Here is a 144,179-nt window from a genome sequence, read left to right on the forward strand (position 1 = left end):
GTGAAAAAATCACTCTGTACAGCATTATGTATCCATCCATCCATCCATCCATTTTCACTCCGCTTTTCCTGGTGAAGGTCACAGTTGCAGCAGGCCAAGTAGATCAGCCCAGCCTTCCCTGTCCCCAGCAACAGATTCCAGCTCCTCCTGGGGGATCCCCAGGTGCTCCCAAGCCAGCCAAGAGATATAATCCCTCCAGAGTTTCTTGAGACTGCCATGGGGTCTCCATCCAGTGGGATGTGCCCGGAGCAGCTCCAGCGGAAGCCGACCTGGGGGAATCCTAATGAGACGCCCAGACCACCTCAACTGGCTCCTCTCGATCTGGAGGAGCAGCGACTCTACTCCAAGGCTCTCCCAGATTGCCGAGCTCCTCACCCTGTCACGGAGAGTCAGCCCGGCGGCCCTGCGGAGAGACCTCATTCCTGACGCTTGTATCCGCGATCTCGTTCTTTACCCAGAGCTCATGACCATAGGTGAGGACAGGGACGTACAGGTAGATCTTCAAACTCAGCTCCTGCTTCACTACCACAGACCGGTACAGTGCCCACAGAACAGCTGACGCTGCCCCTATCCGCTTGTATTATGTATTGTTATTATTATATACTGTATTGTTAATTAAATTCCCCCCTTTTTACATAACCACTAACAAGTAGTACAGTAGTTACCCATCCTCAGCATTCACTAAACATTTTCCAATACATTTATTGTCCTGCTTGTCCTTTCTCTTCACAATGCCGTGAAAAAACACCAATGTTTTAGGTGTCTGAGGAGCACAGTACAGTGTAGCTCTTCATCACTTTCTTCATAATCAGAGAGACAGCTGGGGCAGTGCAAGATAAAGGATCTGCAGCTGACACACAGCTCCTAGTTCCCTTCTGCTGCTACTGGAAGCTTCTTACCAAAGTTAGGAAAACAAAGGAGACTCGGTCTGATCTTGTGATCCCCATTCATATTTTAATTTCTGAGTTAGCATACAGCATGCTCTTGCTCAAGCTCAAGCAAAAGCTATAAGATTTATTTATAGGACACACACAATGCTACACTTATCCACACATGTATTATTATAACTTTATTTGCCTTAAACACATCAAAGTGATTGTCTTTGTCAAGGGTGGCTTACATTCACAAAAACAAAGAGCTATTAATAGTGCAAAAATACATAATATGGATAGAAATATGTTCAAAGTTGAGAAATGTGTAGGGACAACCATTATTACAAAAATAGGATGAGTCATATGCTCTAAAAGTACAATATAATCTACAGTAAAAAAACATACAGTACAGTATGTATAATAAAAAGCATACTTTTAATGAGAAGGATGAACTGCAGTGTATAAAAATGAAGAATGAAAAACAAGCTTTTTCCCATAAAGTTCTGTACCAAATGAGTTTTTTAATGAAATAAATGTAACTCATTGGAAACTATTGCTAAGGAAAGGAAACAAAACAAAAAGAATGAACCAGATGTTTCAGAACAGGTACAGTATGTGCACATTGAGATCTCTTCAACGATACGATCTCTGCTGGATTATCATCTATCATGCAGTGAATTTACTCTAAGGACCTTAACAGCAGTTTTGGAGTGTTTGGCTTTCTTTCTCAAACCTTTCTATTGTCACTGGTCCCAGATACAGTACACAATATGAACTCACAGCAGAGTCTCACTTGTAGCACTTGGTGCAATGTTATGATGGACTGGATACATGTATATTGATAGGACTAGCATTTAATAGAAAAGACTCGTGATTTTGGCATTTTTTTGTCATGTGAGAATTATTTTCAAAGAGCCATGGTGTTCAACACATTTAAAGTTATGTTAAGAACACAATAAAGATGAACGCTGGTCTTGCTTTGTGTCTTTGGGAAAGGGTCAGAGAATGAATCACATTCCTGCAATCTGGCCATTGTATCTTGAAGGTTGTGGGCGAATGGAGCAACCTACTCTGTCATGTTGTTGAAGTCGCTTCTTTTCAGGACTCGGTGAGATCCTTGGATCGATTAAAAACTAACCACTGTACTTAAAAGACTAAATGGGTCAAATGACCTCCTCTCATTTGTTACCTTTCTTATGATCTTTGTGTTTGTAGGATCTGATGATTGATATAAACATCTCTGGGCAACCAAGTTAGTGGAAGATTTTCTACAAAATATTTGTTAAATATAAAGCACCTAGTTTCAAAATGTTCTTTTTGCCAGCAACCTCTAAATGCTCAAGTGAAATATACAAGCACAAGAGTGAGTCCTACCATACTTGAGAGCAACAAAAACAAATAAAAAATTTCATTCAAATACAGACTTAATCATAGAAATAGACATTGTTAAGTAAGTAAAGCATCTGAAAACCCTTAGAATAAAGAGGGTTATATAAATCCAAGACATTACTGTGTTTCTGTCATTAGGACAAATAGATTAAAAATAATATGTTGCTTAAGTTGTAAAAACTGGAAACAATACAGCTAGTTAGATGAGGAACTGCTCTAATATGAATTGCAAGTGGAATATGGAATATGTTTGTTTGAGCAAGATTTTCGGTTGCATCATTAACACAATCACTTCTTAGAATCACCCCTTTCTCAATTTTGAAGAAAGCTTCCAGCTCAAGAGTTTAAAAGTCACTCTTCCACAATTCTTTTGAAGATTTTAAATCTTTAAAGAATGCTTCACAAATCTTTATTTCTTGATTGTGTCTCTTTATTTTTATATTTTTTTAAAAGGTATGGAGTCCCAATCCAAAGCCTATACTGTATACTGTATACATTCCATTTTCTTTATAGAGACAAAGTGAAGTTCACTACAGTCAGTTGATTAATTAGTGAGAGTGATATTTTCCTTGAATGACTACAGGTTTTAATTTACATTAAGTATATTAGTGCAACAACTGTGCCTTATAACCCATGCTACCAAAAAAAAGTATTGAACTTCTATGATGTCTAAATAGGAACCAGTGCTTGGTGGTGCTTAGGGCCCTGGAATGCTGTTGTACCATTGAGCAAGATGCTGTGCTAAGATTGCTTCAGTAAAATGCCCAGTGGTATAAATACATACAGTATAAATGTAAGGCACATTGGACAAAAGCAGGTCTGGCAATCTAATAAAGGTTGTTTTACATCAACATCATTTGTACGCAGTGTGTGGCATTTTGCTTTTACCTCTTAATGAATGAAAACTAGTAAAAAAATGGAACTGTGCCTTTCACTAGATACTGTAGTTGTCTTGAGATAATGGAAACCATTTAAGTAGTTCTATTTTAAAACTAGTATTTAAAATGCCTAGAATTTATTATAAATATATTTATGGTTATCCATTGTACTCCAGATGCATTTTACTTTCTGTTCTCTGAGGTGTCTGTGGTTTCTTTTCAGTAGTCAAGATTAACTTCCCATGAAGTTTCCCATTTTCTCCATACAAGTTTACTCAGACAGACCAGTCAATCCAGCTAGTGCAGCACACCCTTACCATACTGTATATAAGAAGTTGCTCAGTGTGAGTCAAGACGTAAATCAAACCATGTGGGTCAAATGGCATAAAACCCTGTGAACCAGAAGCCTACAATTTTTATTTTATTGAATGTATACTGTGCATTCCCTAACGCTTTCACTTGCTGAATTATGGATTTTTGAACAGGGCACTGGATTTAATACAGTTCTTATGTGGCTGTAGACCACAAATCTTCCCCTTTTTTCTGTTAAGTATCACATTCATACATGTAGTTAAGCAGTTCGAGCATGTTCGGTATCTGCAACAGAATAAAACCGGATAATGTAAGCATCTAAGCCTACTACTTTAATATTGACTTAAAAATATTTGGCATCTGTCTAAAATTCTGGCTTTCTTTCTTGATTTTTTTCAATCTCAGCTATTTCTTCACTGATCTCCCCAGGTTTGGTTTGCTGTCAAAATACAATTAAACATTCCACACGCAATATTTATATTCTTTTTTTCCCTAACAATATATGAAAGGTATATGATACAGTGGAATTAAGAATAATGCATTCCTACACATTTCTTTCTTGACCTTTGATATTTAATATTGTTTAAAGATGAAAATGCCTTACTTCAGATTTAAAAGTGCATTTACAGCAATATGGTTATCTAACAGCCTTCACATAGCTGGGTTGATGGAAAATAATCTGAGCATCATGTTGTTGAAGTTTTCAAAAGCTGACATCAGCAAAGCTCACTTTAATTCATTGCTAATTCATTTGTTTACTTATGTGTTTGTGGTTTCTTTAGACAAGAAATGCTTGAAAGGTAATAAAGCTCTATTACAAGAAGGGTTTCTGAGCACTGATTAAAAACTCCATCATTCAGTTTCTTAGTACAAAACAAGGAACAAAAAGTTTTCAGCTTTTCAAGAAGATCAAGTCAATCCCACTTCTCAAAAGTCCTTTTTCTGGCAATTGTGAACCTGGTAGTGTTCCTTTCGACTTGCTGAAGTTAAGATTGATTGTTCGTTTAAAAGGCAATACTAAGCAATGACATATTGCACAGGTTGACAAAGGATGGCTGCAAGTTTACACTATGACTGTTTAATACATGAATATTGGTGACAAGGTTTATCAAAGCAGAATCTGAAAATTGCTTGCGACATATTACAGAGGAATTGAAAAGAAAGTATCACTTCCAAAAGCTTTATTTTCTAAGTAATCTATGAAAATTTGATGTGACGTGTTTTGTATGTACAGTACAGCTCAATATTCCTTCCTCCTTGGGTGATTCATAATAACTGTTTAAACTATTCAAACAAAATCTATCCGAGAATGTTTTTCTTCAGAGTCATAAAACACCCTTATCTCTGGCTCTGCCTATTTCATCTTGAATGTAATAGAGCATCTCCCATTTAGCACTGAGAGATAAGCCATTTGTTTTTAATTCTATTGGATTCATTAACATGTAAATAATTAAAAAGGACAACCTGTGACTAATTCACAAATCATATAGAATAAAAGTCAAACGTAATTTTAAAAAAGTTGAATCTTTTCTGCCATGCCACTGCTAAGAATATAAGGCAGACAACTAAACAAAAAGAAATGGTAATTAAACTCTGAGGGATGTTTTCCCATATTCTGTATATATTTTAAGGAAAGCACACAAGGTTTTACTATCAACTGCAATGTCAATGACTGGGATATATTCAAGGCCTTGGCCTCAGTAAAACATTAATTTTAGCAACAGTTGGAAGAAACATGTGCTACTTGTGTTTTAAAATGCAGTGCAGAGCCAAGAAGACTGTGGGAATAAAAGAATGTCTTCCATTACAAAGAGATGTTAAATTATAAATAAAATGGCACAAGAAAAACAATTTTATCGTTAATTGTTAATTATTGTTTTTACTAAAAAAATACAGAACAATATATAGATTATTTTTTTCTGATATGCCTGATTTTAACATTAATTTAACGTACAAGTGGTTCCTTGCCACATTACTCAAGAAATACATTTTACAGTCAGAGTATATAATTATTCTGCAACACTTCCACTCATTTAAGATTTTGAAATGTTAGCATGTTGCTTGACAAAATGTTGTGGAAAATACATTTATTTTATTTTTTATAATATTCTATATCAGTATGAAAGTGATGAATGTAAAAAAGTAATGAAAAGCTCACACGTTTTATGAGTTTCTGGTTGTAATTAAATTCCTGTCTTTTTAACATTACTTTATGCATCATGTAATTTTGATACAATAAAAATAGGAACTATTTATATGGCTACATGGGGTAATGTATAGTGTGCTGCAAAACCCACTGCTAATAATCTCTAAATAATCAATCAGTCAAAGTAAAGTGGGCAAAAGGTACAAAAGGGAAAAGGACAGAGATATGAGAGTCTGCCAAAGTTTGGAAAACCCATAAATAGTTGTATATAAACATATTGTCCACAATTACTCTGTGGTGGCAGTTCCGGTCTTTTTCCATTGACAGTCAATTTCACTTGCAGTTCTGCCTGCAAAGAGTAAGCTGTTTCCTAACAGCACAATCTAAATTGTCCATTGATTTTTAATCACATTTAATTCGGGTGACTCAGGAGGCCAAGTGCAATCGCTTGCAAACCATTTGCTCGGAGCCTCAAGTTCTTAAAGCAGAACCTCTGAATATACAGTACAGGGATCATGAAACAGTTAATGAAGGGATTTAAAATGTTGGCCAGTATGTACATATGTTACAATTTATTTGCTTGACCAGACCTTTGTTCCACCTTCAGTGGTACAAGTCATGCTGTATGTTCTTTTGCTAATGCTAAGCTCTTCCTGCAATACAGTAAGTGGGTTGACAGCCAGGATTATTCTATTATTCCACCCTCATTTACTTATTTCTTATTTCATAGCTTGACAAGGTTTTTCTAGTGGCTTCCTAATTCTAGTCATTACTTCTGTCTTTAGATTCTTGCTTGGCATTTCATTTCCTACAGTTTTTATTTTTGCTTGTAAATTTTTTCCCCATGTCCCAGATAGGCCCAATATGACATTTATTTATTCTTTGGGGGCTGTAAAGTGGTAGAATTTTCCTATGCTACCAGAAAGAAAGTGACATCAGAAGAAACACGACCTTTGTTGCACACAACTGCATGCAAAAAAATGATCTGGCTAATGTGTTCATTCAGACAGTTGTAAGGCCTCACAGGCAATGCCTGGCTTACAAGACATACTGTATGACAAAACACCTACAAGAAATACAAAACAAGAAGCTGCAAAAACCTTCTGAACCAAAGGGATGGCCAACAGATACACACACTGTATGAAAATTCAATTATTGTTTAGAAGGAAAAACTCATGGAAGTCCCAGGGTGTGCTGAATCTTTTTTGATTGACAATTAAGGCTTCCCTCATCCAGATCTACAGATTTACAGTATTTAAGCCACACAAATTACAAAAAAAAGTCAGGGATGCCCAATGAATTTGGAAATATATTTTCCATACTTCCCTTCCATCAATGTACAGGTAGGTCGTTTTCTTTCAATTTCCTAAATAAAAAAATGTAGACACGGAAACAGTGACCCTCATACTGTATACTCAACATTATTGTGTATGATAAACCCTAAACAGATGCTTTTGGAGTAAGATGTTTTTCTCTGCATGGCAGTTTTTTTTTCAGGCCACTGGGTAAAGCAGCCTGGGAAAATTGGCCTGCAGTGTCTACAAAACTAATCTTGTTTTACCCTACTTCACCTCTGCTGAAACAAGGTTGAATTGAGATGTTTTAAAGCTGACAGGACGTCTTAAATTCCATTTATAACTGGTTGGGCTATTCTGAGAGCAGAGGCTATGGTCGTTTGCCGCCCTTTTATTGTTGCCAAGTTCCGGTAGGGCAGTTCTTATGTGGGAACAAGCTGTGCATACATCTTTAGACAAGTAAGAGGTTTGACTCCAGTGGTTTGGATTCTTTTAAGAGCCCTCATCGAAATTCCTACAGTCTTCTTCCTTTAGTTTCTGGATTGACTCAAATACTTAAGGTTAATAGTATGTGACACTTGATCCTTGGCATTTGTTTCTGACGTTTGGAGAGGTGGGAGCACAGCCTATTTAGTAAGAAAAAAAAACACTGTCAGCTGAGAGATTTAAGTTAGGAATTAAACCACTTTACAAATGAGTAACTTTCCTATTGTTTTGTTATCTGAAACCATCTTTGCTATAATATTCTCCTAGTGGTATACAAAATGTAGCAGATTCAGTACAGTCCATATGCATTAGCACTGTTCCTTAACAAATTACTTTCAACTGTGTGAAACATTAGTGTTCTGATTAAGATAAAGTGCCTAATTAAAAAAAAATGAAATTCTTGGATTGAATAGGAGGTTTTTATCGGCTTTTTAAGACATAGTATAGCCATATTTCATTAAGATAAAAACATTAATCAGCTATCTTAAAAGCCATCTTTATGAAGATAGGAGTTTCAACCACTATTTGTATGAATTTCCTCAAGAAGCCCAGACTCATTTCTTGCCCATGAATGGCTTTAGTGCCCCTCTCCTTCACGGTCAGTTCAAGTCGTGCGACTCCACAAAGACTGGAGGGATTCTGATTCCTAACTCAGGAATCTATTGGGTATAAAACGGCAGATCCCCATTTCTTATGTTAACTTATAATGCGCCATCGTGCTGTCATGTAATGATATAGCGTGCTGTGATTGGCTGTCATGTGATCAGCAACCACTAAGAAAGAGCCAGAGCTTGTTAGCCAAGTTATAGATTTCAGCCTGTCTGTGTGCCAGCAAGAGTGACAGTGACTTAGAAAAACCAAATAGAGGGGCCAAATGGCCTACTTTTGTTTGTATCTTGCCCTCAAGATTTACAAGACTCTGATAATGCCCTACAAAACTGGAACTGTAGGAGTGGTTGAAAGACTATGACGGGGCCTTACAAAACTGGAATTGTATTGGTGGTTGAAACAGAAAGCCAGTCCTCCCCAGAATTGATTTTAAGTACCCCATGCTTGGATGTCCATCTACATGATAAGAGATGATCTACTGGAGGTCTAACAACCTAGTTGCAAGTAGAAGCGTCATTATCACCTGTACTTATACACTCCACCATGCAGTCCGGCTCCAGATCTAAACCCTCCTCAGGTGTTCAGTGTCCAAGCTGCACAGTCAGACAAGGGAGAAACCCAACATGCCGAAAGGCTGGGCAAGAGGTGAGATTCAAGCATGTTTATTATACATTAACTTGCACTTCATTCCTTATTTTATATTTCCATAATTATTTTGCAGTACTGTGCATGTGTTTCCTGTGAAAATTTCCACTGTAAGTGAATATTATTTTTCAGTGGTGCGGCTAGATCCTAATGAATGCAGCAGAGGGATGGAGTATGTAGGTCTTAGCTGGCGTGACTGGACTAGCTGAGGGAATGGCAGCCTACAGTAGCTGCGAGCTTTTCTATTGAAAAAAAAAATAATAACAAGACAAGATAAGGTGGTTTTCAAAGCTTTAATAATAATTCAAAAAAACAGAACAATACAATATGAGGGCCACCAGGCAAACAGCTCAAGAATGGTATTTTCTAGTGGATTAGATGTCAGTTCTATCCTGAAAACCAAGTGTTCCAACCAGAATCATGTGTGATTCTTTACTGTAAGTGGATCTTTTCTACAGTCCAATTATTGAATAATGGAGTATGTTAGGGCTTTCCATGATACCAAAAGTATCATTGAAATAATAGTTGACGAGGAAACAAAAAGGAGTATTTTTTTATCACAAATACCAAATTGCTTAAATGTATTCCCTCTTAAAAAAAAACATGCACAACGTCAGTCTGAAATGTTAAACCTTTGATCAAAGTTTATTTAGCCAAGAAATAAATTATTATTTTTTCAGAGGTGCCCGAAATAACCCCTAAAGTTCTCCTCAAATGTCCAGTAGTAGTTTCAAACAGAAAATCATTTAAAGACCTTTTCTTTGTATCTTCATCAATACGATCCACTATCAGATGAAGGATGTTCTAAGAGAACTTCTGTCTTTGGCTACCCTTATCAGACTTGCTCCTGTAATGGTCTGTTTATTGTTGTATGATGCAAGCTAAAATATTCTAGCAAACATTGGGAACTTTTTAAGTCCTCAGCTCTATCTAGGACACCAGGGCCAGAGGACTCAAAACTACTCAAAAGAAGAACAGATCCTTGTCTGTTATCCACAGAAGGAATGATGTTCTTATTTAATATACTAGGTGAAACTGTTCAGAAAGTCAAATTGTGTTTCACCCAACCACATCATGTGGTCTCATTTGAGATTGAAGCTGTTTGACATAATGCATTTTTTGTTGTTTTATGCTACTCAAAGCTGTAAAATCTAAGTTTTATTTAGACGTTTTTTTGATGATCTCTAATAGTTACTTATAGGTGGGAGTAAGCATCCCAAACTACTTCTTTTTAATGCACATTTGGATAACAATTTCAAACATCCTTTTGGTGGATTAGCCTTGAACTTTACAGTATAAAGATGGACACAATAGGTGAAAATGGCTTGTCTGATGGATTTCCTGCAGTGGACTATGGATTTTCCTGTCACATACTGTACGTTACTTAGCTTCATAACCTTTTACCTTTGATCTTTGAACAATATCTGACTTTCTCCATGATGACATGGTGCTGAGTTTTACTTCAGTGTTTAGCTTCCATAGAAACAATCGAGGAGAAGCCCAGAAATATCTGAGGCTTTGTGAAGCTATTGGCTGCGCACATAAGAGAATCAAATTAACAGCATTTATTTTCAACACATTTACAGGGAAGGTGAAGGTTATACGAATAAATCTGAACATTTTGCAACAAAATATTTAATTATTTTTTACAGTTACACATTATATATAATCAATACTTTTCATACACTTTAATCACTTTTTAATCAATAAATGTTTGAAATTCTTGATGTACAGTATCTCTACAGTTTAGGCTAAAACTTACTGTACCTTCCCAAAGGAAAATGTAACAAGATTGGTTTCTGCACTCACAATTGTAGATCTTCAAGGTCTCTGGCTCCCTATTCTGGTCCTGGGCCTTCTGTTTTTTTCAGGATTTTTTAATCGCAAACTAATTGGTTTCAGTTTTCAGTTCAAGGAATGTTATAATTTGCTTTTATCTCTTCAGTCAAATGTCACTGTGACTGGTATGAACCCTGTACCAATTTCTGAGTTTCAGAACTTATCTCATTCAGGTTTTTCAGCTAATATTTAACCCACTAGACCACAGCAAAAGAGGAAACCACTCACTGAGGGAGTGTCTGATCCATTCAAATTTCCCCATCTGTGTCTGTTCATCATGAATTGATCACTCGTTTCGGCAGAAATAATGGAGCCACTTCTTAATACACACATTGGGAACAAGGCTGAATTAAGTTCTGTAAATTAATTTTGGTGGATTAATACTTTGCATAGAATATTTCTAGGTGCAGAAACAGGAAACCGAGAATCTAAATCAGCAGATCAATTGAAGACACTGAATAGGTCCAGTGATTACCATCTCAGCTGGAATGAAAAGCAGCAGACACAGAGATCTCCAGGACCGGCCGTAGGAACACCTGCTCTAGGTATTATTATAACACAACATTAAGCATTAATATTCCTTTCTGTTGATCTGTTTATCAATCCAGTCCACATCACCTGTAAATGCATACTGTATGTGTGTTGCCTCCAATCTACATTTCCATCCTCCTGTATCTCTTCAATATCTAGTAACTTATGATGGAGAAGACAGCCAGTTGTCAGGAGACTTGTTTTTCTAATTAATTTTCTAATTTAAATTAGGGGTATGTAGTATAGTGAGTAGACATCATGAGACAACAGAACGAGAGAGTAGAAGGCGGGAATATATGGTGTAAGGGCGTGATCTGTGTAGTTAATAAAATAGTTAAAATAATATAAGAACGGCTCTTTATTAAGATACACAACAGGGTATTCCATTTGTGTGACTTGTTTTAACAGTCACAGATGAGATAACAGCATTTCAGTCTTCTTCTTCTGATACATTTACACTTCTGAGTGTCCCCCTTTTTTTTATTTGTGTGATACAGTATGCACACTGCAGCAACAGTACCAATACTTGCAGTACTTGGGTGTATCAATCTTTCCCTTAAGTGCTATCTAGGAGAGATGATAACTTACTTACATTGCTTCATTTTCTTGTTCTCTCTCTGTCTATGTATAAAAATGTTTTTCTTTTGATAGCTTTTGAAACTATTGGAATCTACATGTAAAGTACAGTATGTTACCTGGGGAGGTAATGTACAGTATATTAAATAGATGATAATGTTTTATCATCCGTTGCATTCTACTAAGCTTTCTATGGTAACTAACCGTATTTGAAAACTAACAAATTAGCATAAGTCATTTTCATTTTATTGCAGTTTTATCAAATCAGTGTAACCATTGGATAGTATTTTTTCTGAACACTGAAGTCTTTTTTTCTGAATACTACAAAACACTGCCACTACAAGCCAGTGATCTCAGAAATGTAGAGACCTCCCACAGTGTGAGCTGTCTATATTATTTCCTTGTCTGTGGGTCACTGGAACACTGGCTGAGCATCTGTGCCTAATAATAATAATAATAATAATATGAATAATAATATGAATAATATTATCATTATTATTATTATTATTATTATTATTATTATTATTAGCGACCAAAAGGCACACAATGAGAGGACATAAGTGCTTGAAATTTTGGACAGTGGAGCCTCTTTTTTCAACTAAGCGTACCACAGTTAAAGTTGTACGATGGTTATGCTATTGTTGGTGAGATGGAGCTAATAAAACTGTTAACCGTTTTAATTAAGAATATTTTAAACAAAACAAATATGTTTCTATTAAAAGGCAGACTGATTTTCAGCGAATAAATTCGTGTTTCTGTGCAGTTAGCCTTTCTCATAAAAATATCCTCCCGCTGACACGGTTTTATGCTGAATAATCAAAAGTGGGATGCTATATGGTTTGAATTTCACATTTGTTAAAAATGAGCTCCGACAGCATTTATTTCAGTTTAGCTGTAGAGAAACGCTCACATTTGTGCATTACAATATTTCTTATAATACAAAAATATAATAAAAATATTTATAACACACATTATTAGTATTAAGATTATTAATAACAATGTTGATAACAACAACAACAACAACAACAACAACAATAATAATAATAATAATAATAATTATTATTATTATTATTATTATTATATTACAGGCTTGAGGGCAGTCACTGATAAAAAAAATGCATGTGACAACTAAAGGAGCCACATGGTGACAAACAATCTTGACATTGATATTTTGATTGCTTTAGGGCTTGAAACGGGGTTTTACTATAAAATCAACATGAACAAAGTTTCTAACTGTCTGAAAATACATCTGTACATGCATCGGCGTTTCATATTTTCAGAAACCGCATGGGGCTTGTGTAAGAGGTCTCCTGGAGAAGGCGCACGTGTCCCAACTCATATTTCTTTCTCAAACCTCCTGCTTTGTATAAATACTAGCATATCAGCTTCTAGCTGCAATCCCGACTAGACCAGATCCGAAAAACCAGGGGGAGGAGAAGGAGAAAGGGAAAGAAGGCCACCGTTAAATTGCATTAAACATGCCATTCTCCCCTCTCTGGGTCTTAAACTGGATGTCTAGTGGTCTTGTGCAAGTTTCGTACCAGACAACACGTGAAAAGATCTCCTCCTAAATTTGCCTTCCTTTTCGCAAGCGATCACACCGAGTCAACTGATATTGATGCGTTTCTGAATTTTTAAATGATTGTCAGCCGTAGAAAACTCGGATACCCCCATGCATTTTAATTTGGCTCGAAGAAAGTCTGAAACTGCGCTTGAGCGACTACAAGATACCAAGACCGATTAAACTTTTTGAAAGGAAATATTGCGACTGCTTTTGGTCTCGGGATTGCTGAGATAGTGTAAAATGCACCTACTTGGATTATCTCTTTTTCTCGTCTATGCAGTGTTTCTTTACAGAGACTTCGCTTTTGAATCAGGTCATGATTATTACGACTATGATCAAGATCAAGGAGATACGAAGGTAAGCGTTTATTGCAGTTTGCCCTTTTTCACAAAACTTGGAAACATTCGTTAGCATTATCGGATGGTATTTTCGGTGTGTGAAAGTTTGCCAGATGCTGCAATACTGCTAAAAAGAGAACAGACTAAAAAGATTACGAAGGTATTTACCACCTGGTAGACTATTTCGACATTTGGTTTGCGGAGACTTCAGTCGGTGGCATGATGTTCCTGATGCTTCAAGTTTGCGGTGAAAGTACAACTCTGGGTTTTACTGTATATACTCAGAATATTATTATATAACGTTTTGTTTTTGGTACTCCGGTGTACGATGCACACTGATTACTATTTTCTTGATGAGAAATGTCTCATCAGTCTGTGAATGAGCAACGCATCTGTTCATACCTGTAAAATCATCCTAGATCGGATTTGTGTGGTGTGGTGTTCACTGGGTAACAATGTTAAGTCAGAGGGAGCACAGAGGGAGCCGATGAAAGGCAGCGAAAGTTTTGAAGAAGCTGGATAAAAGGGGTGGAGAGGCAGGTGTCAGCAGGTCAAAACTCGAATGCGTGGGTGTGCTGTTTTTGGGGGAAAAAAATCTTAAGAAGGAATTTGTGACATGTGGCTGTTTAGTGTGATATACGTATCATAGTTTCCTTTAAGATATCTTAAATTATATTAAGCTGTACGTTTTTCCCGTGTTGGTACTCGGATTGTGTTTAAATATTGGAGATATTGCTCAGTAATTATAGACATTTCAGCAGCTTAATCAGAGTCAAAATGCGGTGCTATTTCTGTTCGATTACTTACTGTATATGTCGTTCATCTGTTTACACTTTTACGCGTTTCTGTACGTATTTGGTTTTGTGAGTACAATTAAAAAAAATAGCTCTCTTCTAGATTGCTGCTTCATACCAAACTTTGCCAATTTAAGACAAATGATAAGGGAATGAGCCTCAACAGCACGTTGTTAAATATTACTGCATGTCAATGGTGAGATTCTGTGATGAGTTTGGCTTTTCTGTCCCTCCATCTCAATACAGAATACAGATGCAGAATTTCTTATGGTTGCAGTGTAAGATCTCATGTTAAATCAAGATGGATTTAAGGACAAATCATGTTTGGGATCTCAGAATTAGTGGAAGGCAGCAATAAATCTTGCAAGTTGTTTTTACCCTCTTAAAGCGTGGAGACAATATACTATACAGTATGAGTAACTCTTTTTAACATACAGTTGGTTGAATTAAGAACTAATTAAGTGCCCAGCGATCCTGTTACCCTCCAGAAAGTTCGAGGGAAACCCACTACTGCTCGAGATACATTAAACTTTCCACATTGCAATCAAACTGGTTCCTATCAGAAACCCTTGAATACTGAAGACTTGATCTGAAGATTTGAGTTTGTTCTGCTTTGCATTCCAGTATTAATAGAAATGAAACAGATTTTAAAACTTACTTTTTTCACGTTGTACATTGATATATTAGTTTTATGTTTCAGGTCTCTGAATCTGTGAAAGGCTAGTCCTGCTTAGTTCTTGGATAAAACGATCCTTGAGGGGAAACAGGATGATGCTTCTTGTAGCCGTGGTGAAATGGAAGTGACAGCCGTTTTCCCTCTTATGAAGATAAACATAAAGCAGTTACTCAATGCGGTACAAGGGGGCGCCATGATGGTGCAGATGTCTGCTTAGATTACAGTGAGGTCCTGCCTGATCAGTAGGGGTTGAGACTTATTGACACTTTTTTCGTGCAGTAGAAGTCGTACTGACTTTGCCGTGTTTATCAAAGGGAATAAAAGTTTATAATGTCTGGCCTTTTTAAATTTAGTAGCACATGCTCATCTTAGAAAGATGGCTTCTGCTGTATAGTACACTTAATTATGGCATGGTTTCATCTGGAGCATTGAGGAAACGTAATTTGGGTTTCTTTGTTATTCATTAGAACAGTGTGTAAGTATTTTTTGGTGTTTTAACATTCAAAATCTTAGTTTTTAGTGTCCATTGTATTGGGCAGTAACAGATGTACTGTAGAAGACAACAAAGGGCAGTACATGCAATAATAACAGAGGAGAATCCATTAAAGCATCAGGCCAAAAGTACAGTATATGCTTAAAAAGCAACAGTGCTATTACACTTCTTTGTGGGGAATTGACTCACGGGTATACAGTATTATGATGCAAAAAGGAAACATTCTTCAGTTTTGACTTCTGTAATCTTAGTAGACTGAAACTACTTAGACTAAAATGTAACAGTGAAAGAGCTATGGGAGTGAGTGGTGTCTGGGCAGTTTTTTTATTTTATTGTACATGAGCTCATTGTGAGAGTCTTGGTCAAGAAGTTCATAGAACAGAGAGCCCTAAAATGTTTCAAAGACATATCGATTTTCAGTTTAGTCTCCTTTGACCTCAATGCACTTGGCTTAGGTGTCCTTAAAACTGTATATGCCAGCCAATGGGGTCTTATAATATTACCCCTTGAACTAGGCCTCCGTGGAACACTTTGTGCTTTCGTCATCTGCAAACCATGAAGGAGAGCTCTCAGAGTTCAAAGCAGATAATAATTTCTTAGAAACAGATCTGTACTATAAGATAGGTACTCAAGCATGCCAGAGTTCTGTTCACAAATGACAGCTTAGATGAACTTGGGTGTTTGCACTGGTTCTCTTACGAGAAAGCTATCTAGACATTAATTTGAGAGAACTAAAGATCATTTACAGTATATAGAAACAGGTTTTTGAAAAAATATTCATCTTGGATTTAGAAATAATGCTGAACTAATTCATTAGATTACATTAAGCAACAAACAGCAGTGGATGCAAGCAGAGTTTCTGATATACAGATGGTGACCTTATTATACAGAAATCACTCCTGAATGTAGTGCCATTCCATTCACCATTTCCTAAATGGAAGTCAAAGAGATATTCTCAGAATTATCTCAGAACAATTCTTAAGTAAAAATAACTGAAGCTGCTAATGGAAGGGCTGTGTCTGCATTCTGAACTGCTGTTATAGAAAAACTGACTTTACTAAAGATAATGTGATGTCAGAATTTTCAAAGCTTGGGAGCTTGAAAATCTCCAGTCTCCAATAATTCTTTTAGCAGAAAGAGTATGTTATTACTATTCTATATTTGTCTAGAAGACGTATTTATCCAGGTAAGCCTACAATGTAAAATATTTAGACAAAGTGTAAGTAAAAGAAAGAGTTGTTCAGGGTCAACATAATAACTTAAATGATTAAAATGACAGTGAGTTTAACACTACCTGGAAGAAAAACATGAAACATCAACAAAACGAAATATAATTAAAATTCTGTATAGAATGTGTGCATACAGTGTGTATAGAGTAGCACTATAAGCACTCTTTAGGTATACACAGTATTCCATATTTACAGAAAACAATTTGCAAATTACATTGCCAGTTTCACAATTAAAAAAATAATGCAGCCTGTGCAATGCAAGTGTTATTGAGGGATGCAGTAGAGAGCGGAGTGAGAGATCACAGGTACGGTCTAAATGAAGTCCGAAAGGTGATCAGTAATTCGGCCATTCCAGTTCCTGGGGGTTGTTCATTCTGCCACTGAGGAGCGAGTTTGGAGAACGAATGGGCCGTGGAAGTCATCGTATAGAGACGGCGGCACAGAATAGGAGAGGAGTAGAAGAGGAGAAGTGGAGACAGTAAGGGTCAGTGCAAGAAGAGATAAGAGCACACAGAAGCCGAGGGGCTGAGACAGCTGTAAGCAGAACTTTTGGTTTTGATTCAGTTATGTGCAGCAATACAAAACCACTAGTGGGACTGGAGTAATGAAGTACCGAGTGAAAAGCCAAAAGAAAAAAGACAGGGCGAGTCACAGAATTCTGGGAGAGTTGCAGTGATAGTTCAGATGGAATGAGGGATCAAGGCTGGGTTTTCCTAGGAGAAGTGTAGTGCAGACCTATTAAAAACAGAGGGAAACCAGACCAGGTGTAAGGAGAGAAGGAAAGGAGAGAGGAAACACAAAAGAAGGAGGTCAAAGCAGCACACCACTAGCCTGGGAAGAGGTGAGTGGGGAGGGGTTCATCATGGTCGGTTTATTTTATAGTACTTGAGTGAAGGAGGAGAAGAAGGGAACACCACTCGGGGAGGTCGCAGAAGGAGGGGCGTGAGGAGAGCGAATAGGTTGAGGGTGGCTGGTGCTGAATGAGGAAGGAGGGGCTGAAGACATTGCAGATTTTGAGATTGAGGAAGGGGGAGGGGTACCAGCAAGGAGAGGGAAGAGTATGTGTCAGTAAGGGTCTCCCATCAGTGTATGCCTCCATAGGAAATTCACCTATTCCTTTCTCTTTCTTCTCCCTTTCCTTGTGCAGGTCCCTGCCAGTTTATCTGGAGATGGCAGTATAATGTGTCAGTTCAGAAATGCATGCTTCTGCTGGAAATGAGAGGAATGAATTAATTCCTGCATGATAAAACTTGCCAGAGACTAGGTTGTCTAAGGGCTTAGAAAGGGAATGAAAAGGGCACCTTAACTGATAAGTTTCACACTTATGTTTTATTCTCTTTTTTGTTAAACTACTCGGGTAGCATTAGCAAATAATAAGATGTACTTTTCTGTAGCGATACGTTGCTGCTAGATATACAGTACTGTACCATGAATAGGTGGGTGAGTTGATGGAGGTATGGTGCGGGAATGTGGTGATCATAATAATTATGTTGTTAAGTCAATGACAGTTTGCACTAGCTCTTGCATTTACCATCTTGTCTTTAATTAGATTAAAATTGTATTAAAATGCAATATTTAATGTTTTTAGTACAGAAACGGTTAATTTCAGAAACAGCTTCAGTGACTGCGGTGTGGAATCGGAGTATTACTTTGGTATGAAACTGATGCGAGCATAGAGATCAGTTTTGTGAATTTAAGTACTTCAGGTAGAAAAATACAGTATATAAAGTAGACAGTATTTGTGACTCTTACATACCATTTTGTTTCAGCCCATAATAACATCCATGATTGGGATTAAATCAAAACTCCAACCATCCCATCCAGTTCCCATTTCAAGGGCCAGTTTTGTGAGATGGGTGGATGCTCTGATCAGGGCTCTCATGTTCATTCCTTTGGAATACTGTAGTTTCATTTCCTTTTAAATGCTCCACGGTGTTTTTGTTTGTTTTTTTTTGCAAAAAGATTGGGTGTGAGTGAGAGTAAAGATCAGTCTTCTTTAAATGTCATGTTTTTTTTTTAAATCTCATAATAGCAGTTACAAACGAGAAGATCCCGCTTGGCCTGTTGGGCACAGTAATTCTGCTATCTAGTACTGGTTGTACTATGAAACCCTCTTGAAAGGAAGAAGTTGGAGTAGACATTCGAAGCTACAGTAATCTGCCTATCACTGGACGAAAAGAAGAAACTCGGGCACAGGAAGGTTGTGTAAAACTTCATACAGACAGGTGCCAGAAGCTGTGCTAGAAGCTGGTAACCTGGGGCTGTAAGGCAGGGGTGCTTGTGGTACTGTGTGGTTCATTAGTCCTTTGAGTGTCATTGTCTATAGTTTTAAAAACTCTTTTGAGCTTGATATTTTAAGAAGTGAATCTGCATTTGAGTACACATTAAGAAGCTAGAATCCAGTGTGTTTTATGGTATATTATTCAAATATTGTAGTTTTGAATGGGCCTAATAAAAATGCTACTGGTACTTCTGCATTGAAGTAGCTTTGTGTAAAATCTTACACTTTTTGTGTTTGGCAGGAAGTTTTTACACCGTAGCATTGTGTGTTTTGCGGCCACTTGTTTTTTTAATCAGTCCCCAAAGGAGCTTTTGCAGTGTAAGCATGAACCCGTATGTTTGTGTTACAGTTCCTCAAAAATGCAGCATAAATGCTTTCTTTAGCAATGAAGCATGCAGGGTTTATACAGCTCTTTTGGGAATTCTCTATTACCGCAATTGTTAAGAGAAAATAAACCATGACTGAGCTTAAGAAAAGGAGGATTTATGTACAAGTTACCTTTTATCTATTAAAGATATCGATGTTTCACTCTGTTTTGTTCTTAAATACTGAAGGTATAATGCAGTGTATTTTGTTAAACCCATTTACCACTGAGACTTCCTTTCTTTTGTATAAACCTTAAGCGATATACAGTGATCCACTCAAAAGGAAAATTACTTGAGCCTCCCATTGAAGACATGGAACATGCATTAGGAAGAATACTTCAGCAATTGACATGATATAGTACATGAACTGTTCTCCCATGTGTCCTCAAGTTCAAATGCAGTTTGATATCTGTTTTATGTCTTAATGGGAAAATATTTTAACCTTTCTTAAGCAACTCTGCTCTTTTCTTCTGCTTTCAAGAAAAACTTTTAAAGCTTGTGTGTTGCCAAGGTCAATAGCGATAAATCCAGATTTCATGTGAGGAAATGCATCAGCTTTTATTATGAATTTTTATGTGGAGCTTTTGGGCAATCACCTGAAAATGTAATACTTAAGTATTAAACATTGTAAACAGTTGTATAGTATTATTACACGTTATACCATAAATATCACATATTTGGGAATACATTTGTCTCTTGTGATCATTTGAATGTCTTTCATCATTTGCTATTAGATGAAAATTTGTGGTTGTGCTTCAGTGAATTCAAATTCAATAACTGGCCTGAGTGCAAATCTTGATCTGCAATCATCCAATGCAGTACCCATTCACATTATAACAACAATATAACAACTATGGAGTATTCTAGCCTTAAATAGGCCTTTGTGTCCAAAAGATAGCTGATCGGGTGGTATACAGGTAGTGGATAAAAAAAGAGCATATTCCTTGATCGTGATATCCATGCATTAATATGTACAATGGCAGGTGGATGGCGAAAGAGGCGAGGAACTGCAGATGAACTGACTGCAGGTTTCACCCTGGGGAGCAAGCAGACAGTCGAATGAAAGTAGGTCCACTGAAAACTCTACAGAGCGACATAACATGGATGGTTTGCAGTGCAAAAGCTGCTGATCACATCTGGAAATGCACATTTGCGAGTCCAGTGGTGCAAAGAGCACAGAGCAAACACTGGAGAAATGCGATCTGGCCACGTGAATCCCCCTTTGTCATGTTTTCAACAAACTTAGTGCACGTGTATCACCAACGTAAAGAACTTTAGATCCCTGTGTGCTTGGGTAATCCCTACATAATGGTACTGAGAGCTGTAGCACTGTACCTGTAATTAAAAGATTTTGAAAATAAGTAAGAGGCAAAAAGATACTGTACCATTTTTTTGCAGAATGTTTCAGGTTTGTCAAGGATATACACCGATGTGTATGCTGTCATCATTTTAAGACGGTGAAGCTGAAATTCTATGACATTTCATAAATTCTCCAGAACTACAGATAAAAAGTAGAAATTATTCAAACTGTTTTGCCCTATGCACAGCTTGGTTTCAATGTCTGTCAAAACCTTGTTTTTTATCTCATAAAGCACAGCTGGGTGAAATAAAAACTTCCCCTTTCAAAATGTCTTAAGTTCTGTTGCATTCCTATATTTCCAAAATAGGTCCAAAGTTTTTTTTGTAGCCCTTTAGACATTTTTGTGCTGTGTTACTTCTTATCCTATCATTAACATACTTTGGCAAACATTAATATCTTAATCCACTTCTTTCACCTCATAATGTTTTGTGTAGACTGGTTTACAAAGAACACACATTCCTGCTAATAAGGAAATAACAAAGCCTGTTCTATTCACAGCCTGCAGCTTTAGTGCATTAGTGTTCCTCCTTTAAACTATAAAAATGCAGATACTTCCAGTATGTAGGAAACTAGAATTATTAAGGAAATTTCTTAATAAATATGTTATCTGTTCATTAATTATATCAAAGAATAATATTTTTATCATTTGCTACTAAAACCTGACTGTACTTTATGCATAATTATATTCTCACATTTATGAATAACAACACATTTGTCTGACTTTCCTGGCCTCCCTGTTTACCTCACTTAAACCCAACAGGCCTACAGTATATTTAATCTGCTTTAATTTAGTATAATGCTCTTAACATAAACTTTGATGTTAACCTTGCTTGTTGCATTTTTAGTGCTATTCAGAATGTATTACTTCCTGAGTCCTACAAAGAACAATAAGTTGTACTGATATTCATGAAGCACCCTAGTGCTGTCATCATGGAAAATGAATCTGGCATTATGATGGCATACAAGGACTATGCCGCGATACTTGTAAAAGCTGTCTTAGTAGTAAGCTGTTGGGACCTGAACTTACTGAATGTGGGGAAAAGTTTGTCTCTGTTGATCCTGGGGGACAAGCGCTGGAAATGGAGCCTGATAAAATTGTTCTACACAATACCAAACCCTTGCAGGGATGTATGGCATCTCCTGTGGGAATAATATACTGTATGTGAGAAGAACTGTGGATCATTGTCTTCTACACCAGTTTGTTTGACTTGCCAGCGTGTGACAGTTAGAAGTTAGCATGGCCTTTCAACATTGTGTTGGCAAGTTCTAGACATTGGTTTCAGGAGGCCAGAGACAGCAGCTTGTTGAAGAATCTTGGGAAGGCATTTTTTCCAGCAGTGGATTGTTTAAAAAAGTTGGATATGGTGTAGATAATTATGATATATCTATGTACTGTACACATACAGTACTGTATATATGAATTGGTAAGATAGTTATGCTACTGTATGTACTGTATATATTGTACTTTCATTCTTATTCTTGTTGTATTAAATTTGTTTTGAGTGTTTTCCCAAGCTCTGTTAAGTCACCTAGAATATCTGTTTTGTTCATAGTATCCACATAACAAAATTAAGAAGATTGTTTGATGGAATTAAAATAGAAAAGATTTTATGTGTCAAAATGTATCTCTGCATGTGTAAGCTGGCAAATGGTGCTTTTATTGTCAACTACCTGTATGTCTCTTTTTCATAATTAAAGATTGCCCGATTAGGAGTTAATCAGGCAGAAATAAGGGAGCAGACTTACTGTATAATAAATATGATAAATACTGTAGGTTAGAGACTGCATAAAGATCTGTATGCTGACTTTGTAGGAATAGTATTCCTGAACTAGTTTGAAATGAAGGGATCTTAAGTCCTAGAAGGCATCCAGATTTTCTTCTCTGGACTGATTCCTGAGCAGCAATATCTTTTTTACAACATGTTCAAAATTGCCCACAGTATCCTAAGTGAGGCCTTACTAGTGTATTTTACAATTTTAATATTATATCCCTTGATTATGTTTCTGTGCTTTTAGCTATACTGTACTGTATATCCTAACATTTTGTTTTCCTTTTTGTTGCTTCCCAATATGGAATAGAAGATATCTTACTATGCAGTACATCTATAAAAGATGGGACCTGTCCACATACTGTAGTTTCTTTCCATAAGTAGCTTCTTCTACTGTACAGTATATTGGAGTTCCACTTTTATATTTATATTGTAAAACCCTACACTTGTGTACATTAAACGGCATTTGACCAGTCTTGAATTTGCAACCTTTACACTGTATACTCACCATTCTAATTTAGTATTTGATTTGAATAGTTTGCTAACTGTACCAGAATCTTGGTCGTTGATATAAATTAGGAAGAGCATTGGTCCTTGTACAAATTCCTCGGGCAGTTCACTAATTGCAGTACATTTTCCCACCTTAAGTATAATCCCTTATTTATATTTTCTGTTTTTTTATAACCATTTCTCAATCCAAACGTACACACTTACCTAAATGCATCATGACTGTTATTTGAGAATTAATCTTTTGTGAGGAAATTTTTAAAAAGCCTTCTGAGAACTCCGGACCAGCATACTGAAAATTTGTTGACTACATAAAAGCTGACTTGTATCATTAAAATTGCTACTGTACATACAGTAATGTTTATGTTCCTAAATTAATATCGTTTATGACCTTCAGATGCGTTATGCTCCTCTTCTTTTTATGCTCAGCTACTAAAATTTCCCTTTAGTGGTAAAATTCCATATAAATATTCAAAACTAAGCGGATTAAAATGTGCACAGTAAAGACATTAAATGATTAAATCTTTTCACTACCAACCAATGCACCACGAGTGCCCCTGTCGGTCATTTTGGCCAGCCAATCACTTACCGCGGTGCCCTCCGGTGCCCCGCGGTGGCTTGTGGGTAGGTTACCGTACCGTGGGTTTGTACTGTGCATTTTGAATGGCTGCATCTGTAAATTGTAGTCAGTGAAAAACAATGGAATTTTTATTTGAAAATTCCAAATGTTAAGGCTTATTTTTTTCATCACTTATTTTACACTAGGCTTGTAACCAGTATTTTAGACAACCACATACAGTACTGTATATGGCAAGATTGTCAACATATTTTGAATAGACAGCAATCGTAACTAAAGATCTTGATGTTGCCTTAAGGCAATGCGTTGTTCTATCTTGATCCTGTGTGAAGTGATATTTAGCTTTCCATTGCTTGCAAGTCATATTCCATGAATTTTGTTTTAAACTAGAATTGAAGTACTTGTATAATAGTATTCAGCGAAGCCAATCAGTGTGCCATTGCTTTTACTTACTTCTATCCCCTGCACAAAGGCACTTTGCCCTTGCATTTGCCAGAGCACAGCTTTTTTGCTATGGGCATTTATCTTCAATGAGCCTTCAGTCTTAAAATGTCCTGTTTATTTTGTTTTCTTAAATTGATATGTTGAATTAGGGCCAGATACTGCTATACTAGTACAAGAATAAAGATTGCAGACACCAGTGAAATGTTTTATATAAATATACATAGTTAATGCTGGTCCAATGTGATCAATGAAACAATGAAACCTGTATAATTTTCAATTTACAATCTGCATTGTATAATTTTCATTGATCCAGTCTGGTAAAATAGTATGTTAATTCATACTGTATGTGGCTGGATTGGTTATTAATTATAAATACACTTCTGCAAGTGTTTTCATTTCTCTGAGCACCTCAAAACTTTTATTTTTACAATTTTGGCATTGCATATTCTCAGATTTGCCTCATTAGAAAAGGTGTAATTTGATGTTCTTAACTATTTCATTTTATATAATGTCTTATGCTGCTATTACATTGTAATTGCATTACATACTTGCCATATATTTTTTAAAATTTGATATAGTTCAAAAGTTAAGATTAGAAAAAGAAGACTATCCACTGTTTGACAGGAACAGTTTCTCTTTATATGTACCAGTTGATCTAATTGGATCAATGAAATTACTTTGGAGCCCTAATTACCACAGTTGTTTACCTTAGCTCAATTGAAGACACAGATACACATCTGTATCTTGTAAACATATCCTTAAGGCATTTAATGGCAGGTTTGTGTTCTCACTGGTCTTGCACACTCAAGTGTAGATCATAGCATATAGGTCTATAAGAAACAACTCTTAAGATAATATGTAAGTAAGATAATATTGGTGGCAACCTTACCTTTTAATTTAAACCTTTTAAAGCAGTTTTAGATATCTAGAATTACTTCAGAATCAAGTCCGTACAGCTATTGTACCGAGTTCAGCTATTGAATTGTGAGTGTAAAAGTTTGAAATATGGTGGGGCAAATAAAAATAACATGACTTGGAACTCGGAAGGTACGCTACATTAGCTTTGATGTCCCCATGGATTTGAGGAAGGAAAAAAAGTCTGGGGTTGATTTGCTCCATTGCACCAAAGAGACCCTATATAAGCAGGCATCTGGAGTCACAAATGCAGCCTAATGTGCTTCTCAGTAGCTTTGCAGAGTAACAAAATCTGATTCGGATTCTAGTTATTGCTTGACAAATGTTTCATGCAGTTCCACAGGTTTCTGTTTCTTTGATGCATCATGTCTAGCTTTCTTTAGGTATATTTTGGTAGAATGAGCTGTGATGGCTAACTGGGCTATGGCATGTTGTTTAGTGATGTTTAGTGGTTTTGTTCCGTTTTCTTAATGTTAGTTTAAGATGAGTGATGTACTGGACAGTCAGATTCATTTCCAGTACCTAGATGGATGGACAGATAGTGGTATGAAATATTGTACGAAGCTATTTAAGGAACTGTAGTTTTTATGGTGGCCAAATACCGTTAGATTTTATAATACCTGTGCCACACAAACGTTCTCACTTTTCCAGTACCTAGATGGACGGACAGATAGTGGTATGAAATATTGTACGAAGCTATTTATGGAACTGTAGTTTTTATGGTGGCCAAATACCGTTAGATTTTGATAATACCTGTGCCACACAAACGTTCTCACTTAAATACCCCTAAAGCTGTCTGGTCTGGAAATGATCAATATTGTGCCTTGCTATGGTATAAATGAGCCCACAGATCATCCTTTTCATCTTTAGGCCTTTTTATCCTAACCACAGCATAGTCAAGGAACACTGGGCATGTACTGTTGTAATGCAGCTGACCTAAATCATTGCAACTTATATCATAAACAAAAAAGATATGTACCTGAATTATTTGCTCATGTAAAATTTAGGTTTAGAAATCTAGTTCAGCATCAGTTGCTCCCGTGTAAGTGAGATACAGTATATCCTGCTGCTTCCAAACATGCCAATACAGTCCACTTGCATTGTCACTTTGAGTGAAAGTTAGAGACATGGAAACTGGAACATTGCACAAAGGAAGTGGAACGTCTATGAAACGTTATTAGAAAATTAAACTGTAACTTTGCTGTTGTTTTTTTCTTTTTTATGTTCTACATTTTATGTTCAGCCTTCGACACACATTTCTATAACATCTTTGGGAAAATAAAAAACAGGTTAGTCAATGTAATTGCAGAAAGGCATCCTCTCCAAAATGTTATTGTGTGAAATAAGAAAGCATGTTAGAAAACTTTAATCAAAAGGTAAGGGCTTTAATCTAAACCACATTGTGGAATAATGATGAAAAAAATAAACTACTGTCTGAGGTGAGATCTTCAGATGTCTGAGTTTGACAATAATAGTGTAACTTGTTCGGTGTCATCTATTACAAATGTAGAAAACATAGAATATCAGGTTTCTCCTTTCCCCAGACAATCTGTTAAAGTAATTAAATGTATTCACAGAAAATGCACAGATGGGAAACATTAGTTAAAAATAAGCCTAAAGTATAAAAAAACGATGAAAAAAAGTAATGAAAGGTACATTTTAAAGTATAGAAAGGATGGGGACTAATTAGGTTCGATTTAGGTTAGAGTTTGATAAATTGCTGTTATTTTATTAATTCCGAGGAGGCTATCATGAATTATGTGATTATTCCCATAGTGCTCGGTTTGATAGTTTTATACAGCAGAAAAGTAAGGTTTTGGCAGTCTGTCTAAAGTTACAGACACATGCTGCTGCAGTTTTAGAAAACTAAGATAAAGTAGGGGAAGTCAATCAGAATCTCTCTTCCTGTAGTGACGCGCTATACTGGATACACTATAATTCCAGGTTCTCAGTACATTATCACTGAAAATCTGTATTTTGTTACAACGTTCCTCTACTCAAAGTACTAGATTCTACTTGATAGAATAGGCTTGGAAAGACAAAGCAGACAATGACTCTTTAGTTTGTTAGAAAAACCAGACATGTGATTTCATCTTTGAGAATGCTGAACTAGTGAGCAGGTTAGGACAAAAGGTTTTGTAATATTAATATTACCTCTTCTTTAGTTTTCCATTGTATTTTAGAAGTGAAGTCAAGGACAATAGTATCAGGGATTGTACAGTGTTTTATTCAAACCTCTGTTGATATTTTTACTGTTGGAAAACACTTGTTTCTTTATTACCATTGTGTTCTGTCTAACTTATTAAAGTGGGCGTGAAGATATAAAATGCAAACATTACACAGTTAATTTTCCTATACAAAACATTATTCTTGAAAATGCCTGCAGGTGGCAAACAATGTTGCAAAAAAACATCTGCAAAAATATGGTCCTTAAAAATCTTCTGTAATGAGTTATACGGTGACAGGGAGATCAAAGCAGTAATTGTATTTTGCAGTGTCCGCTGTGAGTCTTGTCTTAATCAGACAGCTGATTCACAGGTACTGTACTGTGCAGTAATATGTGTTTGCAGACTATCTTTCTTTATAATCCCCATTCGAGATTTTTCTGGGACACAGGTAGGTTGACTTCTATCAGTAGGTAAGAGAACTGTTTGCCTGTGAAGGTCGTAGTGTGTGTAAACCTTAACACCAAGTCTCTCAGAATATTTAGTGATCACCAAAACCAGACAATCTGAGCATATGGTAGAAAAATTAGCTTTTCATCAACACATACTACTTTTGAATAACTGGCTTCCATTGTCTTCAGAGTGCTGATAATCTTCTTCCAAATTTGCACCCTAGGTCTTTGGCCGTGCCTTTTGCCAGGTACAAGATTGTTGATATGGTATTTATTAGGCCATCACGCCTTTGGATGCAAGAGTATACTGTTACAAAATGAAAGAAGCCTACTCTAGCATTCTTATTTGCATAGACCATCAAAGGTATTTCAAGAGAAACTAAAATAACGAACACTTCTTGTTGTTTTTTTTTATTTATTTTTTTTTCAGAGCCAACTTATTTACTTTCACTGTCCGAGTCAGGTTTCATTTTAACAACTTTCTCTGGAATAATGGGTTTTAATTATTTAATAATTATTTTATAATTTAATAATGGGTTGCAATTGTATTAAATAAATGAACATTGAAGAAATGCTGTGTAAAAAAAGAAAAAGAAATCAAAAGCCTGCATTCTTCTTCACTATTTTCTATGAGATATTTTAGGATTTGATTTGTGGACATACAGTAATTGATATTATTTTTATAAACAGTATATGTTAATGATAATTAGGTTGCAATTTGTCTTGTGGTTTTATGTTAGACCAAGTGTGAAAAAGTGTTATTTCATTTCTCTATTAAGATAAGCCCCTAATTTTATTGCCTTTCTCTTTTGCCAAGGCTAAAGCAAATAGTGTGTAACTTGGCTCAGATGTTTGCCACACATTTCTTTATTTAAATTGTTTGACATTTATAATTCTTTGGATTTAAAGAAAACACAGTAGAATTCCATGTTTTCATATTGTGTTGAACTGTTTTAAAAATAGCAACAGGTAGATTGAGATCATGAAATGTGTGAATTTGTTTATAAAATCATTGCTATTGTTCCTGGTAGGAAACAGATTATAGATATTATTTCAAAAACTGTTCTACACAAAGGCATGGAAGAACCTTAACACAATTGTGTTTTTCACAGTTTGCACCAACATTTGGGATTCCTGTAAAAAATAAAAGAAACAATATAGTTGAGAAACGTAACTTACAATTTTAAGTATGCTTTTCTGAGAAAAATGTTCTCAGATAAAAATTCAGAACATAAAAATATAAAGTTTATAAAGAGCCTCCATTTAGTTGCTCTCATATAGCCATTTTTGTAAAAGAACAGTATCAGCTTTGACAATATGGCTTTGTAGCTTGTTTCAGAAAGATGCTCAGGTTCTCTGAACATTACTACAACCTAGGACATCAAATCTGATAGTCAACACATGGAAGCCACATTCTTAGCTAAAGATAACTTACTAGTATAAAATGTTATGCAGTGTTTAATGAGCCTTGAATACATGAGTACAATTTGACCTCTCCTTGGGAAAAAACAACCTTCCAGCAGATGTCAATAAAAACAAAGCATTGTTGTTGAAGAGTATCAATGTATTTCTAAAGCTAACCATCAAAATAAGCAAAACACAGAATATGTATACAATGCTGAATAAAATAACATTACGGTATAATGATCGCAAAGTATGATATTCAGTTGCTTATTTAACAGGGTAGAACAATTGAGAATTTTTTTTTTCAGAAAATCTGTTAATATGCTGTAGCAGGACATTTATCGGAGCTCTTTGAGCAAAGCGTCTTGCTCAGCTGTTCGAACTCACAATCCACAGCTGCTAAGCAACACTTCTTGCCAAGTTGAACAGAAAGTATAAATGTGAAACCTTGGTTTAACATCTAAAGGAAGGCACCTCCTACAGCACATTTTGTCTGGCTCACCATACTGTGACACAAGTTTTTGGAAATTCTGGTCTAGAGGAAAGAGTGCCACCTACTGGTCCAAGAAAGCTTTTTTACAGGTCTCCCATCCCAATAGAAACCAGGGCCCAGCTTTGGTTAGCGTCTGAAATATGACCAGATTGGACTGGAAGGTTGTAACACAGCCATGGGAAAAATATAAAAAGGGCAAGCTGTGAATCACAGCTTGGGTGTCCTTGTGTTCACTGAGTTTGCAAAGGGGCTCATCACCCAGTTCTGCCAGGTCTGCAGTGGCTTTTAAAAGGCATTTCAGAACTTCAAATTTCACAGTTGCCTTGATTTAACTGTTAGTACTGCCTTGTACTGAAAATGTAGGTTGGTCCTGGACTCATCTTCATTCTTTTGACAACACAGAAAGGTCATGATCTTTAAGGCACGTTAGAACATTAAAAAGATTATAAACAAGAAGAGGCCATTTTATACTTCTCACTGTTCTGTAGTTTAACTGCTGATTGAATCTAAAATTTCATCCAGCTGTTTCTTGAAAGAGACAAGAATCTGGGCCTCAGATTCCTGACTGGGAAGTCTGTTGTCACACACAACTCTGTGTAAGAGTCTTAGCTGTTTCTTCTGAGTTTGAAATAGTCCAGTAGGACTGTAGCTCTGTATCTACTGAGTTTGAAATAGTCCATTAGGTTAACTCTATCTATACTTTGACCAGACCTCTGAAACGACCAGCCAAGGTGTCAAACAGAGACATAAGACAGCCATAGAAGAAATAATGAGTGCTTATAAGTGTTTGTAATAAAAGAGGAATAAATGAACTGGTGCTATAAAGCCAGGGACAGAAATGTTTTAAAACATGTCTAAGTATCAATGTAACAGTATGAAGGGAGATTATGAAAGCAAAGTAATTAGGTGCAAACTAGATCCCCATGTGAGGGGTGCATGATAGCTTTCTGCCCTCTCTGCATTTTATACTTTATCTGTCTGATATTGCCAATTTAATTGATGGATGTGGTCATTAATGAGCCTAATCTCCCAGGAAGCAAACATAAAAAGGTTCACTTAACTTTTAAGGTTACTTACAAACAGGATGTCTGGGACATCATGACAGACTGTGCATTCTCTGTAGAATTAACTTTTGTCAGAATGTGTTACATTGTTGCAATACATCAATCAAACAAAATCAAGTAAGCCTCAGAGGTATAATGTGTGTTTTAGATGTTTTGACTTGTAATCTGAAACACAGGAGCTGCATCACATTTAATTTTTTTATTTTTTGAACTAATGCACCGTATCACAATATGAATTTATTAATGACCTCTGTATAAATGTAATAACCAATATTACTATTTAACATACAGCTTGTATGTCCATAATGGCTAATCAGGAGGTTGACATTACTCAGTTAAGGCTGGTGATTCACTGTAAATAAAAGAGGAGAAAAGAAATCCTTCTGAAAGCTTTTACTTGACGTCCTTGGACATGTATCTTTCAGGTTCTATCACTAAGGCCGATCAGTCGTGAGGGTAAATGGTCATGTTTCCTGGAATGTACCAGACAGGAGTATCAATTTTCATCAGCGATCTCTGGCATCCCATGTAGCAGTCTTCATGTTTTCACACTTCGCAAAGGGGCATCCCAAAGGACTTGCACCTTGCATTTCACACTAAAACTCTTATGTTTAATGTGAATTCCCAGACCAAGCAAAAACCCTGCTCAGCTTACTAAATAACCATGTTTTTTTCAAGTTTTTGAGAAACTAAATCAGGGCTTTCTAAAATCTATTCTTGGGATTGAAGTTAATTTTGTACCCACAGGTCATTCATTTTCTCAGTGGATGTCTTAATTCATCAAAATGTTTTGAAATGATATCATTTGCTCTGCTTTTTACCCCTTAACAGCTGGTGATTTCACATCACTCCTAGAATTTTATAACTCAACAATCTCAACATTGCCTGCAGTTTAAGAACTAAAAGACAGAACAGTTGAAAAAAGTTGAAATGAAGGGAATTGTTAGTTCAAATAAATAAAGGTTCAAGTGAAATGAGTACCAGAAGACACCTCTAGGACTGAGACAAGCAAGCCCTAAACTGAATACAAGCCAGTAGAATGCTGAAGAATGTTAGAAATGAGTCGAGTGTTTTGCAATTATTGAGTTGGGTTTAATTTTAAGTGTTGCAATGAACACAAAAGGTGAAATACTGTATTTTAAGGAAATAAATGTGGAATTATTTTACTTCTCTTTCCTTATGTGGTAAAATAAGATGCGTGCACATCTCTGTCTTAGGTAGTTATACAAATTGTGCATTGTTCTATTGATTTTAGTCTATGTTTTTTCTTTTATATCCTGAAACACTATTCTGTTGTTTTTCTTCGACAGAAATGTTCCCTCTCTTTTAAGATAAGGGTTAATTTCTAATAGATTTGCATTTTTTTGTAGAAAACATTGCTTTTAGCTTTTTGGACATGTAAGTAATTTCCATATTTGAGCCACATCAGCTCATTGGGCCTGAGCTCATGTTGGTTTCCATGGCGTTAAGCAGATGGGAGAGCACACGATTTGTTCCACTCGATGAGATGCTGACCCATTACAGGGATTACTTTCCAGCAATGCTCGTCCCCATATACAGTATACTGTTTGCATTATAGCCTAGGAGCATTATAGTCCAGAACTGAATAAAACTAAATAGTCTCATGAAATGGTTGCCTTATAAAATCTGTGAGATATCCTTGTGGTCAAATGAAAAATAAGTTTGTTACTCCATGTTTGTGTGTAAGTAGGATCATGGAAGACAAATAGGAACCTTTTTGTGCTCTTGCAAACTAATTACCATGTCTATAATCTCTGACCTTTCCTAAAGGTCACAGGCAAAATCTTCTAACTCCTTACAGAGTGCAGATAGGGTCATGGTCATGGTTATAGTGCCATTTGTGACCTTTGACCTCACCCAAAGGTCAGATGCAAAACTGTGTTATAACTCCTTAGGGTTAGTCAAAGACATACAGAAAGCCATATTTGCTCAATCATAAATCTCTGTCTGTGAAAAGCAATATGTGTATTTTGGCCACCAACGATCACCACTTGCAGCTGGAATTGCATTATTGGGCGTGTTATAATTGTAGGCTAATATATTCTTGCTGTGGAGGCCTTTAATTCTTACTTCAGAGACTTAGAAAATCCCATATTGCTTAGATATGTTTAAAAAATCTGTATCTGAGTTCAAAAGGCTTGTAAAGATGCAAAAACATGTTTCTGTTTCAAGGTAATATAAGTGAAGCCAGTAATATCACCGGTCAAAATAAGCATGTATTAATTCTGTTTCTTTTTAAAATTTTGCTTAAAAGATATCTGTGCTTCTGTGCATGTATTGTATGTAATTATATGTTTACTAATTCAAGACTTGTTTGCCTAAACTAACCTTGGACTCTCAAGGATTAGTGGATTACTATTATTTAGATAATGTTGTATCTTGAGTTCTGTCTGTTAGAATTTCCATATTCTTGACCAGATCTTAGATTAAAATAAAAATGTATCATCGTTATTCCTATTACAAATAGCAAACCAAGTTTCTGGTACTAAGTTTCTGTTTGGTAGAAAAGCAAGAAGCCTTTGGCATGCAGAGGATTCCTAGAAAATATTATTAATAGTGCAAAATATTATGGTCAAATTAAAAAAGATGTTTCATACTTACTATTCTGAGGTTGAATCTCGACTAATTTTTATGTGTACAAATTAGGAGCAAATTATAGAGCACAGTAATCAACATTTCTTACTATGTGATGATTGCGTTTCCTTGTCATCATTAGCAATTTTAAATAATTTTGACTGCAGCCATGTTGCAGAGGTCATGCAGATGTTTTGCATTTCTTATACTGTAGATATTGTTTATAACGGGAAATAGACTTCTAGGCAGCCTTACAAAGCATAACGGGAAATAGACTTCTAGGCAGACTTACAAAACAAGATTTACTGTGGAAATTAATTATAGAGTGTAAGAACATGCAGTATTCCTTTGAGAAAAAAAACTGAATCACTGGGGCCTTATTCGTTCAGGACCAGCAATAGCATCTGACAAAATATTCTGAAAAATGCTGTGAAAATACATGTGTTCTTTGGACAGGCCTTTTAACACATCTCCGTGGTGTCATGTGTTATGTTTGGATTTGTGTTCTTTGAAAAGAGTAAAGACGTATGTAATGTAGTCAATGAAATATAAATATAACCCTCACCTCTTGTCTTGGAAAGATGATATTTCATTATCCCTTTGTTCCAGGAGTTTTTGAGTACTACACAGTTGACTGATATGTTCTATAACAAAGATAATGGAACTCAATAGAATGAATGGGATTTTGCATCCACATCTTTTGAGAAAAGGGGCCGTATGTACACTCGTAGCTCAACTACAGTATATTCTGAACTGAATGGCACATCGGGACAACTTAACCTTTTAATAAAGTCATTTCTTAATAGATTAACTTAGTCACCATGTCACTATCTGTGGAAAGCAAGAGGAACCTGGAGAAAACACCACGCAGCTGGGGTATATAGACAGAAAGGGCTCAAAGTGTACCTGTAATCAACAGTATGTCATATACTGTACAGACACTTTTTGGAACAACATAAACTGTGTATACTGGCTGAATTTATAGAACTAAAAACACCCATATTTTTGTACCAAGTCCTCTGATAATTGATCATTTACAAAATAAAAACATGTCCTAATCCACAATTTCGACATGATATTGTGTTTGTAACAGTTACACCACTCTTTGCTGTTTCTGCGTTTATAAAGTGATTTTGCAAAGTCCAAACCCTGACCTTCTTCTTCTGAATGCTTCAGTCCAAATGCTGCTCCTGTCGTCACTGTAAAAGCTAAAACGTTGGATTTAATCAGGAGTAATCAGGAGTGTCTATAGTTAATGAAGGGAAATGGTTAAATTTGTCTGTACAATTCTCAAAGCTGAGGAACAATTTGAGTTATGTTTCTGATTCTACAGAATAGACTCTGCTTCAGTGTGAATTGCCTTCTTAGTAGTAGTGAAGTTTATCATATAGCTAAGATATGATTTTCTTAAAGAATATAGTATTTCAAAAAAGTAGTTTCTATTCCTGTGTTTCTTGAGAGAAAATGGTAATTAACATTTTATGCCATGTTTGGTGTATGCATTGTTTTTTTTCTGAAGTCAATAGACCTGAATATAAACTGGGACTTATGACTGTCTCACATTTTTTCCTGTTATTAAAAAGTGCCTGAATAACTTTTTTTCGGGATGGTGTTTCAAACAAAAATACTTCTTTGATGTGAAGAAATGTAAATATTATTATATTGCGAATGAAGCTCGTTTTTTCAGTGGGTTTTCAAGAAGCAGTGCTCCTCAACTCTACACACAGTGAACAGCTCAGAGAGAAAACAAAGAGCATAATGCACAAAGCACTGTGCCTTTGGACACAGATGAACAAACGCTACACTAGCAGTGCTGCTATTCCAACAATGAGACTGTGCATGGGTGACCCTTTTTGTAGACCTCTCAGCAGGGAGGGGGCATGATGGGTGCTTTCTGGCAGGAGCTGAATGCCAAAACTCCTGCCATGTGAGACAAATCCCTTTTCCATAAAGAAGAGCCCCTTTCCCCATCTTGTACACTTCAGAACCTGTACAACCCAGCTCCATAACCTCTATGTTCAAATGTGAATCAAATTACAAGGTCTAGATGCACAACTGCTAATATACTGTACGATACGTTACAAAAGATTTAAGGCTGCTGTATTTCTGCTGAACTAATCTTCTGTGTTTTCTTCTGTTTTCATTAGGACCATGCCACACCAGATCTAGAAGAGCGTTTGCGGTCTGTGTCCAGCGTTGATGAGCTCATGAAAATAGTCTATCCAAATTACTGGACTATGTTAAAATGTCAGTCAAAACGAGGAGGGCGTATGCATTTCAGAGATCAAGGTGCCTCTGACTCAAGAACAGAGGAACCCTTGATATTTGCTGCAGCATTTTATAACTTTGAAATTTTAAAAAGTAAGTTGTTGTGGAAGGTAATTTCATGCTGTGCATCTAAGGAGAATCTTCAATTTTTAAGTTTTGTAAATGCCAGTGCGTCCAGGTATCCTCAAGGGTACAGTGGTTGTAGCTTTCTGTGGGGTGCATGCATTGCATTTTGTGTGCTTTCTGATCAAGTCTTGATGTTACTCATTTATCCCTTGAGTAATATAGGACAGTTATAAATTCAAATTGTTCACCTGTTTAAACTAATAGTATTGTACTTTCCAGCAAAAGAAACCATACATGGGACATAGACCCATCGTGACGTTATAAGCTGTAATACTGTGATGTTACCATTGTACACCTCAATCATTTACAAGCAATTTAATTCAAGTTATCACCTTGCCTTGGCATGGTCAGGTGAAACAGTCATAGCTGTGTCCAATCTTTGCCACAATGATGGATTGTTGTGTTTCATTGATTGCTCATTGTTATAATCATAGTTTGAATCTGACCCAAGGCAGTGGCAGTCCATGCTCTGATGAGCTTCTGCTTAAGGTCCACTAGGTTTGAGGACTGTGTACAATGAACGTCAACCTCACAATCAGTGATGCCTCGGAGATGCCCAATGCATTTGAAAATCGGATTCACCAGATTTTCTTTTTTTAATTTTCTGATACAGTAAAGCCCGTTGGCCCAATTCAGTCTGGTTTGGACACTTCTTGGTAAAACCATTGAATCTGGATACGTGTGAAAGCAAGTTGCATTTCTTAATCATGCATCACACTCAAAACGTATGGATTTTAACCTTACAAGGTCTAGGGTGTGTCCATGATGTACGCTGAGATTCCTTGAAGTCATTGCAAAGACATGTCATTCTCACGAAATGTCTGAGGCACATCTTGTTACTCTTGACTATCCATTGGTCCATGTTCCTCTTATCTTTATGAACAGTTGTATTATTATGTGCATCGAAAAGTCTTGCAACCTTTAAAATTGTTGCTTTTTCAGCTGTCTAAGGGTTGTTTCTGCTCAGCTTCAGACAGCCATTGCATTGCAGGTCTCCTTTAAGTCATAGAACCTAGGCAAACTGAACAGAAGATAACACAAACTCAACAGGGTATTTTAAGATCTCTGAAAATGTAAAATATTGTTTTATCCCTGTTATTCACAAGACTTACATGTACTATAGAACCTATTTAACAATGTACTGTACAATATGTTGTTGTCCGTGTCTCTTTCTGTGGTTTCTTTTGCTGAAAATTGGGTAGCACAAAAAATACAATTATTTTTATGTGGTCTGTACCCAAAGGTAATTCCATATATTTATTATAATTCATTAAAATTCCTATCTGCTGTGCTATGGTTACATTTACACTTGGATAACGAGATAACGACTGCAAACAATTAATTCACATTTTTGAAGGTTCCACCACTGCATATTGTTCTGAAGAAGGCTCCACGGCCGAAACGTTGTGTTCTCTTTCTTCTTTTTTTCAGCATGGAATAAACCTATTACTTGTTCCTTAAGGAATGTCAAGTAATTATTGTTTTCTTAAAAAAATCAAGTTTAATAAACTTATTCCTGCTCTGTAAAATATTTATTGAGTTGTCTATACGATGCTGATATTATTAACAATAAACAGTAGACTCTTGTAAATTAATATTTTCTTATATATATACTGTACACAGAACAATGTTCAAAGCTTTTTGTTCATGAGGAAACTTTGCTCCTGGTTCTCTAAAAGCAGCTAGAAAACTCAATGGCTCAAATTTTGCACAACGCAGGTGGATTCTTTTTTCCCCTGAAAACTGTAGTTTGGAAATAACCGGGTTCCGTCTGTAGGAATTACAATGGGGAGCAAAATTTTACACTTGAGCCACAAGCTTTGAAAGTCTTCCTGATCGTCCCTTTCTGCTGTCTCATCTCTCAACGTGCATTTAACAGGTATTGAATCTGAGTGGAGAAAGACCCTGTGCATGCCACGAGAAGTTTGTTTAGATGTGGGAAAAGAGTTTGGGGCTGCAACAAACACCTTCTATAAACCACCCTGCGTGTCTGTCTACAGATGTGGGGGCTGCTGCAACAGTGAGGAGTATCAGTGCAGGAACCTTAGTACTTCTTACATCAGCAAAACAGTAAGTTCCTTTGCAAGTGTTTCATTTGGAAGGATCAAGACGTACAGTACCACAGTCCACAAGGCGGATAGATGCTTTTTGACGTCTTTTAAGGATTTAAATGAGCAATAAAAAAATCTTGTTCTGTGTTGCGTCTTGTAAGTTGTCTTATAATTAACTGCATGTTTTGTGATTGGAATCACGCAGGTGAAAATTCCTGTGATGTCTTGCTTGACCTAAGTGAACTCAGTTGTTCCACCCTGTTGAGAGTGAAAGTCCAAGCAGTTAACAGAGCTGTACAATTATTTTAATCAAGTCATAGTTAACTATCCTAAAAATAGAGCCATATGGCACAAACAGTAGTAATTATACAAATACATATCCTGTAAAGAAGTGGAAGTTGCAGACATGATAAATTGTTCATTTCTGTTGTAGATCAAATCAGACAACATCTTAAGCTCATTAGGTAGGAAGTAGAAGTATATTTCCTCCTTCTGGTAGATAGTCTACTTAAAATATTCCATGTGGTGGTCTATGAGCCAGACACAAACAAAACAACTGGCTCATTTACCCAAACAAAACATAACAAATTTAAGTCTGTGTACTAATAAGAGGAAAACTTTCACTAGCTTCCCCAGTGTTAGTGTAGCTAGTCTTACACTAGAATGGAAACCGTTTATGTTATTGAGCCTGACGGAGATTTGTAAATGCAATCAGTTTATATTGCCGGTCAGATATCCCATATTGCCCTGATTTCAGTCTCATTGACTGTAAACATTCAATGGGGCATGCACTATGTCAGAGCTGTGTCCGTATACACATTTTATAGACCAAAATCTCAATTCCCTGACTCACAAGAAGAGTGTATGTGAAGTGGAGCTAAAGTGGAAACAGCAGAACTCAGTACTGCCACTGGCTCTACTTGGTCCTAGTGCTTCACACATTTTAAGTACCTTTATAGGCTGTATTATCTTCTGTAATATGAAAAATATATTAAAAAGTAGTACACACATGACTAATATGGCTAATTTCTAGAGTACAAAAGCTTGAACCTGTATGTGCAGTTTTTAAACCTTTAAATTAGAAGAATTTAATGCATATGTTCAAATACACACAAGAAAGTTTCAAAATACTGAGTTTAGAGTATATGTTTCTCTGCATTACATATAAATGTATACATGTATGTGCAGACTTTGCATGATCTCGTATTCAAATGGATTTGTTCCTGGCTCTCAGGTTTCCTCCTAATTCCAAGGAGAGAGCACTCATGTATTCTGTCCATCTCGCCATATTCTGGATATTCTGGCTTGACGATCTGATTGGCATTTTCATGTCTCGAATGAGCAATAACGGTGTTCCTGTGACTGTGGCGTTCCAGCTTGAGGCACCCTCAGAACTTGGCATTGCTTTCTTATTAAGAATCTTGATGCTGATGTTCAATGTGTTTTCCTAAACTCAGATCCTGAGCCTATGGGGCTTTTGACAAGTAATCACCAGGGCTATCACCAGTTGCTGCTTTTTTTTATTTGTAAATGTGGCTGTGTAGTTTACAAACAGTAGTGAACAGTCATTTAATAATGTTAATTCTTATTAAGCCAAATAATCATGGCATCTTTTAAACCTGTGCGATGTTTAAAATGTTACTTCTGTTTACGTTTAAGATTGTGCTATCTGGGCAGAACATAGCAATAGTATGAAACAAAATCCAGATACCTTGTGTGAACTTTTGTAAGAAAATCCTTTTCCTGACAAATATGAGCATTCCTTTAGTACGCTGGATCTTTTAGCATAAAATAAAAATAACTGAAAAGATCATGAAATGTAAATAGTTTTCAAGATGAGTAGAATGGAAATAATCCAAAGAGAACTTCCTCTCAAGCATCCGGACAGACACATGTTTGTAAAACTGCAAAACGGTTGCCTGGACAACTATCCAAGTAAACCAGGCAAACAGAAATTCACTTAAAACAATAATTCTGCAGAAACCCGTGCCAGTTTGAATGGCCTTCTGATTTTCAGAAAATGTGAATTTGGTAAATCATGTTTGGAAAAACCTAAAGAGGTTATTTTTAACAATTCATCAGAAGCAAAGGAGGTCTGTCTTAGAATTCTGTGCTTGTTTCACGTCATGCAGTAAATACCTGTAATCCTGCCTTTAATTTGCCTACAGTATATTATTTTTATATTATTAGGTGTGTGTCCTACAGTATGCACACTTTGTTATGCCTTGTCCACAAACATCTAAATGTCAGTTTAGGAAAGAGGTATGAAGGAGCTATGACACCTACAATATTTTCTTTCAAAACTAGTGAATTCAGTTCAAGTGTTTATGTTATAGATTAAAAAATCATATGTGTTTCATACGTAAATGTTCATAAATTAGCCTGTGAAGGGAAGAGTACCTCCCTGTTAGTTAGGTGGTGTCAGTTCCTAGGTCAAGTTGTAATGTCAGATCATCTCGTTGTAGCTAGATCCCTATCACGTAAAGAGATATGGTTTTAATATTTATAGCAGGCCCAGTGAAAGAATGCCAAGTTTTTGAGGTTGTAGAACTCTGTTGTTGTGCCAAATGTTTGAGTGCTTTGGTGTGAAGCTGGGAAAGGGTCAACGTGATTTTTTTTTCAATTACCTCAAGGAGCCTTGTATCAGAGAATGATGTTGCAGTACTTTTAAGTAAGTACAGTAACTTCTGTAGGAAAAGACAGATGAAAGTACTTCCAGTTGAAAGTTATTAAGACAATCTACATACTTAAAGCAACATTCAGATTCTATAAAATAAATAACAGTCCATATATGCACTAAATTATGTCTGCTTATTTTTGATTGAAATTGGTTTGTGGTCACCTACATTCAAATTATTAGTTGCATGTTTAAGCCTGGTGTTAATAACTTCCTAAATATTAATCACTTTGCATCATTTAATATTATAAACTTGTTATTGAGGCATTACTATACACAAGCTGAATTGCATTAAACAACACAGATAAAAAGAAAAGGAGACTTTTCTTTTGCTACGTGACAACAGTTTTTGTTTCTTAAAAAATAAGATGATCATTTAAACATCTACTTTTACTGATCTTATTCTTTTTTTTCTCTTGTAGCTATTTGAAATTACCATACCACTGTCTCAAGAACCGAAACCAGTGACAATCAGCTTTGCCAACCATACCTTGTGTCGTTGCTTGTCAAAACTGGATGTTTACAGACAAGTTCATTCAATCATTAGGCGGTCTCTACCAGAGTAAGTGTCAAGTTTTTAGTGCCACTTTTATGCATTCCTGTAAATAAACACATTGTATATTGTTATATTTTCTATAGCAGAGAGTATAGTTTGCAGTATCCATCTTTGTTTTAGTGTTTATATTAGTAAAAACTTTTAGGTGGATTCTTAATTAAACATTCACATCTGAACCCTTTTTTAAAGTTTAGTAAGCAATAACAAGGAAAATCATTATTTAAATTAGACATCTCTTGAAGTAAAACTGAGATCGTCTGTTGCAGTTCAGAGGACTCATATACATAGTCAGTCATGTCCTTTTTCTCCTTCAATGACATTCTGTTGGACTTTCACAAATTCAATCATTTGTATTATTTGGTGTTTTCATTGTCACTTTATTGTGGGTTTATAATTTATTCTTTCTGACAATCTTCCTTAATTGTTTTACAGGTTTGAGGTTAGTCCAGTAAATATTTGGATGCTTAAGTACTGTCTGTAGATAATTTTTTCATATGCACTTCAGAGTCTTTAAATATTTATGGAAAAGCAGCATATGCAAATCATAAAATATTTTAATTTAAACAGAGTTAGACGTGTTTATCAGATTTACGTCACTTATTTATCCAAAATAAGGCTTTTTTAGTGATGAGTAGGTTAGTTTCTTAAACATTTATTAAATAAATTATTTGGACCAGTAAAAATCCTCCACATCAAACAATTCAGAGAGGCTACAGTATATTAATTCTGAATTCTAGAATTACATTCTTCAATACCTTTAATATTATAATTGGCTTTGGCTACAATTAGGATTAATTCATTTTTGTTTCATTTTATATTTTCATTTAGATAAAGTTAAGTTGCATCAAGCATCTTGTAGTCACATGTTTAATATGCAAAATTACTTGACACATCTGACAGCTATAGAAATTAGCAAGACACTATTTTGTGACATCAGTTCTTAGAATTTGCTTTATAGCATTTGATCTGTATCATGCTTTCATGTGGTCAGGCTAATATTAAACTTAATTCCACAGAAGAATAATATCTTGGGTTGTTTAAGTGTGGGTGTTTTGTGTTCTTTCGTCTCTCCACCGTTTGGAATTAACCTCTGCTTGTTCCTTTACAGTCCGCACAGTGATACATCCATTGACTCTGTTCGTAAAGTTGTAGAGTTAAAATCCATAGCAACTAGAGTATGAATAGAATGCTCCTGCACATACTGTATGTCAGAACTGAGTGGATTGTTCCTTGTTCTGTTCTATTCATGCCCGAACAAACACTTTTGATGAATCAGCCTGAATCACGAAAAGAGCTCTGCAGCGCTCCGTTTAGAAACATGTGCTTTTTTCTTCACTGCTGTGCTCAGTTATGTGTTCAATTATGCTGTTTCCTTAAAGTTTTCTGTTTCTATTGTTATACCCCCAGCCCCCAAATGAGAGTTGCGTGCCATACCCAGTTGTAAGAAAATCGCTTTCCATCTTAGATTTTCCATTGTATTGTGTGTATTTGTCATCCCATTGCTGCTTATGAAGCTGAATGTGTACTTTGGATGGAGCAGTTTGCTTTGTGCCATTTTCAGTTTACAGTAGCACTGACTTCCTCAGGAGGATATATCGTTTCACTTAAGGTAATTTAGTGTGAACACTTAGTGTGAACTTCCTGTTACTCCGTCGTTATAGGATATGATAATAGAGGAAATATCTGCCAAGATTCTAATGGACTTTCCATCTTGGATGCAGCTAGACAGAATAAAATGCACTGTATTCGAGGAGTTTCAGAAAAAAAGGCACTTTTTGAGTGGTGGTTTTTAGAAGTTTTCATGAGAATACACTGATTTCCATTTGCCTAATCTTGTCACTTGGAATGCTACTTATGAATGCCAAAACAAAAGGAAGTTAGTTTATAAATTATTGAGCTAATTATTCATTTAAGTTTTAAAGAAGTGTAATAATTCTGAAAAAACAATTAGAGTAATATTCAACTATTAACTTTGGCCTTTGTAACAACAGGGTCGTAGAGTATGTAACATAAGAACTTTTCTCACCACAACATTATGGTTGTTTTGTTAAATTTAAAAACAGGATTTTTGTTAATGAAAACAATGTGCTTGTGAGTTTTACTTTGAGAAACTTCTTCAGAAACACAGGCATAGATGAATGGAAAGCGACTACGGAAAGATATGCTAGTCAGTTGAAATCCAAAGTTCTTGTTTTATCCTATAATTGTAAAAGATTATATATACCAAGAAGTAACCCCTTCACTGCAAGTATGCATGTACAGTATGTTTTTTAGAAAAACTAAGTATATGGGCCTTGAGTATTGATTAAACTTTGTCATTTGGTTAATTGATCATTCATGATTGACCACGATACAGCTGAATGACTTTGACGTTGAATTATGCTTTTGAGCCATTTGTTTGATGAAAGCTGGACTAAGTCAGTGCTCAGTGTTCACCATTGGGGGTATTCACAGCCATCAAATTTCAAGCCACCAAGATGTTACGTTTCAGTCAAATGCAGTCCATCAATGACAGGCCATCATGCTCTGGGAGATCACGAGTCCCTTGGCAACTCACCAAGATCAACATGCTTCATCTTCATGATCAGTTTAGCATTGCAGGTTTCACTGCATCAGACATATCAGGCATCGGCAGTGCAGGTGTAAAGAGGTGGCTAAATATTAATCATTTGCAGAACACCACATGACTTGGTGCTCGCTAATGGTTAATGATACAACGGGATGAACTGTTTAGAGCAGCAGCCCAGTTCCTCTTAATTACTGAATCAAGTTTTTCTTGTTGATGTTTTTCATCATCTTGATGGATGTCAGTGAGTGTGGCACAGGCATGAAGAATGATACAGGAATTATTGTGTACAGATAACAGACGGGGAGACCCATGAGCAGTGGCCTAGACAGCCTGTTTAGTTGCTGCACAGCACCAGTTGTAGTGATTACATGATAACGTGACTCCATGGCACTACTTTGATCAGGTCCGGGGACCTCATTTTCTGCCAATACTCCAAGCCCATTTCAATGTGACAACATTGCAGCAGGACAAGGTATGTCCTTGGTCTGCCAGGGTATCTCTTTTGCGAGAAGAGAATGTGACCAGTTAAGCTTTGGATACCCCATTGAACATTTGTGGAGTAAGATGGGATGGTGTGTGACATCTAGGGCTCCGAGACAAGTGAACAGGCACATGCTTGTCCAGCCGTTATAGGAGGAATGGGGCGTAAACTCACTGAAAAGCATATGCAATCTGTTGCAAATCATGCGTCACAGGTGAACAGCTTATATTGCTTCTACTAGCAATACACTACTACCAACACACTCAACCAAGTCTTAGTAGAACCTTTGTTGGTAATTCTTGAGACAGTTCTTAGCATACTGAATTTATCTATGGCGTTTCTGTTCAATATAGTGGCATCTGTTAGAAAAAAAGATTTTGGCACTTTCTTTGTAATAACTTCTCAATTTTTTTAAAGTTATGAGTGATTTGCTGTAGTTTCTCCAAAATGCCTAGTACAAGTAGTAAATTAGTTCAGATTATTTATTTATACAAATATGATTACTTTGAGTTGGCCACAAATCTTACAATTATTCTTATGATTAATTGGCATGTGACATCTGGTGCTGTAAGTGGACATTTACAGTATATTTATGTATTGCTTATTTTGGCCTTACTATAAACATACAGTATTTAAGATTTAAGATTAAATGAAAGTAAAGGAAAGCACAATAAAATATGGTGTATCTTGAAGGTGTATCTGTACAAGGAAATGCTGGTGATTTAATTATTTGGGGTTATTTTTGTACCGTGGAATTATCTGTGGAACTTACTGACCAGTTGTTGCATAAGATTTCTATTCTTGCTACAACCTTCATGACACTTTCCAATAGTAAATTATATCTAGGATTTAATAGAAATATTGTGGTTTTCTGCTGCACTACTACAGTATGTTTGCTACACCAAACCATGGTAACCATGGTGAAAGTGTGAAAAGCTTATTAAATTTGCTACCTCGTAAGTAAAGGTTTCAAGTCTTCTATAAACAAACATGCACATGCAAACACTCAGTTCAGCTCTCTAACCTTGGGGTTGTCACTTACTGTATGTGGTGATATGACAACACATTCCACACCATTTGCAAATAATAATGAATTATGCAGATAGAATCTGGCATTAGTAATGAATTCTTTTTTTTAAATTTGATATGATGTTTGTATGTAGTATCTCCCAGGAAACTTGTTTATACTGTAAATATTTCCATTTTTTTTGGATAGTCAAGTTTCTTAGCAAAAATGTAGGCTGTCAGAATGATTTGCAACAACAAAAGGTTTGGGGAAATGTATTCCCAGTGAGCCTTCACATATTGTGGCCATGCATAAGAAAAAGCAGATGTTCTTCAAACGAGACGATAGTATTTACTTTTTTTTTTGCTTAGCTAAGCATGATAAAGATCATATTGTTACACTTTTACAAACTATGTGACTGTACAACAGATATCGATTCTTTTTTTAAATTCCTCTAGTACCTCTTTTACTACACTACCATGCCTTTACAGCATGCTGTAATGTTAGCATTCTTTCTTAAGTACATCTCAACACCATCATTTCCTGTCTGTGAGTGCACTCTGAGGCCACCTTAATCCAAAAAATAATAACTCATTCACAAGGAGCCTTTGTTGACAGATGGCCAATACATGAGATGTTGTTTTAGCAGTTTTAAAAGAGTGATGCTGGTCCTTTTGGATGCTTGCATAAAAAATAAAGAGCAGACCCATTCAGCCATATTATTATTATTATTATTATTTTTTTTTTTTATTATTATTATTATTAGTGTTGTTGTTGTCCTGCTGTTTTAATGCAGTAGCCTTAAATTACCCTCTGGTTTTCATCCATTGAATAATAACACAGAAAGACCCCCACATTTCAAATGAAATTGACAGTAAATTTTAACCCATGACCTTGTCCATTTCAGAACATTTCTCCACGCCTTGAACTTGCATGGGAAAATGAACAAGAAACAAAATGAAAAAAAAATAAAATGAAAAAGATGTGGACAAATGGCATTCAAGACCACTTTCACACTAAACAAGGCCAGTGGTGGAGGCAGGCGTGGTGCAAAGTTTAACAAAGAGACAACAGCAGGACATGCAGCACGGAGCTGAACTAGAAAAAAAAAATTCTTTATTTATTGAATGGAAGCAGTCTCCTTTCATTGATACTTTAATTTCAATTTCAAGTCCAATATTCTAGTTTAAAAAGAATCAGGTTCCATTCAAAATTCACCGGAGCTGCGTTTAAGCTGGAAACTGCAAGTTTAAGTTTCATCTGTTGCCTAAAGTGACATTATACACGGATGTTTGCCATTAGGCAGCGGAACATAGGAGACAGTGCCAGTGAAATTAAACGCAAGCAGAGGGCCCATCTTTATTCCAGCAGCCAGAAAGCTCAGCCAAAGAGAAAGATTTAAGAATATGCAAAGTATTGCAAGGTATTTTTACAGCAGCTACTAAGCTGTTTAGCAGGGCTTCAGTCAGGCACTGCAGTGGAAATCCGTTAAATTGTACAGACCTCTAAACCTCTAAAACTGGTTGCAATTTAAAAATATTTTATGGACGTTTCTAGTTATCTTCCTGTTTGTTTCCATTTCATTGCTAAAAACATTTTAGTTTTATGAAACTGTAAACAAGAACATTACAATTAAAATTAATAATTGAGTTTAAACAATTTTTTCCTGACACCTGGTTTGTCTAAGTTTACACTTGTGTTTAATGATATGTGAGGTGGCAGTACATACATTATATGTATTTTTGTTACATAGGGTAATCAGGAGGTAGTCATCTCGAAACAGTTGTAAACAATGCAAGAAACATCATAGTCACCAGGAATGTGCTACGTCTTTTTAAATTTGTGAGCGTACGTTAATTGAAAAGAAAATTAACAAGCTTATATTCAGCTTCTTGAAGCATTATTGTGAATTTCAGTATTTAGGTGCACTAGTATAACTTTACATCTTGTTCCAACAAAGTCAGAAACTGTCTCTGAACACAGACTAAATAAAAATACTTTATTTGTGACTTCACTAGCTTCAGACATATGATTATAGGATGATAGTCATGGATACTGTATACACAGTTGTGGAATATTGTGTAAAGCAAATCTCTTTTGTTAAGTACAGATTGTTACCAGTTTTTGGGCATGGTTTATAAAAATATATAATAGTATTGTAAATGTATTATACTGTATATTATAATACATTTTTAGTATATTGGTACATTTTGGAAAATGTATTATAATACAATTCAAAATTTAACTCTTCAGTGTACTCTGCCCCAGTTAAGATTATTTTCTCCTATTTATGTTTGAAAGAGAAGACAGAGGCACATGGTAAAATAAGTAAAACTTTCTTTCACTTACTACATACTATAGTAAAATTGCTACTACACAGAAATTGTGTTTGACCTAATGAATATCAAACTTTTTCCCTGTAAAGCAGAACTGTGTCCCTATAATTACCATTTCTTGCATATACAGTATGTGAGACTTTTCATCCTAAAGGATCCCTAACCTCTTTACATGCTGTATTGTAGGACATTACCTTGGTGATACATGGCAGTCAGAAGGTTCCAGCTGCAGATCAGGTAGAGAAGTGAGAAACCGATTGAATTGAGGAGGAATAAATTAATCCCAAAGGGAAATTTAGCTGAGACAACAGGGTTAAAACCCCTGCCTTCTTAAAAAATAATGACAGGGGGTCTTGTAGTGACCAAGTAGTCAGAATCTTGGTTTAATGTCTCATTTGAAGGATGGCTTTTTTCTCCATTACCATACTAGGGATTTGGTCTGGAACATTTAGTCCAGAAGGAAAGGAGATGGTTATTTGCCAAGCCACTGACAAAAGCTACTTGGTTCTCCTTGGAGGTCTCCCATCCCATCCATAAGCAGGCCTTGTTCCTGAGAACTGAAAATAAGCATTCAGAATATTCTTTTTCTAGTTACTACTTTACTCAATTGCTTGCTTTAGAAAAGGGGAAAATGTAATACTGATGTAGCGAATGAATTCAATATTATTTTGAGTCACAAATCATAGCACAAAGATTATTGTTGGTCTTAGAAAAAAATAATGTGCAATGCACTTGGAGTAATAAAACTGTTTATACTCTTGGCAACATACATTTGATTTTTTTGCTAAAGAAGAACTGATCTTTAAAACACTTCTTGTGATGTAATGATCTCTTTTGACTCTTGAAAAGGAGATTTCTGGAACTCTGTGGATGTCTGTTTCTAATAAGCAGCTTGGTCAAGTGACTGTTATGGAAAAAAAAAGTATTTCTGTAATCTACAGTAACATACCTGCTTTCCATTTCTATAATGTAACCTTGAACCCCATTCCCTTGAGTTCTATCCAATTTTGCATAATGTATTCCAATGTAACTGTGAGTCTATGTCACTGCAGGTAATTCATGACGGAGGTCCCCAATACTGCTGCTCTAAACTGGGAAGGTTGCTGCAGGTAGATAGGGTTCTCCCTATTTGGTTTCCAAATGAAGACAAGTTGAGGTTTAATATTCCCAATTTTTACAGTGCAGAGAGTTCAACATAAGCTGTCTTTCCTCTACAATATTCAAAAGATATTTAACTATACCCTTATGAGAAGAATATTTCACTCTATACGATATCTACAGGAAGCATAACAGCTAAAAATGTCCCATACATATTTGGGGACTATAGTCAGATGCTTGGAATTTTGGAACAATGCTCAATATGTAAAACTCATTTCACACAGCCTGCACCACAAGCTTAAAATACTCCAAAATACGTAGTACAATAAATATTCCATTAGATGCATTTATGTTGCAAATTATGAAATAGTTCAAATTAAAAAAATTATTTTGATTTTGGTGCTCAGCTCTTGAAAACCTAAAAGGGCTTTTATTTCTTTGTTGTACAGTATGCAATAGGTCTCAGTGTGTAAGACAAGAGACTCCACTCTTCCTCGCTAGTAAATTGGTTCCACTTACATTAAACTTTTGAATTGTGAGGCATCTCCTTCCATCTCCTTTTTGATGCTATTTTTTACAAACCAGTCCCAATATGGATACACTTGTGATCTCCATGCGCCTCTTGGAGAAGATAAAAAGTACTTCCCTTTTGTTGAAAGCACTGCTAAGTATGCTACTTGCCTGTGGCTACAGTCCTACAAATATTAATTTACCATTCAGGGGAACTACAGGTTCAATTCAAACACACTTTTCTTATGGGGGGAAAATTTAAAAACAGATAATAAAGTCCACAACACAAAAGCTTCTGCACTGATAGAAGGTGACATTGGAATTCAGTCTGTGTCATTTGTTTACGCCTGCAGTCAATCATAATAAATACATTTGCTCTTGAATGTGAGAAATTTGAGGGTCTTTGAATTTGACGGAAATGCCTTTGCTGAATTTGGTTTAAACCTGAAAGAGGGGATATCACTGAGGTCGAGCCTGAGCCAGAGCACATCTGGAGCTATGTTGAATTTAATTGGCAAAAAAGCTGTTCATAGAATAGTAATGCATCAGAATGACTTAAGGCAGAGAAAGTTAATCACAAACGTACTTCTCCTTATTTGATGTTCATATATTCTGAAATAGCTGTCAATTTATGATTTTTAGACATATTAACTACTGTGAACAACTGGGTTTCATACACAATGTGTTGATTGCCCAGATAGTTTAATAAAACTAAGCATTGGACTGTTATTTGGTATTTTTATGTGATGTGTAATAATTGGATTTTGTGTTACAAAGCTGAAACTCTACCCAGCGAAACAGTTAGATGTGGTAGTTGTCACTTCCCCCTCTACAGTATTTGTAGTGTTTCCTCAGTTGACTTGTTTTCTTTTCACAAATTCTTGTGGCCAATGTCACATTCAGAAATATCAGAACTACACCGAAGCTGCCATGCGTCAGGAGTGGGGATTCGGACTCGAAAAGCAGCTGCCAAAGCAGTTCCTTGCAGGTGTGATGAGTGAAGTTCCCCTTGCCCCTGCCAACATTCGAACCTGGGCCCTCATGTGCTCCTTGCATGAACAAGTGCCACTGCCTAAGCAGTAGATAACACCACCATGCCAAAAGACCCAGTGTGCTGCTATGGAAAAGAATTCAGAGCTGGGTGACGACACTTCTGTAACGTGGTCGGCACACAGCCCTGTTATAAAATGGAAAATTAGAATAAATTAGAAAAATACACTACATTGAAGATAATGTCTTCCATTTTCACGTAGAATAAAAGGCACATTTTCAGTCATTTTCTGCAAATAGTGCTGTTTTCATTTTGTAGCATTTTGATATAATTATTGGTTTTTTAAGAGGTCTGTTCCTGAATGTCAGTGTCTACTGTCTATATTTCTTTTATTTCCAGGGTTGGAAAAAACAATGATTTGATACTTTACCTACCAGCTCATACAATTATGCTGTCAGAAATGTAATGAGAATCCTTGACTTCAGTAGTACTAAGCATTCAGTTTCTATAAGTGTGCTGCAAATCTGTAAAAAAGAACTGATGATAAAGGAAACTTTTAACTATTTTTTCTTTCCTTCTGAGATTCTGTACAACAGATGGAATTATATTTTAGTTTTGTTCTTTTTTATTAACACAGTAGCATTCTCTTCTGATTTGGTCATGTACATACAAGTTTTGGTCTAAGGATACATTGCTACAGTTAATTTGAATACTGATATAACTGTAACGTCATAGTTTCGTACCCTCCGGTCACATTTTGTGCGTTGTGTAAGCACTACATTTACTTGGTGGTGTAATTTTTGTTTAATAGAGCAGCAACAGAAGCATAGATTAAAGCTTGGAGTATGGAAAAAGATAAAGATTTTTCTCTGTGATATCACATAATTGTATGTATACAATGGAAAGTAATTATTCCAGCAAATCCCAGAACCCTTTAAAAGAAAAGTTTTGTTAAATTTTAAAATTTGCAATTCTGGCATGCTTTCTGTTTATATTTACTGTAAGATATTTAGAAAGGTTTAGTGAGGATACAAATAGAAAACGAATTATTTTTTGCAGTAGGTACTTATCTGATAATAACGGCTTTGTCTTTAATTGTATTTTCTTCAGCCAGAAAAGGAAAGTATTTGTATCCTACACATAGTATATAATGTCATCACTGTGAATTAATTGTTACCTCCAAAAAGTCAGAGGCTTTATCATAATTGTTCATGGTCAACATAGGCCATGCTATCACATGACTAGATCTAACTGAATAAAACTAGTTTTTAATCCCAGGCAATACGACGCAGGATATACTGTATAAACAATTCTTTACACATTAGCTTATGTTCAGACAACTTAGAGCATGCTTAAAATATGTAAACATTTTATCTTGTGTTAGTGTTCTACAGTCTGAAATGGTGTTAAAACATGCTCATCCATTGGCTGAATCAAGTATTCTCTACTTAAAAAGGATTTTTTTTGGTTTTGTATGAGGACACGTAGATCATGTTTCACAAAAAAACATAGGCCCATGATTAATTGTATACACCCATGCACATACTGTACATTAGTTATTGAAATGTTTATTTGAAATATATCTTATTTTTAGAGAACATAAGAAGGTTTACAAATAAGATGGGCCTTTCAGATAATCTAGTTTAGCAGGTTTTTCAGTAGCAATTTTATCTAGAGAATCTGAAAGAAGCCAGATTCAACAACATCACTGGGCAGATTCTTCTGGATTCCTACAATCATTTGTGTAAAGATCTGAATATAATTTGTACTCAGTTTTAAATAAACTTCTCCATAGTTTTCTGGTTTGTGTGTCACTGTTCATGTTTCCTTTTATAACTTGTTTATTGTCCAAGTGTCTCTAAAGAACTTTGTTACCGTTTTCCTAACAAAGAAGAACATCTAGGGTTCTCTAGGGTATAAACTTGTAACCTTTTTCATAGTGAATTTGAGGTCAACATCCTGTTTATTGGGGAATCACGTTTCTAGGGGACAGGCCTCACAACCTTTTCTGGGATCCACAATCAATCTCAAATCCCAGATATTGACAAAACTTTACCCAAACACACTAGACAAAAACCAGCCTGTTCAGTAAGACCGAATCCCTAACATACAGTACTAGTCAATTATATTTTAATGGGTTGGGTTCTATGTATATTAGATTTTATTAAACATATCTAACTTCTGACAAAGTAGAACCCTGGCCACATTTTCTTGAACAGACCTGGGATCATCAACTTTACTGTCAGCATCTAGCCTGGGTTTACATACAATGTTGTGTATTCATTGAAAAGGTGAAAATGCTCTGAATTATCCATTAGATGATTAGATTACAGACCATATTTACAAAAAGCATTTCTAAAATGTTGCATTTGCTTTTGGAATTAGTTTATTGTTATACTGTAGGTGTTTTTTAACCCGATATGGCAGGGTCATTCTATGCCAAATTAAGCGAAATTGAGGAGAATCTCTGTGCTGAGATTTTGAGATTTTTTAGTTATAATTCAGTACATCAGTGAAATACTCATTACAACAAGATGAGACATTGAGAAAAAAGGGATAGTGAACTTAATATTTGAATTCTTGGTGTTAACTCCCCTGGCTTAAGAAATTAACAATCTAGGACACAAGGACAGGACTGCCAAACCTCCCCTCACTTGTGAGGAATGAGCTAGCAAGGCTGCTACAGGGGTGAATATGGGGTAGAGGGTAGAGGATGCAAGATAAGATTTGCACAAAAGGAGGTGCACAGCATGAGAGTATTCATATGTAAGAGCAGGAGTACAAGATTACAATTTGACCTCCTCCTGAACTTCTGTTTAACAGCTCCATTTTGTGTAGTAAATATTTATTTCACTGACACCTTTAGACAAAGCCTCACTTGAAGGACAAAAGTAGCGTCTCACCTGGGATTCGAACCCAGGGTTCGAAGGGATTCCAAGTCGGGGAGGGGGATTCTACTGGGTATCAAAATTGCCTGAGTGGGTGGAGAGTCAAACTTCTAAACTTGGGGTCCCATTTTCACTTACCTCTATGATTGTATGAGGCAATTGGAGCACCCTTCTGAAAGGCCTGGAAGGAGCAGGCTCTAATGAAATGACACCCCCAAAAACGATGGAAGTATAACGTCTTGCAATGTCATGCCAGGGAGATTTTCTTTCAGAGAAAACTCATGTGTCTCTGAAAGAAATACTGTAGCAGTGGCTGGATCTGGGAAGATGGCTTTGATTTTAAAATTCATTTATAAAAACGTCACGAAAGGAAAGCAAAGGTGACCTTTCTCCCACACCTGATTTACGATTAAGCTCTAAACTATTTTATCTTTTCCCTCACAGATGTCACGCTACAAACAAAACGTGTCCAAAGAATCACATTTGGAACAATAACATATGCAGATGCGTGATACAACATGACTTCAGTTTTCCTTCGCAATACTCAGGACCTCGTAAGTGTCTTTAAGTTTCTCCTCAAAATATACTTGTTCTTCAAGTAAGTTCTGAAGTATTTTCATTTACGTATTACAGTAAGGTTACATTGCTGTGTTAAGAAAAATAATCTGTACATGCTCGAAAGATTAGAAGGTTTATTGTTGAGTAAAAATATAAATGGGTAATGTACTGTACTGGTTGCTTAACTTCCATTTAGTTAATGTGGGTTGCTTTCAAAAGAGATATTGTTTTCAGGAGGAAAGTCCACCTGTTAAACCAGCAAAAGTAATCTTGCTTTTTTATAAAGTAATTCTCAGTTTTATGTGCTGTCAGATCACATTACATGCATTATTTGCATGCATTACATGCATTAAACGCTTTCTGTGTATAAATAATGATTGTTTTCGTACATTTTCAGTTGAAAATAAATTTTCTAGATAACGTATGTCAGAAAATAATATAAATAGACTGTTGAAATATGCCCCAACCGTGTGGAAAAAAACTGCTGAAAATACTAATGCAATCAAGGAGGGAAAGGGAAACTTCTTGCCTAACAAATGAGTACAAAACTAAAAGAGAAAACAAGAAAGGTCAAAAACATTACAAAGGGAATCATGGGTAAATACAGTACACACTATGACAACCAGTAGAGCTTAATATTGATTTTTCAGACATATACGAAAAAATAATAAAGCACTAAATTACACTTCAAGTGATGTTGAACTGAAACCTGCTAAAAGTAATGGAAGTGTTTTGACTACTTAGGCCTTCAATAGGACTGTATTGCAGAGCAACCCAGAAACCAGTAGGACACCTTGACCTCCTGTCCCCATGGCGATGGATTTTCCATGTTTGTTATTATTTCCACATGTAAATGAGATCTGCATGCTATATTGCTACCACATGAACTGCTGTACCTTTATATTACAAAACATATACTGTATATGTTTTATGATCTAATTATGTGCCATTTATTGAGGACCATGTTTTTCTAGAAGTGCTCTGCTTTGTATCTAAATTTTCTTCACACCACATGCATTTACAGTTTTAAAAACACTCAGAAAAAAAGGGACATTGGTTTGCTTCAGGAAGCATCCTAAGGAAGTAAAGAAATGAAACATCGTTATGATTGGAATCCAAGATCTACTTAAGCCAAATTCTTGCACTGGTTTACAGCCACATACACAGCAGTAACAGAGTTAACCATTCTGCCAGGAAAGAAAATTGGAAAAAAAGAACAGCTGTCAGGGCCACGATGGAAAACAAACACTGCAAAGAATGAAAAGTGGAATTTTCTTATGAAAATAGTTGCAAAATATTTTAACAATTACAGTAAGTTTTGGACTGTTCAGTTGGGTATGTAATAGCATTATACAGTGAAATACCATATATTGTAACTAAATTAAGCCTTCTAATATATCAGATAATTAGTCAATCCTTAACCAGTGGTGAATCTAATGTGAACATCCAAAAAGAAATGAATATGTTTTTTGTTTTCAGTGAGATAATGAGCTACTAGGTTCTCTCTTGGTCACCCAGGTTTTCCTCTGAGCGTAAGGTGGTGGTCTAAGTATCAAATTATAGTAAAAGCTGTGTTTTTTAAGGAGGCAGAACTGTACTGTAGTGCAGAAGAGGATTTTCTCAGCAGGTTTCCTAATTATACTCCTGTAGCATGTTTGGACCCTTCACTATTGGCTCATGCTACAGACTCAGTGGCCTGCAGATACACATTTGTGTGCTCTGCTTGTCCATACCTGCAAAAGTTATACTGAAGGTCATAACCTATCAAAACAGTCAATGTAACTGAAGAAGACAGAAAATCCCAGAATATTGTGAAATAACCTGCATTCATAAGGAGTGAGTCAGTCAAACTTGGTGTTGCTCATTTCTATTGACATACAGTAGCAGGATATAGCAATTTGCTGTTTTATGAAAGCACTTACAGAGAGCACGTGTTGTGAGTGTAGAATATACTACATGCACAGTACATATATACTGTATATTTGATTCCTGTCTCTGGTCACCAAAATTATCACATGTACCTGAATAAATGCAAAGTTTTCATAAGACTTTTTTTACATAAACATTTCTTTGCACCTATAGATACATAAAAAAAAGATCCACATAAGAAAAAAAAATGAAGGTTGTTGTTTGGCTCTTTTACCTTGAATAAAGTTAATTGAAAGAGCGTGTAAATTTAACTTTTGAATGCCACTTCAGAAATACGGCAATACAATGAAAGAACAGCGTACGCACTTGTGTTTTGGTGCAGGGCTTGAGACATGGGCACAAAATAAAAACACAAGATTCTTTCCTCTTTTACCTGTATTACAGGTTCATTCAGTGGATTTGATGATATCTGCGGACCAAACAAAGAACTCGATGAGGAAACTTGTCAGTGTGTGTGTAAGGGACACCAGAGGTCATCCAGCTGTGGGCCTAACAGAGAACTGGACGGACATTCCTGTCAGTGCGTTTGTAAACTGCTTCCAACTGCATGTGGACCTAACAAGGTTTTCGATAAGGATACATGCCAGTGTGCTTGTACGAAGGTCTGTCCAAAAAATCAACCTCTAAACCCCACAAAATGCGCCTGTGAATGCACAGAATCTCCAAACAAATGTTTTCTGAGAGGAAGACGGTTTCATCACCCAACATGCAGGTAAGCATATTTATTCCATCCGTAGTCAATTTCAGATCTTTACTGTATGTAAATCCTCATGGTGAGGCTCTTAATGTCATTGTAATATTTTGGGGTTCTATTCGGGTACCGTTACACAGGGATAGGGTGGCAGTTGGGTACAAGTATAAATGGGGTGCGAAACCAGGGAATTATTTACACAAATCCGGGCAATCTCACCACTCTGTACACCCGTTTTGCAATGGGTCAGATGCACTGGTCAGCGGCCTTCTTAGTCCCCGCCCTGACCACTGCTACTCCCGTCCTGCCCCTCGCCTCGTACCCCAGCCGGGCGCTCTTCGGCCGCTGCGCCGGGCGAATGCGCTACACTATTCTGCAGTCGATGGCGTTTTTAAACAGAAGCTTGGGAGGAGGTCAGGTTTCCCATCTCTCGCTCACTTCCATTCTTCTACACATAAGTCTCTCGGCTGCTGTGCACCCACTTTGCAGGTCTTTCTCTCACCCCTCCATCCACCCCATCTCCACCCTTTCAGCCGCTCCCTGGCTCAGATGTCACTTCATTCTTTTTCTTCATTCTGTTTAATTGAAATACATGTCTCTTAACCTCCTTTCAGCTCTAACCATTACCATAGTGACACTGACAATGTTTGTTTTCAGAAGCTTAATTGTTGATACAATTAGATTGTTTGTGTGTAAGATATTTAAGACTTTTGCACAGCAGTGTTTGTCACCTATATGTATTTTTGTGTTTCAGTGGAATTAATAAAGCTCTGGTAATTTTCAGTAATTATGATTTTAGAGTTCCTTAGAGTTCATTTAATGTTTTGGGAAAAGAAAAAAGGTACTCGGCCCATACCATTAGAAACATAATGATAACATATCAGGAAAATAAATAACGACTTTAAACTATGCTTAATTTAAGTCTAAGCAGCTTGATTCTAGTTGTTTTACATCCTAATGAATATTAGATGCGCATATCTAGAAAAAGGAGGAATGAATACAGTTTCTACAGAAGCAACTTAAAGGATAACATACTGTACCAATGGATAATTTATAAAACGTAAAATGGGTGCACATTATTTTTGTTTTAAACAAAAAAAAAAGAGCATTATTACTGTTTGAGTTTAGAAATGTACAGTATCATGCAGACAAGCCAAAATATATTATAAACTTCAATTCATATTTAGGAATTCTTGTGCTGTCATTCCAAGTTGTTAGATCTTTGCATAGTAATGTTATTCAATACAAATCAGTTAAGACACCTATAAAAACAGTTTCATTATTATAGCCATTTAATTGTGAAAAAATTACACATATGACAGCTATATTTACACAATGGACAGCTATACATTTAAATACATTTAAATACAAAAGCTCGAAACCTTTGGAAAATAAAACAAAAAACTGTTTGCTAAAGCATCTATGCTTTAGCCATAGTTGGCTAAAGCAAAATAATAAACTTTGGATGATGAGAGCTTTAATATGCATGCAGCACAAACTTTTGAAAGTAAGCAAGCCTAAAACTAAAAACTTAAATATGAATTGAATGCAACTGCCTTACTGCACATAGTAATACCCCCTCAGGTGGGTCACGAACAGCAGTGAGACGGAAGAATTCGTTCACAGTTCCAGAAGTAAAGTTTTGTCGGTAAAGTTTCCATAGGGGAAGGAAGATTTCATACGGCGATGAAATGCACCCTTTCAAGGATGACAGCTTGGATTTATTGCCATGTGTAGAAATTCCAGAAAGGAAACTGAACTATGTGCTGTGCTACCCTGTCATCAAGGATTAAAATTCGCAATGGATAAGGGCTGAAGCACATTTTTTGTGCAAGTTGAGAGTTAATCGTCCATAGTGAGTGAAAACGAAAAAGAACAGAAGCAAGATATGAAAATGGGGTCAAGAGGCAAAGATATCAGACAGCTAACAGCCATGTCATTTTTGACAGAGTGTAAAAAAGGGCATAATGTTCAGTTACAAGAGTCTGAAAGCTTTCCATGAAACTTTGTGTTTGTCTTTGCAAGTGGCATACTGTATAACGGTTTATACTTTAAAAAAATTGGTTACTTTAATGATTAGTATTAAATATTTTAGAATGTTTAGAACACCAAAGCTGGCATTGGAAGATCTGGTTACCTTGATTTTGTTGTACTGAAGTTCTGGGTAGTAAATAGAAGACACTCTTATTTCTGACATACTGTACAGGTTGTGCAAAAGTCTGAGACATCATCCATTGTTTTGTTCTTTTCACTCAGATCTTCTTTATGCAGAAGCATAGTTCAGTGACTGACTTCATCTGAAATTTTAGCCATTTTTTAAGTTAATCCTGATCAATCCTTATTTAGTAATAGAAACAGTAGCCTTTTTCCATAGATTTATACAGAGGAAATGCTTTTAAATCATTTTAATGACAAGGAACACCTGAGTAGGAGATTTGATTTGCAAATGGAATACTTCTGCAAGAGTTCGTATTAACTGCTCCTGTATAATTTACCTTGAATTGATGTAATCATGCATTTGAGGATTCTGATTAATATGAATTAAAGAACTACAAAATGACCCACTTGATTTCTTGTTACACAAACTAAATTGCAAATTAATAATAGCCAAAATAATTATAACAGTAGAAAATCATATTTGAGGCTTTGAGTAAACTGCTGCTTGTGTGTAAGATATTTAAGACTTTTGCACAGCAGTGTTCATCTCCTATAGGTATTTGTGTGTTTCAGTGGAATTAATAAAGCTGTGGTAATTTTCAGTAATTATTATTTTAGTTCCTTAGCAAAGCACTCATGACATATATGTAAGTTAGGACACTTATTCGGACAGGTTGTGGAAGTTGATGCCAAACTGCATCAGTATTTTCAATATGCATCACAAGAAATAAGAAAGAAAATCACTTCATGTCTATTCTACTGGCGTCATAACCTGCATCTATGCAAATACAAGGGAGTGTCATTAAGAGATTTTAATCACTCAACAAAGCAAATTCAAGCCAAATAAAACAGCTGTTCTTTTGCATAAGTGCATTTACACATGAAGTTTTGTTTTTGATCTTTATTTCCAGAACATATCATAAATATATGAGTTATATTACCTGACGTAAAACAGTATGCTTATGTGAATTCATGGATCTGTTGTCACACATTTACCATGATTTAAGCTACTCTTAAGTGGGATGTTTTGTTTAGTGTAGTCTAATTTACACAAACAAAATTATTTTTTTTGGTTAGCGCACAATGTGAAGTAGAACTTAATACAGTGCTATCCCACCATTCACTGTTTTTTAAAGTTTACAACCCTACAAATATAGCAATAATACACATAGAAGATTTAATGTTTTCTGGCATGAATTTTATGACTTTGGTTTGTACATAAGTGGTTCCACTAATCTTTAAAATACTGCGGTTTTGAAACATTTTAAAACACTGCCTTCTCAAAACCTGCATTTCCAGCCATAACATCTTGTTTCCTGTTACCCTTCATCAGAATGGTTACACTATACTTTAAATGTACAATATCTTTAATAAACAAAGACACACATTAAAAGAAAATGCTTTACTGTTTTGGCAAAAAGAGCTTACCAAGAAATGTTTGTATTTGAGTCCTTACTTTTGATCTAACAGCTATAAACAATGCACTTTCAATTTCATTTTTATGTTATCATTTAAAATGCACATAAGAATCTAAGATAAGTAGAAAAATATACTTGGATTATTTTTTTATTGAAATTGAGGATTTGAATTCAGTTAAATCTATATTTTTACGATGGATAGGTTGAACTCTCTGCTTTTAAATAGACTATACACATAGACATTATAGATAAAAAGTTAAGGATACAAAAGCCCTGCCAGTAGACACCATCTCCAAACTCTGCTTGGGCTTCAAAGAGGAGGAAGGGAAGATTTTCAGTGAGAAATGAAATTACAGAATTGAGGTGAACACTCACCAGAGTTTATCTTCCCAGGAGCCAGATGTGAATACAGTAGCAGCCTACAGTAGATGTGCACCTCTTACTTCTGTTTTACACAAAAGCCCACCTTTTTAAAAAGGTTGAAAAAGCATTTTGTATGCCATTAGTTTTCTATCTGTACCAGTTACTTTGCAGGAAATGACCAAGTTATAAAATGAAGTGTTGCAAGGATGTCATCTGGTTGACATCAACAAAGGTTGAAATTTTCTTCATTCCTGACACATTCTTGGTGGCGGAAACAGTATTGTAGCAGTTAGTATTGTGTTACTTCAGTGCTCCAGCATCCAAAGATTGGTTTCTACGTGTCTGTGTTTGCATGTTCTCCCTCTGGATGAGTTTCCTCTGGGGACTCTGGTTTGCTCCCACCTTCCAGTGACATAGAATTAGGATACAGTAGCTTCCAGTCTGTCATGACACTAGAATAAGTGACTTTCTGACAATGAGAGAACACAGTCTTGTTGTTGTTCACTGTTGTCAGCAAACAGGATGAGCACGTTTGATGGGCGAACACCAGTTTTGCAGAACAGCACCATTTGCTTTAAAATGATTATTTTAAGAACATCATATTGTTCTTCTAAAAAAATGCTTTATTACGGGATACTTTAATGTTAATGTCCTTGTGGGTAACACTGTAGTTTTGAGGTCGCATAACAACCACAATTATTAATGCTGAAGTATTCATCTATATTTAAAATTAGAATACAATACAATTATTAGCAATACGGTTTATTGGTTTATAAAGATGAATCTAAATACCCTCGCTTCCATCTCATTGAGCTCTTCATTTAGTTGTCAAAACTAAGGTTTACATAACAGAAACTGCCTTTTACAATTCAAAAGTATCCACAACATACGATAATTGTTCTGTGATAGCTCCAGAAACAGCTTTATAAGTGATTATGCCCGTTATTGCTTTTACTTACATCATCCTGTCACAATATTAACATCACTAAAATATCTTTGTGGCATATATCCCCTGCAGGCACTTATTCCTGTTTTAACAATCTAACAAGGAACAGGTGGCCTAAGCAATTTCCCTGTGGAGGTAATCAGACATTACCTCTAAAAAGAATGTTTAAGAATTGTTTTTGTTTATAAAAGGAGGCAGCTAAATATTTTCGATTCCCAAACTACAAATTTTACTATAAGCTTATAAAAGAACTGCTGTTCCGTGTTCTTGTCATCATGGTGGTGCAGTTGTTAGCATTGCTGCCTTGCAGTGCTGGGGCCTTTGGTTCAGTTCCAGGGATGCCATCTGTGTGTAGTTTGCACGATCTCCTGATGTTCGTGTATTTTGTCTCCAGTTTCCTACCACAGCCCAAAAACATGCAGGTTGGTTAATTGGCTTCTGGGAAAATTGGCCCTAAGTTTGAGCCTGTGCGTGTCTACGTCTGTGTCGCCTACGATGGACTGGCATCCTATCCAGGGTGTACCCTGCCTCACGCCCGTTGCTTGCAAGAATAGATTCCAGCTGCCCCGCGACCCTCAATGGGAAGAAGGGGTCAGAAAATGGATGGATGTGTGAATAGGTGGTGAAGATCTCAGAAAACAGCGTGTGATGTTAGGTCTCCTGGTGTGTTTGCTGTTCGGTTTGTGCATGAGGTGTGCATACAGTACTTATCATGTCCAAAAACCTCAATCACCTTGAGACCAGGATTGCCGGAAGAGTGACTCAGCCAGGTTCATAACTCATGGCCTTTCTCCTATACCTCAGAGCACATTTTAAGTAGGGGAGTTGTCGTTGATACCCAAGTCTGGTTAAGGGTTGTGTGACACTATAAAACATTGCTCAAGTGAGATAATAATTATAACAGTCTTCCGTTAAGAATTATAACATTCTGTCAATTTTAAAGTATCAAACTAAATAAAGAATATAATATGTTTTATTGAGCAAATTATTCATTATTTCTAGTTCTGTATTTTTCTTGTGTCATGTGCACAGCTACAGTACATATACTGTACAGTATAACACCATTCTGCAGATGGGATGGTCTCTGGGAATCACAATACTTTTGCACTCAAGTCCTGATAAAAATATAAGGGTTAGAATTTTTTAGCACTTGTTGTTTTTGTTTAAAAAAATAATTTACAGCTGTCATTAACACTGTGAAACCGATATAATGATAAGTCTTTATATGTGTTTGGGTCAACGTGAACGTTTATGTGGCTTGTGTTCAATTGTCAAAATTCGTTAAATACGTGTCCATCTTTTTTCCGTCTTCAAAGTACAATTTGTGTGGATAGCTGTTCCAAAATGACAATTGCACACAGTGTGGCAGTGTTGTTTCAAGCCTTCCAAAAGCTAAAAAGAATCCTGTGTAATTACTACCGGTTGTTATGATATATTAATTGTTTTAGATTTAGTACATTTGTCTGATCTGATCAGTTGACAGAACTTTATATACTAATCATTCAAAATTTTTGTTTCTGTTTTATATTGGCCAATTATTCTGTTTTGTTGGGCAGCATTTCATTAATAACATAAGTGCGGTTGCCTCTGGTTAATGATATTTATTCCACAATGATAGTCATGTGCTTTACTTGATCCTTGGTCTTTGCTGGGGGCCTTTAGGCCTAGATTAGAGACCGTGATTGGGCTGGAAGTTAATGTATAGGAATGCTTTGCACCCCAGAGAACATTTTGTACAACTTTCAATTTTTGGCAGAAATGTAGCACTCATTACTTCATTACACTGCTAGTTATTTCCACACGTTTCTGTCAAACTCCTGTTAAATCTTTCCATCTACAAATGTAGAACTCATTGCTTTGTGGGACAGTCGGTTATTTATTAATGTAATGTATTATTAATTTATAATGTCATCTGTAAAATGAAGATGGCTGTTGCCAGTTGTAAAAATTGGTGTCAGACTTTCCTCATGCTATTAGTAGTAAGACTAATATTGATAAAAATACTGTATGTTGTCTGACTTTGTGGTCCAAGACTAACACATTTAATTAGTAATATAATTTGTTGCGTGGAAGCATTGTCTTTATCAATGCTGAAATATTCAATAAAATATAAATATATTTTCATAATATATTTTATAGTATAAAATATGTTATGAAGTATTTGGTTTCTTTCAGTAATATACAAATTTGTTGATTGTACATACTGTACAAACATTTTGGGTTGGAGTCATAAAAAACCTGTTGCTTCAAGGTCTTCCAGCTAGCTGGCTGAAGGACAGGGATTCAGTAGGGATCTTATTCACTCAATGTTCTTGCTAGTACCTGCAGTCACTTCAGTGCTAGGAATTATCACAGTCTTCTTTAACAACAGCAGACATAAAGACTCCAACCAATGTCTCCTGTTACTTTCACCTGATGTTCATATGTTTTCATAGTCCTTTATTGTCAGCTCTCAAATTATGTACTTCAGTAGTTCCGTTAGATCCTACCTATAGATGAATATAGTTCCTTAAACTTATGAAAGCGGTAGACAGCCAATATGTCTTAAAGTACTAAGCGTGACTCAACTAGCTGAAGTAATGGCAGCCTATCCAAAAGACAGGTTGCCCAAACCTCCACCCCACCTCAATGTTGTGAGGAGTAGATGAGGTGGCAGGAAGGATACAGAGAGACGTGCGAAGGGAAGTTCTGGGTGCGAGTTGTAAGTGTAGGTGAGATTAGGATCTAAGCTTCCTCCTGAACTTCTGTTATAAACATCACTTGTGATTAGGCAATTGGGTCCATCAGCGAACGTGCCCCTGCTCTTCGCAATACATTCCTCCCACCGTTTTGAGACTCATTATGATTTGAATGTTCCATGGGGACAAACAACAACAGTATTCTGTAGTTTTTAGGAAGAATTGCATGCAAAAGTAGAGGCATTTGCCATTCTGCTGTACATTGACTTCTGTAGTTTATATGTGAGTGTGTGTAAAAGATTATATACATTCAGTGCTATATTTACGACCGTTGTTTTCCTCTCTTTAACAGTTGCTACCGGCCACCGTGTGAAGTTCGGCGAAGACGGTGCGAACCAGGGTTTTATTTTAGTGAGGAAGTTTGCCGCTGCATACCGACGTACTGGAGGAGACTGGATTGAACACGTGCGAACGCTTGGAGACATTTTGGTCTATAACTGACTATGAAATTGACAGACAAAAAATGTGCACTGTTTGGAATTCCGCTAAAGGCCACAGTTGGCCCAATGGACACAGACACGTTTGTGCTTTTCCTTGAGCGAAAAAAATGGGAAACAATTGTAAACAATAGTGTTGATATGAAAGTCTTACAAAGAACTTAAAATGGCTCGCTAAAAGTGGACTAATGGAGTGAGCCTTTTTTTTCAGATAATGATTATATAATTTATTGTCTAAATATTTTTCAACATTCTTGTGCATAGTAATTTCAATCCTTTAAAAGAAAATACACTGTGATCAATATTTTTGTATCTTGTGAAGTATCTTTAAAATAAAATATAAAATTGTATTATATGTTGTTACAAAATGTGTCAAACAAAGCTGTTCATTAAGACGTTTGTATGTAGTTGCAGAAGTTGGATTTTCTTCAAAGTTCTTCCCTGCTGTACTTGGAGATCTGTGAAACCCTGAAAGCTCTATATTTATGGTACACTGTTTTAGTACAGTTTATATGTATTGTCTCTTGTTGAGGAGGGTTCTACAATTCCTAGATAAAACATAGTGTGATACTACTGTATGTTTATGATACAGTATTTCTGACACCTGCTGATGCAAACTAAAATGTGTCCCAAGTAAGCTGTTTTGTGTGGGTAGTTTTGCCTTGAAAAGCAGTGGTCATGATGCTGTGTGTGTTTATATATGATATATTTAAAATTAAGGACAGTAGTATACACAGATTACTCATATACCAGACCTTCCAACGCATGTCTATCCAATCTTGGTACAGCAAATTCTTCACTCAATTACATGAAAAAGGAGGTGGTTTTACCAATGAAAAGAGGCAGCAAAGTTTAATGGCTGGACTCTCTACTGCAGGTATTATTGTTGTTCTCCTGTGCAAGATGCTTTTTCCCAGTTGCTCCAGTCCACCCAGCTGTGAAAACATCAGTAACTCTGTGATGTACTTGCGTCCTGTTATGAGGGGGAGTTACAAAGTGCAGTCCAGTGCAGGAAACTAGGCTAATCTCAGGCCTGATGAGTCTCTACGTTCAAGTGTGAATTTCATCTTTCTTCGTGCTGTGGTACAATTGATTGAAAACTGGGTATCTGAGCACCTTTATTGCATGGGTTGAAAATTTTGCTTCATGGAAGACAGGCAATGTAAATTTATTTCAGCGAAATGCAAGAAGTCTCTGAGTTTCTGGAAGATTTAACTGCATGTCAGTACCACTTCATTTTCAGTATCAACAGCAAAATGCAACAAAATGCTACTGTAACTTTCACTACAGGTCAACATTTTGAAGTTATTTAATTTACACAATAATTAATATCTATGTTACATTTTTTTTATATGAGATAATTTAGTGCCAAAGAGGTTTCCATTATATCAGTCCTAGCAATCAAGACAGGTTCTGAATATGGAAAAATGCTCACCTGGAAATGAAGACAAATGTATAGACTAGTAATATAGCAGAATTGTTGATAATAGCAGTGGTGATTCATGAATGTATTTAAGGCAGAAACATTCCCATTCCTATTTTAAAGTGGTTTGCAATTTTGAAAAATATTGGTAATAATACATGAATAATATTTGCATTCAGCTCTTAAAAGATCGACTTAGATTTGTAACTGGCTTCACCCCTGTATCAGTTTCTGAATTTCAAGACTGCCTGTCAGTCAGTCAGATGTGTTGTCTGAATTGTAATCAGCAACACATCTAAAGAGGAAAAGAGCTCACTATGGGAGTGTCTGATACACTGCCATTACAACCTGTGTCTGTTCTTATTGTATTTGATCAACTATTAAGAGCTGTTTTGTCAAAAATAAGGATGAGCATGTTGAGAAGAGGCTGCTTAAAGTTGGTTATGCAGACGTTGTTGGAAATAGTACCCTTGAAGTAGAGGCTTTTTGAAACACTGGGACTGAGTCCTAAAACAAGTAAACCAAAGACTAAAAACTCAATCAATTAAGGGCATGAGCATTGGAGATATCACTCTCAGCTGGACTAAAGACCCAGACACAGGAGTCACGTAGGATTTCAGTTGGCAGCCACTGTTATGTTACAGTGGAGAACTAGCTAATTCAAATAAAATGATGAAACATTCATAATAGTTCATATGAAAATGTACTTTTTCAAAAGAAATTGTAACAGGGCACATACAGTACTGTATATTTACGGTATGCAATTGTAAATGTTTCACCTCATTTTTATCACTAACAGCTGTACATGCTTTGGATAATCTGTGATACCACTTCAGAAGTGAATTGCTGACTAACCACCCTATGTGACAGAGCATTTTAAGCTGGTTACCCTTTAGTTTTCCATCCCTCCCTGTCAAGCTCTTTCCAAAATGCTTGAGTGTGGTGAAGATCAAAGGCCTGGCAAGGTCAGCTCCATGGTTTCACCCTTTTTCTGAGTTTAGCATAGTTTGGGTTTGCATTTAGAGTCCTTATCATTTTTTGAAATTGAACCCCTTTGTTCATAAGCTTTTGCATGACTTTGAAGAAGACAGTGGTAATTCTTTTTAGGTGCTGTAAGATTGTGCCCATAATCTTGAATGCAAGTGGTAAAATGAATTTGAGATGTTTATGCAAAAAAATAAACCCTTTCAATACACAGTAGCCATTCGGCCTATCTAGACCATTTGTAGTTAGTAGCTGACTGATCCATTCATCCAGCAGTTTCTTGAAAATAAGCAAGATATCTTCAATAACAGGACTTGCCTGTTTGGTTTATAGTCCCACAGCCCAGCTACAAGACTACAAGCCTGTTAAAAAGTAAGAGCAGTCAAAACCCATTTCAGTAGCTCAGACAACCCTAATTAAGACAGAATGATAGAATACATTGAATTAGATTGTTATTATTGGTTTAACCCTCCTGACTTAGGTAATGGCAGGTTGGCGTTGGAGAAGGGAAGGCAGCGTGTGTCGGACACTGGGAAGAAATGTTAGACAAATGGGTGAGATTGGGACTGTCCTCCTGAACATTTGTTACAGTAAATACCGCATTTAAAAGCATATAAAAATAACTGTGACAGGATCGTTCACAGCTTCAACTGCCATCAGGACAAGTTGCAGTCAAACATGCGTGGATGCACGGAAGAGCTCACCTGAGAATCAGTACAGTGCACTCACTTTCAATCTGTCAATGGATATTTCAAGACACTCCAGTGTTCAGGCAGGGGCATGTCCTCCAGGGCCCTCCTAAGCTGTGGCTTTTCACCCACCACTGAACTTAAGTTACAGTAAGTGTACAGAGAGCAGTATACTGTAGTAACATTATTCATATGCAGATATTTAGCACGTACTTTGTTCTTTTCATCTCGGATGTACAGTTTCTCAAAAACTGTTTTTATCGTGATTTGTACAGTATAGACCACGTTCTTGCTTTTTGTTCTACAGATAAAACAAAGAGGAAAACTCTGAGCTACATACAGTATAAGGCGAAGAACTGTCAAGCTTCTATCCACATTGGAAAGCTGGGTTCGAAGCATTGCCATGATAACTTCCTGCAGCATTACAATGCCTCCAGAAAACAGGCATTGATCTAATATTCATTTTGTTATTAGTGCACCACCTACAACCAGTGGTCACTTTGTGTGGGATTTCAGACTCGTGTCTTCCTTAGATTCTTCCTTCTGTAACGAACAGTTCTTTCCGGACCCTATGCGGACGACACAATCCAGGGAAAAGTGAAGAAACACGGGGAAAAAAGTCATGCAGGATACGGGGATGAAAACAGGGGGCGTGTCCTTGGTGCGCTGGTGTTCGGGGGAGGTGTGGCCGAGGCAAACAATCCAGGAGAAAATCCAAGGGGGAATCCAAACGAAGGCAAAAGTCCAAAACCGGGCGGTCCATCCAAGACAAACAAGATTTAAAAACGGGAACCGGATTGGAACCAGTGGGGAAGAGGAACAGGAACAAAAAATAAAACCTTAACAGGACCAGGCGCTTCCAGGTTCTGGACTCGCCTGGTACGGAAACCAGAGCAGAGCCTGGAATAAAGTGAGCGCCTGGCTTTTAAGGAGAACTGAAAGGGGGTTGGAACAGGGAGCAGGTGCGGGCAATGAGTGGAAAACAAGGAAGGGCTGGAGCGTCCTTAAGAGGAGGGGTTTATGAACGTGACACCTTCCTTCCACCAGTATATTTGGCAGGGCAACACAAATGTCACAGAGAAGAAAAGGGGACAGTTTCTTGTTAATGTGCTTTTCTCTGATGAGTGAAGATTCAAAGCACAATGAGTATTTCTGAGACATGCTGATTATCAAGCTTTCTGGAGGAAACTCACACCAAACCAAGAAAAGCTTGCAATGGAGCTCCGCGGAAGGCCGTTTCCCAAGCTCATACTCGGACTCATTGATGATTCAATGATGCATCAGTGCAATGCAATACTTGCTCTATGAGGTGGATATAGCTGTTATAATTGAGAATGTGATCTGCCCCCTCTCATTTGGATCTGTTCCTTTGCTCAGAACTTTAGACTTGGGCGAGAACTTCACTGCTTTCCACAGCTAAAAGGCACTCCATTACTATGAAGAAAACGGAGTTCTCGCCAGGAAATGTAATGCCCCTCTGGTTGTCATACACCTCTTTCATCTTCTGAATTTACACTCCATGTGGCCCCTTGTTCTCCAAAGTCAACTTTACCACATGCACATTCACATGTGGGACCATACTGGATGTGTTAGTTCCCTACATCTGGGATATATTACAATACCTATGCCATTTTATAGGACTGCATCCTGTTACAGTTTGTTTAAAATGACATTTATCTGCTCCTCTGCAATAGCATTTGCAAAAGAAGGTGGTAGATTATTATTTTGCTGATTTACAGATTTTCAGTCAAATATGGACTTTTAATACAATATTTTATCATGCCTGTAATGCTCAGAAGAATATTCCTCAGCATGATGAGAAATACAAGAAAACAGACACCTCTCTTTTAAAACATCATCCTTTCTTGTATTTTCAACATGCATTTTATTTTAAATGATCTGAATTTAAATTGTTTGCCTTATTACACATATAAAAACATACTAATCTTATAATGCATGAATGCACTTACATCTAAAGAAATACTTCAATGGTGCTGATTTTGCTGTGTAGATTTCTGACTTAATTCATTGTTTAAAGTATTAAGTGAAGGACTTGTTTTAAGTGAAATGCTTGATCATAATTCAATGTCAAGTTCCTAATTCAAAGGCTCAAAGGTTCCTAGTTCAAGGCTGCCATTAACAGCAATGATTTAAAATAATGTGCCGGGGACATTTGAAACCAAGGTGCTTTGGAGTATGTGTGGTCTAGTTAAGTCCTTATTATTATAGCAGTATGATTGTATTACCTGAGATTTGTAACAGATCTTTTCTGTCTGATTAGAACATGCCAAGGAGTTTGTCTGCAAAATTACAAGGCTCTAGTTCCAAGACCTGACTACAATGAAGAGCAAGTTAATGGACATTAAATTGTAGTCGGACAAAATGAAATATTTACAGTGTCATTAAAGAAGGCAATTTCTTTTCTCAACATCCATATAAAATAATAATAATTTAAAAATTCTGGTGATTCACCTTGTTTATAACTTAGCTGCTCTCTATAAATTTTAATTACGTGAGTCCCCCACTCCTGTTCTGTGTACTTTGTTCATTTCCTTAAAAAAACTTTGATTACTTTATTGTACTTGGTATTACAATTCTACTACATTTTTATGCTACCTCACTTTAACACATCTTTACAATTTTTTATTTGTTTATTGTAAAATATTAAAAGGTTATAAAATATAGCATTGATTTGTGTTATAAGAGGAAAAATAATCATTTTCATATAAATGCTTTATTAGTGCATAGTACAGTGATATTAACTTTGTCGTGCTTCTACAGTATACTTTGGAGTTCCCATTCTAAAGAATTATCACAGTATCAGTTACTACAATTCTGTTGTTTTGTGTCTTCAACTTTGTAGAAAGTATTGCATCTTGTGATTAAAGCTGTTTGCCACTTCATCCACACATATTGAAACCATCACCAATGGACTCTGGCTTAATCCAGCATGGCTTATTTCATTTGCCGGTCATTTCATCAAAGTCTACAATGAAGGCAAATTCAAGATGCAGTGTTGCTTGTGGTGATCTCTGTGATCTCTGTGATCTCATGCTAACAGTTTGAGGAGACAGCAAGCAGAATGTCTCATAATACTCTGTAAAAAAAGAGAAAAAAAATGTAAAAAATTACATAAGGTGGAAAAATGTCTGAGTCTATGCCATTTTTTCTTTTTAAAGAAAACATTTAGCTGAGTTTTGTGACTGAGTTACTGCCTGTTTCTGTAAATATTGATGTTAGAAGAGAAACACAACCTTAAATTACACTGACATTACCACATTAATTAATTCTGCTTTTTTTCAAGCTGGTCTGTGGCTTTATCACTCACTGTTTTTCTTAAGTTTCTATGGAAATGCTAAACACACTACAGGCCAGCACAATAGATGTAAAAACATATACAGGAAGGGTGTTATGTACTTTAGTGGTTTTTTAACATAGATATAACAAGCTAAAATAACTTTGCAGAAAACCTGTAGAGTGGAAGTTTAATCAAATCTGTAATCACCCTTCCTAAACATTCTCCTGTTTATGTAAAGCTGCTGACACACAGGCAGTGTAATGAAATATTTCAATTGTCAGTGTGCTGGCTCTCAAGTACTTCTGAAGTTAACATGGTTCAGTGCAGCGTCTTAACCAGATGATTTATGAAGTAGGTAAGGTACATTATATTTCAAATACTGTCAAAGCTAAAAACCTTAAGAACATCCAGTAGGAAAGGTTACAAACAAGAGAGGGGGATTTGGCCCAGTTCTAGACATTTGTACAGTACCTGTTTGGTTGTTAGTAGCTACTGTAATTGATTCATGGATCAAGCCAGGGTAGCAGTTTAAACAACATGGCGGGGTAGAATGTTTCAGACCCTACCATCCTTTGTGTAAAAAATACAGAAGTTTTAAGTTGTAAGTGCTCTTATGCAGATCCCACCTGTTTCCGAGGTTTTGTGTTTCACTGATGATTGTGAAGAATTCCATTAACGAAGACAGACTTTGTCATTGCCCATGGGAATGTTAAATACTTGAAGAAGGTCCCCTCATGGACTTCTCTGTTCAAGACTGAAAATGTTTTGATTCTTTTAGCCTGTGAGTGAAGAATATTCCTGGAACGTATCTGGTTGCAGTGCTTTGGACTGATTCCAGAGCAGCAATATATTTTGTACAATGATCAAAATTGTATACAATATTATAAATTAGGTCTTAATAGTGCATTGTAAGATTTTAATATATCATCTCTTGTAAATTCTAAATTTTTAACTACTGTATATATTCAAATATCGCTTGCCTGTTGGACACTTCCCCAGTTGTCTAGTGTTCTCTGTGTTTCCTCATTTTGTATTTCTGTTTATGTTACCTGGATGTAATATTTGGCACTTGTCTACATTAAATGTCATCTGCCTGGTGTTTTGCTGTCTAGTCTTGAATTTATCTAAATCATTTTGAATTTCCTTTACAGCTTTCGCTGTACAATGGTTGCTAATCATCTTATCTCATCTTCAGATAGACCTTCTCCCTCTTCTGTCACTGGTTGTAATCTTGCCACTTGAGTCACCAAGGTTAATTATTAATTATGAATTAATCCTTATCATCATATAATTTAATAATGGAGTGATTTAATAGATAATTACAGTGATAAGTTTCTTTTGCTGCTCAGTACAGTATATGTGGCAGCAGTTAATAAAAACAGGTCTCCTTCACCAAATATTTAAAATAATCTTCTCTGAAGTATTTTATTAGTTACAATCCACAATTATTTTAATACACTGTACAGGTATATACTGTACGCACCCAATTTGGAATTGTCCTTTGTTTCTTTGCATATTGGCTTACAGCAATAACTCTTGTAGTGCATGGGGGAGAAGGATGAAGGGCAGACATTGAATATTGCAGAGACTCTTAATGATGTATTAGAATTAATGTACCACAAAACCTTTGCCGGGTGGGAGGAGTCATAATAGTGCCTGGGACCACCAGAGGTTTCTCTTCTCCCACTGGGGATTTTTATTTGCCTCTCCTCCCTGCTGTGTGGCAACCTGTTGTGAAAGGTGCTATAACAAGTCAAGGATGGATCGATTGGAGTTTTGTACTCTATATTCTAAAATTAACAAACATTGCAATCAGCAACACTAAAACAGGCAAAAGAGCATTACCCAAGAGGACTTTGTCTGTCATAACGGAAATGCTAATGCCACCGTGCTAATCTAATGACAAACATTCCAGACAGGTAATCCAAGATAACATGTACTTTTGATTTTAGAATGAATTGCGAGTTACAATGAAAAGTATTTGAGGCAGGGCTTTCTGAGTGCCTGAAATTTTACAAGCGCAAATCATCCTTTCTCCCTTGTCTTCACGATATCTTTTCTTGTCTGTATGGACCATTTCTTTCTTTTTTATTGTCCCTTACCCTCATGCACACGTTTGGAGCTTATACTGTATGTTTCATTTTGTCCTTTTTTTCTATGTAATCTGAGAAGATCTTCTTTAAGGTGACATGCAGAGCACTGTTTCTGGTTTCACTCCCATTGACCCAATTAGTCATACCTGATAATCCACTCACTACATGCTGCTTCAGTCACTTGCCCCTGCAATTTCTCTAGTTTTTACACAGTAGCTTCATTTACACACCATGCAATTTATTTGTTATTTATGGTGCTTTGTTTGAATAACTAAAACAGTGGTGTTCTGCATTGTGGAATGGAGAGTGTGCAAAATTTGAGTTTTGAGTTTGAAACATGTTAATGTACACTCACTATTTTCTTTCTAATTTCTGCCACTTGTGCTCCTGGTTCAAAATATGAACAAGCACATAATAGGCACATGTATGCAGGTGATGGTGGAAAGTTAAAAAATAAACCAATTTAACTTCTTGATTTGGTGATTTGAAAGATGACTCTAGAAGTAACAGAGAGTGCCACCAGTAAGAATATTGTTTGTAAAATACTGCACGTACAGTGTGCTAAAGGTAGGTAGAGAATGGTTTTTTTTATTAAGCATTTTTCAAACCTATTTGGTAATCCATTCCAATTTCTCCTTGAAATCTTTAGGATTCCTGGCAAGTGTATTAACTGAGCAGCATTTACATCACTGGTTACTTACTTGCCATCTTAGTGTTTGATAACAAAAGGATTGTGCTGCGAGCTCAGTCCTCACTATCCATAAAGATAAAACCATGTTTAGACACGTGTCTTTTACCACAGAAAGGCTTAATCTCCCGCAACAGAACCGTAAACCATTGAACAAAATTTCCACCAGCCCCTGCTGTAGCCAGGCCAATCACTGTGAAGGATCTTGACTGAAATGCTGTGGGAACACGTGACCAGGCTTTCTGAAAGCTTGGCAATCAAATCGCTTTCCGGTTATCTTCAAACAGGTTCTCTACCAGAGAGTGAGTCTCAGCTCTACAGACCATTGCTGATGTCATTCAAACAGTGTTTAAGCACAGTGACAACTACCACGGGGCTGTTCTGACAGTACAAAATATTTAAAATATTTATACATTTGACATTTTGATTGAGTGTCCGACAGATCAGGTCCAATACCTTTTCCCAGGGTTACAGGTCTATTTAGTTTTATCATCTATATATACACAGAAATACTGTACTGCTCTTCTTGATTACACTCAATTCACAGTTAACAAAACTGCTTTATTGAATCTTCCCACATATACAGTATACACAAAATATTATATTGTTTGCTACATGAAAAAAATGAAAAATGTAATACAAAACATTTATTATATATTTCTTGAAACTACAGTGTATTGTACATTTGACATTTAGACGTTTCCAGTTAGTAGATTGTTTATAAATATCGACTTTTTTGAACAATCAGAGCTGTGTTTAATACATCACAAAGGAGAAAACAATGCAAATTATCGTCTGCCTAAAACCAACGTATCTCAGCCCTGTACATTAGTTTATTCTGCGTTCTTAAGTGTGATCAGAAGATTCATTCTCTTCATGGCAGTGATTTCCTTTAGAAATCTTCCCAGGGAGTTACCTGTGAAACCCAAGCTCCCCGCAGCCACAGGAAAGCAGGAACTTGCCTGCCACTGCCCTCATAATCGTCCACTTCAGGCTCCGGCCTCACCCTTTTCCTCTTCTGCTTCTCTAGCGAGCGCTCCTCCCAGACGCTTTTCCTCAAGAATAAACCTTCATAAACAAAACGAAGGAAAAAAATATGACCTCACCTTTAAACCGCATGTGCTGAGGAAAAGAGGTTAAAGCACTAAAGGTTATACAGCAATCTGATAGAGGAAAGTCAATCTGAAAATGATTTGCGTTGACATAAACTATCCACTAATTTAACTTTTTCCCTAATGCATAATTCTGTAATTATTTGCATGTATATTGAAATGACGTACAGTAATTCTGGTATAGAATTTTATAAAATCTGGTGCAGTATGATCTGGAATTAAAATGGTAAACTTTGTATTCATACAGATTTTTTAAATTCAGTTGAGATTCATGTTTTCTTCCACCAGAACACACCAGAAAAACATATGTGTGAAGTGTTCTCTGAGTGCATTTATTAATGCAGTGTCAATAATCTCTGCCCTGGTGTAGGTTCTACACTAACTTTTAGAGAGGATAGTACAGATTCTTTTTAGACTAACACAAGCAATTTAAGGTCTTTAAAATGTAAGGTATCTTTGGCACTTTCTTTGATTAGTTTAACTGTTAGCCTGTAAAAGTAAGCCTTTTCAGCTCCTTCTATTTGTTTAGGCTGTGGGAAAGGAAACCACTAAGTAGTAATGAAAATTAATTTTTAAAGCAAGAAAAGGAGGATGTGGACTTTGGCATGTGGAAAACTGTTTTTCTTTCTGTGTCTTAAATGCTTTGTACATCCATCTTTAAAAAAAAAAGACTTACAGTATATTCGAAACTGTACTCGGAGAATAATAATACACACACAAAAGAACACAGGATAGCTCCTAGTGAGAAAAGTTTGATGTCTGAAAGTATTGTTATAGGTAAAATGACTTTTTCTTTTAACAATTCTCTGCAAACTGATAGATACTGTTGTTAAAAAGAAACGCTTGGATTGCATGACTCCAAAGAAAAAAAGTTATGTATTATATTGCTTAGAAGAAATGCTTTCCTGGGATCACCAGAGAAAAATGTAATATTTCTCTTAATTTTATTTATTTACCCAAAAAATGAATTTTATACAGTAAATTGCAATGTTATGGCCTGGAGGCACCCCAATGATGATGGTAACTAGAACGATGCAGTATAATGTTATGGGGGCAAAATAATTTTAAGAGTAAAATTTAATTAATCAGCATGTGATTATATAGTAAACATTGTTCTAGAGTTATTGACTCTCGGTTTGTAAGTGAAGCATTACTTGAGGATACTGGCAAGATATTATCACATTTAATACAAAGCACATGGAGACAAATGAGAGTTTGAACTGGGTAATTACAGAAGTTAACTGTAATCCGCAGGCTACAGTATGTAGAATTTTGAACAACAAAAATGTTTAACAAATATTGTTTAAAAACTAAACACAAAACAACATGATACAGTGAAATTTAAAATACAATTTTAAGGCTTAATTTGAAGTCAAATTCCATTTTTCTGAACCCAGAGGTAAACGTGCCCTAAAATCGTGTTTGACTAAACAAAATGAAGAATGTGCCTTGAGAAAACAAAATGAACCAGTGGATTTCTATTTAACGTTAGGCTAATTTATAATTTTTCAAACCACAGCAAAGCCAAATTAATTAAATTAAATGGGTACAAATGACCAGAACAGTTTCATTACAGGGAGTAAAATCAATTTAGTTCCAACTTTACTACAATATACTGTATTTCTCTATGGTTTTTCTAGTTGGTATTAATTGCATTGCTAGCTGGTCTCACTGTTTAGAATTAATCAAAAAAGTTAATTAATATGTAACACAAATTGTTATACTTACTAAATCCTTACAATTCAAAGCAAAATAAATTATGTCAATTGAATCTAAAGGAATATGATGTATTAAGGCTCAGTTTACTATCTTAGACCAGCTGTTTATTATGAGAGACTGCTGTTGCATGGGCTGTGATTGGCATTGAAAAGAAACAGAAAAGGGAACACGCATTAAATATTTTCTAGAATTTTGTTCATCTAGATTTGTCATGGTCAGATTCAACTTTTTCTTTTTAACGGGAAAAGTAAATCCCCACCACACAGCTGGCTTATGGGGATTGCAGTCTGTATCCTGTCTAAATCCGAAAAACAGTCTTAATTTAATGAGTCATTACATCACCAGTACATCTTGTTTACATGGCACGTGCTGCTCATCTCCTGCTGGGATTCAGCTTTCTTAAGAATCTCCCAGTTCTGAATCCCACAGCACCTCTTCAGACAGTAGCAAGTTCTGCTGTGTTAGTAGGCCAGTCCTCCATCACGAATTAATTCAAAATGACCAAAGTGTACAGAACTGGAGTTGTACCGTATACGTCTGTGTGTTTTGTTTCTCACAAAGACTTTTTCCTTTGGAGGTTTAAATTCCTTTCAGAAATGGAAACAATGTTGCTCAGCCTTTGTTTCTTTGCCCCCTCAACCACTAACGAGGCACTAATGAATCCACACTGTCATGAATAAGTGTTTCCACAGGGATTTTGTTGTGTGTACACACGAAACTGACGACTGGCCAAGCAACGTGCCATGCTAGTTTGCATCGGTATATTCTCTCACCAGGACATTATACTCACTCCGTAAATTATACCCACCAAAAGGCAGGTCTATACAGTGAGTAGGTTTTAGGGAACAATGATAATGTGGGTTTATACAAGTGTTCAATACATGTTTTGCACCAGTTTGCTGGATTCTATCCTTAGCCCGGACATGAATGACCTGGGACAAAATGTGACATCTAGGGCTCAGAGACCAACAAACAGATGTCATTTGTGTAACAACTCGTCCCACAAATGTTTAATTGGGCTGAAGTCTAGTGAGTCGTGTATCTGTGGTGTAACTCACATTCTCATCGAACAAGAATGCGGCTTTGGGATTAGCAGGATGAGAACGAGCATTCTTCTGCAATTTTGTCACATCAAGATGAGCCCACGGAAAGGTCAGCACGTGAGGTTCCCGTGTACTGTAGGCTACCACATATTGAAATACACATTTCATACATATATTGAATACACAATGAAATGTAGTTACTACATTCAAATTTACAGTAGACAACAGTAAGACCATAAGGATGTGTACAAGATGTAAAAGGCACATAAAGACTTTGCCTACTTTAGAATCTTCCCAATGTATCCCTGACTTTATCATGAAGAATTTATAAATCATTTGCCATACTTGGATTCACATGAAAAACCTGAATGTTTCTGCTTAGACAGCTTGTACCCTATCTCTGGTTAAAAGGTAAATATTCTGTATGTCAGACAGGTAATATACAGAAGTCTCCAAATGTATTTATAATAATATACTGTATAAATAGTAGAGTGTAAGAGAAACACTGGAAATATGGGATAAGAAGAAGTAAGTGAAGACATGAAAATGAATGAGAATCTCAGGACTGAGTTTAAACAAATATGATATCCTCATTTCTTTTTTTACGAAATGGGGTTACAACAAAGAATTGCAATCTCCAATGTTTATCTAAACTTATAGTTAACACAAAAATGTTCACAAAAAATAATAAGCTCTAAAGTTAACTTGAGAGATGTGGTTATATTCCCGATATCTCTTCAGAAGAACAAAGCAGTTACACTCTGTACACAACCTAATGTTTAAACTTTATTTGACTTACTCTTGGTTTACAGTTTCAAGTGACAACATCAACTTTGTTATCAGTATATTTTGAAGCTGATGGCTTCATATATCAGGAATGCATTGTGAATGTGGGTGGTCTGAAAGCATACATAGATATATTGATATGTTATCGTCTTATGATTCTCATTGCAAACCACGTTACAGGGATAACTGTTAACTTTTCTTGTTTTAAGAACTCATGTTAAAACTACATTAAAAAATACTTTTTGATAGTTTTATTCAAAGGACCAACAAAGTTGATTGTATATTTCTTTCCACATAAAGTTATTTTCCTTACAAATTCAACTTTTTCTTTGTCTAATTTCCTATCTAACTGACAATTTTCTGTGTTTAGCTGTTAGAATAACACTTCACAATAAGCATATTCATTTAATGCACGTGAAATAAAACTTTAAAGGCACAAAGTATTCAAGGACTATTCAGAACAGCAGAACACAGATTAGAGTAGCCTCTCTGCCCACTGGGCTCACCTGGCTTGGTTGCAGTTTAAGGCGGTTGTAATGCAAGCAAACCCATTTGCCATGAATTAAGCATGAACAACCACTTATTGTAAAGTCTACACATTATTTAAAATTGATAAGTAGTGAGAGGTTTTCTGTGGTTGCTGTCAAAGCATGTTCCTGAAAAATACGTTCTTTCTGGGTGCTTTTTGACATGACAATACTGACCGTCACTTTCTGATGTGACTGGATCAGCATTTGACCTGCCATTTCACTGGTGTGGGAGGGCTTGAGTCAGCCATATGATCCTGCCCTTCACCACAATCCTTGCTTTGATGAACACTCACAATCTTGACAGTGAGACCTTAAATCTAAAACTAAATGGGTTAGAAAATTGTAGTTTGTTCTGACAGTGCACCCTTAGGAGGAAAGCACAGTATGTAATATCCTTATCTTTCTCAAGCTGCTGTGAGAGTCTGACAAACTGACTAACATCTGATTAATCAAATTTAGGAAATATTAATAATAGTTTGTTTCTTTTTTCTGGTACTTAGGAGATGAATTTTGAGAGCACACCTAACTTCTGCTGAAAATAATGACTGAGCTGTGGCCTGTATTAGTAGCCTCTTTGAGTGATAACTCAGTCACATGAATACTTGTACTTTCATCTCTTTCTTAAATGATTACTGCTTATGATACTTAAAATTTGAATGAATGAAATAATGTTTCATTTAAACTGGAATATAAATTTACATTACACTAAGGATCAACACTATGAAGTGGAGAGCTGATATAAAGCCATACTGTATATATGTGTTATCACAAAACTAATTCAATTAGACCTGGGATAATGTTAAACAAAATTGCATTGTTTACTTCTTAAAACTTCTGGACTAGGTCAATGGAAACAAACAAGCTTATGCACTCACTAGTTCCAGTACATGACTCTTAAATTGAATCATCATGCACTCTTTTTAATGGAATACAGTGGAAGCTTTATTCCCTGGAGTACATCATGATGAATTATGTGTATTCAGAAATATTGCAAAGGAAGCTATTCTTTGGGCAACTGACAAAAAGATAATAAAATCCATTGTTAATGACATTTCCAAAAGCCAGATGTACAATAAAAAATTAAAAAACAGACAGACATTTTCAAAGAAAGACATTTCTTCATGCACACAGAATATCTTTTTGGGTTGTTCATGTCAGTCATGTGCCTTTATTTGTTTTCAGGCTCGATTAATTGTTCTTAAAAGGTGTAACTGCACTTACACAGAGTTGCTCCAGCAGCACGATTTTTTCATTGTGACTGGTGCTTTCAGAAATGCGCATGAAAACAATACTGTTCAGGCCCTGCCAGTGATGAAGGTCCAACAAGGTAGGCACACCAGCCAGCACTTCAGTGATTTTCAGACCATTGCCTTTTCCGAGATAAGCCAGAGATCTGTTTCCTGTTATAAGCAAAACAAATTTCCTCCAGTTGCTGCTGCAAGCATGTGTTTTTGAGGGGTAGGTAAAGTCCAGCAAGGGATTATTGTAGGAAAGACTGTTGATTTTATCAAGGAGTAGGACATATGTAGAAGGGAAAAATGCAAATCACCATTTACTTGTTGTGTAGGGTAACCCAAACTTCTCCTTTTACATATTTATCCAGATGTCAATTAAACTAAATGTGATTTTTGATTCCCAAATATTTCATTGAAAAAATAACTCCAGAATGAAACAGATGAACTGAGAAGTGATTGTCTGCTTTTATTTTTTATCTGTTCCTGGTATTTTGCTGGGCTACAAGGACTCAAGCTGAGACACTGAGACATTCAGAATACTTTCAGTTAATCCTTCCTGTGTAAAACCATATCATACCTCTAAAATTGGCAAGACAAAATATTTGTGATAGTTTTTTCGTTTTTTGGTCTTTTGTACAGAATAATTTCTTAAGGATCAGGATGTAATTATAAGCTTTAAGAACAGAATTTTCAAAAAAGATATAATACATGGTGCATCTTTTTACATAGTATTCTGTGGTCTGTTTTAACCAATATTGCATAATGAAAAATAATTGTACCTTGAAATTTAACTTTAAACTTTTCCAGCTCACACCAGTTGTTGATTTTCAAGTCATTCTGTGACTTCCTATCCTGTGTGAAGAAATAAGAACAGAAGTAGTCTGGTAGTTTTTTGTATAATCTAATCTGTGTTCCATGGTGAAAAATACAGACTTGATCTGTTAAGTCATTCATTGAGAGCATAAAGTAACTAAAATCTTGTACAGTACAAAGATGCTGCCAGCCGGATCTTGGGATTCTACTGACTCCACGTACTGTATGATAATATGTGTTCATAAAGGGAGGCTGTATTTCAAAGGAAATGTTGTGTAAGCAATTCTATCCAAGAGTTCAAAACACACGATATACTGTAGGTTTTAATATAATAACTGACATAGAACTCATTTTTAACTGCAGCATACTGTGAGGCATAACCATAATGACAAACATATAAACAGACTCACTTAGGCCATAAGAATCTGAATTCTGTGGTGATGCCTCTTGCAGAGTGCCACCCCAATAAAATAACGGTTTTGGTAAGCCAGTGATTGTTCTGATTTGGCCATAGAGATATGAATGTTATTTCATATGGATTTTATCTTTTGATGCAGAAGAAAGCAGCGAGTCAGCAGCCCACAAGATGCCACATCATACCATAAAAACACAGGCTGAACAAACAGAAGAGTGTAATAGTAACATGGCCACTGCTAAAAATGAAATATCCATTTTCTTCAGGCACACATTTCTAAATCTGGAGCCTGGAAATGGTAGCATTTATGCCTGTCTAAAACAATTACAAATAGATACAAAAAACTTTCTGTTTTTACACAGTTCGCTCATGTATTACAGAAATGTCATGACAGAAACAGCTGGAAGATGATGAAGGAAGAACTGTAAGGGGGCTTCAAAAATCTTTTCAGTGGTGTATACATATTTCAAGCACAAAAAGTGTAAATAAATATGGAAGAACATTGTTGTCGTGGCTAAAAACAACGATGGAAGTTTTTATTTTTGTTTCCAGTACTACAACAGCAAAGGCTGAAATGAATTCTCCCAGGGATAACAGTGTATTATAAGCAGATGATGAAAGGGAAATGGCACATTTATTAAGGGAGCGTTTCACAGTGGTTTTTACCTTGGAACATACTAGCAACGCAGATTAGGGAAAGACCCTCTTCAGCACTGAACAATCACACTGTAGCAGATGCTCAAATGTTATGAGGACTAGGAGCATTCAAAATATACCTCCAGGGGCTGACAGTTGACTTCCATTTTGTACTGAAAACAATGAGCAAAGTTATCCATGGCCTGATGACAGAACTCTTTTGACACTCACTCAATGGAGGGGTAAAACCCCCTACCAGGAAATTAAAAACATCAGATCCGATTGTCAAAAGTGGGATAAAAATGAACGAGATTATTACATCTAAAATTAGTAGGCCCATATTTGAATTTAGAGGCTCCCTAGATTGGATCTTATCCCAGTTTCTGTTGTGTTAAACAGATGCTAATCTGTCACAGAATACTGTTGAGACACATGTTTACAGCTGTGCAGGAGCAATTGGGGTAAAGCAACTGCAGTATTTGTAAGTTCAGACCTCTGATTATTTGTGCAGAGCCTTAACCAAAATTTTGTACTATCCCTACACATGACACTAAGGTCAAAATAACCTTGTATAACTCGTTAGACTTTCTTGAAGATGCACCAGTACTAATGGTTAATGAAAGAAGCTCAAATTAGAGTGGTATGTTGAATACCAAAGGGATCTGTCTCAGCACTGTTGGTCTTTAGAGCTGAATTAAAAAATCTAGATTCTGATACAGTATACTGTAGATAGTAAACGTGTTAAACTCAACCTTGACCAAATGCTGGACTTTTAGTGATATTTGCAGGTAAATCCCCTATATTAGTGGCTCATTCTCAAGGATCACAATAATTTTAATTCAATTATATGGAAAATAACATGAATCACCTTGTATGGCTTTAACAATTTCCTAATTTCCTAATTTTCTAAAACCATTAGCCCTCAAGAACTTGCACGTTCTTGTTGCACAGCCATACTCCGAATGCAGCATTTTGTAATGGGTTGTCACCCATTGAAGATTCAACAATGCCACAATATGCCATTGAAAATATAACTCTAATTGCAGCATATTTAATCATAAGGCATACAGTATATCTACAGCATATGCCCTGTTGTGTACTGCTGCACTGTGGCAATATGACCACAGGTGTGTTGTTAAATTACAGTATGTACTGTATTTGGATATTGATTGTCTTGAATATCTCATTTTGATCACAAACTACACCAGAAAATAATAAATGTATCCAATTTATATTGAAATTAAAGGAAAATTATGGATCGGTTCGTGTTTTTGTGCATTTGTAGTTTCAATGTATTGTCTGCTTCCCATACCAGAGCTATGACCTACCAATTCCAAAGCTGCCTGATAGCTTCCATCTGCCCAGAAAATGCAGCTGCATTAAGCCCAGTCTGGACCCAATAAAAGTTCTTGGAAACAATTTCAAAAAGAATTATTGGCATAAAACCCACTTACTATCAAGTAGAGTATATCATAAACACATCCTAATGAAGTGAATGTTTTTCAACCCTGTGGCATCAATATTTTAAATTAAATTTATTCTCTTGAGTCTTCAACCAGCACAGGACCTGATAATGTAGAATAAGCATGCAATATTAAAACCCATAAAGAAATATGTTCATCGTGGAAGTCCATCTCCAACCAAGAGCAAACTAAAATTGTCAGTGTTCAGGGAATTCTCAGCAGATTCCAATTTACCAAAACTGTGGAACGTGCATTTTTATATACAGTTTGTACAGGAATTATGTAATACATGTAGCTCTGCTCTACCCTTGCTGGGATATGATCGCAGTCTTTGTGGGCTCAGAAAGTACACATTGCCAATCCGTAAACAGTTATGCACTGTGCTGCTCTGAAACACCGAGCACTCCACCATGGGAGGATTGTACTGTAAATAACATCATGACGTGTACCACTCTACTTGATCATGGACACCATCCATGATCAGGCCCAGAGCCACACAGCACCATTCCCCAAACAGTGGTGCACACCGCAGCACAACAAAGATTAATTGTTTTCTCTTTTAAAAAACTTTCACAATGTTTTTAAAGCTCTTTTTTTTGTGCGTTTTTTTAATGTTCAAGAATAGCTACTAGGGATTGCCAGCTATTCCCACTTATAACTGGTGCCGATAGAGCTCTAGATCAGAATTTCCAAGCCAATACACTAGTACAGTGACGGAGGGTCGTCCTTCGTCTGAGAGGTTAATCCAAGGTGTTCACTATGTGCCCATTAAAGATCCCACAGAACTATCTGTAAGAGTAGGGGTGTTAACTGTGGGCTTGCACAGTCTGGCCTACCTAAAGTTCCATTTGTGCAGCAATTTCTAACACCTTGATCCGATATGCTGTGTAGGGAGACAGCAGGCTAACCTAATGCCTGCTGTGATATGTAGGAAGGAGCTGCACGTCAATGGCATACAAAGTGGGTCCCCTTCTACACCCTTCTATTGAGAGGCTTTCAAGATCCTTTGGGATGAAAACACTACACAAATGTCAGGCATTTCTAAAGTATCTTTAATGCGTTTCTAGCAACCAAATAAGACCCATGGTATCCTCTCATCTGTAAGTGGCCTGCTTGGTGGAGTGGAGCTCATGTGGTCATTAGCTTAACAATCCTACTTTTTGATTGTTTTTCTTCAGTTCTTGAGTTACCAGAGGGTGCAGAATACAAGCTGTGCTTCGCTGTATTGAAAGATAACTGCTATGAGCCAAGAAGATATTAGTCACAATTTCCCAAGAGGACAGAATCACAATACCTAGCCCGGACATTTTTATTTTGACATTGAACCTAAAATGCGTCAATCATTGTGAGGAAACATATTAATAGAAATATGAAGGTAATTATTATTATTTTGAAGGGCTGTATGTACAAGGTCACATTGTTTGTATGGCTAAATGCTAATGGGCCTGTTGAGTACATTTCCAAAATCTGTCTACAATTTGCTAAATTTTTCCAACAGAAACAGTAACTATTTTTGGAAACCCTTGAAATTAATTGTTTGAAATGAATGATTCCAAACACTTTCTGCCAGAAAGAACTTTTATGCACATTTGTGTGCAAAAGGAGCTTGTCCTCACTTTAAATTGCTATTCTTTACACTTTTACTAATGTGACCTGTAATTCAAATTCCAGGTGACAGCATGGGACACTGGAGCACCATATACCTATCTCCTAGTAGTACTGCTGTATTTTTTTGTAAAAAAAACTGCATCCCTTGCAAAAAATAAACAGAAATTAATTTTCAGATTAATTTGAATGTAAAACGTTTTGTTGTTCAAAATAAATCTCTAGTGCCTCTGTTAAACTGGTCCATTCAATACAATAATTTAAACAATAAGGTATTTTAGAGTTTGCGTAGAATATAGACATCAAAACCCTTTAGCACTGAATTTGTGCACCCCTGTGAGTGTTCCCCTCTTCTGTTCTGTATGTCTGAGAATCATATTGAACGTTTAACAGCATTTAATACAAAAAATAAACGAATGACAGGCCTACTTAACTAAACCCAATTTGATATGTTTATAAAGCAGGCGCGTTTATAAAGCAATACATTTTGAGCCACTAAGAAAATGAAAGGGAAACATAAACTGCATCAAAACTTTAACCCATCTGCCAATATCAAATTAATAAATAACCCAGAACTGATGCATCAAGCAGAAACAAGGATCACCGGGGAGAGTTAAAGGGATTGTCACTTGTAATTGTCAGGTGTGTCAAATTTTTCATTTAATCTAGATCTTAGACTTCATTCATTCCAATTCTTAGTTGATAAATAAAGTATATAGTTTTTTTTTAATTCAAATAGGTAGCTTATGGCTTACAATGCATGATTTACATGGAAATAATTAACTCAGTTGCCCCTTGGTTGTGTCTCGGTTCTGTAATAATGAATAATTATTCATTATTAATAATGTCCATTATGCCAGCAGCTTTATAACAAAAATAACTATTTTAACAGTTCTTAAGTGACGACTTATATCCTCCTAAACAGGAAGGAAACAAATGTCAAGTGCCTGACCTTCAGATTGTGGGATAACACACTATATATTGTGGCATTAGCAATGTTCACACCATATATTACATCACAGAACCCACTATTTATTATCATACGTTTTTCCTGCTATTGTTCAGCTCTACAAAGGTCTCTGACCTTAGTTTTAGATAGCAATTGATCTGTAGATAAAGTGTGTGTGTGTGGTGTGTTTGTGTTAAAGGAAGAAAAGCTTTATACAGCTTAACAGAACCTAGACATTATGCTACACAAAAACAAATGAATTTGAAAAAAAATCTCAAAGATCACCAAATTTTGTGTCACTGTAAGAAATTGATAAAAAATACTCAAAGTAAACGGAATGACATACTTTTAACATAATGCTTAGCAGAGCTCAGTGTTGTTATTGTATATTATAAAATAAATTTGTATTCTCAATCTTGGATGTTTTCAGTATTGTAGTGGTGACTTAGGAAGATACCTACGGTACATAAAAATGTTCTTTCCTGTTGTAGCTTTAAGAATAAAGAATGAGAGGTATTACAGGATTATTATTATAATCAATTTATTTTTCAATCACCTGACTTGGAATGGCCAATCGATTATTTATCAAGTCTACGTTCGCCCTTAGAAGCACCACAACTTCACACAAGATTACCATTCTATTCATTTTAGTTTTCAATTGCCACTTAGTTCTGAATATTACCTGAATATTAAATGTTCAGTCTGAGTATTAAAAAACATACAAACCTCTTCACACAAGGGAGAATGAGGAAGTAGAGGCAGACTCTGCTGGCCTGCCTACATTCAGGTCACTCATCTTTTAACATATTACAGGCTATACAGCCCTGTGTACTGTGTCCTGTGCCCTAAGCACTGTGTTGCTGTGTCACTGGGAGCAGAGAGAGCCCTAGCCAACTAGTCATAGTCCTTCATGTGGGTTACAGTTACAGTCAGCTAGTGACATCACCCAGGCTGGAACCCGGTTTGCTTGGATTAGCCTGCACTGGGGAGAACAATATTACTGGTTGAGAAACTCAGAAGCCCAGTCAAAATAATTATAAAATCATAATTTAACATAGTAACAGAAATAATTAGCAGTCATCAGTGGAACTTTGCTTATTTTCTTCATCTTTGGTTGTAGGACAACAGGCAGGACCTGGGTTAAACTCTGAATCTTTCAAAGCACCCTGCCATTTTCACTGTATTATACTGTACTGTTTGAGTCTCACCACAAAAGAGAGGCCTTTTCTAATCTCAGCAATCTAGAATATCTCCCTTATGTAATTACCTGCCTTTTTTTCTGGTTTGAGTCTATTATACAGCACAATTGCAACCGTTTAGGCCCTTCAGTGTTACTTGATGAAGTAGCGCTGGGGGTTTTTAAGTAATCAGCTCCATGGCAAGCACTGGAAGTACAGTCGTGACACTGAAGATGAAGAAAATAATGAATGTAAGAAACAAGAGGGAACTATTCTGCCCAGCACGTTTCTTGCGAGTATCTGAGGATCTCATTCATCATATATTTGCAAGGCAGGGAGTTAGCTTCTTTACAATGTAGGGAACTTGTTCCAGGGTCCCTCAAGTCTTTGTGTAAAAAACCATACTTTCCTGGTCTAAGTTTTAAATGCAGTTTTCCATAATTTCCACTTGTGTCCTCTGTTTCACTGCTGCTTCTGAACAAGCCCGGTGACATGAATGTATCACTGTATAGTATCTACTGTACATTAAAATGATGTGTCAATATAGACACCTACGTTTTTTCCACTTGTTTATACTAAATGTCATGGTCCAGCAAGGTACCTGTCAATTCTTTAATTTCACCCATTTTTTAATGCCCTTGATAGCTAAGTAGTTTAGTAATTCTTTTATTTTGGTGTCATCTGTGAGCTTGACTGGTTTACTAGCTGCACCAGAAACCAAATGATTGCCATAAATATGAAGATCAGTGGTATCTAATACAGATGCTTGTGGTACCCCGCTTACATCCCTCTGTTCAGTGACATGCATTGTGTCAGGTGAATTAAATTGAAAAAGCTTTAGATTAAATTAAAGACTGGGAGACAGGTGCAGGGCTTTTATGGTATCAATGGCCTTGGGATTTTTCCCCAATGGGTTTCCCAGAAACCAACAAGAGGACAATTACCCTGAGTAAACGTATGGCATGTTCCGCTGAAAAGGTTATCAAATGATAAACAGGATAGCTCTGACTCCTTTTTATCTAGACCTATCCTGGTGTAAGGCTTTTCTCTCTATTTTTATAGCAAGCTTTGAAAACAGTTGACTACTTTCCAGCAGATTCTTAATCATTGATCACCTAGAAATCACCTGTTGTAGTTGCTTGGTAAATAAAATAAATAAAAAAAAGTTATTGCCTGGATCAAATCAGCATATTTCTGAATGTTGAATGTTGCTTATGTTGCATTAGACAAATAAGATGAGGTAAACATAAGTCGGGGAAAAAAGCATCTGTACTTTGATTGTTTTTCTTGAATGTCACCAGTTTATGTATCTCGGGTGATCTGCGTTTGGTTCTGACTTCATGGCTGATCTGCAGTGTACTGAGTTATGACCTGAAACTATAGGTAACAATCCTATGATAGATTGCCTCATTTATCTATCTTATTAATTGATTTTTTCATCTGAATTGCGCCACATGCATCTTTTCATGCTGAGTTAATCGAAACCAAAAGAACTTCATCTCATGCTACTCACTGAATGAAGTGATAAAATGAAGTTTTAGCATGAATACAGTCAACATCTGCTGTATTGGTTATGCGCTGAACATTTGCATCTTCTTTCAGATTTTCTGAAATGAGCTTCAGTACTTTCCTGTGCTTATCCAGTTGGGAACAAATAAAGAGGAAACATGTGCATGAACAAATTCTTTAGATGCCTCAGAAGCTGGAACCTTTAGCCTCACGCATGAATGACATACGGGCAAAAGATTTATTTAACATACTCAGGGAGAACATGTGCTGCTTGGTGATAATGAATTCATACACACACCCTCTGCAGTGATGCTTCCTAATATTATAAAATAATGTTATTTTTTAGAATAAATAGTACAAGACCTTGAAAGGTTAATTAAAAACTTGTTTGTCCTAGAATTTATTGTACTATTTTGAACTCTGCTATCTTTCTTCTTGAGTATTTGTTTTCCTTGTGATCATTGATTGTTTTGCATTCCCTTCATAGCAGAGCCTTCCTCAAGTTCAGTGGAATTTTATGATTAAATGTGCCGACATCCTAATAACTTAATTTTCCTTTCTTATTTATGTTGATTTTATATTGCTATCAAGTAGATACACGTCTTGAAAGTGCATATTATAAAAACAGTACTTAGAACGAATTCCATTGATCTACAGTAATAATATCTCCAGGGATACAGGAAAGCCATACACTTTGTCTGATTTATATCACATGAGAAAAACAAATGGGAAATGCATACTGGAGGGCCTTGGCAACATACTACTGGTATATCCCAAGATGTGGTGCCTAGAGGTTTACTGGCATTACAGGCTTTTTTAAGGCACAGCTCTTAAAGTATTGAAACCTATACAAGCAGAACAAGGTGTTGCAAATGAATTATGAGGATATATACAGTAGAGTACACATATCATGTAATGTTGTTTCTGTAACCTGAAAAGATGGCAAGGTTAGCTTTGCACAACAAAGTTAAAGATAGCCACAGAAACCCCGAAGAAGCAAATCAGATTGCACCGTCATTTGAAATCCCTGAAAAGTGTTTCACATCCGTAATGCTGAGTTTTTAATTTTTAATTTTTTTTTATTTTTCAGGGTGGAATCAATCTCTACTTGTTCCTTTGCAGCTCGCACACGGACATAGATCCCCACTTGCAACCCAGGTGAAATTTTGTACCATTTTTTGCCTACTGAATTCAGAATATAAAAGATACGGTGTTTATAATATTCAATAAGAGCACAAGGCAAACGAACAAACAAAAAGAAAACAGTACCAGAAAGAAAAAAGCACCTTTTTGGTTGTCTCGAATCATCCAAAAGGACATTTATCTTGGTTTAGTGTATCATTAGCAAAACTTTCATCCATGAAAATTACAGATTGTGCACAGAAACAAAGAAAAAGCAGTGTCGATGTGCTTACACTGCTCAGAAGTATGTCAAGGATTACAGTGAGGCCACAGCTCTGATCTTGAGGTAGGCTAAATGTCTAAAGCAAGGATGGGATTTTGCAATATTGCAAGGTCCTCAGTGTGGGGGGTCACTATGTCTAGACTGATTGAAAATGAAATGCAAAGCATTAGCAATAAGTCCAGGAAGGAGAGGCAGAAAGCTATTTGTAGAGCATAGGAAAAATCAAAGGATTCTTACACCCCAGGCCTTTTTTTAACTAAGAAATAAGTGACAACAAACTCTCTCTGTAAAGCTGTTATTGATATTTTTCAGCATATTGTAAGTGACACTAGAGAATCCAGAAATGCTCATTATTCAGACAGAGTAACTTTGAAAAGTCATAAGACATCATGTAACTAACTTCTCTCTTTTTCACCTAAGGCAAGTTGTCTCACCAGATTTGCACATTCAGTACAAGATTCTGACTTTAAGCTTTTTAATTATTGTATTTCATTTATGTTAAAGATTTGCAATTGTAGATGGTATGTTCTCAACTGCGGTTCCACTTGAAAAGCTAAGAAGCTTTTCAAATGCCAGTACTAAGCTTATTTAATGCTAATTCTTTAATACATCCACAAATTGACCCAAATGGATTCAACTCATTTGTGTCCGTTCCTTATGTTTTATGCTAATAGTGGCTCATTACTTATTTAGAACAAATTGAGGTAATCTGAGAGAAAATATTATTGCACTTTAAACAGGAAGATTACTGTATGTTGTTACGCATTAAAAATGTAATTGTTCTTGTTAAATTGCTCAGTAAATAGATATCTCCCTAAGCAGATGTCTCTGAATTACTTTCTACATTAAAAGTCTGATGAATATGCACTTTTCAGCCTACGTGCCCATTAAGTAATTTCACTGGATAGAAATTACAGGAACTGGTTAGGTGTCAGTACTGTATGTCTAATATGAAAATCCTGATGGCCATTAGACAGTATGTGGAGCTTAACCAAACGGATTGAGAAGTCATAGCAGTGATACAACTGATACAACCAGAAAACTCATGCAATGGTAACTATTTGACAGCGCTAATACTTTGCAGTATGGGATACTTTATGATGTGAGAATTCTAGAAAATCCAGCTTTGCAGCTATATGTGATGTTGGTAAATGACCAGGGGGCAGTCTTCCATGTTGACCAAAATTTCCAAAAATTTACTGAAATATATCCTATACTGTAAATCATGTAGCAGTTTTTCAGCCTAGCTTAGTTTCCAACTGTTTTTTTTCCGCCTTCTGCATACAGAGCCAACTAAACTTCCAAGCTGAATTTAGCTTTAGAAGAAAAAAAGCCCAGTAGCTTTCTGATAATGAAATATGTAGAGGATCATTCACAAATCTCAACAGATGATACAGCTCTTTACTTTATCCGGGGTGGAATTAACCTTGAGGTCCTCCTTTTCTTACAGCACCACACACTGAGCCTGATCCCCACTCGAAAGGCGTTTGGATAACGGATGGGTAGAGTTTCACGGAGGCAAGCATTTTTGTTCCATTCACTTTGCTTCCCCAGTGTGTCTCCTGTCTCACCTTTTTACCTCTGGGTCTTTTTTCCAATTCTTGATGATTTCTGGATGCTTTCCAAGGTGTTCTTAACACATATTTCTATCCTAGGCGAGGGAACTACAGTATATAGCAACAGCCCATCAAGCACAACAAACCATGCTCCTTTCATACAGCACTGTTGTCACAGTTGCCCTATTATATTGTTTCACAGATATTTTGGATCAAAATCAGATTTTCTCCACACCTTATATCATAAGGAATTCCAGCCTTCCTAGCTTTCAATTTCTAGCTACTTTCTCCATTCAGAGGTTCCTAAGCTCTCTGCTCCACACTTCTCTTTGTGTGTGTTGACAATACTGTGGCATATGATTTATACTAATACGCAAACTCCCACTGGATGATTTCCTGATTTTTCACCAGGTACACTTTCTGCTTTTGCTGTGGCAGGTGGTTTTGCAAATGGAAAGCCTACTATGGAAAACCAGGCCATGTAACACATGCCCCCAAATTTTAAAATAACAATAAAATCTGCAATTACTTTCCATCTTTAATTATTAGCCAATCTTCGATTATAATCTGTTAAAGATAATATTTTTACTTAATATGATTCTCTTTACTCTGAACTTCAGTGGTGACGTCAACCAACTTGGCCTTTATATTACTATTGTAAGTAACACAATGGCTTACTTTTTTTCTGGAGTCCGAGGCCTTTTGATTGGTATGTCGTGATTCATAAGTTATTTGATGTTTTCTTTTCTTTTTTCACTAGTATTTTACAGCAATTGTTCTCTAATTCAATGCCTTTCATTTTGAGGACATCCCAAATTTCCAGGGTAACCTGGCTTTGATTTATTCAGTTCAGGCTGTTCTTGCTGGTTTCCTTTGAGTAATGCATTAAAGCACCCGTCCCACCCTGGGAAGGCAGATAGGCTACTGATATTTCTCAGACAGCATGGTACAGGAAGTTGTAATTTATAACGGGCACTTGAAAGAATTCGCTAAATTAGGACAGAGTAATTGAAGCTACAGTACTGCCAGTCCCCTTCTGAAGAAAAAAAAAAAGGTTAGTTGTTTTCCTCTATACTAAGATGAGAAAGCATTTCAGGGAACTGAGTCACGCAGTTCAGAGCATCACAGAAATATTTCTTTCATGAGCACATTTGGCAATGACAGCTTCAGACAACCCCTCGCATATGAATACATTTCACATAATGCGACTTGTCCAGCCTTCATAAGAAGGTTAGAAAGCCGATGGGAATGAACAGGTAAATGACTTACCAATTGATTTCCTGTTCTTTTTTTAAATCCTAATGCAGCTTTACAGCATGTATCAAAGAATACCACAAACGTCCACTGCACAACTTAGAAGTACCACTATATTGCAATGATTTGGCCACTGTCTTATGGATGTATTCTCATTAACTCTAACTCTAGACATGTCATCCACCCTACTTTAAACTTGATATAGTACTAATTGCAATCATATAGCGTATACTGTGCCTAATTATCAGATAAAATACAGTTACATATTTGCCATACCATCTTCTAGATTACAAACTAAGAATGATGCCAACAAAAAAAACTATTGGCTTCCTTTTTTATACAGTATTTTGTTTTTTACTAGTACGTACAACCATAACCAACAGTTGGGCAAAAAAAAAAGAAATGTCCTCAAAATTAAGCTCATGTCTTCAGTGATGGACTTGCTGAGTAGAACAAGTACAGGAAGCAAGACCGGCAGGCATGTTTTTACACAAAACACCGTGGGAGTCTGGAACAGCTACAGTACTTAGACATGATGTCTAACCTGATACCCTGGATTCTTTCAAGAATCAGGTAGCTGAGATCCTTGGTCTAATTAGCTACAACCCAATTAAACAAGCTAGATGGGTTTCATGACATCTTTCAGTTTGAAAAATTTCTTATGAGCTGAAGCAGATTAAAACTTCACAGCTGAAGTATAATCGTTAAATCAGGATATCAGATCTGATACCAGAAAATTATACTTTTATCTTAAGTAGCACAATGATTAGATTAATACCCTATTATACATAAATACCTTTTACATTTTTAAAGGTTTTAGTTACAATCATGAAATGGCTCTGACTATTCAGATATTCAAATAAAGATATTTAATTTCCTCAATTACCGCACTAAAATAGATCAATTTCACAGTGGACAGAACGTCCTCTGATTTTGCATTGCTTCTCCGGAAATATCAACTTAAAATGGTTGTTTATTCCTTTGTAGATAGCAGAATGAGGTTGGAGGGGGGGGGGGGGGACTGCTTAGATAAATATTTCTACATTTTAGTTGCCATTAAAATTAGAAATATAATTTCTAGGGGGTTGCATGGTGGTACAGTGGTTAGAATTGCTGTCTTGCAGTGCTGGGGATCTAACTTTGGATATTCTCCCAGTGCTCCAGTTTCCTCTCACAGTCCAGGTTAACCGGCTTCTTGGAAATATTGGCTTGGCTGTGCGCGTGTTTGTGTGTGTGGGGGCTCCTCATACTCCTCACATCTTATCCAGGGTGTAACCTGGCTCACGCCTATTGCTGGTGGGGTTAGACTCTGGCAGTCCCTGTGACCCTGCATTGGATAAAGTGGTTAGAAAATGGATGGATATCATTTCTACATATGTCTTACTACAATCTACAGTAGACACATACTGACACCTGCTGGCAAAAATAATGTTGAGAGTTTTGAAAAGCACGTTCCCTCATATGTTTACTTGTGCACCTTTCTATTTTATTCAGCAGGGCATGATGGTGTAATCGACTAATTAACAGTGTCAAACATTAGAGGTAATTATTTCATAAGCTTCAGAAGGGAGAACATACTCTGTCCTGAGTTGCCAATATTCAAGTTTTATTGCAGCAGAGAGAGAACCTTACAATCATAGCAAATTCAGCACGTGGTTACCCTACTATAAATCAAACATCTCAAAATATTCACATTTATGTACAAACTGTAGCACAACTGGTATTTATTGAAATGTTGTAATGCTGTTGTTGTTCAGTCCTTAAAACTACAACATACCATAATGAACATCACAGTTTTCATTGCAGATGTTATAAAAGTTAAAAACTGCAGAAATCTGGAGTTTTTATACTGGTTTTATCAGTTCTATTTTATAAATTAAAAATCAAAGTTTACACTGTAATAGAAGTTTTAATGTTTTATTTCAGAATTTCAGATCCCTTTTGCAACAGAAAAAGTAGTAATTTTACATAAGGAGAACGTTAGGAACAGAACGCTTTTGATTTTGCCTCTCCATTTTATTTGAAAGAAAAATCAAATCTATGTTACCAAATGTCTTTAATTAAAATGTTTAAAAATAAAAACATTCAATACAATGGCTTCACATTGTGAACTTTTATTAAAATCCATAAACCATTGCACATCATTTACAAACATTTTAATAGCTCTTGGTGGTTTCATAAGAATCTGGAAATGGAATTGACTTGTGTCCTGAGCCTGTGACAAGAGGTAGAATCCCAGCATTTGGCACGACATTCCAGGATAACGTCAAAGTGATGTTTTTATTTGCCCTGCCAGAAAAATTCCTTTCATTAGTAGTCATTCAAAATGTTATGTAAAAAATTGTTAGACTCTGTTTGTCTCAAATATATCAAGTAGAGCAGCAAGAGTGACTGCATCTGAAATAGGCAAAAAGAGTAACACTTCCAATACTCCAAGTTTATACTAAGCTTATGAAAAAAAAATCTCTTTTCAGTCTTACACAACGATGAAACGGCTTTGTAATAACTTCATTGGAGCTACAAAATTGAGCCATTCATCACCTTAAGGAAATAAACAGGACCTTTAAGTATGGTTATAAGAGTCGACCACAACTGAAAGAAAACCACGTGAATTCATTTTCATTATTCTTTCAAATTGCTGAAAATGCAAGGCTGTCCAACACCGACACAAATGTGCATGTTAAATTTATCGTGTGAAATATCGCCATCTACTGTACAGTGGAAGTAATTAACATTGAAACAACATTTTTAAAGTCTTTTTTGGCTGTATGTTGTGCAATTTCAGTATTAGTATATAAAAAGAGCCAAATCACAGAATGTCATCGGTCCAAGAAAGGAAATTGGCAGAGTTAAAAAATAAAACACTTCTTTCACAAAAGACGTACAGATTTGTGGTTTTGATTTGACTTGGTTTTATGAGTTTTATAAATAAGATTTCTGGGAAAAAAGAAATAAGTATTTAAAAATTAAATTAAAAAGTGTCCATTACAACGTGCAAATTAAAGGTATTTACTTAGCAGTCTTTGAATTTAGAGATTTTAATATGGGCCAAATCTCAGTTACCAAGTTATATTTACACTGGCTGGAAAGAAGGAATAGTAAAGACCAAGAACAGCAGCTCGATCCTTCTGTTAAATAGTGCAACCTATTTTAAATGGTATACATTCGCTACATTTGAATAAATCTGTACCTTAATACACTGTGAACAATAAATGAACTCTTACCGAAGGCCATTGCCGTCATCGAAAAAGAAGTATTTTGATTTCATGTCTCTCAAAGACAGCTTTGTGCTCTCTCCTCGCAGAACGATCTTATCCCACAGAACCACTTGATTGAGGGCCTGAAAGAAACCGCCGTCGTCTTTAGCAAAGCAGCTTCGTCTCCATTACCAGAAATTTCACTTTACCAAAAGAGTGCAACAAACCAGACAGCTCACTCACATTGCTTTTGGTCGAGTACTCTGCAGACAAGTAGAGGAAAAGCTGCTTGACATTCCAGTCGAAAATTGGCTGCAGATGTGATCGCCGTCAAAGATCAAAACAGGACAGAGAGTCAATCACAATGTAATTCACAATCCCGGCCCTTTTGCCCCCGCCACAAGAACGATTCACCACCGTAGCTCTTGAAACACTTTGAAAATAAGAGGCTACATCAGCTCTATGTCCTAAGAACAGCACCCCTTCAGTCATGTGTGATATTCATTCAATGTTCTATATAGAAAAACACATGACAGTGACCCCTGAAGTAAACCAGGTTCAAAAGTGTCAAGCACAGTGCTCAGATTAGATTTAAAAGGCAGATGAAGAAGAACATATAATGTATGCACAGAGCTACAATTTCATAACATTCTGCTATATGAGTGCAAGTGTATAGTGTGCTTATACCTTTATTAACTTTATTAGAGCCACAAAATATAGAAAATAATATTGATTTGCTATTGACGAGTGACAAGAGGAAATTGTGATGTATAATCAATTTGATTTAAATGGATTCACCTTTTCCTCATTTAAACTGCAGTTCAGCAAACATGGAAAATACTTATTGCTACAAATGTCCTTTAAAAGACTAGGAGTAGATTTAACAATACTTAAACAACACTGTGGAAATTCATCTAAATAATTTGTCTAAACAAAAAAACTTTCACCAACTACTTACTATTTAACAGTGATAAGTGGATTTAACTTCAAAAATGCAATAGAGAACAAAATTAAAGAAATTCCTAAAACTGTTCTGTTAAAGGATATCAGCTGAAATGTCAAAGGTGACGAAACCCAAGTCGCTTCTTTCCCTCGGCCCAGTGAAATCATCCACATTTTTTCTGAAAGGGGGAAAAAATAATTATTAATTCCGTTTCCAAGTAAGTCTTTTTTATGGTCCACTGGTTTTCAGTTACTATTACCGCACTTCTCAGCGATACCTTAAAAAACGTCCATGACATTTACATAGAACCAACAGCACCTGGACTTTCAATCTTGTCATGCCTCTCGCCTCGTTACTGTGGTTTTCAAACACAGTAAGCACAGGCTGATCATGTCAAAGAAAGCACAAATGACCCCTACATCATGGGCTCTGCACGTTGCTGACCCCAGCTTCTGCGACAACCCCTGGAGATGTGAAGACAAGGCGCACCTGTCCTCAGACATACTGCATTGCCAGGCTCTCCACATCTCGCTTGCACTACAGGTGTGAAGCGCTGACAGCAGACACACTGTGACACACAAAGAACGCATCTACACAGTTCCCACTGATGACACTGCTGAAACAGTGGTCACTAGTACAGAATGAAGCAAGGGCTCACCGGCAGACCCCTAACTTGCCTGTTTTCACTATAGGAATAGTGTGGGGCCTGTAGAAGCCCCCATTTGCAATGAACTACTACCACACAGAAAAAAAATAAAAATTGGCAACATCAAAGCTATAAATAAAATGTCTGAAGCCATTATTGTCTTTACTGGTTAGATTAAAAAAAATAAAAGTGGCAGATGGTCTAAAAGCCTGTGTTTTCTACACATTCACTGATGACATACTTCTCAGAAGAGGAACGGGTCACGCAGAGAAACTAAATTTCATAAAACTACTCAAGACAAAAAGTGCACCATAATATGGTCAGTGATCCCACTCACGACTGCGATACCTGACGAGGTAAATTGCAAATTCCCGTAAGTTATAGGAATCGCGTTTCATTTACTTTTTGTTTTGAGGCAGCTTTAGCGTAAAAAGCTGTCAGGGGAGCAATGTGAGCTACGCACAACCGCCTCTAAGATGAAATCGTTCAGATCCTGTGCCCATGGCAAAGATCTGTGCTCTATTAAAGGAACCTTTCTGCCGCCACCGAAATCGAGAATACTGCAACACGAAAGTGTATTATAGATTTTTTTTTCTAAGAAAAGGGGGGGGTTTAAAATTCAGACGAGGTATTTTTTTTAAGTTGAAAAACGTATGCGGAGTTCTGAACACCGGTTTCCGATGTACACATCTGCACACTGTATTTGTGTACGCCTGTATGTCGCTGCAGGCTGCTTGAGACCCACGGAGCAGCATTAAATGACGTGCCCGGCGCCCATTGGGTACACTGCTAAATCATAGGTAAGAGATCAGGAGACGCTAGAGGGGATCAGAGTGAAAAGACGAATGCATTAAAGCAAAGACCTGCATGTCTTACGGTGTGCTCTTCTTAATTTAAACGTTTAAAACCCTATAATTCATAAAATGCCTGACGGGCTCCCGTAAATAGCAGCTCCAAAAAAAAAAAAAAGCATATGAGAACTGTGCACTTACGATACAGGCCGATGAGTTTATAATAAAGGATATTATTCAGTAAAGTAAATCGAAAGGCAGTGAGCTGCATCAATCTCCTTCATAGCGGATGCGTGCACGAACAGAAACCTTTTGAAAAGACATGAACTAACTGCTGGTTCGCGTCCTTAATCGCAATTTGTTCAGCACCCGCTTCTTTTAACCACAAAAAAAAACAAATCCCGACCACAGGGGGAATTAATGAATGAATGAATGAATGAATGAATAAATGAAGTTAAACCCGAGCGTTAAAAATCATCAGAAAAGCATCTGTACTTACAGCATCACTCTGGAAACACTAATTTCCACCGGGACGCTTCTGTCCTTGAACGCCGTGGTGATGAAGCAGCCAAAAGTGAGAGCCGCCATCACACTGAGTGAAAAGGCAAAGAGAGAATTTGCTCTCGATAAAACCGTATTCATTTTCCAATAAATTAAGGTGACCAAACACAAGAAACCACAGTGCAACTGGACAGGAAAAAACGGCGATCAGGAAGTTAAAGACGGGCAACACGGAAGTTAAACCGTTTTCAAGCTCCTTCCTGTTTTAAAGTTTCGTGTGCTGCCCTCTAGCGTGGGCGTAGAGAATGATTCCGGCGTTAGAGCCCTAGAAGGAAAAATGAGGATTTCAGAAAGACCTTTGAGATTTTGACTAGGCAGCGTGTCTTCTTGTTTCTGAGTGCAAAAGGCAGTATCCTAGTGTATATTACGTTATAATTTAATTTAGCCTTGAAGGCTTTCATATAAGCAGCGTGTCCCTTCTAACTGTATTTTACTTAATAAAGATATAGTTTTTAATAGGACCCCATAGTTGTAGTATCTGGCTACATAACCACTGTGGAAGTTTTTATTCAGATGCTATCCTGTTTTTTTTTTTGTAAAGGGAAATATTCACAACCTCTTAGTAAACTTTAAGATGGTGTAAAAGTGTTGAAGACGGTTCACATGCACACTACAGACCGTCAGTACCATTCGACAACTTGAATGGAATCAATCTCAAAAGCTTCCACGAACAGATGAAGGGCTAGTCAGACATCTAAGCTATTGTTGTGTTATAATTGTTGTCATGGAAGCATGACATCAAGCTGCAGAAAGGTATGGGAGGTGTCTCAAATATCCCATGTCCCCTTTTCCAGAAATGGACAAGATGACCTCAGAGGTCAGTCGACAGACTGATTGCATCAAACTGTATGGTTTGTCAGAAAGGTGGAGTGAATAATAGTGATTTACAGTTTCATTAGTCGAGGGCAAACTGGAAAAGCTGTTTCGAAGGGGTGGTAGATATTTTGGAATACGGTTCTCAGGATCAGACATGTGGTGTAGACAGGGCCTAAAAGAATGTTATTAATGTTACAATAGTACAAACAGCATCTCCCACGTTTAGGGTTCTTAAAAGCTCTCACAGCAAAGAGTGACTGATGTTTTAGCTAAATGGAGCCAACACTGGAGGAAAAAAAAGGCAGAATGCATCCGACACATGTGAACCATAGTTACACCAGTGAAAACACCTGTAATAGGGGCAGTAAAATTAAGATTTCTAAACACGCAATTCCTAATTGAACACAACACTAAGGCTCTAAAATAGATTTTTCTCATAAACCAACACTGGATGAGAATAAAGTAACACCAAATAACACTGTGCATTTACCGCAGTTCTTTGGAATTTTAAGTCTTTATAGTAAGTGATTTCTGTTTATGGGCATTCCCCCCCAAAATTGTATTATTTTTTTTGTGTAACAAACTGCACTTCAGGGAGTTGTTTGCAAATAAATATCACACAAAACATGCTGCCTATGGCAAGATTTTATGTCTTCGATTTTAATGGACTAGTGGCAAAATTCTTTTATGATATTCACTTGATCAATTAAGTATTTAGTAGTTAAGTTTCTTTTTGCATCCCAGGCCGCCAGATACTGTATACAGGTATACTACAGACAGAATATGACACTAGTTTATCCAGTTCTCCAAGGCTTCAGCATTGTGTACTGTAGATCTGTTTTATTTAAAGCAGGGCAGTATGAAATTGGCCTGTCCCTTTCTTCAACTAAAACAATGCCCATCACCACGCAATACACAAGCTCTGTTTTCAACAGGCAGCATGGCAGCTGCTTGGCTGCAGCCCTGGGTAGGACCCAGCTGCTAAGGCAATGTTTCTGCCCCGGCATATGATCCTGTCAACATAACAGTCTCATACCAAAACATTCACAGCAACTGTCGAGGAGCAATGACTGAGACAGTGGAAAACAGGCCCTTTGCCGAACAGTTAACTAATGTTTACTTCACAATATTTGCCCTTTTCTGTTTCAAACTTTTTGTAAAAATAACCCTGAATATACTTACGCACTTCTACATTGTGAAAGGGAATCGTAAGGAAGCAGCCCGGATTGCTGCCGAATTTTATGGATTTGCAGAAGGACAAAGTAAGTGAACTCCACTGACACTTTCATCTGAGTTACGGATTTATTTGTGAGCAACATGGGATGTGCCAAGGTAAAAACTTAAGGTGAGCTAGGGGATAGTGGGCAGGCTTGCATCTCGTTGCTAAAGCTGGTGCCAGGTCGACTTATCAATATTCTGCACATTCTTTCGCAAGGTCTGCACATTCTTTATTTCCTCAAATTATTCTGTACAAAAGAAATGTTGAGAATCTGACCAAAACTGACAACTAACCATATTCTAAATAGGTATGCTTTTTGCTCTTACTGTATATGTATACAGAATTAGAGGAAAATGCCAAATAAATACCCAGAGACAGTCGTTTTTTTGGACAAACAGTATGATTTACTGTATATCTTTAAATAAACAGCATGGTTTATATGGTTTGCACTTGATAGGTGGAATGGGTTCATGCAGTAACTTGTGCAACAGGTAGCAGTGGCAATGCTCTTTCTTAAGGGAATATAGCATTTGCTTTAGCCTTAGACAACACCCCTGTAGAAAGCAGAGCTACAGACTAGCAGAGCTGAAAACACCTTGGTATACATTATACCCAGGCTGGCACAGGACCCGTGAGCACAGGGAAGTACATCTGTTTCTGATCCTTGCTTGTGTCTTCTCTAGCATAATTGCTAGAGAGATGACAGAAAATAGTTGGAGCAATTCTTTTTATGTATTTGATGGGATTGTTAGGGATGCCAAGAAAGGAGTACATACTGTACAGTTGATTGAAGTGCAGTTCAAGATTGAGATTTCTTATGATATTTTTGAATTGTTGGCATGTATATCTTCCTTGATGGCACACCCTCTGGGAAAATGGAAGCAAAATATTTTTTTAACTGGAATACAGCCTCACTTCTCCTGAAATGCCTACCCCACTGAGCCTGGCCTAGCTTTCCTGTAGTGAGATAGACCATTATGAGTGTGCTGACCTTGCCCTGAGGTAAGAAGCAAGGTCAGTACTCTCACAACAATCTATCTCAAGACCCTACAACTTAATGTCTTCATTCTTACACCTAGGCACAATCGTACAGACATGAATATCTCTGAAGCACTATTTTATTTCCTTTAAAATGAGTTGAAAATTTATGAAGTTCAATGCTGCCATCAAGAAAAGAAAAAGATATAACACATACACATAGTAGCTATCGTGTAAACATGTGAAAAACATCATATTACTGTAATAAATATTTTGTTTTCTTTGTGGAAGCAACATACAGTAGAAAACATTTAATAAGAAATTAAATAAAACCATGTTCCACAAGTGCCAGAATGCATCCTACACACAGGTTACTTCTGTATTTCAGTAGATATTTAAAAATAAGTGACTATAGGAGAGGAAACTACAAAGTACTGTACAGTATATTGCTGAATTGTTTACTGGTGTAGTTTTCTTGACCTACTATAGAAAGGCAAACAATATATGGTAAAAGACATCACATGCTTAAAGTGCAATCTGTCTTTGACCACATGTTTTGAGAAACTTTATAAGAGGATTTCAAGTAAACAATTTTGTCTGAAGAACTGGTGAGTGATGGTGGTGTCAGAAAATATGAGTGTAGTGTTTTTGTTTCTGTCAATATTTGAAAACGCTGACATTTTACTGACAAGCTATTTGGATGTTATCTGTAACTATTTACAAGGTAAGAACTGTACTGTATGTGAGATGTTCTATAAATAGAGCTTATATACTCTACAGTGTATCTTGTCTGTACTGTATGTGTGAGGTTCATTGTTCTGTTTGCGGGAGGATGGTGTACAAAACTTTATTTCTTAGGGAAAATTGATATTTCAAGATTACATTACTAACATGCTAACATCTTGCAATACAGTCCGGTTGTAAATGTGAATTGTGTTGCTTTTCAGGAAATCAAATCAAATTCTGCATATGGTCTTATGTTTAGCCAGTAAGAAGTTTATTTGATGCTTCTGTTGCTTGGCTTTTGTAAAATCAGTAGAAGTGTATTCAAGTGGTATTTTATAGAATAAATAATGATATTTTATGGAATTATTTATGTTTTCAATGTATTCTTATGTACTGTAGTATACCCAATTTATGTTTGTTATATTTGTTTCTTAAATTACAGTAGTTATTATATTAGAGATTATATTATTGTTATATTTCAAAATATCCAAATAAATAAATACATTTTCTTTTAGATGTACTGTATCTTAACTATTTGTAAATATTGTAAAAATAATTACAACATAACACAGTTACAAAAAGTTTTAAAAGAATATCAATATTACAAATTGAAAATTTGTCATAATATTTGACAATAGCACCAATAGAAAACTGTTTAATTAAAGAGCACTTATTTATAAGATAGACTGTATAGATAGTTGTCCAATTGTGTCTCATATGAGTCAGCTAATGCATTCATACTGTAAATGCTATTGAACATTAAAGACTGCTTGGTAAAGATTGCTTTAATTTTTTAAAAGTTTCTTTTTCCTAAATAATTCTTTTCACTTTTGTTTGCGGATGTGGATGAGAGCAAGCATGTTGTTTTAAAGACCTTCGTGATCACTTGATCTTTAAAAAAGATGCTTCAAAGTTACTGTCCACTTGATTTGTTAAGACGAATTGACTTTTTGTTCCCTACTTTGGAAGTAGTGAAAAGCACACTTCTCACGCAGTTAGTTTTAGAAATTTACTAGTTAGTAGCAATTTTGCATGTGCCTTAAACTACTCTGTATATACTGTAAGGTGCTAGTTTTGACCACCATTTAAATGGTTAATACCAACAGAGGAGTTAAGCTGGTTCTTGACCCGCTTTATAAATAGAATGTGGAAATGCAATCCTTCCCATCATGCCTCAGCTGCAACTCTCCTTTGCAGTGACTGTTCATGTTATTGAACGCAGCTCGGTGCTGTTGTCAATATAAGCCTACAACACACTGTGACAACAATAAGGCAGCCAATCAGGAAGCTTCCCAGGCCCAATCTGATGCTGTCAGGAGCTAGCAGGAAGGAAAAGCTGACACAAACATGCCCAAGGTTCCATCTATAGAGAGCAACTACACTGAGAAGACTTCAAAGAAGAGGTGTCTAGCCACTACAGAGGATTTTCCTTACAAAAAGAAATCAAACTGGGGTATTCTCACTAGCCAAGGTCAGTGTTTTTTTGTGTCTGATCCTGTTAGATTTACATCCATGATGCTTATTTTGAACACATACTGTATTACTCTGGGGGGTACCTCAGCATACCTTCTAAAAATATCCACATACTCTAGAAATATGAACTGATCTTATTTTTCTTTTAGTTCTGTCTTCGCCAGGCATTGAAGGAGCTACAGTAGTTAAATACTTTTAATTTAATATATAAATACTTTTATAATAATGCCTGATTTTTGTGTTTTTTAAAAAAACATAATGCATTTTTAGATCTCTAATTGTTGATATGCAATAAGTGTTGTGTTGATGATTAATGGTTTGATATGTCATGAAAGAGTTCGTCATGTAGAGCAGTGCACCAGTACACTGCAAATATTGTACACTTCCTCTGCAAAGTGCATGGCTACTTGCTTGAATTGGTGTGTGGATTTATAAGATAGATACTGCTGCCAGACTGATGCTCTAATGTATTATTTCACAGCTTTATAGGAAGTTGCAGGCAGTATTTGGGACCTACAGTATGTGTTTGATCCAAAGTACAGTAGGTCACAGCGGTTTGCACACTGCATTTATCTTTAGAAAATGAGCAATGTAATTGTAAAAGTTTAATATTCTCATTCTGAAGTCCAGTGCAATCTCATTATGTATGTGTATTCATATACAGTAGATTGTGTGCATCACTGCAAATCTAAAGTTAAAAATCAGAAATTGAAATAGACCCTGAAAGAGGTCCCCCTTCAGGCTTGATCCTTCATTTCCCATGGACAGCTGCAAAGCAGAAATAACATAAAAGAAAAGGTGTTGCAGCAGAAGCACTGAGAATGACCAAAATATGATGAGCTGCAGCAGAGCTGTTTGCTAGTTTCCTCAGTACGGTGTTACTAAAACCCTTCAGACACTATTTATGTGCTGTCATATGACATGTCATTTGATCCAGGAGACATAAGGTATAGTGAACTGTTAGCAGGTCGAGTACTGACACAAACAAATCTGTGCTGCAGAAATCCAACATGAAAAGACCCGTAACAATCACAACCATAGCCCTGCTTTGCAGATAAGCACTTGAAAACAAAGTACTCCTCATGTACTGTATGTGGTCATGCAATCTTCTGTGTTTTGGCCTGTGATTATTTTTCAGATCCTAATGCAAAACCAAGTGAGTCTTCCAGTGTACCTATGCCAGTTGACATGTATAACATCTTCTGTTTCCATACTGTAGTAAGCACCCTGGTACTAGGTGTGCTAGGAAAGCAAAAAATTTAAATGGTAACTATGAATTATTACAGAATGATGATGGCTAAATCTAGACCCCAGGCTTAAACAGCACTTTGTTGAAATACTCTTTCTGTATTTCCACTGAGAATCAATGTTGCCTTTTCTTTCTCAGTCTTAAACTTGGTCTTTCCTATCATGTACAGTACCTCCTAAATTCATTTAAGACTATCAATGTAATATTTAATAACTGTATTTACAAGTCAGGATCCACTAATTATTTAATCTGATTGAATTTGTTTTTCAGACAGTATAGAGTTAGATAAAATCTTCCGTAAAAGTTAAGAAAAAAGAAAAAAGTAGATATGCTAAATATCTTGCGTATTTACTTTTGTGAAGATCAATACATTATCGATAGTATATACCTAATATTCCTTATTTTTTTCAGCAAAAAATAAGCAGGTTCTCTCATAATTTTGACCTCCTGTGTATACTTACTGTAGGATTCTAACTCTGTTGGTGCTGGGCGACAAGAAAAAACAAAAAATAAAAAGAAAGCCAGACTTTCATGAACCAATACAAATAATGTCAAGAAATATAAAGTCATAAATATCACAAATGTATACAAGATATCACACACCTTAGAGAAAACATTACAGATATTGAACAATATTTATTTTTTTTATTCGTGGAAACCTTATGATTTTCTACTAAATGAGTCGTGTTCATAAAGTATCTGAAATGCAGCAAACGAGAGTATTATACAAAAACAAGGTCCCTTAAGATTGTTTTTTTTTCACCAAGTAAAATTTTACAGTGAGTAGAGAATCTGTTACACAGATGACTGCTTTGACAAGCATTTACTGTAGCTACAGTATATGGCCATCTTAAGGTGACAGAAATAAATTCTGAATTCGCAGGGCATGACTTATATATTTGGTCGGTACGACTGGCTTGATGTGCCGTGGGGAGACGGAGATCTTGGTAGGTAGTGCTTTGTTTTAAATGTAGATATTTGATTATTGATTATTGACAGGGTGTGTCCTTAGCTCTTTTCAGATTGTGCGGGTAACATAACTCCTAATTCAGGGTCTCGGAGCTTAACTGATTGACTGATTTCCCAGATGGCTCTCCAAGTACAGTCTTTTATTTATTGTCAGTGCAAACTACATACAAACCCTAATATTGTTCATTACTTTAACAACACACCACTGTGCAAATGCATGTCAAACAGAAAAGGCACCAATCTCTACATACTGTATTCAACATGTCACTATAAATATTGTATACATAGTGCTACTTATTCTGAATACCTCTTAATACCTTAATACCTCTTAATACCTCTCATAAGGCTGGAATCACAGTTTTTATTTATAAATTTTAGAATATATTGCAGTGCGTGTGTGGTTATTCTGCTTTTTGTGTTTTTCAGTGTACTTCCGTTATTTAGTTGTTTTAGATGCTGAAACTCTTCCATAACTACAGTATGGTGACTTATTTTCACTAAGTACCAGATGTGGGCTCCGATTTTTATTTAAAGCACTAATAATATATGTTCAATGTACAATAAATAAGTCCAAATAAGCACCATGCGTTTGGATGTTATTGTTGGTATGTAGATTTTTCTCTAATGTGTTCTATATACAGTACTTTCACTTTGTATAACAGAATATTTTCACTGATATGTTCAATATATTTTTACTTTTTATCCCAGAAAGAATTATTGTTTTACATCCCACTCCAAAGTCTATGCAATTTAAGATTCTTTGAGCACCTCAGTGAGACAATACGAAGACACTGTCAAAATAAGAAACATCAAGATCAGATTTTAGTATTTCAGACTGGCTGATGACAAAGCTTTTTGTAAATTAGTGCACCCACTAACTTTTATAACTAAAAAGGTTATGAAAAATGTACTTTTATAAAGCAAATGCTTATTTTAGTATGAGTTAAAAGGAAGGAATAGAAGAAAAGGGTCATCGCATTGTCTCTGTCTTTGAAAAAGTCACATACAGTAGCTGCTTTAGCTCATTCATATATTGTTAGTCTTGTAGATGAATGAAGGGGATGATGATTGTGTCTGGAATGCTGCAGGGGTTGTTCTGGATATTGACTCAGGTTTGTAAACTGTGCTTGAAAGCTGTACATTGGTATGGAGACGTACATCACAGCCCACATTGTGCACACACATACTGTATGACATTTAAAACAAAACAAGACTTTCTAATCTTTGGAATGCACTGTCAATAATAACCATACCACTGAAAGAGGATATTGGTAGTTAATTGAAAATAGGATGTATGATACAGTACATTCATTTACAGTGCCGAAAATTAAGAATCGAGATTGAGAATAATCTGTTATTGCTGTGTTTAATTCATGACCTTCTGCTATCCAGGAAACATGTTGGTAGTGAATCAATATTAAGCTACAGTATAACAATAATGATTGCACAGAGATGGCACACTCTAATCAGTAGTGGTGACTCTCATAAGTAACAGTTTGTGTAGATTATTTCAGGTGGTCTATGGCTGAAAAAGAAAAATCTTCAGGGAATACTGATTATTATTTTTTTCCTGCACCATGACGTGCACCGCAGCCGGTGAAAAGAACGTGTGTGCTGTGAGCTTTTGTTTTTCACAGGCTCCTGGGCAGACCGGTCACCCCTTCATGAGGCAGCTAGCCAGGGTCGACTCCTGGCTCTGAAGACTCTGCTCTCTCAGGTGTGGGCAATGAAGGGCATGGCTTGCTGTCACCACCAGCTTCGCCGCACTTACTGCACCTGTCCCAGATCATTGATTCTCCAAACCCAGAGTTTCGTAATGCCTTGTAATGGCAGACAGAAAGCTAGACAGACCCACCAGATACTGTAGACATACAGAACGACAGACCAACAGATACAGGTTGCATGTTAATAATAATAATTGCTTACACTTACAGTATGTAGCACTTTTCTGGACACTCCACCCAAAGCGCTTTACAGGTAATGGAGACTCCCCTCCACGACCACCAGTGCGCAGCCCCGCCTGGATTATGCAACAGCAGCCATAGTGCTCCAGTATGCTCCCCACACACCAGCTCTCAGTGGGGAGGAAAACAGAATGATGAAGCCAATTCATAGATGGGGATTAATGGGAGGCCATGATTAGTAAGGGCCAATTGGAAATTTGGCCAGGACACTGGGGTTACACCCCTACTCTTTTCAAGAAATGCCCTGGGATTTTTAATGACCACAGAGAGTCAGGACCTCGGTTTCATGTCTCATCCGAAGGACAGCGCCTGTTAACAGTATAGTGTCCCCGTCACAATACTGGGGCATTAGGACCCACATAACACTTCTTCCAGCAGCAACCTTAGTTTTTCCCAGGAGGTCTCCCATCCCTGTACTAACCAGGCTCACACCTGCTGAGCTTCAGTGGGCTGCCAGTTGTGAGTTGCAGGGTGATATGGCTGATGGCTAATGATATGTTGGTTGCAAACACTGTTTTAACAGATTTTAAGAATACAAACCCCACACAAATGAAGACTGTGCACTACTGTACTTGTTAGAACCTGAATGATTTAAACCTGGTCAATGTTTTTGACTGCAGGGCTACAGTGTTAACACCCTCACGATTGACCACGTCACCCCGCTACATGAAGCTTGTCTAGGAGACCACGTAGTCTGTGCTCGAGCACTCATTGAAGCCGGTGCAAACGTAAGTATAGAGGTTTCTCACTACACTACAATAGTAAGACGATGAGAGTCTGAAAACATATACAGTACAGTACATTACAAACTGTAATATAAATGTGAAAAAACCTTCACGTCTTTTGATGTGTGAAATAGTATTGAAACTAAAATGGATCCCCTCACGAAAATCTAATGCACACTGACCCGCAGGTGAACGCTACTACAATCGATGGAATAACCCCTCTGTTTAACGCGTGTTCGCGGGGGAGCGCAGCTTGCGCGGAAGTGCTGTTAGAGCACGGAGCCTCCCCTCAGGCAGCCTCCGGTCAGCCTTCGCCCATTCATGAAGCCTCCAGAAAAGGTAAGTGTTGCTGAACCCAGATACAGTACTGTACATCTAGAAACCGGTGAGCCATTTCGAGCTGAGCAGCGGGATACAGCCTGTCATCTCCCGTGTTTCCCTCTAGCTTTACACTTGAGCAGTAAAGTAAAGAAAAGACACAAAGGAGAACATCTTAGAACACAGCTGATGCAGACAATGTGTGAAATTAATGAGAGGAATGATAAACATGAAAAATGTCTGCCTATGGGGAACAAATCAACACTGTTTGACAATTTCTAACGCATGTACTGTATACTGTACCTGCTTTTCACAATCAGGTAGGAGTAACTGTGTGGAGGCCTTAATATCCTGGGGTGCAGATGTTGATCATGACATTCCTCACTTGGGGACCCCCCTCTACGTTGCTTGTTCCTCCCAGCAGCTACAGTGCACCAGGAAGCTGCTTGATGAAGGTGAGATGATTCAGAAAAGCCATAACTTCTTTTAAATCACAGTATATGTAGTGGTAAAGAAAAGTAATTCTGTAAATGCTTATTAGTAATTAACAAATGCAATACGCAAGAGCATAGCACTCTGTATTAATAACACACACTCACTCCGCAGTCTGTCTGGTAAAAGAATGAAACAAATTGCTTGCTATCATACTTAGATTCCTAGTCTATATAATATCCATGAATGAGGAGGCACATTTTTATTTAAAGAAGTACAGATATTGGTGAATACAGGGAATACCGTGGTAAGGAATAGGCACCTGGCCAGTTTCTCCGTATAGCCTAACCCTAATAGGATTCCTACTGTAATTTTGGAACTGTGTTGTATACTATCACATTTATGAGAAGTTTGTCTTCACAAACCTAAAAGCTGATTACAGTTGCATTTAATATAAGCACTGTAAACATGTACGTCCGAAACAACAGATTTCCTTTTTCTCTTGCTTTTCCGCAGGAGCAAATGTGCAAAGGGGTAAATTCCTTGACACTCCGCTACATGCGGCTGCCCAGAAAAACAGCGCAGAGATTGTCAAGCTGTTACTCGACTTCGGAGCCAACATCAACGCCAAAAACGTGGAGCTGAAGCGGCCGGTGGAGACTGCGGCCCCCAGCAGTCTGGCGGAGCAGCTCCTGCTGCTGCAGGAAGGTGAGGGCAGTCTCCTTCCCGCTGCGGCATGAGGGCCACATGAGCACGAGGCAGCCTTACTGACTGTGACGAACGCGTCCCGCCCTCGTTCCACCCAGACACATTGTTAGAGAAAATTGTATGGATCTATTGAAACACTATACACTTAGCAGTGCTTGAAGGTAATGTTATTGCTGAAACCTTGCTCTCTGTTTTTTTGGAAGGAAATCAGGGGCCATGCACTATTATAAAGTTGACTAGCTTTAAGACTAATGATCTATCTGTATCTAACTGTTCTGTTAGTAATACAGTATATCGATATGTAGTTATTGTGGCACAGTGGTGCAGTGGTTAGTATTGCTGTCTCGCAGCACTGGGGCCCTGGGTTCAAATCTTGGGGAGCTATCTGCATAGAGTATGTTCTCCTCGTGTTTGCTTGGGTTTCCTCTGGGTGCTCTGGTGCTCCAAAGACATGCTGGTGTCCCATCCAGTGTACCCCAGTTTCCACCTGTTGCTTGCTGGGATAGGCTCTGGCTCACCCATGACCCTGAATTGAAAGAAGGGGTTAGAGAATGGATAGATACTGTATGTACTGTAGCTATTTCCCTTTGTACACAGATTGTTTATCTGTTGATAAAATGCACATCGTACTGCCTCCATTCTGATTTTACTACAAATGTAACTATTTCTCTACATTGCTCCCTTGCAGCCACACCTTGCTCCCTGTATCAGCTCTGTCGTCTGAGTATCAGAAAATTCATGGGAAGATCCCGGCTGCATCTCATTCCACAACTTCCGCTGCCAACAATACTGCAGAAGTTCTTAAAGTACCGATGAATCACCTCTGAAAAAAAAAATGCTACACTCTCATTCTAATCCAGAAGACTTACCTCTAGTGCACAGAGAAATGCTATTGTAGAATTTTACAACCTTACACAGATAAACATTTTAATGTGTGCATGTACAGTATAGAGCTAGAATTATTTTACAGAAGCAGAGATACCAGAATATCTGTTGTACAAAATGTAGAAGCTGACAGTCTGTAATACCCCTAACTCTCCTCAAACTGACATTTCTATTTTGCCTTTTTTCACACCCACCACTTCACACAAACACACCACCAAACACAATTAAATTTCTTCAGTTTTTATTTCAGTTGTTAGTAGAAGGTTAGTGCCTTTTCAGCAAGCATCTATCGCTGTCCACTCATGAGGAATAACTCTCAGTCAGTGTTTGTAAACTAACTCTGTCTTTTGAATGCCTTACCATGCTCTTTCTACCAGGATGAGCAATATATCTTAAGAGACATAATGCACGGGGAAACAGATTAATTCTGCAGAATAATACAGCTGATAAGCATATTTAAAAAAGTTTAAGATGACCTGGCATACAGCATAAAGTTTTTTTTTTTCCAGTTTTACACTTGGTGGCATATTTTTAACTCTGGGACTTTTTTGCAAAGTAAACTTCTAAAACTAAATGCTGTATATGATCAAACTTTCATTGTCCAGAATGCCTTACTTTCTGATTACTGTATATCAAACTAACTGTTGGCTTATACTGTATGTAAAAGAGTGTCTATAATATATTAATACATAAAGACTTTTTTCAGAAGATTAATATGCTTTGCTTCCAGTATGGGCTTCCAGAAGAGCTCAATAAATTTGATCATTACTTTACTTTTAAACACTGATAGTTTTATATTTCTATTATTTCATTATAAATAAATTTTATTTTGTATTGTATTAATATTTAAGTTAAGGTGTTGCTTTATTATATTTTGTAAATATTAGATATGCCAGAGTCATACAAAATTGAAATGCAGAATGAAATTCAAAAAAAGAAATACATTTTTCTACATTTGTTTTGTTAGGTGCATTTAATTTAATTGCAAAGGCTGTCTGAAGTCCTGACAAGCCACATACTGTAGCTCATGCAGGAACACAATATACAGTACAGTCCTGCACTTTCAGATATTACGTTCATTCAGGTTTAAAGAATACAGTTACTAAAGCCCCCCTAATGGAGCATCGAAACTTTGTAGTCTCTATGCCTGGAAAGACTGATCATGATGTACAATGATCAATGGAGTACATTAAGTTGTACATTTTTTCCAACTTATGTCTAAATAGACATCTAAATGTGTACAAATAATTGGCACAATTGACTGAAGCAACAAAGATTTGAGATTAGCATGCATCAGCTTTAGACTCTGTCATATTTTTGTTTCCATGCATGGTTACTATATTCAAAACTGTTCAATCAGTCAGACCTACAGGCCCTGTACTCTTTTTGCCTGTACTCTCTGGGTTGTCATTGTTGTGTCTCACTAAGATTAGAGATGGAGGCAACATTTCAATGTAGAACAGTCCTCCTTAATTTTGGCGGGTTTTTTTTAAATCAGAAATAATGACACTTAATGAATTAATAAATGAATATGAATATAAAGTATTAAGTAACTAATTTGTGATAAAAATACAACAGCACATCAGAGAGATTTAAGGATTACACCAGAAGAAAGCAAGGGGAATACATTACTTTACAATTAACTGATAGACAATCATGATGTTAACATTTCTGTCATTTTCAGTTCTAATGATGTACTAACAGTTTTTCACTAAATGTATGCAATTTTTTTCTTTTTTTAAATAAAGATACTACCATTAAACCTTTTTTCCTGTTCTCTTTCATATGTTTTTGTTTTTCTAACTTATGTGTTCTCTAACTGAAAGTGCGACAGGGCAAAGTCACCTGACATGCACTATCCTTGCTCTTTATTATTAGGTTGTGTTTGCCATTATGTTTACATTACAAATACAGTACATTTCTGGGTTATCGAGGTGACATGAATTTATGACCCAGAAACACTGTGAGGAGCATATATTTTTCCCTCTTAGGACAAATACATAGAAGAACACAAACTTCCTTCCAGAGAATATTTTCTATTGTATACAGTAATTCTAATACACTAGCTACAGTAAATAGATTTCACAGGTTAATGCATACTGTAAACTTTCTTTTTTTTCAAGATATTTATTTTCAAATATTCTAAATGTCTAGTAGCATTATAGTATTATGTCAATAACAATCTATACATACAGTAATTTACAAAACATTTTGATAATCATTTTCTACAATTCTTTCAAACATGTAAAGGCATAGACCTAATGATGACAGCAACATATAATTGTAAAATGAAATTAATCTCCACCTTTTGCACTTCAATGTTGTTTTCAACAAGTTAGCTAGCAGTGTGGTTTTGTGATGGTAAATACAATGTAGTTGGCCTCTTACCCAGCACCTATATCGTGAATGTCTTTTCCTAGGGGTGAAGTATCTCAACCAACATAAAGTACCAATTCATATAGGGCTCACTGTGAGGTGCAAGACTAAATTGAAGATTTGGACTCTCCAGGAATAGGTGAGCCATACTGACATAACATCAGTTTTCAGGATCTGTCAGCTTTTATATGATACAAGAAGATAGAAGGTTTATGAGGTCCTCCTCTTGTTAACCAAACATTGGTGACAATATCAGGCTTCTGTGTCACTTGGCTGTTTCATATTATGTAAGGAGCATGCTATAATTTCAAAATAGAAACTTTTTCATTTCTTACTGATATGAAGCAAAAAAAACTTTCACATGAAAGACTAACATCTAAACAGAGATATAAAGCAATCAAGGAAATGTATGCAAGTGGATTAGGAATATGTTAAGATATAGAAAACAGAGGTGACTGATAATGAAATAAATTTCAAATGAAACTAATGGAACATGAGTTCATAGAGGAGCCTTAGCCTAAGTGCTCTTTTCTTATTTCATATCAGCAACTAGAGCTCCAGCACAATTAGTAATGCTTGATAAAGTGGCACTCAAAAAAAACTCAGGTAGCAAACATTGTTTGACGGCGAAAGACATTCAGTAAAATCTCAGCTGCATATCGAAAAGGAAGGTAGTGTACCTGTGCACTGAAATACCAGAGCAAACAGATGAAGTACACTAGATGCAGACAACAGGAAGGTATATTTCAGCTATCAGATGGGGCACGCTGCAGCCTTTGTGAAAAACTCTAGAAAATTCAGAAAAACTGGAGAAGCAGCACAGAAACCCAAGCTTGGGTGCATAATGAAGCCAAAAAGTTTCAAGTAAAATTGAGGAAGATGATATACATTTTTACATACTGCACTTGTGTAGTTGTATACATTATGATTTATTACAGTACTACTCTAGAGTGTGACAACTACAGTATCACTTTTTCACACTGTTTACATAGCTGGGATCTTATTCAATTCAGAGGGATCTATTTGCCCATATTAGAAGACGTACAGTAAAAAAAAAACACACCTAGTAGTTAGGTGGTGCCAATTGAACAACGTTTTAGTTCATGTACTACGCCTTTCTGACCAGATCGTCATGTTCACGTCACAATCAGAATACCGAAACAAGGGCAGTCCTGCAAAATGAAGGTGTTGTCATGGATACATAAACAATGGAACGCAGGCACACGTTGAATGCATGTCCCGTGTGTGCTGTGCAAACTCAGTAGGCTTATTGAAACTATTTTCTAAGCATCTGAATTTAAAAATATATATATATATTATTTACCCGAACCCAGCTTTCGTTTTTGTTTCCCTTTCTGTTTTCATTAACTGCAAGTGCATTCCGATACACATAACCTGCTTCCTTTGGGTTTGTTATGGCTTATGTACAGCCGCCGAAAAAGGCAGGATTGCCAAGAGACGTGTTCAAATGGTTGCAAAGCCTTGATCTGTCTTTCTCCCCCAGGAATGTTCGACGGTAAGTCTTATTTGTTTTTTTCCCCCCACTTCTTAATATTTGTGTATCTTGTGTCTGAATCTGTAACCACTCTGAGCATGGGCCGCGGAAGAACCTAAGCCTTTTGAAAATACTGTAGTATTTAGAGTTCTCAAAATGCAGTACTTAATTTGTGTTCCTCACCTCAGGACCACCTAAACTAATATATTGCGCTATGCTGTATACCATACTGTATATCGAGGAAAATAAGGTGCATGCCTGTATTGAGGGATAGAACATAATGTACATTTAAATGCAGAATCGTGGATAGACCGCTAGGTGGAGCCACATTATAACATTCATAGAACTGGGGGAATTTGCTCCATTATAATTCCGGCTCTTCATTTCTTCATTTAAATATGATTATTTAACGACTGATCTCGAAACGGACATACTGTATGTGTCACAGTTCGTGGAGAAGGTGTGTACGATCCAGTTTTGTAATTCTATGCTGCGCGTCCTCCTGCAGAGACTTTTCCAATGGCTTCCTGGTGGCTGAAATGTTCTCCTGGTACTACCCGGAGGACTTCACTATGCACTGCTACGACAATGGGACTTCGCTGCCAACCAAGCTGGGGAACTGGTCCCAGATAGAGAGGGTGAGGAAGTGCTCTGGAAATTAAAATATCTAAAAGGAAAACCCCACTCACTCCAATACGATAACACTCCATGCGTAAATAAATAATTCTGTTGACATAAACAAGGGATATTCTGCCTAATCCTTTTGATCAATTTCCTTCCCTTCATCCATCCGTGTTTTATCACGTGACTATTATCATGCACACTAAAACTGAAATATTTGTATTTTAATCATAGGAATAGATGACAGAGTAACACTGTGTAGATTGTGTGACGGTAAAAAGCTACACAGTATGTGACGTGTCATTGTGCAGCATGATTTCTATGGAGTATATTTTTCGATACACAAAAGCAGAGAAGGTCTGCAACATTAAGTCCAATATTTGAATCCAATAATGTCGACGTGGTTATCAAACAAAAGAGGGACAAAAGTAGTGATCAAGGAGTCATGATGTGTTTAAATCATTAAAATTTAGAATTAGTATGGACGGCCTTGCTGAGCATTTTACACAATCCTTGCAGTGTTAATGCATAGTCCTGTGGCATGTCCTGACACTCAAGACTGGACTACACTCTGGGTGGGGCTCTAGTTCGTGGGAGGGTGGTACACACACGTTCATTTTAGAGATGCCAATTACTGTAACGACAGTATGTGTACATGCCACACACAAGGCACACCTGTCTGGAACTGAACCCAGGACTGAGGAACAACACAGACAGCCCCATCACCCCCTACTTGTATTTTTGTTTTTACATCCATATATTGCAGGTACAGTATTTATATAATTTTCTATTTTTACTGAACAAAAGTGTCTTTTAATATTTACATTTACCTAGAATCAATTTTAATGAGAGTTTCATTACTGAAATTGTGATATGTGGTAGGAATTGAATATGGTTGGTTCCTACACAATGGTATTTCATAATATGAAAACCACTCAAGAAAACCTGATGAATACATTAATAATATTTTTGTTTTGGTGTTTTGTTTTTGTTTTTGGTCTTCAGTTTCTTTTAAAGCGAAACATCAGCCTTCCCAAAGAGCTCATTGATGGGACAATACATTGTAAACCTGGAGCAGCTGAAATCTTGATTCAAGAAATTTACACTATCCTGACAAACAGACAGTGGGTATCAGCAGTTCACACATTTTCACAAAAGTCACTGAAGGTTTCCTAATTCAGTGGAAGTGTAGTTGAAGTCATTTTAAAGAGTTTTCAGAGTATTCACAAGTCAAAGATGGGTAAAATGGCCTTCACTTGTTAGTGGCCTTCATTAAGTTTTAAAATATTTAGAAAAGAGCCCATTTATTGCCATACTAAGTACTGTACTTCCTCTCTTAATCCCTGTCATCACAATGTTAAAATATTTAAGGACTCTGATAGGTACATTAATTTAAACATATTGTACTACTCAGAAATTTAAATACAGTATGTGTTAGTGTCAGATTGCTATAAAATAATGTGCTAATCAAAATATTAAATATTCAGTATTCAGTATATTTCAGTATTCAATTATTTTGACTTCAGATATTTAGATCGTGTTCTTCATTGATTAGGCTGTCCAATTTATCTATTGTAAGATTGAAAGATTTTTGTATAAATATGTTCAGTGAATTATCAGGTTATAAACACATATACTGTACAGTACTGAAACTTGAAACAAAAGTTGTAACAACTTCATTACAAACGAAAAGATGGGGTTCTGTATTATTTTTATTTTATATTTCTTTTAGAATCCGATGTATCCAGGAGGAGCTGGCTGATTTTACTGATCGCAGTTACCAGGAGAAGTTGCCCATGGTAGCTAGATCCACTGCTTCTAAGGCTATCAAGAACAACCTCAGGCTCAGTGAGGTGATAGCAGAGCCCAACGTCGACACTAACAGGCAGAAAGTTCAGGCTATCATCCAGCTGCATCTGCAGCAGAGGCAGGCTGAAAGAACAGAAAATCCAAGTATGTTTTAAAAACATTACCAAGTGATTTTCAGTGGCAGTTAGTATAGCAGGGCTTGAATGTTCTTTTCAGAAAGCTACAGAACAGTTTAAATGTATTACTTGAATGTTGTTATAAATGGGTTAAACAAACCTCCCCAGTGTTATATATACAGTGCATTCCAAAGGCAAATGGGACAGCTAAGTCGAAGCTGTTATGTTTAATTTAAGTCTTGTGATGGTTGGGCGTCCCGTCCAGTGTGTATCTCGCCATGCGCCCATTGCTTGTTGGGTTAGGCTTCCCCACTACCATGAATTGGTGGAAACAGTTAGAAAATAGATGGATGGGCATAATTCTAAATATGTATACATTATTTTCCATATTTAATTATTTTCAATATGGCATTTTTGTGTTTTTATTTTTTTTGGGGTACAAGTCCAGAGTAATAGATGTAAAGATAGATTTGAGGATCTCATTCAATTCAGTTGCTACTTGACAGAAACCAGGTAATCAGCTTCAATAGCATAGCTGGGTAACTTGTTCCATGCTTCCAACCTCTTTGTGTAAAGACGTTCGTAGTAGTCTGCTGTTTGTAGTTTTAAATGCACTGGTTGTGTGTTTTTTCACTTGTGTCCTCTAGTCGTGTTGCAAGTTCCACTCTGAGGAGTCCATTTATTTCACTTTGTCAATGCTTTTTAGAATTTTAGTACTTGAAGCAGGTACTTCATAGTCTTCTCCAGTAAAGACGAACATGGTAGAAAAAGAAGTACTGTAGCAAAAATACCTTTATCTTTTTCTTGTCTTCCTGAAAGAGCGCTTTAATGTGAAACCAACACTGGGGGATCTGGCTGTTCGGCTACCACCATCATTGCCACAGTGGCAAGATGTGAATGTGGAAACCCATCCCCAAAATAGCAAAACCGAGACAGAGGCTCCAAGTAAGTTTGGACAGTTTTGTTTCCTGTTTCTCAACATCTGTTGTTGAATGAAAAATGCAAGTGTCTGTCTCTCAACATATTTCTAACCTGTCCTTATTTTCTATTATCATTATACTGGAATAGGAATTCACTGTAAATGTGTTAGTCAACATATTTTGCACCATACAGTACAAAATTATCAAAAGTTACATAAAAATATGACTTCTCAAAACACTAGGAGAAGTTGTATCCAGTTCTGTGCTGGAGGCATATCCTTAAACATGCACTTTATGTATGCTAAGTAAATACTGTTTTACTGCTCTGTCATTAAATAAATTTTGTGGTGATGATTTTTTTTTGAATTTCTAGATTTTTAGTTGTTTTTCTTGCAAATAATGTGCTACTTCTTTTCCATTTAGAGTCATGCCTTTCTGCAATCAGAAGTAAAGCAAATGTTCAGTTCAAGGAGATTGATGTGAAGCAGACTGATAAGAAATCTTTGCTCTCCAGTGTTGGCTCACCATCTCAAATTACGGGGTACTGAAGGATTCATGATGGACAATAATATTTCTCAGTCAAATAAAATACTGCATTATGCTTTGGACATTAATTTTCCATTAAACATTTCATGGTAGATTTTATTCTTAGACTTTGAAATAAATGTATTTTAGAAAAATGATTATAGTTATATTCATAACTTATTATTTACAAAGTAGTAGTATTATGTACATTTCTCCTTAACTGGAATGTAGTTTTTATTAGCTAGCTCAGCATATTAAAGAAGTCAGTTGTTTTTCAAGGATTTATTTTTCTGAGTCTATAACATATAATACACATACTGTATGAAAGTAACAAAAAACAAAAAGCACTTCAATATATTTTTTCAGTTTAAGTTTTAATGTCATGTATGGTAATAACATTTTTTCAATGAAATGTTTTATTGAAATACATAATTTATCTGTACAACACAAAATAAAAAGAAAAATGAAAACTAAGCATCAGAACTATTTTGTTAAACATTTCAAAAGATAGCTTAAGCCTTCCTAATACACTGTTTTACTGCCACTGCACACAACAGTACAGTATTAATAAAGCTATAAAATAACTGTGGTGTGGAAAGATTAAGTTTATATTGCTTTGATTCATGTGAAAAACAAGCAACAGAAAGACATTAAATAAAAAAAAAGCAATGTATGGTATAATTACAGATAAAATACCACTTAAATCTATAATAAATTATTTTTTCTGGCGCTCATCTGAGTTACAAAATGTCTCATGTTTTAGCTTTTGAGAATCTTTTACAAAACAATTTTAAAATATAACTCATTTTTCTAAACTTAAAAAATACAAACTATTAAAGTACTTAATAAATATGAATTCATAATAAAACAAATAACAGTATCTGTAGCTGAAATAACCTTTGTTCTTTTTCTTCCAGTACTGCACATCATAAGTGTTTTATGTACTGTATTCAGATATGAAAAGTGAAGCCCAAAAAAGTGAATAGTGGTGAAAATACATAAGATAAAAAGCACATTACCAGTCTCTGTCCGCCATATTGACATTCTCATATGTTTGTCAACTGTTCAGTGTTCAGCCTGAATCAAGTCATGTGTCTTTATACAGTACATTGCAACAGCACGACACACATTGAAATGTTGGCCAGTCTAACTTCAATGGTAACATTGCCATATGGATGTTGCTGTAGAACAGTTTTTGGATGAAAAGATCTGATTCAGTCACATTATAACTACTCTATAAATATAATATTCCTTTTTCTGTATACTAACATACTTTTGTAGAAAGCTGCTAAGGGTTTTGAAGAGGGAGAATATATGAAACAATAATGTTTTATACTAAGTTGCTCATACTATTTTGTATTACTTAATGAGCTATTGGATTTCTTCTCATGTTGCATTCCTAACACAAGTTACAGTACATTTCCTCATCACACTTAAGAAATAGGCTTCTCTAATTTGTGCTGCATAAAGGTTTACCAGTAAAGGTTATATGTACAGTACAGTAGATTTTTAACTACGGTTCACAACTTTTCAATATATTACATATTTTCCAAACTCAATAAGTATTTAAAAGTATTTTTAGATTAAAATAATGATGGAGCTGGCTCTAATGTGATAGTTACGATAGCATTTTAAAAAATTGCATTGTATAGACAGCAAATAGGAAATCACGTCAATGTAAATTTCCAGTTTCTGCCTAGAAGAGCATTAATACAAACAGGATTCCCAACGCCTTTCAAAAACTCAGATTAAGTTTTATTTTGTGGTTTTATTTTAAAATGCTTGTTACAAAAAGGGGGTTTATTTGCTCCCTACTGTTTGAATTGAAATGAATGCCATTCGTGATAGTTTGACTGGAATATAGTACAACTGATAACTGATCAAGGTAGCTGGTAATAACCGATATAAGGATCTATGCAAACTCCACGGCAGGCATTAAGACACCTGCTGCAAGCTTCACCAACCCACCAGACCCATCTCCGAAAACTGCACAGGCAACAGCAGACAACAAAATCACAGTTCGGTTTAGCCTTGGACCTCTCATGTCTGGATCACTGAGCATTCTCAATCTAAAATATAGCAAAACTGCAAAAAAAGTTTAGGTTTGTAAATCACAAAAATGTAGTTCTGTGAGAGTGAAAGACACGTGTCTGCTTCATTTTGCGATTGACATGAAGTCGCACAAGTCGCTATTCTATTTGAATTCAGGATTTAATAACACGGAAACAAGCTCAGATTTTTTTTTATGCACAGCAGGGTCAAGAGAAAAAGTGGCAGTAATATAGCAGACACTGAGGAAAGATTTGGAGAAATATGTCCAATGTCATTTGAGGTAAAGTACTTTGCAATGAACTGATAATGCATTCTGTAGTATATTGTACACAGATGAAACATGTTACAATGACCACTTTCCAATGGAGTAGTTTTTTTTTCATATGGATCACTAACTAGTTAACACGGTTAACACAGTACATAAAAAGAGACGAGAGGCCAGAGTTACATTGATAATTTTTCTTTTTTGTCTGAGTATAATCTCTTTTCCATATGGAATAATTGTGCAAAGCACCAGTAAAATCCAACTGTTGTCTCCAGAAATGAGATGTCTATGTTTTATATCATACCATTAATTTAAGTATTTTCATGATATCAAGGATAAACTTTAACTAGGGAAAGAAGCATTTATATTGATCAGGTGAAATTTTACTTTAGATTACATTATCCAAAATTGTGTTTAAAATTTACAATAAAAAACATTCCCATTGGGGATATTATAATAATATACAAATAACTACTGGTATTGGATATAGTTTGACAATAATACCCTAAGTAGTACATAAACTGCAGTATATCACCATTAAAAAAATAAATATAGCCGAAAATTGCAAGACACAATAATAAGAAATATACTAGCCAAGGCAATCCAAACTCTAAATTTATTGCTTAATGCCTGTGTTAGGATGCGTCTTTAGCATCTGAGCCATTCTAATTAAATCTCTAAGTCTAATTCAAACTGTTACAGTACATTAAAACGTAGAAACTATCACATCCTTACTTTTCATATGGCAAACAGCCAAGTACAGTAGATTTAGTTCATGTTGGATATGGACATCAGAAAAGATTTGGGCCACATTGTAATATTGTATTATAAAATGTACCATGATTAGATTACTTATTATGGTTTTTTAAACCCCACATTTTCAAAAATTTCCATTTAAGATTTGTTTCCTTCAATCAGTTTTTATTAACAACATATTGTTTTGACTGACCAAGTTAAGCATAGCATTTGTACATTCAGTTGGAAGTAATGGCTTATACAGTATATAGTTTTGGGCTACAACAGTGTTCCATGCTGAGACAGCACACCTGTGAATGTCATACTGTAAACGAAGCTACAAAGACAACTTTGAGATTAAATTAATTAAATTATGCAATAATTTTTATTGGCAGCTGTTTTTTTCTCCAGAATATTACATAATGAAAAAGGTGTCGCACATTTTTCAGAATAGCCAGAACAGCATTTAAATTTTGTCTCTAAACCTTAAAATCAGTGACTGAATATTTTTTAAAAATGTAAAAAATATGATCCATTTCCTTTCCTATCTATAATACAGACATTCATATTTGTAATGTTCTGCTCCTTTGATAATTTCTTTTACAGCAGTTAAACTGAAGATGTTTCTCAATGATGTTTTCATCTTTATTAAGGCACAACTTTCACAGTTGATTCCAAACCTTTTTAACCTTAGTCTTATTACTTTAAAATAACTAAAAACACAGATCCACACAAGTTAACTAAAACCTATGTAAGCCTTTTGTTCTAGGCAATGTGAAAAAAAAGATGTTTTTTGTACTGTATATACAGTACAGAGTTTGTGGTGTATGTTCATTTTTTAAATAATGAATTATAGGACTTTTTTTTAATTTGTAAGGAATGTAAAACATCATCATTTGTCACTCGCTGAAGCTGACACAAATTTTTCATATTACATTTTCTGAAAATGTTGTCACTGCTGAGACTGGAAACCTCGAAGGAAAACGGATTGCTGGTGTTTGTGGACCAGAAGGTGGCTCTCTTCTCTTGGCACAATAATTTCCAAACCACTGCCCCTTAAAGGTGACTGGGGGGTCTCTGTGTTATGTCAACACACAGCGTCCGTTTGGGTTTATGATGCTGTTCCACCTACAGTATGTTTTGGGGTTAATGCGTTACGGCACTTACTGTAGGTGCCTTGTCGGGATTTTGCCATTCTCTGTCAGTTATAAAACATGCACAATAAAGAGCAAACGTCTGCGAAACCTGTCCGTCTCAGACCCTGGTTTTCTGCGGCTTCACGCTCTGCTGTTGGAAGTGCTGTCTGTCACGTAAGATGTTCAGCTGAGGTCCTGACTACACGGTTAGGACTGCCTAACTGCTAACAATTCCTAGGCTATATTCAAAAAGGTAAATGTACTCCAAATGAACTCCATTTTCTGTCTAAATTTAGCTCTGGGACAGAAAAATCTGGTCTACTAAAATGCAATGCATATATAGTAAAGATTCTACTTCCTATAAATGAGTGCTGCATTTCACTGGTAGATTGCAGGATTCTCCTCCTATACTGTATGTAAAGTGCTCTGAGATTCTTTGGGATGAAAAGTGGTTTATAAACATAACTAAGTCTTCTTATTAATATCTATACTTCTATATGATATGTACATAATACTCATGTATACAGTATATAGTAACAGATGCTTAACAGCTTTTAGAATTTTGCCCCTTTGATTTAGATTTCTAGTGATCAGTTTTCACAGTTAATAAGAAAAGTATCTTATATGCTTATATCATATGACTAAAATGTGCCAGATTTTTAAAATATATCATTTATATTATTTTGTAAAAATAAAGATTTAAGGATTCACACCAAGCCTGTGTTCAATGCAAATGTTCCCAATAATACAGTATGTTTTCAGTTAATGTTTTGACTGATGTATTTCATTTCAAACCACAGAACTAGGCACTGCTGTGTTGCATTGTCTGTCAACCTTTTCTGTAATGCAGAGTAAGAGTTAAGTTATCTGTCCAATTATTTGTTATTTAAATATATATATATATATTGTCCAGTGATAACCAGGATTATTTTGCCTCATTACAGTTTCATACAGAACTTTGAAAACCAAACAGATTGTAAAAGCAAATGGCCTCATCATGTAACTGTTGTAATGTAAATGACAAATTCTTGCAGTACATAGTTATGCCATTTTATAATACAGGCAATTGAAGTGAATCCACTGTATTAATAATACAATATTGTTTTTTTTTCTGTTGTTGAAATTACTCAGGTGAACAAATATTAATGCTCTCTCCTAAGTTCTATTAATGGCTATTACAGTCTATCTAATTGTGTTAGGATTACAAAGATTTTAACACATCCAGTTATATTTGAAATCTGGTTACTAGGGGACATTATGTTACCAGGGGGGCAATTTAAAGAATTTTATTTCCGATGTCTATCTGCGCAATTAGTTTTGAATTTCTCTCTGGAATTCAAATGATGGTCAAATAAAGGAGGAAACTGATAACTTAATAAACCCATAAGGACTTAGATTTTTTTTGTATTGTTATTGTTCACAGTCAAAACTCAATCAGCTTAAAAAAATGGAATTCTTTCACTGGAAATGGAAGAGATCAAAACATTTTATCCTGCATTTAACAGCAAGGCAGACAATTACTGCTGAGGTACAGTAAACGAATGCTTGTTATGACGGGTTTTACTTGCACTATGTGATTGAAAATGAAATAAAAGTAAAACATTACATACAAAGTATATTGTCATTACATTACAGTCCCGCCAGTAATTGAGTCTATATTTTGCTGCTTGTGTTTGGAATGGGTTTTTTTTAAATTCATAATTTCAACAGGATTTCTAGCACTGCGGTTCTTTCTTTCCCTGCTGTGCCTTAATGATTCATCACCCATTTTTCCTTTTAGTAACCACTGGGCGCTAAGATGCCATTAGCCTCTAAAAATGCAACAAAAATAAATAACTAAATGTGTATTTATGCTCTTTCTTTAAAAGGGATTGAGGCGAATTCCTGTCCCTAGTGGTGAAAAGGGATTGACTTTTGCCCACATCAATGCATCATTCAGTGAAATTGCAGATTTCCCATCTTCAAGAAAAAAGACAGGCCCCTGAACAAAAGAAAACAAAACAGTTAAAATTTCACTTAAATGTTGTTGCACAGCTCTGTTTCTAACTTTTTTTTACAGAGGTGTTATTAACACTACAGAAATAATAAACATTTTTACTGAATATTGCAGTCTTATCTTTATAGTAACAGAGTGTGAGAAATGGCTTTAGGAAAAGACTGCAATAGCAGCTGCCTGAAGCTAAAGAAAGACTCAAAGAATTGGAATATACTGTAGGTATCTCGTGTATAATAAAAAGTAAAAGTGAATTTTCACATGGGATTTACTCAATAGTTTTTGTGTATACTGTATGTGTCACTGAGTAGTATTTCAGACAAGGATTCCAATAACCTGAAGCTGGTATTTAGTATTTTTAAGAAGAGTTACATTTGATTAACAAGTCTTGTGTGTATAATGAACAAAAGTTTTTTAGTTTTAAATAAAGGTCATAAAGTTTCCTGTACTGTAAAATTCAAGCCACTTCTTTGGTGTTTTATGTATGAAGGTCCCCTGATCTTGCACAAAAGGTACAGTAGTTACTGCCATTAAAACAATTTATATTGTAAGGACACAATAAAACAAAGAATGTTATTTTAGAGTGAAAACATAACAAGATTTATCAGGGTAATATTTATTTTTCATAAAGACAGTGTCACACAAGTTAATAAAGCACTTACCACCCAACCTAATTAAATGTGGATTCAGAGATGTTCACAAATTTAGATCAGTAACTTCACACTCCAGTTTTAAATTTCATGTTATCAAAGTCTCTCAGAGAAAAATCAGAGACACGAGCTGACTGAGAACTGAGCTGTGTAGTTCTGGGCGATTTCAATGATTAGCCTGACAAATAAGCACGTGGAAATCAATATTCGCTCAGGTTCCTCTTTTTAGTAGACAAACAACAACAGAATGATACTGGGATATCAGCAGACACAAGAATGAAACGTTATCTTTGTACTGTACCTGGAATCTGAGATGCAAAAAGCTGAAAAACAATACAATAATACAATATGTATTTTACAATTATTAGACAAACCTGTATCCTGAGTCCTGTTAGACAAGAGATCTGGACATCAGAGTGGCTGGGAAGATTAGACCCAGTGACATAGTCAGGTCCCACCAATCCACTGAGGGGTTCTTCTTTAATCCTGTTGAGCAAAATGTCATACACTTCTCTTTGGGCATCAGATGGAGGTGTATAGGGTATGTCCTCTAGAGACCTAATGAAGCAAAGGAAAAAGCCTGAATGCATCGAAAAGGCATGCCTGCCCTGAAAACAAATGTGTGTTGTTCTACGCGATGCATTCAGTCTCAGTTTACTGTACATGCAACTGATGTTGGGCTCTGAACTGCAGGGACCCTTGTCAGGAACAAGCAGCTTTCTGATAATGGATGGATAACAATCATAATTGGTAACCAAAAGGTATATTTTACTTATTCAATAAAGTATCTGTCGTTTTTTTCTGTTGCCCTGTTTTTAATCGCTGTAAGGCACATTGAGGTATTATAGCGGAGGTCTGTCTGGTGGTTTGAATTACGATGCTGTTATTATCCTCAAGTAATGTGGAAACTATTCTTGGTTTTCAGGTTGAGTTGAAGATGAAAGCTCATTTTCTTGATGGAAAAAAGAGACTGGATTAGTGAACAGAAAATATTGATTTAAGGGTTGGCTTACTTGTTTAAAGACTGTGTGCATGCCCTCCAAGCATCCAGCTCCACTGAGAGCTGCTCGATTTTCAGAGGGACAGACACTTCACGCCTTTTCAGCAGCTGGCTGAAAAAAGGAACAAAGGCCACTGCAGTCTAAACAGAAAAAAATAAGCCAAAAAGAAATGCAGAGTATAACAATGGTAAAGTCTATTTCACAGCACAGTGCCTCATCAGGCAAGAGCCCAGGATGGCAGTCTGACCCAGGGTTATGTCTACTGTGAGCCACTGTGGAAACTGCAACGTATCAAATGACAACTGGCTCTGCTTGGGGGTATTTTGGAGGAATACATGCATGGTCCTCATTCTCCTGGTATGCAAAGTTATTCATAAAAACTACTGTTATACCCTGGTAGTAAAGGCTGTGGCCAGCTTGTTGTTGTTTCTAATTCATAAACAGCATTTACTAGCATGCTAGTTGCATTACCTGGTAGGAAGACAATACTATTAGATAATCTTTTCTTTTTGTTTCCAAAAAAAATGCTGATAAATGCTTTTACTAGCATGGGGAACTGATGGCAGCACACAGATCGCAGTTAATTCGTTAGGACACCAGCAATTACTGGTGCATTTTAATCATGTGAATTGCATCAGTGATGTACAGTATGGTAAAATATGTGAGCAATTACATTGCTGAGGGTATTGTACAGTAGGTACAAATCAGTTTGACTGAGGGAGTTACTGTAGCTCTGATTCTAAACCGAACAGGCAAGGTGGACTGAACACTCTCCTCTTGTTTGTAAATTTTATTTTGCTTTTAAGCTTTAACACATAGGGTCACTTAGAAGCATTTTTTCGTCTGTATATAAAACTATCATGTCCGGTGTGTACCACTGAGTTTCTGTAACGTCCTGCTGAGAATTTCTCATTTCTTTCTTTCTGTGTATGCCAGAAACAATGAAGAAAGCCGTTATTTCTGATATGTCTCTACAATGAACAAGGTTAATTAGAGTCTTACTCACAATTTGTTTTAATCATGTGAATTATGTTCTTGGACAGATCAATTTAACTTCCTGTGGTTTTGCGTCATGTTTGTGTCATGAACTCTACAAGTCATTTCCACAGCACACTTTACCATCATCTCTGCTATCAGACAAGACTTACTTATTATCCAGATGGTGGTTTTAATGAATGACATGAAAAAACATCCACAATGTTTTAATGAGTCAATATGGAAATTCCATCTGTTTTTATGAATGTGCTGCAGCCAAACATTTAAAGATTATAAAATACTATTACTTGTATAATACACTTAATTCAGGAGTGCTTTTCCTTACATGACATGTGGGTACTTTTAAAGTGCTTTATACTCACCTTGTATACTCATAAAGTGCAGGAACAATACTGTAATACTGTCTTCTGATTGCCAGTAAAGCACCAATGTAACCACACAGTATTAGCAGCTCGTTACGGTCTCTAAAAACAAGAAGGAGAAAGAACAATATAGTGGGAAACAGCCCAACCTGGTTAACAAATGTTTAATGATCTTTTGCTTACTTACTCACTACACTTGTGGAGCACAAGCCGGTCAGTACGAATGTAGCTAAGAAGGTCAAGAATGGGGTAAACTGAGTCCAAGGTCCAGTGAGAGCTGCTTATTTGATCTATTGAGTGAGAGAATGAAGGAAAGAAAGAACATTTGTAAATGTATGTAAACTGACAATGGGTTTGCGATAGATCATATTTTCTGTGCTATCACTGTATCTCCACATTTGCTTGGAAATAAAATAACAGTAGTCAGTCAATCCTTTGTACCGATGTTCTGTTCCACTGGAGGTTTTCTTGCTGATTTGAACAAGCTAGGAATAGACTGTCCTGACTTAAATCAAAGCTGTGATGTGAACTATATGTCCAATACCTAGTTTCTCAAACAGCTTCTGACAGACTGATAGATATATATATATACAGGTGTGAAAAGTGCAGCTCTTCTAGACCCTGCAGAGATTAAATCCCAGTCTCTCGTGGGCTCCAAGCACGCATCGCTCTCTAGACAGAAAACCAGATCCTCTGCTTTGGCAAACATCCTGCACTATTTAGATTTCAGAGGAGCATGATGTTTCTTCTGTAACTTGCTCTGAACATGGAGACCTATTTTGTATCTGTCCCCATAAAAATGCAGTTTTATCTTCAGTTTCACAAACAGAAAAGCATGTTCAAGGACAACCTGTTTACAAAGATTTGACCATCACAAGCATCTTGTGACTGTTATTTTGAACAAATAATACAAGCCATGACTAACACTGGGATTAGTAGTGTTAATATTATACTGTAGTTATCATGTTAACAGAAAAAACAAATAGCTTGAAAACACATGTAACAAGGGAGGTAACTTAAAAGAAGTTTAAGTTACTCCTTTGCAAACATACATCTGGCTAATACAATGACCCCTACAATGTATCACAATGTGCCTGTCACATGCAGTCTATAAAATGTCTTGGCATACAATCTTCATTTTTTTAAAAATGTTTGGAATTTATGCCACGCTAATACAATTCCTCTTTCAGATATGTTCAAAAAGATACATACGGTACCTTTAACAAACTGAATGCCAATTGGAAGGGCTTTTTCTGGCTGTGGGCTCAGAAGATGGTATTTGACAGCCTGGAAGATTTCTCCATCACTGTATGCTGTTTCTGCTAATTCCACACTTTCTTCTAAACTTGGCAGATTACACTAAAAGGTGAAAAAATATTATTGGAAAAACCATGTAAAACCTTTTTTTTACAATTGTGTGTTAACAGGAGGATCTTCAGTATTTGATCCATCACAACATGTGACATAGAAAAGCACTGCACATCAAATTTAGTTTTTCTAATTTAAGAACAAAACACTCATTTATTCATGAAATAAGCAGGGTTAAGTTTGCCACTAAGGTTAGGGCTGGATGTATGGTTGGGGTTAGCTACTGTATCATGTAAACATTAGATTCTAGGCCAACTCAAAGGCTGTTAAAAACAAGAATTAAAATAGAATTCAAACTATTCAGAAACATCAGTGTTTGACAAAGCCCTAATTTAGGCCAATTGATTCATTTCCACTTACTGTGCATGGCAGAGCTTTTCAAAGTTTGAGCAAATACTTTTGGTTCACAGCTACACAATTAACATCACTTACTTTCTCATGTAGATCATTAATTTCTGCAGAGCTTCCTGGGTAGAAAGCACAGAGCTTGACTAATAAGATTTCATTTTCTGGAATCATTTGTAGTAAACTGGCAGCTAAGTCCCTGAACAGAAAGGCAAATGTCATGAAGTTAGTTTCAGTACACAGAACTGCCAATAACGTGAAAAGTAGACACCTACAGTACGTAAAGGAATCTTTTTAGTTCTTTGAGGTTGCCTTACCATGCTCTAAAAAAAGTGCTATATAATAAATGTTCATTTACTTTCTTTGAATAAATGTTCATTTATTATATATAAGGGCATTAAATGATGATGATAAAATCATGATGGGTCAGTTGCAATCTACATGTGAATTTAGCATACGAGCTGTGCACTAGCACCAATACTTTCTCAATGATCATCACACAGCTGAGCAGCTGTATACTAATGCAGTACTAAATCCAACAAACAAAACATTGTCTTCTCTCGTTGTCCTGCTTGCCCAGCAGAGGATTAAAGTGTCAAATGTACAGTAAGTGCAGAGCTGATTGAAAGCCTTGTGGGTTTTATGTGGAGCACAATGGTACTTTAAATTCATACTGTACTGAATACTCAAATCTAACAATAATAAAACAAAGACCTGTGCGAAAGAGAAAATAAATTAATGTATTTGAAAAACTAGCTTAAGTTTATTTGGAGTATGAAAAAAGAACAAGTGTTGCAGTCAAGCAAATTATTTTGAAAACTCTCCTGTTAAGATGTTAATTCCAGAAATGTAGATAAAAGAAAATACAGTCTCGAAATTAAATCCTGCATAAGTATTTTTAAATGTTAGAAACAGTATGATGTTAGAAATGGCTGGTATGGCTTGTATGGGATTACTACAGTCTTGTTAGATGCAGACAACAACATGAACTTCTCAATTAAAAATACACCACATGCATTAGTCATCTATTCTTTTGTATCACCCATGAATAAAATACCTGTTTCCAACAGATGGAAAGCTAAAAAGAAAATGAACATAATGAACACCAAAAATGTATTTTCAACACAATGAAAAATGAAATAATGAAAAAAAAGTTATGACAGTGACAGCAAAGAATGATCCACACTGGAAACACCCTGTTATTTAACAGCAAAAGATATTTTATGAGAATTCTTAAAATTGTTTATTTCCCTTTTATGCACTGAGCATATGATTCAGCATTTAACCACTTTACATTGCTAATATACTATATGACTGACAATGAAAGCATTTTAAAAGAAAAAATCTTACTAACATGATGATCTGCAGTATACTGTACAGTTCATTGTTTGGGGAAAATAAGTTGTCATAAAAAGCTTTTCCTTCTGATAAGTGGTTAGAAACAAGCAGTGCCCTTCTAATTGAATGAACAAAGCTGCTACAAAGCACAAGGCTCTTACCATGTAATGGCTGACATGTACTTCCTTGCAAGTAGTTCCAGGACATAATGTGTTGCCTGTGCTGCATCTTCGCCAAGCACAGTTCCCACACACACAGCTAGTTCCAGCTCGTTGCCACGGATCAGACTGGCCATCGCCAACTTTATCAAAAGAGGAGAGATTTTCTTGAAAGACCTGCTTGCATTTGCACACTCTACAACATGTCCAGTTCTAAAGGGCAACAGGTTAAATCGTCTCAGAATGTCCTGGTGAATACATAGTATTATCACTATGCAGGCTCACTTTGATATACTGTACAGGATAGTACAGAAGGCAGAAATTTGGTGATCTAATATACAGTACAATTACCCTGCTAAGCAAGGACTATATATTTTTGATACACTGTTGGACAAATACTGAAAACGAATTAAAAAATATCAGATTAATTAGATGCATGTGAGTGAATCTAAATTCACCAATCACTTGAGTGATTGGTGAATTTATATTTATTTAATAACTGGTTTATTTTAGACATTGCTTATTTTGAATTCTCCCAAGCACCCATGTCAATTAAAAAAAAAGGAAGCTTCCTAATTACTGATGGGAAGTGATATACTCCATCTCAGCCTCAAAACACTATCAGGGATATCCGAACTGAAGTTTGTCTGGATGTCTGTTACAATACCAGCAGTATTAAGTTCCTTTAACTCATCATGAAAAAACTGTCATGTCAGACACAGTCTATGAGAATATGTTTTTTCTTAAAAGCATTGTTTCCAATTCACACATTTTTTAAAACTGTCTAAGGTGAAATACAAAGACTCATTTTTTCATGAAAGAGTTTCTATAACTAGAATGAACTGGATGGGCAGTCTTCATACAACTTCAATTACTGACACAATGAATTCATAAAATGTTCATTAGCTACTGTACATCTTTTAGTGAATTAAAATATTGTGTGATCCAATATCAATTTGGCGAACTCAGAGGATAGGTACAGTATGAAATAAATTTACCTCAGTATTATCTACTGCCAAGTGACAGCATGCAGCCAAGACTGCTCGCCCGTCTTGGAAATACCATTCTGCAAGCTCTTTGCTAACTCGATGTAACAATCTGAAACAAACGAGGGCTCCTTCAGAACCAGCATCTCATATTTTATACACAGACAGTATAAGGGCAGTCACATGAAAAAATTCTGTTTCCAATAAATTTGTTTTATTCTTCATAATTTGAAATAAATCCTCTTCGTATACTCAAATTTGCTATTTTGTATTACATCTTATACAGTATATTGCATGTATTGTACAGTATAAAATGTTTAGCTATAAAAACAACAAAACATACCCATTGTATGTTTCCATGTTGCTATCATCTGTGTTTGGAGAGTGATTTGCAGAAGAGATTTGTGGTACATGAATGTTTCCTTCACAGGCAGCCTATTTGTTAAAAAAATCAAATATGAATAAACCATAACAGCAAACTGATATTTTATAGTTAGATTACTGAAAACTATCCATAGGTCACCTATTTGAAAACAGTGAAATAGAGCAAAAGCTGTGAGTTCAACACACTAAATCAGTAGTACAGAAGAAGAAAATGGGTTTATGAAATGTAAACTCCAAAAGCAAAAGAACGCATTTTATACTATTTTAGGATTTTTTTTTGTCACTGAAGTTGGTGTTTGGTATGATCATGCTCATAACTATATCAATTTTACCTGAGCAACAAGCAATGCTTCCTGAAGTTGTCCTCTTGAAGTAAAAAAATTGACCAGTTTCTTCACATCACCTGTGGCAATGCAGCATGGAATAACATCATCATTTTCCTCCTGTATTAACTGGTCAGCTCTCCTATGTAAACAACAAGCATGTTAATGTGTGTGATAAGATATACATGTACATACTGGACTGTATATGATACACGTTTATCAGTTTTTAAATGGAATTTAATTCACTAGGGAATTCAGTTAATTAATCATGTTAAAACGTGTCTTGATGACATCTACTTCATACACCATTATGTCTCAAATAATTAAAGTCATAATTATAAACCTTCTGCTTATTTAAGAAAACTCTCATTTTGATTAAAGAAAAAAAAAGGTATCATGGTAAAGAACTGTAATTTCCATAATTACATTAGGGCTTCACAAACATTTTTTTGCACTGTACTGTATATACCTTAAAAGTTCAAAATATAATCAATTAATTTGTTTCACTTTGAAACAATAGCACACTTAATCACTTTTTAATCACATACCTAATCAATTCTTTTGATTTTAATACATATGCACATACAGTAGATTAAAATGTTTTAATATATTAAAAATACCTTTGCATAAGTTTTTTCCAGTATTTCATAGACACACCAGGAGCCACAGATAGAGCTTTGTCCCACTACAACAAAATATTTCACAATAAAATATTAATATATTTTCAAAAACAGTTGTTTTAGCTGTTTTCTAATCTCCAGTATTAACATGCCTTTACTGCTCTTTATTACAGTGATATGTAGTAAAAGTACACACATATTCACACATTTCATTTCTCATGTGTCTTAGTATTGGGACTCATAACCACAGTCCTTCTGTAAACTCTTTTTTTTTCTCTTTCTTAAAAATGTGAAATTAGGCAGAACAACTATCTAACAACTACTGTAATACAGAAGAGATAATACCCCAGAAAGAAAATACTGCATCTTATACAGTATGTATATTCCCATACTAAAGTCTTGTATCACTGAAACTATAGCTAAATATTTGTAAGACTAAGTAAGAGTCATACATAATGGTTATACTATCATAAAGGGAAAAGAGCACATTGAATTTTGCCCTCAGAATTCAGTCATCGTGTTCAGCACGTTTACAGTACTGTACCTCTCCGAGCTCCACCATGAGTTCACAGTATCGCTGAATCTGGCCTAATCTCAGGTGAATTTCAGCTGCCTCCTTTAGCCTTTCTTCTTTGCTAGGTGCTCCAATACCACCTCCAAATTTTGACATTTTTACTATGGTTAGTTCCTGGGCTTCTGACTGGAGAGAAAAATAAACAAAGAGTTATACCACCTACAGTACATACAGTACACCGTTGTTACACTGAGCATTCATATTGCCCATCACTGGTATCACGTGTTCATGTTTATGGTCAGTGCTAAAATATCACAATCCCCCACCTAATAAGGTTTCTTTGAGAAACAGGAACAGCTAGAGTCTCACCCTATTCTTATGATTCTTCTGGCAGGTGAGGTTGTGATAAAGTTGACAGTGCATATGTTGGGATTGAACAGAGTTTCAATTGAAATAAACTGGGATTGTTCTCACCAAGAGAGATGATGCTGACCTGTCTCATTTTCCTCAAGCTAACCACTGAGAGAGTATTGTTTTGATGGCCAGTGAACTAATATACATTACAGAATCAAACACATAGAAATGGTGTATGCAATCAGTAGACCTAGTCTTTACAGAGCCATTAGTCTTAATAAAACACAAAGTGTTTGAGTCAAATTACATAATACTGTATAATTTATAAATTGTCTTGATAAACTATTTAGTTCATATGATCCGCAGGTACAACAAATGATTCTCCTGAGCTACGTGTAGCCACACAACTGGAGTTTCATATCATATAAAACTGTTCATTACAAACAAAACAAAGGAAAAAGGCAGCGGAAAAAAAGCCTTCTTCTGAAAGTTTCATTCACAAGAATGCTTCTCTGTGTATTTTTACTCACAGTTTTAAATCTAACCAAATGCTTCATGTGCATGATGCCTTTGCAGTAGTTCTGAGGAAGGAGACTGTCATCCTGGCCTTTGATCACAGCAACAAGGTCCCAGAGGTTTTTACTTCCACCTGGTGGCTATTAAATTAAAAAGGCAAAAACAAAAAACTTCAGAAAATGAAAATGACTAATCTAGAATTAAAGAACTAAAAGACTTGATTATTGTTTTGGACAGGCTTTCAAGAACTCAAGCTATTTGAGGTTAGTTCTCAAAGTTATGTTTTTCTTCATAAAGCCATATCTGCCACAGTAATAGAAATTCATATGGGCTAAGGCTCCTTAAACGTTCTCTTTCACAATCTGTTATTGTGATGTACTGTATAGGCACTCATACAACCTGGTTTAGGAAAATGCCTGTCACAATAAACTACTGTACAGTATGTAATTTCTAAATAAAGAAAAAAGAAATTTATGACTGTGGATCAGAAAAATTCAAACAGTTGACACACATAATCATAAAGTGGGTAATCATAAAGTACTGTACATAAAGTACTAGTACTAGAGCCATCCACTTGGATTTATGAACTCATAAATTACCAACATCATGAGAACTGGGAAAGTTACTATAAGGTGGTCCAATTAGGCCCAAATTAGTGGGTGAGTACAGAAGAGCTGAGCTGGGATGAAAATATGCTGCAATAATCTTCCAGGACCTGGACGGGAGTCCACTGTCTCCAAGGATCATCTTCTGTCAATTAAATATGCCATCAGCCATCAGGTTTTTAATCTGTGACTTAAGACTAGGTCAAAGTTTTGAATTAATTCACGCCAAAGTTTTAGTATAGTATGTACTTTTTCTTGTTCTTGATCTGAAGGATAATGAAAATCTGATACGGTATTTTCAAGGATTTTGCAGCAATGGGGAGTTTATCCGGTATGTACTGTATCTACAGCAAAAGTAAGAACATATTTGTGTTTTCTCTTCCTCGACTGTACTGTATGTGGCAATAGCTCTCATACATTTTGCATTGCTTCTACCATAACAAAAGAAAACCTTAACATTTATTGGCATGCAGAGTTATCGGAGAAGTGTCAAATAAACTTGTTAATTAACAAAATACTTACAGAAAAACATTCAGAAAACCATCTCAGTTTCTTTACCCGGCTGTTGCTTGTGAGTTTATCCAACTCTTGTTTGATATCTCTAGAAACCTTGCCACAGAGAAGAGGTGGTGCACCAGGCACCATTGCCCGATCTGTATGGAAAAAATAAATAGTATACTTGAGCTGCATAGACCTTGTATAGTTGTATAAAAAGCTAGATAGTTGTTTAAAAAGCTAGATAGAAAGAAGGTGCTTAAGGGAATGTCTTTTCATTCTTGAACCCTTCTTGAACACAGAAGACTAAATGGGGATCTGATACACATGCTCAGAATCCGCAAACGCATTGATCAAGTCAGGCCAGCTGACTTCTTCACTGTCAACAGTGAATCATGGACCAGAGGATGCAAGCTGAAACTATGTGGAAGTGCATTCAAAACTAAGGAACAGAGTTGCTTCTTTCCGCAAAGGGTTCTGTGATGGTGGAAGATGTAACCTAGCCATGTAGTTGATGGTGCTACTCTGGCTTCCTTCAAGAAATGACTGGATGGAGATCTTTGGATCAGTTAACTACTAGCTACCAAATTGGCTAGATGTGACAGCTCTCCTCCTATTGTTTGTACTGTAACTGTTCTTATGTACCCATGAAGTTAGGGGGATAACATAAGGGATCCAGTTCCAGAAAGTCATGAGCAAAAATGAATGTTGAAACTCACCAGTATTACCAATTATCTCATCCCAGTTGTGGTCAGCTAAAATGTTGACCAGAAGAGGAGCAATAAGAGGAGTTAGTGACCAGAGTCTCACAGTGGAATCCCGAGAGCATGATGCCATTGTAAATGGACGACTTGAGTGGCAGGTTAGACCTACGGTCAGCAGTAGAAAAGTAAAAATAAATTATATTCCCTTCCAATAGAAAAACACCCAGCATTTAGATATGGGCAATCGTCAAAATGGAAATTCAGAGGTACAGGCATGAAACCACAAAGAGTGGTGACTTGCGTGAGAGTGATGCAAAAATAACAGAGCATAAAAGTAAGTACAGTGTCACTCTGGATTAATGAGCAGTCACATACAGTACAGTAAATAGCACTCTGTATTAATTAATGGAAAGTGCAGGCAGGTGCAGGCTACGGGCCGGAGTGTATTAGAAAACTTTAGAATCATAACTATACAGTAGTAATGATTCTAGTAATAAAAAGGGATTTTTTTAAAGTACTAGTGGAGCTTTCAGATGAAATGTGCTTAAAAGCGACAGTATACCAGGTACAAGATACCATTTCAAGCACTGTGTATTGTAATATTTGAAGTACAGCCACGAATATAAATCTCTCCCTAATTTCTGTTATCATACCTGTTCATGTACCATGTGAACACCATGTGTAAGTATGAATTAGTTAAATCAAGATAAAAAAGTAAACTTGCTTCTATGCTCCTGTCTCAAAATGCATGCTGCATGCACTGATCATTTTTAAACATTTCTTGTATTTTAATCTTTAATGATAATTTTTTCTATATTACCATACACATCTGCACCATGATCATACACAGTGTCCAAGCAGGTTCCATCTCTTGTATCCCATACGCGGATGGTGTAATCCCAGCTTCCAGAAATCAGAAGATACGGAACTTCAGTGTTCCACATGAGCCCCCTCACTGGTGCAGTATGTCCGCTTAAAACATTAATACAGGCATCCTGTGTGTAATCCCATATCCGCACAGTGCTATGAAAAAAAGTCAATGTATGAATATTTAATTTAATCATACCGCAAAAACATGTTTTTCCAAAGCAACACATGCAGACAGATAACTGTACACAAACCCACCCACAAAAAAGTGAAATACCTGCAACCTGTTATATTGCATAATGACTCATATTAAAAATGTTCAATTCGATCAATATCCCCTGTGTCAGCTGGGTTAGTCTCAAAAGGCTGCAATTATCTTTTTGATTTTTAAATCTAGCATTAAACTGTACACGTTCTGATTGTTATCTATATTGTTTTTATAAGATTAAGTAAACAAAATAATATGATGTACATGAATACATTCTAGACTTGATAACTTAACACTGCCAATCAGATGTTTGTTAAAGGAGCATATTAACACTGCACCTGATGAGACAGCCACATTCATATACTGTAGCTATGAATTATTTCAAATTTAGCTTCTATACACAAAAATGAAAATTGGAAATGTGAATAAACAGGAAACCGAGATGTGAGTAATAATGTGTCATATTCCTATGAGACTATAATCAAGACTTTAAGACTTATAATGAACACTGGCTAAATCTGCACTAGCATTTTTAAAAAATGCACATCATTCTTTCTAACGACCTGAGACTGGTTCTGTCCTTAGCACATTTAAAGGATTGAAAATCCTATTTGTATCAGACATGACATTAAATTTTGATTTAAAAAAAAATCCCCTTAGTATTTTAATTAGAGATCCACAATGCATTTTGTGATTTCTGCATGATGGACAGCTCACTCATGTGTAATTTCCTCAGATACGTCTTTTCCTTTGGTATGTGTAAAAAAAAGTACTGCATGAGCAACACCCTCTAAAGAGACTTACACGGACATATAAAAAAAGGATTTTCTTGCATTTTGGTAATGTTTAAATTTTGGATTGATTTGGTCATTAAGGGAGGTTTGCACTAATTATGAAAGTGTTAATTATTAATTGAAACATTTGAAATACTCAATTATTAAGAGCTTCATGTGCTTCTTTGAAAACCTCAAGATATTATGTGTCCATACACATTCAAGGCTTTCACTTTCAAACGTGCTGCTCAATGTTGCTGTTTGCTTATGCCAGGATCATGGTTGAACTTTCAGGTGGTACAGTATAAGTAATGTAATTGCATGCTGTTTCACCTTGGTGAGCCCATCGGTTATTAATGGATCCGATACAAACTGAACTTCTGAGTTTAAATTACAACAAATCATTGTAAGAATCATCACTATGCAAGAAGAACTCATGTTTGCAAATTTTACATTAATCACAGGAAGGCTATTGCTACAGAAGAAATTTACCCATCATCAGAGCCACTGCAAAGAATCCCTTCCCTCAGTGGAGACCACCGAACGTGGAACACTTTAGCAGTGTGTCCAGTGAACACCTTCAGCGGCTGGTCAGAGCTGGTGGCTAAATAATACACTCGAACGTTTTTGTCCTCACAGCCAGTGGCAATCATGTCTCTTTAAACCAAGAACAGAAAACACAGGAATTTATATCAGTTGACTGTAGTGTTCTTTCGCTTTCCTGCTAACATAACATAATATGGTGAGAGGGAATAAAAATGCAAAGATATCCTCTAATGGAAAGTAATGCAATGAATCATCTGGTAATTTCTGACACCAATCTGGATTTTGAAAAAAAATGGAAAGAATCTCTTCAAGATTGGGAAAAGATTGCTTGTCAGGGCCGTTTCTGAATTGGCGATGAGTGTTCCACAAAAGCAATGGTGCACAGATTTCGTGTAATGTCATGTGGTGAAAGGAAAGCCCTGATGCATTTGCACTGTGTACATCCCAGGTCCAGAGTAACGATGCATTAACACATCCTGCCATTCACTTTAAAAAGATGTTAACAATGACTTGCAGGGAAAAATTGGGCACTTTGAATTGTGAGTGCTGAAATGCTGCAGCAATTGACAGCACTTTGTCTACGATATTTGCCTGGTAAAACTACTGTAGTTAGGATAACTAGTAGACTATTAAAGATCATTCTTGCCCTCATACCCCAAGTGTCACCACAGCAAGACTGGAACATTTGCTTCACATTTTGCCACTGATTTTAAACAGGCCAATTAGTGATAGAACACTATCAGTCTGGCAGGCTGTGATCTACAGCACTGAAGGCTGTATTAAGGCCAGCCCATACTCATTAACACCAACTTGCATGGCAATCCTGGTCAGAAAAATGGAAATAACCTTGGTCAAGGGATGCTGACATTTCCTCTGAAAAACGAAGTTTTAATGTTTTAATGGGAGCTGCTGACTGTCAGCTTTGTGCTTATCAATGCCAGGTAACCCAATTTGCAAAGACTGTGCAATTGAACAAGATCGGTTTGATGAAGGAGAAAGGAGATTATGGAGTGCAATTAACTCTCAGTTTTGTTCAGAACTCGCCATGCAAGATAGTGTGAGACATATTTGGGTTAACATGTTCAGTGTTCAGTGTGTGGTAATTTGTTTGGTGTGAGTGAAGTTGTATTTACTCTCTGACCCAGGGAAAAGTGTGGTGTGGACGGCTGAGGAGAGAATGCAGGCTTGCGCTGTGTCCGTTATTCTTTTTCTTCTTCTTGCTTGGTCGGCTAGTTTGTTTTTGTTTTTATCAATAAAGTTTGATAATCGGCCAGTGAAAGCTCTGTTTTCCTTCACATGAATGCCTAAAACCCTACTGTATACCGAAGCCAGGATTTTACAGTAGCTTCACTGCCCACTGCTTTGTTTTTCAGTTTTTTTCCCTCTGTTATTGTAGACTGGCAGACACAAACAACTAATTTTTCAACACAGCAATGCTCTCCACTCTACAGCCATGCTACTGTACATGCAGTGCAAAAATATACCATACCATTGCAGAGTTGTTTTACACTTTGCAGCCATCAGACAGCTTTCCCACAACTACTTTTGAGATGTATTGTATACGTTAGTCAATGCGTCTTTGAAAAACAGAATAACTCAGAGTAGAAGGCAGGCAATCCTGCATTTCTCCATGACATTTATCACATCATAACCATTGTCAAAGAAAGCTTAATTTCATAACACTATTTTACTCATGGAATGGTGTTCTCATTACCTCTCAGTATTACTTGCAATACTCAGTATCCCGTACTAAGGACAACAGTACCGGTTACAGCATTTCTCATTGAAAAAATAGATTATTTTATTATAATGTGTTCCATATATTTCTTTATGTTAATTACAACAAGAAAGACTCCATATGACTTTAGATTTGTAATTACTGTATAATACTACACTACATAATATTGTAATGGCGTTGTTTAAAGAAGAAATTCTAGATGGATAAATCTTCCACTCGGGGGATGTACTGAAAGCAGATTCTGTGTTACATAATCAGACTCAAACTGGTCTACTACGCATTCGGTTATACGCAATACATTGGACTGGCTAGGACATGTTCAGAAACATATACAGTACAGTATTAGCATTCATACTTACTTGTTGTTCTGGCTCCAATCACAACCAAACACTGCAGCTGGGTGCTTATATCTATGCAACACTTTTCCATCAATTGTTCGGATTATGCTAAAATCATAATGTAACAATAATAAATAAAAGAAGAAACAGGTGCCAAAACAAGAACATGTCAAACATTGGGAAGATTTCCTGGGTTAATATTTATTTCATTTAATACTCTTATTATACCTTGATTTCAAGACCTTAATGTTCCAATTTGTAAAATACATTGTTAAAGATATTGTAAAGTAATTGACTACTTTCTTCTATTATGCTGATGATCTACAGCAAAAAAGGCTGTGAATTTTGAGTAGCACTTACCAAAAGCCATCGCCACTGCAGGTCGCAATCCTCTTAGAATCCTTATGGCTCCATGCAATGCAGAAAATGCCATTCTTTCCATGCTTAAAATGAATAAAGTAGTGTAAGTAGGTTGGTCCCCTTTTCAGGCCATAAAGACCCATGGGGAATGGGGGCAAGGGCCACCATTTTTCTTGACCATCCGACACTGGAGGTGGAGGTGATGTGGTCAGCATCACACTCCGGCCGGCCTGTTACCCCCGGAAGGATTTACCCCTGGTACTCACTTGGAAAGCAGGCTGAGTGGACCTGGGAGCCGTCTGGAAGGAATTAGAGCAAGCTACATCACCTGCCCCTACCTGGGATTGAACCCAGGACCTTCCAGTCAGGAAGCTAGACACCCTTGCCATCTGAGCTACCACAGCTCCCTTACACACTGTATAAAGTATATATTGTAAGCATACATAATTTAACAGATTAAACTATTTCATTTTGGAAGATTATCCAGAAATTTGGCCAAAAAATTTCTGTCCTTTCCCCTAAGGTTAAAAATAACTTTTTTATCTGTGACACACATTTTAGAGATAAAGATTTGAGGCTAAATGGAGCAAAAGACAATGGTATTAATTTACTGTATGTCATTCCTTTAAAGTTTCCATAGATTTCTAGCACTTACATGATTATTTGCAATGTAAACCATCAAACTGATCTTTAAGATCTTTGTTAAGAAATACGTTTTCATTTCCTCCAAAACCATGCAGTGTATATAAAAAAACAATAGTCAAATTAATCGCTGGTAGTATAGTTTGTGGGTTCTTGCGAGGATGAGGGTTGACATTATTTTCAATATCATAAACAGACATACCTCATTAAATCTTGTGATCATTTTGGCTTTTTTCACATCCCATATAAAACCACCATTTCGAGATGTGGCACCAGCTATGCAGTTCAAGTCTCCTTTTAAAAAATAAAATCCCAGTTATTAAACAATACATTTTTGCCAAAATATCTTTGCCAATTACTAGGCCAGCTACCGAAAATATACAGCTTTTACCTGGGGCCCAAGACAGCGAATAGATAACTCCTTCATTTCCCGGAGAAGTGTACACGGCTGTTAAGGTGTTGATGTCCCACACTTTAATTGTGCCATCAAACGATGCTGTTGCCAGTAAATTCGGGTCATCTGGTTTGAATTTGCAGTCGAATATTGTCTCAACATGTCCCTAAGTGGAAAAAAAAAAAACCTAAATGAATCCACACAATCCACCATCAACTGTGCATTCCTTCAATCTACCAATAAAATCCCGGGGATGAATATGGACTTCAATCTAAGGAAACTGATGGAGTGTCCAGTTTCTGCATTTATTTCTTTGAATCCAGCTGGAGATTATGGCTCAAGCTTGACGCTGAAGGGCTAGCCTCCTGCCATGCAAGATTTCCATTCTGGGCATCTCTGTAACACTTGGCATCTCTCCATGCGTCACATCACTTCCTTTGCGCTGGCTCTCTGGGTCACTCCAAGCAGGGGGGCTTATAGGCAAGCTAGGTTAAAGCCCAATCAGTGTATCAGATTAATCACACACTAGAGCACTCTGTGTCAGAGTTAGCCCCAAAGTCACGCAAACATGACAAAAAGGAACAAATTCAGTCACTTTATAAAGCCACTTCTTTAATCTGACTGTTCAACCTTTAACTCAGGATTGAACCATCAATCTAAAGGTGGGAAGCAAAGAACCTGAGAAAAATAAAAGCGTATTGGGTTTTTAATTTTTAAAAATGGATGTACAGTAGGTCAAACCTTTAATTAAATCTAGACCTATATTTTGATGATGTTTAGATAATGGCTGTGATACCGTGTGTCGGCTTGTCCTCCTTACCAGGTCCCTGAGAAAGTCCCATTTCTTTGCTCCCATGTCATAGAGTCCAACCCCTCCATCCATAAAGCAGCAGACAGCATGGCCAGGAGGGAGACAGAAGGCCTGGCTCTGCGAGAGGGTCGGTGGCGGCACTGCCTCACTCGTAGAAGATGTGTGGTGATTTTTTGTTGGGGAATTTGTGGAAAAACCTAGAACAAAGAATGAAGTGTGATGGCACTCAGGTTATGGCACTTTCAAAACAATTCACTGGCTGACAACATTTCATCATGCTCCTACTGAACTGATCAAAATATGATTTCTAGTGAAGTAAATCGTATGCTCTGTCCATGCAAAGCTAGTCTGATTTCACCACTTCCTTCATCTTTCATACTGTTAGTACAAAAGTCATTAGATTGTTCTGTGTTAGAGGGGAAATTCATCAGTGCCTAATAAACTATTTAAATCGAGTGAGAAATTTCAAGAATAGTAGCCTGATTTTTTTCAAATTCTTAAGTGCATGCCTTGCTTTGTAGAACATTTTAGTAAGAATATTTAACACTCCAATGGAGCCAGGATAGGCTAAAATTGTGAGACATTATAATGTGATTTGGAAATACTAGCAATAATTAATAATTACTATCTATATTAAGTTGGAACCAGAGCACCTGTAATGTCACACAAATATGGCTACTTTTAGAACCCTTTTCCAACAATTCCATTTTCATACCCGGAATGCTGTTCTTTATGTAAATGATTTGTATGGCTTATGATGGCTTAGAGAGGTCACAGCCTGGCCATGTGGACATGGTGGACTGGACCCCAAATTAAGGGGCTCCGGCAAGTGTGGACATAAAGAGCATAGTGGTGACGAGTGACTGAACAAACAAGACCAAGAAGGAAAGTCTCATGTCT

The 144,179-nt window shown here is 36.2% G+C and overlaps 5 protein-coding genes across 12 annotated transcripts in view; 3 read left to right on the forward strand and 2 right to left on the reverse strand.

Annotated features, from left to right (window-relative positions):
* The first annotated feature begins 12,974 nt into the window (after positions 1-12,974).
* vegfc (vascular endothelial growth factor c) lies at positions 12,975-64,226 on the forward strand. The gene is made up of 7 exons (XM_088912343.1): positions 12,975-13,499; positions 35,211-35,424; positions 37,337-37,527; positions 40,608-40,747; positions 53,065-53,174; positions 55,492-55,819; positions 63,713-64,226. The coding sequence occupies exons 1-7, from the start codon at positions 13,383-13,385 to the stop codon at positions 63,819-63,821; spliced, it is 1,209 nt and encodes a 402-aa protein (XP_088768469.1). The 5' UTR covers positions 12,975-13,382; the 3' UTR covers positions 63,822-64,226.
* Positions 64,227-94,338: 30,112 nt separating this feature from the next.
* spcs3 (signal peptidase complex subunit 3) lies at positions 94,339-98,549 on the reverse strand. Its single transcript, XM_088912354.1, has 5 exons — positions 98,317-98,549; positions 96,483-96,558; positions 95,681-95,755; positions 95,465-95,580; positions 94,339-94,529 (listed from the first exon to the last, which is right to left on the reverse strand). The coding sequence occupies exons 1-5, from the start codon at positions 98,457-98,459 to the stop codon at positions 94,397-94,399; spliced, it is 543 nt and encodes a 180-aa protein (XP_088768480.1). The 5' UTR covers positions 98,460-98,549; the 3' UTR covers positions 94,339-94,396.
* A 1,706-nt stretch (positions 98,550-100,255) lies between these two features.
* Positions 100,256-112,606, forward strand: asb5b (ankyrin repeat and SOCS box containing 5b). Of its 8 annotated transcripts, XM_088915793.1 has the most exons (9): positions 101,997-102,115; positions 103,315-103,588; positions 105,723-105,786; positions 107,446-107,525; positions 108,393-108,500; positions 108,686-108,836; positions 109,136-109,270; positions 109,764-109,955; positions 110,644-112,606. In XM_088915793.1, exons 3-9 carry the CDS (start codon positions 105,726-105,728, stop codon positions 110,769-110,771), a joined length of 855 nt encoding a protein of 284 aa, XP_088771919.1. In that variant the 5' UTR covers positions 101,997-102,115; positions 103,315-103,588; positions 105,723-105,725; the 3' UTR covers positions 110,772-112,606. The 8 variants fall into 8 exon arrangements, with proteins under 8 accessions (XP_088771874.1, XP_088771887.1, XP_088771895.1 ...); XM_088915761.1 differs by lacking the exons at positions 101,997-102,115; positions 105,723-105,786 and adding an exon at positions 100,359-100,456; XM_088915754.1 differs by lacking the exon at positions 105,723-105,786.
* Positions 112,607-114,241: 1,635 nt separating this feature from the next.
* On the forward strand, positions 114,242-120,142 carry spata4 (spermatogenesis associated 4). The gene is made up of 6 exons (XM_088915799.1): positions 114,242-114,732; positions 115,220-115,349; positions 116,338-116,456; positions 117,065-117,285; positions 118,077-118,202; positions 118,601-120,142. The coding sequence occupies exons 1-6, from the start codon at positions 114,632-114,634 to the stop codon at positions 118,723-118,725; spliced, it is 822 nt and encodes a 273-aa protein (XP_088771925.1). The 5' UTR covers positions 114,242-114,631; the 3' UTR covers positions 118,726-120,142.
* A 4,127-nt stretch (positions 120,143-124,269) lies between these two features.
* Positions 124,270-144,179, reverse strand: part of wdr17 (WD repeat domain 17) — a 22,786-nt gene continuing 2,876 nt past the window's right edge. Inside the window, exons 6-28 of the mRNA XM_088910762.1 lie at positions 143,289-143,476; positions 142,466-142,634; positions 142,277-142,368; positions 141,433-141,515; positions 141,094-141,180; positions 138,943-139,107; positions 137,423-137,625; positions 136,618-136,767; positions 135,926-136,056; positions 134,813-134,938; positions 133,959-134,114; positions 133,415-133,479; positions 132,804-132,936; positions 132,431-132,522; positions 132,100-132,199; positions 131,105-131,244; positions 129,693-129,804; positions 129,110-129,251; positions 128,080-128,182; positions 127,893-127,994; positions 126,547-126,645; positions 125,908-126,091; positions 124,270-124,871 (exon numbers count right to left, since the gene is read on the reverse strand). Of these exons, the coding sequence (XP_088766888.1) occupies positions 124,752-124,871; positions 125,908-126,091; positions 126,547-126,645; positions 127,893-127,994; positions 128,080-128,182; positions 129,110-129,251; positions 129,693-129,804; positions 131,105-131,244; positions 132,100-132,199; positions 132,431-132,522; positions 132,804-132,936; positions 133,415-133,479; positions 133,959-134,114; positions 134,813-134,938; positions 135,926-136,056; positions 136,618-136,767; positions 137,423-137,625; positions 138,943-139,107; positions 141,094-141,180; positions 141,433-141,515; positions 142,277-142,368; positions 142,466-142,634; positions 143,289-143,476 (2,942 nt within the window). The 3' untranslated portion in view covers positions 124,270-124,751. The remainder of the gene's footprint in view (positions 124,872-125,907; positions 126,092-126,546; positions 126,646-127,892; positions 127,995-128,079; positions 128,183-129,109; positions 129,252-129,692; positions 129,805-131,104; positions 131,245-132,099; positions 132,200-132,430; positions 132,523-132,803; positions 132,937-133,414; positions 133,480-133,958; positions 134,115-134,812; positions 134,939-135,925; positions 136,057-136,617; positions 136,768-137,422; positions 137,626-138,942; positions 139,108-141,093; positions 141,181-141,432; positions 141,516-142,276; positions 142,369-142,465; positions 142,635-143,288; positions 143,477-144,179) is intronic.

Source organism: Atractosteus spatula, chromosome 1 (genome assembly GCF_055471065.1).
Source record: "Atractosteus spatula isolate fAtrSpa1 chromosome 1, fAtrSpa1.hap1, whole genome shotgun sequence".
Taxonomy (NCBI): domain Eukaryota; kingdom Metazoa; phylum Chordata; class Actinopteri; order Semionotiformes; family Lepisosteidae; genus Atractosteus; species Atractosteus spatula.

What these genes read in the sequence shown, in the direction of transcription:
- vegfc (XM_088912343.1), top strand. Translation starts at nt 13,383, where the DNA reads ATGCACCTACTTGGATTATCTCTTTTTCTCGTCTATGCAGTGTTTCTT. An exon ending in AAGATCAAGGAGATACGAAG is followed by an intron (nt 13,500 to 35,210) that starts GTAAGCGTTTAT and finishes TGTTTTCATTAG; the next exon opens with GACCATGCCACACCAGATCT. An exon ending in TTCGCAATACTCAGGACCTC is followed by an intron (nt 53,175 to 55,491) that starts GTAAGTGTCTTT and finishes CCTGTATTACAG; the next exon opens with GTTCATTCAGTGGATTTGAT.
- spcs3 (XM_088912354.1), bottom strand. Translation starts at nt 98,459, where the DNA reads ATGAATACGGTTTTATCGAGAGCAAATTCTCTCTTTGCCTTTTCACTC. An exon ending in AGTACTCGACCAAAAGCAAT is followed by an intron (nt 95,581 to 95,680) that starts GTGAGTGAGCTG and finishes GGTTTCTTTCAG; the next exon opens with GCCCTCAATCAAGTGGTTCT. An exon ending in GATGACGGCAATGGCCTTCG is followed by an intron (nt 94,530 to 95,464) that starts GTAAGAGTTCAT and finishes TTTTTCTGGCAG; the next exon opens with GGCAAATAAAAACATCACTT.
- asb5b (XM_088915748.1), top strand. Translation starts at nt 100,261, where the DNA reads ATGACTGAGACAGTGGAAAACAGGCCCTTTGCCGAACAGTTAACTAAT. An exon ending in TGGATTTGCAGAAGGACAAA is followed by an intron (nt 100,457 to 107,445) that starts GTAAGTGAACTC and finishes TGTTTTTCACAG; the next exon opens with GCTCCTGGGCAGACCGGTCA. An exon ending in TGAAGACTCTGCTCTCTCAG is followed by an intron (nt 107,526 to 108,392) that starts GTGTGGGCAATG and finishes TTTTGACTGCAG; the next exon opens with GGCTACAGTGTTAACACCCT.
- spata4 (XM_088915799.1), top strand. Translation starts at nt 114,632, where the DNA reads ATGGCTTATGTACAGCCGCCGAAAAAGGCAGGATTGCCAAGAGACGTG. An exon ending in ACTATCCTGACAAACAGACA is followed by an intron (nt 116,457 to 117,064) that starts GTGGGTATCAGC and finishes TATTTCTTTTAG; the next exon opens with AATCCGATGTATCCAGGAGG. An exon ending in AACCGAGACAGAGGCTCCAA is followed by an intron (nt 118,203 to 118,600) that starts GTAAGTTTGGAC and finishes TTTTCCATTTAG; the next exon opens with AGTCATGCCTTTCTGCAATC.